The 144,179-nt window shown below is 37.4% G+C and overlaps 5 protein-coding genes across 8 annotated transcripts; 3 read left to right on the top strand and 2 right to left on the bottom strand.

The window, feature by feature from the left end:
• Window positions 1-46,973: 46,973 nt before the first annotated feature.
• Window positions 46,974-50,878, bottom strand: LOC138895476 (uncharacterized). Its single transcript, XM_070180165.1, has 7 exons — window positions 50,874-50,878; window positions 50,008-50,714; window positions 49,743-49,838; window positions 48,296-48,496; window positions 47,942-48,137; window positions 47,170-47,317; window positions 46,974-47,063 (listed from the first exon to the last, which is right to left on the bottom strand). The coding sequence occupies exons 1-7, from the start codon at window positions 50,876-50,878 to the stop codon at window positions 46,974-46,976; spliced, it is 1,443 nt and encodes a 480-aa protein (XP_070036266.1).
• A 3,333-nt stretch (window positions 50,879-54,211) lies between these two features.
• Window positions 54,212-56,218, top strand: LOC104096782 (gibberellin 2-beta-dioxygenase 1-like). The gene is made up of 3 exons (XM_009603201.4): window positions 54,212-54,729; window positions 54,815-55,163; window positions 55,766-56,218. Exons 1-3 carry the CDS (start codon window positions 54,353-54,355, stop codon window positions 56,012-56,014), a joined length of 975 nt encoding a protein of 324 aa, XP_009601496.1. The 5' UTR covers window positions 54,212-54,352; the 3' UTR covers window positions 56,015-56,218.
• Window positions 56,219-67,583: 11,365 nt separating this feature from the next.
• On the top strand, window positions 67,584-70,259 carry LOC138895475 (zinc finger BED domain-containing protein RICESLEEPER 2-like). Its single transcript, XM_070180164.1, has 3 exons — window positions 67,584-68,523; window positions 68,566-68,690; window positions 69,915-70,259. The coding sequence occupies exons 1-3, from the start codon at window positions 67,584-67,586 to the stop codon at window positions 70,257-70,259; spliced, it is 1,410 nt and encodes a 469-aa protein (XP_070036265.1).
• Window positions 70,260-115,229: 44,970 nt separating this feature from the next.
• LOC104099433 (tyrosine--tRNA ligase 1, cytoplasmic-like) lies at window positions 115,230-138,999 on the top strand. 2 transcript variants are annotated; one of them, XM_009606418.4, is made up of 12 exons: window positions 115,230-115,353; window positions 116,227-116,315; window positions 116,419-116,505; window positions 117,075-117,222; window positions 117,705-117,994; window positions 118,079-118,175; window positions 136,740-136,845; window positions 136,944-137,026; window positions 137,215-137,360; window positions 137,462-137,567; window positions 138,055-138,114; window positions 138,746-138,999. In XM_009606418.4, exons 2-12 carry the CDS (start codon window positions 116,233-116,235, stop codon window positions 138,764-138,766), a joined length of 1,227 nt encoding a protein of 408 aa, XP_009604713.1. In that variant the 5' UTR covers window positions 115,230-115,353; window positions 116,227-116,232; the 3' UTR covers window positions 138,767-138,999. The 2 variants fall into 2 exon arrangements, with proteins under 2 accessions (XP_009604713.1, XP_018627380.1); XM_018771864.3 differs by lacking the exon at window positions 115,230-115,353 and having other exon boundaries at window positions 116,187-116,315; window positions 116,436-116,505.
• Window positions 139,000-139,649: 650 nt separating this feature from the next.
• LOC104099434 (interactor of constitutive active ROPs 4-like) lies at window positions 139,650-142,339 on the bottom strand. Of its 3 annotated transcripts, XM_009606421.4 has the most exons (4): window positions 142,096-142,339; window positions 141,913-141,977; window positions 141,118-141,186; window positions 139,650-140,899 (listed from the first exon to the last, which is right to left on the bottom strand). In XM_009606421.4, exons 3-4 carry the CDS (start codon window positions 141,129-141,131, stop codon window positions 139,777-139,779), a joined length of 1,137 nt encoding a protein of 378 aa, XP_009604716.1. In that variant the 5' UTR covers window positions 141,132-141,186; window positions 141,913-141,977; window positions 142,096-142,339; the 3' UTR covers window positions 139,650-139,776. The 3 variants fall into 3 exon arrangements, with proteins under 3 accessions (XP_009604716.1, XP_070037547.1, XP_009604717.1); XM_070181446.1 differs by having other exon boundaries at window positions 141,913-142,339; XM_009606422.4 differs by lacking the exon at window positions 141,913-141,977.
• Between the last annotated feature and the right edge of the window lie 1,840 nt (window positions 142,340-144,179).

The raw sequence follows: 144,179 nt of genomic DNA, 5'->3' as shown, positions 1-144,179 counted from the left end.
AAAATTTACCTTTATAACAACAACAACAATAACAACCCAGTAAAATCTCACTAATGGGGTCTGGGGAGGGTAGTGTGAACGCAGACCTTACCCCTACCCCGAAGGAGTAGAGATGCTGTTTCCGAAAGACACTCGGCTAAAAAAAATAAAAAAATAAAAAATAAAAAATAAAAAATAAATAAAAAAAAAGATAAAAAGAGACAATATTAGTATCACAACAACAATCATAGGATAAATAGGAGCACCATGAAATCCAGAAGAAAGATGCAAAGGGAGACAATATTAGTAAATATTAGTATCACCATAACAGTCATAAGAAAAATAGGAACACCATAAAATCTAGAAAAAAGATATAAAGCAAAAGTGATAGCTAGTAAATAGGACCTGCACAGAAAAGCGAACTAGTAAGCCTTAACATTCCCACTAGTTATCTTAGACAACAACCCTATATGGCTAGTCCCAGCATGTTACGAATTAAGGCACAACTCAACTACCTCCTAATCTACAACCCTAATACTCGACCTCCATATCTTCCTATCAAGTGTCATGTCCTCAGAAATCCGGAACCTCGCCATATCCTGCCTGATCACCTCTCCCCAATACTTCTTAGGCCGCCCTCTACCTCTTCTCATGCCCTCCGTAACCAGCTGCTCACACCTCCGTACCGGAGCATCTGGGCTTTTCCTCTGAATATGTCCGAACCATCTAAACCTCGCTTCCCGCATCTTGTCATCGATGAGAGCCACATGCACCTTCTCCCGAATATCATCATTCCTAATCTTATCTATCCTAGTGTGCCCGCACATCCACCGCAACATCCTCATTTCTGCTACTTTCATCTTCTGGATATGTGAGTTCTTAACGGGCCAACACTCAACCCCATACATCATGGCCGGTCTAACCACCGCTTTATAAAATTTACCTTTACATATACTATATATATTCTGGGGAATTCGGCTGAATCTTCATTCCCCTAGCTCAGCAACTTGCTACTGCATTTCTTTAATCGAGCTGTTATTTTGGTTACATATTGTCACCATCAACATGTTTTGTGAAAGAAAAAATAATCTGAATTCTGATACGATATTTCACAGTAGTCGGTTCACAGTAATATACTTCGACTAAATCCATAAACTCCCATAGAATAATGTCATGAGAAGTTTCAGAAAATTGGGATGTTCGGGAAAGAATCGACTAAGTAATAATCCTATTAAAAGTTGAGTTGTTTGTGAACAAATATGTATGATTTAACTTATAAGTATATACTATGAGTATAAAGAATTAATTTTACATTTTCAATGTATTAAACATGTAATAGCAGGTATACTGCTTTTCAAGTTAAAATTTTTATAATCATGGATGATTTATTCTGTATCATAAATTTTAAAATTTTTCTTTATTTTTACTTAAGCGTCAGTATCGAGTCAAACGCATGTCAGTTGTCACGTTATTAGGACAGAGGAAGTACGTTTGTATAAAAGTTGAACTTGTTATAATATCCCTTTGTAAATCTAATGTGGCGAGTGGCGACTATATGTGGATAACCATTAACCTAGGATGTTGGGTAGATAGTAGATCTATACCACTAGATTTTGAAAGGTATATCTTACCAAACATGTGATCCACTCTTATCCAAACGCTAATTTCATTCAAATTATTTGATAAAAAGTACAGTCTTCGATCTTCTCAAAGGGGATAGATTGGATATGCTACACTTCACCAACTAGCTAGATCAGGACGTCTGCAGAAACTGCCTTTTCTTCCCATTTATGGGGAACATTTGAGAGCTCTCTCTTAACCTCAAGGGAAGTAATTAGCAATCTCTGTACGTGCCACTAGGATTTCAGATGAGGCACAGTGATTATCTTCTTTATAAAATACAGTTTAAACTCGATGAATAATAGATTCGTTCTTGTACTCTTTTCCATTTAAATATCAAATTTTGTTATGTGATAAAATTCGACGTGTGCTTAATTCACACATCATATATTGTGTTATGTGGTAAAATTCGACGTGTGCTTAATTCACACATCATATGTTGTGCTCGTGCCACTTTTCACTAGGCCAAATTCATGGAGCTTATTTAAAACACTTTAGTTCACAAAGAAAAAATAAGTGGAAGGAGAATCATTTCTTTCACAGAAGTTGCATACACAACTGCTAAAGATAACTGTGTTAATTAGCATAAGATATCCATCTATTTTACCTTTTTCTGATTCACAAAGGATAGAATACAAGCCACGTGCCGCTCGGCAAACACCAATTATTTGCAACTTATTAACAGTTACTTTTGTTCGTTCTACTTACTTCTCAATGAATTTTATATGGCTACTTTGATTTGACGTGCACAACACCGTGCCTAACCTGCCAATTGTACTAAATTATATTTGCTCTGAAAACTAATTTAAAAAGCTAAAGAAGCTCCAATTATAGAGGCTAAAATATGTTACTACTACTTACTCCTTGTTTTCTTTATCAAATCTCACCAACAATATTTAACCAATTTTGTCTATAAAACACCTGCTTTTGCACATGCAAGCACGCAACTATAATGTGTGTATATTTCATAAAACTAAAGTAATAGAAGTAATAGCCGTTGCATATGTATAATAGCCGAAATCCAAAACATACAGTATATCTGATGATCTGATCTGGTAATTTTGAACATGGAATGCTTGGTTTTGTTAAGTCGTCAAACTTCTTTATGAATTTCCATACTACTGACTAAATCTGGTGATATGAATGGTGATGATATAACAGGATAAGAGCTGATTAAAGTTTATCCCAACAGCGACTTGATAAAGTAAGTTGGAGTATACGTAGATTGAAACAGTGTGTTTAAAGAAAAGGTGACGACTGTATGGTCATGTCAGAAGTTGTCTACAAATGTTTTTAGACATTTGACCAGACACTTAACTATTGACCTGGTCAGCCCTCAACACCCTATATCTGGACCTAACAATACCCCATATTTTTAGTTTATTCATAGAAAATGCAGCTTTTTGGATTTCGGTTAATTATTTATATAGATACAGAATTTGAGCTAAACATAAATTCTAATGAACTTTTAATCCAATGGTAGTTCCGCCCCTGTGATCAGCAGTTCGCAAGCTGTTGGGGCTGCAAATTTAAGATTTAAAGCCACTAATCTAAAATGAGCGTTGAATTATTAAATGTATACGGTTTATTTTTTTTATATACGTACATTATTTGGTTCGGAAGCAATAAATTCACCCGAACTTGAAAAAATACCCTAAATGCATTTATGTCGTCATACAATCTTGCATCCACATCAGAGCACCAGAACAATTCTTACGACAGCTCTTCCTTATTCTCTGTATGTGACATACCCTTGTGTTATTGCATCCATTTTCTTAATTTCTTTTTGTTCTAAATTTGGTTCATAAAGAATAGGTTCTCTACGGCAACAAAAACCATATTTTCCTTCTTTTTTAAAAATAATATCATTTCTAGTGGGACTCATTTTGAGTTATTTGAGCTGAAACATCAATCTTTCTCTGCAGGAAACATAAAAATACAAATAAGTATGTTAAAGGAATGGATAGATATTGAGAGTAGTGAGTAGTCAGTAACGAACGTGACTGTGCGATGAGGTGCAGTGGGTGGGGGAGGTGGGAATTTCCTGTTTGACCAAATTAAGAAGATCATGAAAGGGACTGAGGGGGCTGGCATATCAACCACATTTTAATTCAACGTCACTATATACATCTTTCATATTGGTACATTGAAGATTCGCAAAACACACGCTTAAATTGTGTTCGCTAGTCAAAGATAGTATAATATGATATCGTATTCACATAAATTGAATTTAAACAATATTCTCGTAGTTTGTAGCTAGATTGCTATCCAGAATGATCAAAAATGAGGATTTATATAATTAATAATCTAAAATCTACAGCTATTGACTAATGACAATCGCAACAAAGATAAGCAAGGAAATTATCAATGGGAGAAAATATGGGTTGATCGATAGGATAAGTGCAAGATAATTGTTCGGGATTTAACTCTAGATAATTCACTTCTAATGTTCAAGTGAGACTTTCGAATTCACTTAATTATCAGTACAATTGTTTAGTAGAAACTCCTCTCTCGATTAAGTCTCAACCTCACAATATGAACCAATTTCAGCTAGGTGAAGATATGCAAGAATTCGTAATGGATTGGTCTTTAGGAGAACCTCTTTCGATTATCCTCCTAACTAGGTTTAATCAATGATTCAACTGGCCTCTGTCGATTACTTCGAAGAATCTATGAACTCAACTAACAATATAGTGCAAATATATCACAAGTTATGCCTCTCTCGATTACAAGAACAAGTGAACATAGATGCCATAATTTAATCTTCCCAAAATGATTCAAATACATAAGAATCGAGTTATAATCCACAAACAACCATCAATACGCCAAATCCATCAAACCCCAAAAGGATCTACTCCATAGACATGGAGAAGTTATTCACAAATAAAATAAAAGTATAGGAAAACACAAATATAATCCAAAACCGGATCTTGAGTGAAGAAGGAAGGATGAAATCTTTGTGCTCTTGCTTCTCCTCCTTCTCCTTAGCTTCCTTAGGTCTAAGGTATGTCAAAAGTCCCCAAAATGGTATTTTTCCTATGTATTTAACTATCCCTCAAATAACCCCGGACAAAAATGCCCTTTTTAGCGGAAATGGGAAGATACTCTAAGAATTTTGCACTACAGTGCCGCATGCCGCACCGCACCATGCGATGCGCTTGTGAGGAAATCCAGAACGAGTTGCAAATAAATTTCTGGGAATATTTTACACAGCCGCGCCGCCCCATGCGGCGCGGCAGTGTATTTTTTCGTAGAGTAATTCTTTTTTCTTGTTTTTGACATCCAAACTTGGTACTCGACCCCCAAACGCGATCCTGGTTTAATCTCTTGGGCTTCTACTCAGACTTCAAAGCTCCAATTAGCTCCGCAACATTTAAATAACTCGGAATCACTCCTACACGGCATAAAACATATAATAAGTGCAAAGCACTACTAATTAAAACTCAACATAAGTAAAGTGCAGTGAATTAGAGTGCAATAAGTGACTAAAATACGAGATTATATCCTACCATCATACATCTTTTTCTTTCATATCTTTTTGTATTTATTTGTGTTAGGAAAGGGAGCATGCACTAAAAGTAAAGTTACTTTTGTATGACTTATATGTTGTGGGATCAAATCGTAGAAGCCGTCACTAATACTTACATTAGGGTATGTGTTCGATATTAGTTTGCGGTCATCATGTGGAAAATCTTTTTACGTTTTTCATAAAAGTTATACTAAATTCATATGGATACTTGTAGTGCTTTATTGAATTTTTTAGTGATTTGTGATTTGAAATATTTTCTGAATGCAGAAGTGCCTCAAGCCATGATTTCTTCATCCAAAAGAGTTTCTATTTTAATTTTTTTGTAACCGTACAATTATCATAATTTTTAAAAAATAATTGTCACATCGCTTTGTTTTAGATTCTTTTGCCTGCCCTTCATAAAGAAAACGCTCCATATCGATCTCAATTATTTAAGTAAAAGTTTCCTAATGTATCTAATTAGTGTTGCGGTAACAATCATTCCAAATTCTATATGCGCATCACTTGTAAGTTATATGTCTTTTTCTTCATTCAATGTAATCAACATCTATAACAAGACTTTGAACTAACAAAACATCACTCTTAACTAACTACGAATTCATTAGCAGAAATGGTCAATGATTTCACATTGATCTTGATTTCGACATGTAACCAGAGTTTTTTAAAGCATTAATTCGTGGAACTCGCCTTGGGTTCATTTCAGAGCAAGGAAGGTGATAGGAAAGTGACCCAAGGCACACGTAGGAAGCACGAGTCTCGCGAGGCTTACGCCCCAGACACAAACGCTCCAAGATCACTCAAACAGTTTCTATTGAAATCATGCGTAGAATAATTAATTAATAATATAATATAATACTGATCTTAAAAAATCTTTGATAACTTTCTAGAAGTCAAAAATTCCCCGTTACCTATCTTAAATATGAAGTTTGAGAATTACAACTAAAGTTTAGCCCTAATATCATGGGAACATCATAAGATTTAGCTTCAGTTGAACCTTGCTTCTAAAACTAGATAATTAAGCTTCATGCCTAGAATTTTAATTGGTCTTCGGTTTTAGTTATCTAGTCCTAGTTTGCAATATTACCCTTTTTGAATTGACTATGAAGCGACCTAAAGTTCAAAAATTAAGAGCTAACAAATTAATAATGAAGATCTCAAATTATTATCTATAACGAACATACATTTCAGTGATCAATCGTTATAGCAAGAGCTGTTTGCTCATTTATTTTGATGTTGGTATGATAGCTTGTCCTGCTTTATTGGAAACAACCTCTCTACCTTCACTAGGTAGGGGTAAGGTCTGCGTACACACTACCCTCCCCAGACCCCAAGTATGAGAATATACTGAGTATGTTGTTGTTGTTGTAGTAGTATGATAGCTTGTCCTCTGTGTGTGTGTGTGTGTTTTCTGTGTATGTTTTATATTTAGTTAGGGCTAGAAATATTTTTTAAAAATTTATTTGGAATCTAATTGAATTTCAACCTAGAAATTCTATATTGAAGAGAATAATATTTTAAATTATGTATTAAGCATTTTCCTCATTACTTACTTGTTGGGAAATATGACGCATAGCTTGATAACTTTTTACAACGAATTATGATGTTATCCTTTAAATTTTTTGATTGTCTGAGACGTCATAATTGCTTTGGATACTCCTATAATAAGTTTTGTTTGTTTTATTGTTTATACTAATAGTAGTATGCTCTATATTTTTTAGGTAAGTAAAATTACAACAAATTTTTTAATGTTCTAAGACTTTTAATTTTATTTTCCATAGTTTTATTTTATTACGTAATTCTAATGATTTATAAAATAGTTATAGACTTATAAACGGAATTTGACATCATTCTCAAAGCATACGTCTTGTCCCATACCAGATAAAATGTCCCACCTCAGGGTCACTACTTTAAAAACACTAATGATAACTAAAATTTGAACAACTATTTGTTAGTTAGAAAGCACATTCTTAATGTTTAAAAATCCTAATTACATCAATAATAATGTTGTACCAAAAAACTTGCTTTTCACTTGATGATGTACCTTTACCGGAAATGATTCATGAATATCAGGAATTATAATTTGTTGCATGTCACATAGGTCGCAATCGGCCCCATGACAAGTACCCTCTTTAAATTAAATAAATCCCATCCCCCCCCCCCCCCCCCCATTTCAATAATTATACTAAGTAAAAGATATTTCTCCTCTGAACCCTTTAAATTGATATAATCTATCATCACACTATAGTAGTTCAGTCTTTATTAAACTTTTTTTTTTAAAATCAAAGTTAGCATAATGTTTTCCAATTTTATATATACTTAAACTTCGCTAAATTAAAATGCATCTTGTTTACCCTCAAAACGGATAACAATTAAATTTGTGCGCGATTTTAAGGACAAGTGAATTGATTCAACACAAGTAATCAAGAATGTTAGATAAACGAATTAAAGATAAAATGAATAAACAGACTAGTTGTGACGTTAAAGTCGGGCTCGGATTTAAGCTGAACAATAGTTTTGTCCTCGACAAGGTCCTCGATTCAATGCCAAATGTATATAAAGGACAATGATTAAAATAAGAACTTTTCAATAGCTAGAAAAGAGAGAAATAAGTTTGTATTGCATTGATATGCGTCTTACAATGTGTCTATTGGATAAAATATTTTCCTTTTATATAGTAGGAAAGTTTCATCCCTAGTACAATTCTGAAAAAGGTAAAAATCCTCCTTTCTCGTCTCGTTAATTATTAATACACTACCGACATCGAGCGAGATCTGGGCCGTGATATCCGATTGGGTGCGGATATTACGGCCCTCTGTTAGTCGTGTGCAACCGTTTGTAGTGCTTTCCGAGGTCTTAAAGCTTGTTCTGGGTTCAGGGAGTGTTGTCTCGTCAGGCCCGCTGGCGAGTATCCCGTTCCAGCCTCGATTCAAAGAGTTCCCAGATTCGGTCTCGATCTCATACATTCATACTCATACGATACTTCGTTTGACTTATCGGGAAGTCAGTGTGTGCACTAATCCCGAGTTCACCCGTATACAGATAGTCCCCTCATTTCTTAGAGAGTAGGTTCGCCGAAACGATAGATGAACCCCAGTTCCTTCCTTCGTACGTTACAACCAGGATGAAGAATAAGCTGAAACGTCCTATCAATCACGTCGTTCTAACATCGGACACATGCCTATCAATCGCGTATTGATTACATTTTCTCCTATAAAAGCTTCAACCTTTTCTACTTCTTCTACTTTCCGATACTAGATTTTTCCTCCGAATTCTCTAGCGGCTATCAACTCTTTCAAATCATCATATCTTCATCTTTGATATTCAAATCTTCATAATTGTTCTTAGGTTTCTACCCATATCTTCATCCTACCTTCAGACCTTCATACTATTTTCTTCAACCTTCATACTTGTTCCTTCAAACCTTCATACTTTTTCTTCAAATCTTCATACTTTTTAGATCACGATGGCTAAGACTTCCTAATCAGTTCCTCAACAGGCTGCTTCATTATCTTCCCACTAGGCCACAGATGCCGAGGTGGCTGTTCCCGAGGTGGTTGCTCCCGAGGTGACTGCTCCCGAAGCGGCCCCAGAGCCCTCCATGAAAAGCTTTATACCCGGGGGCAGTTCAATCAGGGATGACTTCAAGGTCGAGAAGGCCTCAGCCAAACAAGACCGATGTGAAGGAGCAAGGAGATACATATGCTCCATTACCGAAGATACCCTTCCCATAGTCCGAGATGACTGTAAATGGGAAGGCAAGGTTGTGGTAGTCCTCGAGCCTAAGGACGATATCACTACCCATGTAGAAGGGTATTTAGGTGTTTACACTTACCCCTTCATGTTGGGCTCGATAGATCTAGTAGTTCTAGCCTTTTGTAAGAGGTACGAGGTGTGCCTCGGGCAAATCCACCCGTCTCTTTGGAGTATCGTGATCCTCCTACATAATTTTGTGAACAACACTAAATCTCATCGGTTCACCCTTGACCACCTACTCCGTCTGTACAGTCCCCGAATTTTCCGAGGAGGAATAATCAAGCTCATTCGCTGGGCCAGCAAGGCTCCCTTTTCGAGCATCGGCGAGGATCGAGACCGAGGCTGGTAGGGGCACTTTGTTCGGGTAACAACTAAAGATCTGATCCCTCCCGAGTTCCTTCCATTTCCTAAGAAGTGGAATTCATCTCGTAACTTGTAGTCTTTCCTTAAGTGTCAATTTTCCTTTATTTCCTTTCTCATCAGTATTTGTGGTCGTGCAGCTATTTCCTGGGTTCCCAATGCAGTCCCCCGACTCAAGGAGTGGATCGAACAAATCTGCAAGAAGATGTAGTACTTCGAGCGCGCGAGGTGCACACTTTCGAGGGGCAGATGGGAGGCCTGTTCTCATGGTAAGGCTCTCCTCTGAATAGTTATTACTATGCCCCAAACTTACATAATGCTGACCTTTTATCTTTCCTTCACAAGTTTGCCTAAGACCATCGAACATAAGCTACTAGAAGGGGACGGGGATGCGTACTTATCCGTTGATCCCTCCATTACGGGACAGCCCGGGGCTGCCGTGGGTGAGAATAAGAGTAAAAGAAAGTCCTCGGGCTCCCCGAATCCTGAGGTGAAGCCAAAAAAAAGGGCGGCTTCCCGGACTCGTAAGCCCAAGAAAAATACTAAGTCCCGGGTACTCGACTCTAACTCGCATTGCCGGCTCAGGGATGAGTCTGAAGAAGACGACATCTTTGTCGGTCATGGATCGACCCCTACCGGGGAACAGGCGGCAACCGAGGAAAGGAGCCAAAAGGCCGATCCCCTACCGACTCGAGAGGCCGAAGTGGAGACGGGGGTTGTGACCTCTTGAGAAGTCGTTTCTGTTCTGAAAGAGGAAACCAGTGTGATAGACATCATCAAGACATCCTCCTTTACCGAGTTCATACTTGAAGAGGCCCAAGCGGGCAAGGAAAGGTCAAGCGAAGGGGTTCACGGTGCAGACGACCATCTCCACTTTGGAATATTTTTCTAGGCTGGGCGACCTGGATTACCTGAAGAAGGACGTGTCCTCAGAAGTTGGTGGGCCAAATTCAACCCCAAAACTGGTGAAGCAGTTTCCCATAATGAGTGTGGACCCCGAATACAAGAGAACAATCATTCTTATGGTCCTGTAGGATGCTCGGGTTCTATCTGCTCCAATGGGCATAGCCAGCTACCTCCAATGCCTGGTGACCGAGGAGGACTAGGCAAAGATGAATGAGGTAGGCGCGTCGAGTCTCTTAAATGAGGTGCAGTAGGCACTGAACAGAGTAAGATATCAACACTTTTACACTCCCTCGTGAATTCCGCTTAAACTTTGGTGTCTCTTACTATTTTCGTTGTTTTGCAGGCCTTGTTTCTTCACCATGAGAGCTTCCTCCGGTATCATTTTGAAATCAACCAGCTCGAGTTCGAGCTCAAGGAACAGGTCCGAAAGAAGGACTTGCACATGCTTCTCAGTGAGCAATAGGATGGGTCCGTCAAGGACCTTCAGGACGAGCTAGACAGAGCTCAGAAGGAAGCTTCGAACCTAAAATGGGAACATGCCGACCTGGTTGAAAAGGTAAAGGTCTTTGAAGCTAAAAATGAGGAGCTAGTCGTGGTGACTAACAACACAACCTTGCAGGTCCAATAGAAGATCGACCTGATCGACCAGCTCCGAGCCGAGATGAACGAGGTCCAGGCCATAGCCGACGGGTGGAAAATCAAAATGGATCTAGTGGCTTCGGAGAAGGAAACCGCTAAGGCAGAGCTGGCATCGGTTGAGAACCAACGCCGGGTGGCGAAGGACAAAGCTGACCGTAACGACCCGACTGGTTGTTTTGAGCATTTGCATTCCGTTCAGCTATTTGAAGTCTTGAGAAACATCGTATGATGTATTATGACTTATGTGAATCGTCGATTTTGGTTTTCAGGTTATTCATAATCGATTTGGAAGAATGAATTTCATCGTTGAAGCTTTAAGTTAGAAGAGTTGACCAAGTTTGACTTTTGTGAATTTGACCCCGAAACGGAGTTTTGATGGTTCTGTGTGGTACGGATGGTGAGTTTGGACTCGAGCGTAAGCCCGGATTTATATTTGGACATTTCTAGAAAGTTTCTGCACAAATTGGCGAAAGTTGAAAATTCGAAGGTTTGAAAAGTTCATAAGTTTGACCGAGAGTTGACTTTGAGGATATCAAATTTAGATTGTGGTTCCGGGAATTAGAATAGCTTTGTTATGTCATTTGGAACTTGTGTGTAAAATTTGGGTTCATTCCGGGTGGATTTGATATGTTTCGGCTCGAGTTTTAGATGTTGAAAGTTCAAAGTTCATTCAAGTTCGAATTGAGGTACGATTTGTCGTTCGATGTTGTTATGTGTGATTTGAGGCCTCGAGTAGGTCCGTATTATGTTATGGGACTTATTGGTATATTTGGACGGGGTCCCGAGTGGCTCGGATAAGTTTCGGACAGGGTTCAGATCGTTTGGAGCCTTGTTGATTTTGTTGGAATTTTGGCTACTGATGTCTTCGCACCTGTGCATAAGGGACCATAGGTGCGTGCTCGCGAAAGCGTGGAGCTGGTCGCAGAAGTGACCTGGGGAAAGGCTGGCTGGGGAGGCTTCGCAGAAGTGGTTCATCGTGAGCAGAAGCGCTATCATATGAGCGAACCTGGGCATCGCAGAAGCGGCCACTGTTGGCCAAGGCTTCCTCACATATGCGCTATCTTCTTCACAGAAACGAAGGTCGCAGGTGCGACCTACTGTCCGCAAATGCGAAAATGCTGGGCAGAATGCTTTAAGTTCGAGGGATGGCCATTTCTTAAAACATATTGAGCTATAGACTTCGAAATGGAGCGATTTTGGAGGCAAATTTCACCACAAGGATTGGGATAAGTATTCTATACATGGTTTTGGTTATATTTCGTGAATCTATCTTCATTTTTTGCAATTGGTTGATGAATTTTAAATAGGAAATTGGGGGGTTTTGTCTAAAACTTCATAAAGCAAATTTTCGAGTTTTGAACATCGATTTGGAGTCGGATTTGAGTGAAACTAGTATGGTTGGACTCGTAATTAAATGAGTTGTCGGATTTTATAAGTTTCGTCGAGTTTCGAGGTGTGGACCCGGGCTGGACTTTTGGGTTGATTTTGGGCTTTGATTAAGATTTGGCCTTTATCGATTGGGTTTGTTTCCTTTGGGATTAATTGACGTATTTAAGTTGCTTTTGGCTAGTTTCGAGCCGTTCAGAAGTCGGTACGCACATGATGGCATTTTGGGGCATGGTTTGGCTTGCTCGGTATTGTATTTGGGCTTATTCGAGGTAAGTAACACTTCTAAACTTGGTATTGAGGGTATGAACCCCGAATTATGGGTTATGTGTTTGGTGTGAAGTGACGCACATGCTAGGTGACGGGCGTGTGGGTGTGCACTGTGTGTGACTCCGTCATTTTCTGTGGTAGTGTGTAGACTAGAGAGATGGATGACTGAGCGAGGCCGAGGGCCTGATTGTGAGGATATTGATTTATGATGGGAGCGGGCTGCACGCCGCATCAGATGTTATTGATTCATGTTATAATTGGATTATTATAGTGCTTGGGCTGAAGGAGCCACTCCGAAGTCTGTACACACCCCCAGTGAGCGCAGGTACCTACTGAGTACGAGTGCCGAGTGCGAGTGCGAGTGCTGAGTGATTGGGAGGACTAAGTGACTGTGAGGACTAAGTGACTTGGAGGACTGAGTGAATTGATACTCTGAGAGTATACATATGGTTTTATCACTGAGTTGTATTGCATTCGACATGCACACTTGACATACATACATAGAGATTCAATGTCCTCATGTTATACGGCATTGAGTCATTCATGACTTCACATACACATTGACATGTAGGCATAGAGATGTACTTTCCTCATGCCATGTGAAAATGAAACATTTACCTGTTGAAAGTTTTGGGAAGAATCACAGTTTTACAAACGTACTCATATTTTGGTGATTTCGGTAAAAGATATGGTTTTCACTCATATACTTGAAAAGCATGACTACTTTTCTGTAACTGTGAACCAGCTGAATTATTTCTTGTACAATCTTTATCATATTGCTATGAATTGTTGCTAGTTATTGGAGTTGGACCCTGACCCTTGTCCGAGATCGTCACTACTTTCAACCTAAGATTAGGTTTGTTACTTATTGAATACATGGTGTCGGTTGTACTCATACTACACTTCTACACCTTGCGTGCAGGTGTTGGGTGCTGATGTTACTATGATCGATGGGAACTGGATTTGAAGATGTACCCACATTCCGGTGGTAGCTGCCTCTTATTCATGGTAGCCTTAGATTTATAAAAAACTATTTATGTACATTTCGAACATATGATATAGTTATTTATTTCATGCCAGCTTTGTAAACTCTAATTTTAGAAGGTCATGATTTATACTACCAGTCTTTGGAAATTCTTGTATAAAAGCAGTTTTATTATCATTTCTTTTCTTAATAAATCTTATTTAAATTGGATAGTTGTTAATTGGCTTACCTGACGGGTCGTGACACTGACAAATGGTCTCAGTTGAATGATGATCTCTGAGCACAGTTGAGCTCGGTGATCCACGTCCAATCCGCACTCAATAGTGAGTGGAAACGGATGTTGGAAGAATAGTACCCACCAAAAGTCGGGGTCGATTTCCACAGGGAGTTACTCGGGGTGTTAGGAGTATACACTTGACAAAAGAGAATGGAATAACTAAATTGCACTTCCACAAAAGGTTTTGAGTTCTAATTCTAATTTTACTCTAGCAATTATAAGTTAAGAAAAGAAAGTAGAAGCGAATGATTATTTTTGGTGTTTTTCCAAGTAATTAAAAAGCCTAGGGATGTCACCATAACCTAGGTGTTCTCCTAATGAGCTAAATACATTAATACTTGTTTTGTTGATTGGGGGTGTAATATAGCTCTCAACTCTACGTTACCTAGTCAATACATCTCGGTCAAAGAGTGAATTTGCCCAATTTGGCTTTCTCAATTCCAAATGGGTATCAAACAAAATAGTTGATATGAGCTCAAGTCGGGTTCTCACTATCTCTAGTTTGAAACCTTTAATTAGGCTAATCAAACCATTAATTATCCCAATTCTTTGTTAGCCAAGTTATCCTAGACTAGGTCCCTCTTTCTCAATTAGAGACAAAGCCAAAAAGGCATGAATCAATGTTTGCAATCATTAATTCTAAAATTGAAGCATAAACTAAGCTAAATAATTAACACCCAATCATAAACAAGCATTAAATTAAATACCCATAAGGTTTATACACTAGTGTTGGGTCACAACCCTAGTAAGAATCTAGTTACTCATAGTGAGAATTAAAGAAAATAAAGAAGAAATGCTAATTAAACCCATAATCTAATATTAAAATAATAAAATATAATGTTTAAAGACTAAAATAGTCACAAACTTCCTAAAATGACAAAATGTAACAGCTACAGCAACTCAAACTTCGAAACATGACCAAAAAATATGAAACTCATCTATTTATAGTGGTCTAAAATTTACTGACAAAAATGCCCCTCGGGAGGTTCTACGACCACACAATTCCATGTGCTGTCCCCAGATTTCTTTAGTTGCAAGATCTTGGATTCTGCAGCCGCACAATTCTGGATTGCGGCTGCGAAGCATCTTCTGCGGCCGCATAATTCTTGTGCGGTCTGCACTTCAGCAAGGCTTCAGGACTTGGTCTTTTGCATACTCTCTGAACTTTGAATCATTTGTTAGTCCAGACATTGTTCTACGGCGCACAATTCATATGCGGTCTGCCCAAATTCCTGCTGGGCTCTTTCACTTGATCAGCGGCCGCAAATGGAATTCTGCGGTCTGCACTTTCTTTTGCGGACCACACTTCTTTAGTTCTGTGCCCCTTTCTTGCCTTGTGATTCGGAACACTCATTTTTGAGTAGGATTTCATCATGGAAGGCCAAACTTCCAACATTCCTGCAATTTGCATACTTTCATTAGTTTCGAAAACATAAAGCAATACTTTCGAACTAAAATAAATGCAAAAAGGTGCTCATAAGTAGTCAAAATCCCCACTTTTCGACTCCCCCAAACTTAAGTCTTTGCTTGTCCTCGAGTAAATAAATTAGTTCCCACCTCCTAGAGTTAAAGGTCATTTCAGCGATTCAAAGGTGAGCCAGTCACATATCAGTTGGGACCAACAATTACCCACACTAATCATGCATTATAAACAAGGTGAGAAGTCAAATATATTTATGCACATATAGTTCTAATGTGACATTTGAGCTTCAAGAATTGACTTTACTCATCAAGGACTCTTGTTCTATCATGTAGGTCATGGTGGACTCTAAACTCTTCCTCCTCTACTTTCCATTTGCCAAGCTCATTTAAGAAATTAGCACTCAATCTTAAGATTCATGAAAGGTTCACTCGTCTCTCACAAGAGAATGTCACAAGTACCATAGGCTTTCCCGTCATGTATATCGCCACTAAAGTAAGCTCACTCAGTTTAAATCAAGTAGGACCTCTTTCGGGTTGTAATAAAGGATTTTGGATTAGGGTATGATACCATATGGGTAAGTGGTTACACCTTTTCTTAAGCACTCCACACTTTCATTTCTCGACTCACAATTGCCAATTCTTAGAGGCATTTTCTTTTCATCGGGAATTAGAGAGACTTAACATCACTCTTTCTTGTTCATTTCATCGGTTTTCGCCCTTTTGACTGCTCTTTCTAGGGATCATTACCTCTTTTTAAATCCATCAACCCTTCCACTTATTCACGTTTTGCATTTTTTTTAATTCTTTTCTTTTCTTGCCTTCTCTTTTCATAGAGATCATTTCTTTTTTGTTTTTATGCCTTGATACCTTTTTCAAATTCCTCATCTCTCCCCCAAACTTATATTTTAAGCCACTTGTTTCACAAGAGTGTTAAGGAAAGTCCGGGTGCCAAGAGAGGGTCACGACAAAATGGGTAAAGGCTTATAACATCGTTATCAAATGAGAAAGGCTAGAGGCTCAAAGGGGTTGACTAGGGATAACGACATTGGTTGGCAATAGAAAGCTCGAACGGGCCAAAAAAAGCCTATAATCACTTCTCAAACCAAGCAAAACTTAGGATTTTGCCTTGAAACATATTCGAGGCAAGTTCTAGACCATTCACACGGATACTTGGAATAGCAACAATTCATCTCACTCCTCACGCAACTAGATTGTAAAAAAGGATAGAGTCGAGAGCCTACAATGACCACATTCAAGTTTAAAGATTACTATGGTTCAATTAAACCACTCGATGATTACCAAAGTCAACTCAAGAGTCACAAAGTCACTAACTAGAGCTATTTCTTTCAAAAACCTTATCTCTACCAATAAGCACGTAGTTAAGTGTGTTGGTACCAATTGAAGCATGATTGACTCTTAGAGCATGACTTGATTAGGTATTTTTATTAATTACTACTACTATTATTACATAAGCACAAAAATAGACTTATTCCCTTAAAATGGTTGGCACGCTATCTATTGTTGGGACGAGTCACGCGGTTCACACAACAACTACCTTTGAAAAGAATCGTGGCGTTAAGAACACCAAAGGCTTATTATCTACTAAAGCATAGAAAGAAGCTACTTAACAAAACAAGAGCTAATATAGAAAAAACAATAAAGAAGCTAATAAGCAAAAACTACTAAAGAGAGATAAATATACATAAGAGAAGAGATTGAAGCTAGATAAATACAAATAAGAAGAGAAAGAGTATCATCAAATTATTACACACCAAATGTATCAAAGTCTACCAATGTGTCAAATAAACTCCACCCCCCCCCCGAATAAAAATAAGCATTATCCCCAATGCTTAAGAGTAAAAGAGAAGAGGGTGAAGAAAACTCCCAATGGATCCTTGGACATCTCAGTGTCTCCAACAATGTCATCTCCCTCGGAGTCAGCCAATTGAATCTCATCATCATCAAATCAAGGTATGGCTGGGTTGGTGAACATCTCGTGTACTACCTTAGTAGTGTCGGCAGTAAGGTCTGGCTCGTCAGACTGGCTAGTTGGTTCTACCGGTGAAGATGGTGCTGAAGGATCTAGGGCGGACTGGTGCGGGTCAAGCAGCATGTCAAAGGGAAGGTCGCCAGCTGTAGAAAGTTTAGTCACCTCCCTCAGGAGCTTGTCTACTAATTTCTTTCTAACCTAGGACTTCCTCATCTTCTTTACTTCCTTTCCTAACTCCTCAATCACTGACCCGTGCAGTATCAAGGTATCCATGATCATCTTCGTGTTCTCCAAAATCTTCTTCAATGTCTCATCAATGTCAGAAGAAGCCTGTGGTGCCTGAGAAGTGGATTGCACTCCAACAGTACTAAACAGGTCAAACATCTTAGAAGTAGTTGTCTGCATCCAGTTTTTGAGACTCGCCAATATCTGGGAGACTCGCAGAGCAGATAGAGGAAATGTAGGCATGAGCACTAGCTTTAGAGAAACTCTAGGGGTTGTGGTAGGAGCTGAAGATGATGGTGGAGTCATAGCAATGGCAATGGTAGAGGGCTCGGCAGAGGTGGATGGAAGATCAGCTACCTCAGAAGCTGCCACTATTGGCTCATCAGACTGGCTTGCGGTGGTAGAAGGCTGGGCTTTCTTCTTTGGGTTGCTCGCATCCATCAGTGAATACAATTCGAAGGACTACTTTTCCTTCACCTTGGTATCAAAATCTCTCGACTCTACCTTTGCAATAGTAAGATACTATGTGATAGTGTTGGGATAAGGGTTGCCCGAGCTATCCTGCCGTGCAATCACTTAAATATTGGCCGACATCACGGCACCAACATTGATTGGGTAACCAGCTATGATGGAAGCCACAAGCACTGCCCGGGGGATAGGAAGGTGAGTCTCATTTTGGCTCGGATTCGGTCTGCTACAGACAAAGGTTTGCCACCCCTTTACCTCAGAACTCAGAGTGTTCCGATAGATGGGAACCCCAATAGTGATCCATGGTGGTGGTGGCCCTGGTGGTGCTAGAATCTCAGCCAACCAGGGCCGGACTTCATCCTTCAATGCGCACTTCTCCAAATATTCCTTCGGCTCAACATCCTCGAAGCCCAAATACACATTTAGCGTATGCTGATCAAACTTCACCTTGAGGTTGTGTACTTTGGTCACCTTCATCCCTTTTCTTTATATGAGCCACATTGGCATAGAATTCGCGGACGAGGTATTTTTTAGAATCCTCTACCCTCTCGGTGAACCACATCCACCCCTTTCGTGCCTTGAAATGTCTCAATATAGCTAGGTTATATTTCTCCAAGTCCTTCAACAGAAATGGTCGCTCAAGAGTTAGCGCTCTCACTGGCCACCATATACAAAAAATGGTGAAGGCGGCCAGGATGACAAAGCGATTCTTCCAAACCTCTTTCTTCTTTGATCTTTTAAGGCCTATAGCCATAGCATCTCCCCCTCTTCCATTATCGGGGATGTCATGTATAACTGGTGCCTCAATGACTGGTGCAACTGATAGCTCAGAATCCTGGCTACCACTCTATGACCCCTCGGAGGTGCTGTGAGATAAAGATAGCTCATCCCTGAGCTGGTATCTCCCCTGTGGCCTTGACTGTGTTGCCGTCTACTCCTCCTTAACAGAGGCTGAGTTGTCCTCTAACACTTTCATAGACGGGATGTAGGAGCTAGACTCAGAACGGTCTGCACCTCTCCTTCTGCCAGCTATTGTTTTCTTTCTTATTGTCTTGGGCTGGCCAAAGGGCAAGGCCATTTTGCCTCGACCCCGAGAATATTCACCTCTCCCCTTTGAAGTATCGCCTCTACCTCTTGATCAAACCATTGTCTATAGAAAACAAAGGAGATTGTTAGTTGCAATTCATTGTTCAAACACATATAGGTAAGGGAGAAACCATAGGACACAGTGGGGTTGTACAGTTGAGTCATGTCTGCAGGATAAGGGCTATGCGTCCACAGAATTTGACATGCGGCCGCAGATGGGAAATACAGTCTGCACATTTGAGATTGCGGTCGCACTTCTGAGTTCCCCAAAATGTGAACTCTCTGATGATAGAGAAATGGTCAATTTGCGGCCGCAAGAGGAAATCTGCGGTTTGCACAATTTGACAGGCGGCCGCAGATTCCTGTCTCACATAAGTGTCCAAAAATCCATTTCTGCAGACCGCACAATTCAAGTGCGGCCGCAGAATTCAAAAAAAATTATGAACATACAACTTTTTTATTCTAAGATTTTTCAATTTCTCGCACAAATAGGCATGGCAACATTTTAAAAACATGAAATTTCACTAACCTAGTCCCCGTAGAGCATGTATCAAGTTAACCCAGTTCAGATCTACCCCACATGGACACACAATGGAACTCTAATAACAGATGACCTAAAAAGAACTAAAAATATACAAATTAAACTAACTTAAAAATTAATATGAAATTGAAGCATACTAGATAGAGTGAATGCACTGAGTGAGTAATCTAAGTGACTGTGTGTGTGGACAGTTGAAATCTCCAAGCAAATTTAGCAGGGCAACAATGTTTGTTCAAAGTGGGAAAAGAGTAAAATGAGTCCTACTGTTCTATTTATACCGTTCAAAAGGAGAAGGGATCAAAGACGAGTGCGGCCGCATATTTTCTTGTGTAGTCCGCACTCTTTAACCTGGGCGATTATTCTTAGAAACCAATATGTGGTCAACACATATTTGGGTGCGGCCGCAGATTTCACGTGCGGTCACAGATCAACCTCCGCATTGACAAGCTTAAACTTTAGAGAGTTGGTATTTTTGACATTTCAATTCTGCAGTCCGCAAGATAAATGTGTGGCCGCAATGCTCATCTGCTATTGCACATATAAATGTGAGGTGCGCACAAATAAAGTGCAGTCCGCACTCTCTTGAACACTTAGCCATATTTTTGTCCACTATTCTTGTTACTGGGAATAGCCATTTTCATAATAATTTACCCGGGACTTACATAATTTACATGAATATCGTGGGATTCAATTCTAAGAGAGAAGAGTTTGGCTAACATACCTCAACTGAGCTTCCTTAAACTCTAAAGCGTTCTGAAATTCTTAGAAACTTCAATCTATTTTAGAAATATAACAAATTGAATCAAAATTAGGAAAATGATCATGGTTTTAGCTCATTTGAGCATTTTGTCAAACACTAGGTGTGCACAAGGTTTTAGGTATTTTTATGGAGGATTCCATCATCCCACGACCCAATCTTTACCATGCTTAGTTCAAAAATCTTCCTACACCCCTTGATATCACATGCATGTAAAATAATCAACTCTCATGCCCAAAAATTATCTTGCTAATTACCCATTTTTAGATGATTTCAAAATTAGGGTTTAGGGTGTAGAATCTTACCTCTAGGATGAAGACCTAGTCATCTTGCCTTCTTAATCTTCCAAAACTTGAGCAAGAATTGAAGAACAATTATTGAAGAACACCTTCTCACTCTTGGACACTCTCTCTCACTCTAAAATGTCAGATTATATCTCAAAAATGGCCCAAAATGTGTATTTAGCGAAATAGGGTCGGGTTTTAAAAACCCAAAAATGAAGCTCCGGAACAGGTTCTGTGATCGCATATGTGACCGTATAATGGTTATGCGTACCGCATATCGGTCGCATAATTGGTGTCCAAAATGACCAAAAACTGTCTGAGTCTGCGGTCACTATGCGGTCCGCATAACTGTTCTGCGGTCGCATAGTACACCACATAACAGTTATACGGTCGCATAGTCGACCGCATAATTGCTTCCAACAGACCCCATTAACTGCCTCACTCTGCGGCCATTTTGCGGTCCGCAGAGTGATTCTGTGGTCGTATAATGGACCGCAGAAATGCACTTTTTCGCCAAAAAATTTTCTTTACTTTACGGTGCATTGTTCAACCCATAAGGTTCGAGCCGCGAAGAGCAAGCTCGCTGTGAAGAATTTCTATAATACTCAACACGTAAAACCAATTCGGTACCACGAAACATTACTTTCTTTTTTGCAAAATTTTACGGGACTTTACACTTAAGTACTTCAAAAATTTTGAGGGTGTTACAATATGACTGGAAGTACAAATGATTTCCTTTCACTTAAGGCCCTGCAAGGAGGGAGTGTATCCTTTGTAAATGGAAAGAAAGGATACATTCTGGGAGTTGGAAGGATTGGGAAGTCTCTCTCGCACTCAATCAAAAATGTGTACTATGTGAACGGGTTGAAGTACAGCTTGCTAAGTGTTTCCCAGATCTCTGACAAGGGAAACAAGGTGGAATGTTTGTCAAAAAATTGTATAGTCACAAACCTAGTGACTGGTGAGGTGGTGCTAGTAGCAAAAAGATACAAAAATATATATGTTGTTGATGTTGAGTCTCTACAGAATGGTGATCTCAGCTATCTAAGTATTGTAGATGATGATGCAGAACTATGGCATAGGAGGCTGGGACATGCAAGCTTCTCCTTGCTGAACAAATTGGTTAGGAAAGACTTGGTTCGTGGTCTGCCCAAGTCAAGCTTCAAGGATCACAAAGTGTGTGATGCATGTGTAAAAGGCAAGCAAGTCAGATCCTCATTCAAGCCCAAAAAAGAAGTCAGCACCTCAACGCCACTTGATCTCCTTCACATGGATCTATGTGGACCAATGAGGGTGCCAAGCAGAGGAGGAAAGAAGTACATCTTTGTGATAGTTGATGACTACTCCAGATTCACCTAGACTCTGTTTCTCAGGACCAAGGATGAAACCTTTGAAGTGTTCGTTGCTTTTGTCAAGAAGATCCAAGTGAAGATGGGTAATAAGGTGGCCAGCATCAGGTTTGATCATGGGACAGAGTTTGACAATGCAAAATTTGATGAGTTATGTACCGAAAATGGTATCACTCATAATTTCTCAGCACCAAGAACACCTCAACAAAATGGTGTTGTGGAGAGGAAGAATAGAACACTTGAAGACATGACAAAAACAATGTTGATTGACAATGGGATTGCAAAGAATTTCTGGGCAGAAACTTTCAACACTTCCTGCTATTTGATAAACAGGTGCATATCAGGTCCCTTCTGAACAAAACTCCATATGAACTGCTGAATGGAAGGAAGCCCAATATGGCACATCTAAGGACTTTTGGGTGTAAATGTTTTGTTCACAACAATGGAAAGGAAGCTCTTGGAAAATTCGAAGCTCTTGGGATACTCATCGCAAAGCAAAGCTTACAAAGTGTACAACAAAAGGACTCGATGTGTTGAGGAAAGTATACATGTGATAATTGATGAATCCCACCTCTCCTGTGAGAAAGACAGAAATGTTGATCAAGATGGAGAACCCTTATCTGTCCTTGGTGAAGTCATTGACATGGCAAATGAAAAAAATGACATGATGAGTCAGGTCAAGGATTCAAATGACAATGGCACAGATGAATCTCGAGCTGACATAGAGGAACCCGAGTCCTCAATCACAGCAACTGAAGCTGAAAATATAGTTGTTGATGCAGTCCAAGGTACTCCACTCGTTGAAGTAAGAAGCGCCCAAGAAATTAAATCAGACATACCTGGGCCCTCTACCAATGAGATTCAGGTACCAAATTGGAAGCACAAAAGCTCACATCCTCTTGACAACATAATCACCCCTCTTGACTCAGGAGTTCAAACCAGATCAAAAGCAAGAAACTCACTTGCCTTTTCAGCCTTTCTTTCTCAAATAGAACCCAAAAATATCAAAAAAGCGTTGAAAGATGCAGACTGGATCACAGCCATGCAAGAGGAGATGCATCAATTTGAAAGAAACAAGGTATGACACCTGGTCCCCCGAACTGCAAATCTAACTATCATATGAACCATGTGGTAATTCAGGAACAAACTTGATGAGTTTGGAAATACAACAAGAAACAAGGCAAGTCTTGTAGTAGAAGGCTACAATCAGGAAGAATGGATCGATTATGATGAAACATTTGCTCCAGTTGCTCGAATGGAAGCCATTAGAATTCTTATTGCCTTTACATCTCATATGGAGTTCACACTGTTCCAAATGGATGTCAAAAGTGCATTTCTAAATGGCTATCTGAAAGAAGAAGTCTATGTCAAGCAGCCTCTTGGTTTTGAGTATCACGAGTATCCTGATCATGTGTTCAAACTGGACAAGGCATTGTACGGGCTAAAGCAGGCTCCCCGTGCTTGGTATGAAAGGTTGTCAAAATTCCTTCTAGAAAATGGATTTACAAGAGGAAAAATTGACAACACTCTTTTTCTGAAGAAACGAGGGAGGAACCTGCTCATTGTTCAGGTATACGTTGATGATATCATCTTTGGAGCCACAGCTGACTCTCTTTGCGAAGAATTTGCAAAACTCATGGGGAGAGAGTTCGAGATGAGTATGATGGAAGAATTAAATTTCTTCCTAGGACTTCAAGTGAAGCAATCTCAGAAGGGAACATTGATAAGTCAGCAGAAGTACATCAAGGAATTACTGAAAAGGTTTGACATGGAAGTATCAAAAGCCATTGACACCCATATTGCCACAATTACCCGTCTAGACATAGATGAACCTAGTTGCCCTGTAAATCAGACCATGTATAGAGGGATCATAGTGTCACTCCTGTATCTTACTGCAAGCAGACCAGACATCATTTTCAGTGTAGGTCTTTGTGCAAGATTTCAATCCAATCCAAAGGAATCTCATATGAAGGGTGTCAAGAGAATATTGAGATATTTCAAGGGAACGCAGGACCTGATTCTCTACTATCCCTCAGGTGACAACTTTGATCTTATTGGGTATGCTAACACTTATTATGCAGGATATCTGGTGGACAGGAAAAGTGCGTCTGCAATGGCACATTTCCTAGGTTCTTGCCTAATCTCATGGAGTACGCGGAAACAGAACTCAGTAGTACTCTCAACTACAGAAGCAGAATATGTAGCAGTTGCCTCTTGCTGTGCTCAACTACGGTGGATCAAGCAGCAGTTGGAAGACCTTAGAGTGCTCTCAGATTGTGTGCCTCTCTTATGTGATAACACAAGTGCACTCAATATGGCAAAAAAATCCAGTTCAACATAAGAGGACCAAGCATATTGATATACATCATCATTTTCTCAGAGACAATATTGAAAAAGGGCGTATATGCATGAAGTTCTACAGCACTGAAGATCAAATTGCAGATATTTTCACCAAAGCCCTAAGCGGAGAACACTTTGAGAAAAATTGCCTGGCACTGGGGTTGATAAAACCCAATGGAGAACCTGATCCATCAATGATTGGCTATGAAATAAATGTTCAGGTAAATTTAGCTAAAAAGTGTTTTCTGGCAAAGTCTAACTCACCTCTATACCGTTACAGGTAGACACGCATGATGATTACAGAGCAAATAGACAGTTGATGCAGTACGCGCTGGTAAAAAAGGCAAAGCTTACAGATATAAGATTAGTCAGGCAACCTGGTTCTCCTGACACATGTTAGTAGTTTCTCTGTTCTCTCATGCATAATTTTGAACGGTTAAAACAAGTGCCATGTCATTAGTATGTCAGTTACTTTTTTCTTGCGTCCTTTGAACCCAAACGTCTCACCCATTAAGAACCGACCTAACTCCCAAAACTGCCGCCCTTTCTTAACTTGTCCCTCATCCATCATAAATTCATCTATCACTGTCACAACACCTCCTATCAAATTTCAAAACCCCATTCTTCTGCCTCTCTTCAAACTGCCAAATCATTTCTCTTCTTCTCACCATGGCTGAAAATCAAACAACCTCGAGTGTTCTAAGTGACATCCCCATTGAGTCCTCACCTATTGAAATACCGATATTAGACTCTTTACCCCACACCACTACTAACCAAAACCCTAGGACAGAGTCACCCCCATATTCCATCTTCTCTCCTACCCACTCGAGTTCTGGTTCTCATAGGAGTCGCAAAATCTCAACTCCCAAAAGATTTGTAGCCTAGAACCCTTCTCCTACTTCGCCGAAAAAAGGGGATGAACAGAGTACTGCTGACAAAGAAGAAAATTAGGAAATTTCAACTTTGCCAATGAAAAAAGGGTCAAAGGTTAATCTAACTGATAGTTCCGAGAAGTTTGACTCAACAAAGACTACTCCTGATCTTATGTCCACAGGTAACACTCCTTCCTCTACTGAGTTTTCCATGAATGTACAAGAAAAGGAGGCAATAGAGAACATGTTGTCCATAGATCATGAAGGGTTGTTATAAAAGGAGGTGATGATGGTTTTGGGACTAAAGGGGAAGAGTCTAAGACTGTGAAAGAGGGTAGAGAGCTTGTTCCTATTGAACAATCGGCACAGGACAATACTACTGAGATACCAAATGAGGGACCTGATTTCTCCCAGGAAGATCTAACTAAAGGGTCCTCTCAAGAGCCCCAGGTCAGTGTTGACCCTACTCCTTCTCCTCATTTTGATGTTGAGCCTTTGTGTGTGGTGAAGCCTGAGGAAAGATTTGTGTCCAGAGAAGAAAAGGGTGATAGTGAAGAGGATTCTGATGATATGCCAATTGCTAGCTTGACTAGGTGTAGACCAATGGTTGCTCAAGAGTCTACTCCTAAGCAACCTACTACAAGGTTGCAAAGAAAGGAGGTTCTTGAGTCTGCGCTTAAGAACAGCCAAGCTAAGTCAAGGAGAAGAAAATTAGTGAAAGATGGGAAAGTTGAGAACGAGAAGATAGTGCCAGTTATGAAGGTAGATGATGAAGTATAAGAGGAACCTGGTTCCTTGACTAGAAAGCGCTCACAGAAGCATGGTCTCCCCAAGCCTAAAAGGGGATCTTATGTGTCTGCTGAAAGTCTAAACAAGTCTGATGATGTTGTTGCTAGTGAAAATGTGGTGAAAGAATCTGGTGATAAGTTGGTAGAAGCGTCTGCTGCCAGGAAGATGGAAGAATTGGGTGAAAAGTCTATGAAGTCTAATGAAAAAATAAAGAATGTTTGCAAGTCTGCTAAGAGAAAAGCTGATACAAATAAGGAACCTGGTTCCTCAAAGAAGGCCAGAGTGGGTAATCCAATAAGTGTAGGGAAAGAGAGGTTAAGTAGTCAAAAAGTGCTATGGGACCGCACATTTTCCCCTAATATCTTGGAGGAGGCTGGTATGAGACAGCTGGTTGAGATCTGTGAGTTCCAACAATGGACACATTTGTTCACAAATGATGCTGCAATGGTGTATGAAGAGGAAGTTCAAAGTTTCTAAGCTGACCTTTTTAAAGTTGAAGATGATCACATATGTGTGTTGGTGAATGGAGTTGATATAGTAATGGACTCTACCGTGTTGGGGTCCATTCTTGGTGTACCTGCTGAAGGGTTGTCTAGTGTTCATGGATCCTGTTCTCAAAACTTCGGAAATGCCATATTAAAGGACAGAGCAGTTCAGTAGGGGGAACGGGTTCAGAAGAAGGCCCTCCTTCCTGTATACCAAATGCTGTTTGAGATGGTGAACAAGGTACTGCTGCCTCGAGCTGAGAGAATATCTATCACCTCTCATGCAGACTTGTTCCTCATGGAAGCATTGGACAACTTCACTACCATCAATCTGCCTGGGATTATGATAGAGCACATGAACAAAGAGGCAGATTTAAAGATGGTAATCATGGGCTGCCATATGGGTTCCTTCTCACCAAGGTCTTTAAGCACTTCAAGGTTCCTCTGGGACAAGCTAAAGTGGGCACAAAGAAGCAAACTTTTTCCAAAGCTACTCTTGAAGAATGTGAGTGTATCGAGAAAATTGGAGGGGTTGGAAGCACTTCTACCATATCTCAGCCGATCAATGCTCAGAACAGTGCTACCTCGGAGATAAGGAAATTGAAAGCAAGTAATGCTATCCTTGAGACTCAGCTAAGTCAGCTGCAGGAGGCACCTGGTTCCAGTAGTTCTTAAGGAGAAGAGGTTGTTTGTCTAACAAATAAGAATGTTGAGCTCAGAAAACAAGTGGAGGACTTGAAAGAGAGACTGCTCAAAGAGCAAATGTCAGCAAATGCTATAATGGATTTAGTCCTCCAAGCCCTTTCTAAGCCATCTCCTTCCAGTGTTACTTAAACAGCGTCCCTTCAGTGTCCAGTCTTTAGTGATCAGTATATTCCCTCAGTGTCATATTTTTGTATGATGATGTTTGTGGTGTTTTTTTTGTTTGTTCAAAACTGTGGGTGGTGGTAGTAACATTGACTCTGCTCTTGTTGAAAAATCTAAATTAATGCTAATGCAAGCTTTCCCTTTTTGCTAACTATGCATTGTCTTTATGCTCTATTTTTAGTCATGTTGTGTGCACACAAGTGGCATGAGTTAACTCAAGTTAGACTTCTTTTTGCTATATACTTGTTGTTCTTCTTTTTATGATGCCAATAGGGGGAAGATCAATGTGCATAATTGATTTATGAGCACTGATTAAGGGGGAATGCAGACTCAGGGGGAAACTTAAGGCTTTTCTGGTTCACTGTCTGGTTATGTGCATTTTTTTCTGGGATGTTCAATTATAAGTTTGTCATCATCAAAAAAGGGGAAATTGATAGGTTACAACTACCTTGCTTTTTGTTTTGATAATCTAACAAACTTACTGTCAAGAACCAGATAAGGAACCAGCTACATATCCTCAAAACCTTAAGATCGAAAGGTTCCAGCTTGGAATATGCTTCAACTCTTAAGAGTCACAGGAACAATAGAGGGAACAAATAACTCTCGTTTCTCGAGGAAACAGTACAAGTCAACTGCCCCATCTGTAAAGTTGTTGCCTGCACACGTTATAGTGCAGAAACAGTGCAGCAATCAACTTTATGGGGAGTGTCTTTTACCTACCTTACTTACATCATCCTAAGTGATGTCACAAGTGCATTATTAACATCAAGGAAGGTAAAACAAAGGGGTTGTTCACTTAGAGAATTCATTCAAGCACTCTTACGGTCATTTATCATCAAGTAATCAATTCTCAAGTGCATCAAGAATAAAGAATAACACTACTACGGACCAGTTCCCCATAGCAAGTTATTGTATGTCCTTAGTTGAGTTGTAACATTGTAATAGTTCTTAAATTGCAATTCCTACTTAGCTTGTTTAGAAGTATTTTGTAGGAAACTCTTTGTAAACCTTAAATATTTGTGTTTGAGTCTTGGCTAGAGTTAGTCGAGTTGTAAAGTCATTATAATAGAGTTATTACAAAGTGGCTTGTAATAGAGTATTACAAGTTAGTGAGGGATTAAGAGGTTAATTCCTAGGTTGCATAGAATGTATTCTAAAAGTTGCTCAAGTAGTGAAGTTGAAATACTATAAGGGTAGGTCGTGGTTTTTAATCCCGTTGAGCTGGAAATTTTCCACGTAAAATTCCTCTTGTCATCTACTTAATGTTGTGTGCATGTGTTCCAGTGGAACCGATAGAGAACCTGATTCTCTATACAATTTGGTGGACCGTTATATTCTATCAACTCCCAAATACCCTTAATCACTGACGACATATTTTTCTTACGGATTTAAGTGTCAATGAGGCCCTTCCAATGCAAACTAAATACTAAAGTATTACTTATCACAAAATATATACTTTCCTCTTAATGAAAATAATACAAGGGAATATAGATTACTTTGATACTTAATAAGGACACATATAAAGTAAACCTAAAGGGGGACTGACTTCAGAATACATATAGATAAAAAAGAAATTTCATAATCATATTGTTATAGGAATGAATCAATAAGGCACAACATATTCAAACAGGTATTAATAGCATTACTTGACACCTTAAAGATCATCAATGCAGATTCAAACCAACAATCATGGTCAGCCATTGTTACATAGAGGTTATCAAGATCATCAAGAATGGGATTAAACTCTCATCATGACTACAAATTCACAGGTTCAAACATGGCACCCCTAAGGTCTTAACAAGGTCATGCTTCTAACAGTATTAGCAAGTCAATTTGTTCAGATAATATCAACAAATGGACTTCATAAGGTTTGAGAGTCAAGTTAACTTCAGGTTAACAATAAGGAGTGGGACTGAGCATAACTCAAGATAGAACATGGTATTACAGAGTTAAGCAAAGATGCTTACAATATTAAATCAACTACACATAGGTAGGGTGAGTGAGACAATGACCTTATATAAGCAGGGGAACTTTGCACACTACATAATCAATTACAGAACCAAATCAACATGTTGGTAAAGAAAGGAGATAGAAAACATTGCATCAAAACAAGTTCAAACTCAAACATAAATCTAGTTCAGCATATAGGTATGAAGTGATCATACTTCAACTCCTAAAAGGGTCACTTGATTATAACATAGTGTCTAAGTCTTTTCTTCATGGAAGATAAGTTAATAATAGATGCATGCAAACTTTACAAAATCAAAAGGGGCTTAAAAGATTAATGACAGTGATGTACTACACAAGTTTTAAATTACATGTGTATATAAAGATCTCAACTAATCATGGGGGCAAACAAACTTAGTTATGCAACAATTACCAGTTGACTTTATCCAACAAGATCATGACTTACATGTGAAGAGGAAGATAGCTTAACTTTAAGAGAATATATATATATATATATATATATATATATATATATATATATATATATATATATATATATATATACAACAAAGATTCATGAGAATAGGACAATTTGATGCAAATAAGACAGCTTCATATAAATGCATACAACAGTTGAGTATGATCAAGAGAAGGTTATAATGAAAGTTCAGATATCACCCTCAGAGTTAGTAGATACAGATGTAGAGAAGGAAAGAATCTAATAACTTAAATTCTTTCATCTTAGCTTAGTGATATAGACTCGTTAAACTTTCAGATGTATGCCAGTTAAGATTACCAAATAATGAACTCAATCAAAAAGCAAATAAGATGCAGGGAATGATATGCAGAAGTGAAGATCATAACAGTATCATTAGTGAAGAGAAAACATAAACATGATTGGTTTAACAATGATAATAATCAAACAGAACAAAGACTATAGTGGTAACTCAGAAACAGTTTAACAAACACATGCAGAAAGGAAAGTATTTAGACATTTTAAATTCAAACTTAAGGTTAAGAAGCAGGGGAATATAAGTCATCTTAGTTCATGTTTCATTTCAGTCATAACTATCAGGTAGTGAACTCAGCTTCCAAAACTCACAAAAATACATAAGTGCAAGAAGATAGAGATGAGTTACTACAAGTCACTGAGAACTATGAAGTTTGTATTGAACATAAACATATAAGAATTTAGGCATAGATACTGTAGGAAAACTCAGAACAAAGATCAACAACTATCAATGACTTAATCGATTATCACTTTAGAGAATCACAACAAAACAAGTTGACCAAAAAAGGTCGTCAAACTAACAAAGCATAAATATCAAACATGTCAAACACATACAGAATAATTATAATCTACATAACTTAACTCGGCATATCTAAATCATTCAGAGAGATGAACAAAAAGAAAAAGGGAGAGAAAGATGTTGACCATCTTAAGGGCAGCAGACCAAACGATTTCTTTTTGTTGCTCAAGATCCTAGGACCTTCGAGCTTGAACCAGCAAAAAAACTCGACAAAAGAGAGGGAAAATAGTAAGAGAGTTAAGACCAGAAATCTTAATTTTCTTAGTGTTTTCTTTTTGTGCGCTTAGTGTGTTCGTATCTTTGTATGTCCATTCGTGTTAGGTGAGAGCATTGAAGACCCATTTTTATAGTGCCATTTAAGGCTTTAGGGTTTCAAATTTCAAACTAAGATAGTGGAGAGTGACGATGAGTTGATGATGTGAGCAAATCGAAAGATAATCAATAGACAGAGGGTAAATTCAGTATTTGACTTTACCTGAGTGGAGAACAGTCGATCGCTGAGGGCAAAGGACCGATGGACAAATCCCAAAACCTAGAGGCTACTGCGTTTGACTTCAGGGTACAGAATATTCATGATGAACTCTAAATCATGCACATGCATGCTCCGATTTGGCAGAATGAGTGAGAAAACCAGATAAAATGAAAACTCTCAGTTAGGTCTAAGGTTTCGAACTGGGATTTTTGAATCTTAACAACGAGAACGGAAAACTGAGCTTACTAGCTTTATCTTCTAGGAACAAAGAAAATAGATTTGCGAGTTGATTTGAAGGGACAACAGAATGGTGCTTCGATTTCAAGGAGCCAGGTCCTGGCGTTTCTGATTTGGCGAACAAAAGAGGGAAAGTCAGCAGGATTCGTGGATAATGAAGGCAAAGGGGTTGATTTGAAGTTAATTTCACGACATTGCACTAATTTGTGCAAGGTCTGTTGATTGATGGAGCTGGGCAGACAAGAGAAAAGAGAGAACAAGGGGAAAGATGGGTGGTTGGGCAGGTGACAAATGATTTAGGGTTTTTAGGGTATTAGGGCGTCTCTAAGGTTAAAGTCAAGGGAAAGGATCTGGGCCGTTGGATTGTTTGATCAACGGCCCTGATAAATCGAGGTGTTACGCATTTAAGAAAATCAATTTCGGGAAAATACGGGGACCGTTGGATCTGTGTGATTCAACGGCTAAGCTAATGTGTAGTAATAGGTCGAGATTAAAGGGAAAATAGGGATAATTTGTGACCGTTGATGATTTGAATCAACGGCTTAGATTGTTTGTGTTTGTTTTGTGAGTGGGATTAGAGAGTGACATAGCGCAACCTGGTTGGTTCGCAAGGAGTGGCATGGATTGCCAACTTGGAATGAGATGGGGTATTTGGACTGGGTCAGGTCCGGATTGGGCTTGGTATTTGGGCTGGTTTTGATTTAATGAATAGTCACTTCATTTTTAATAAAGGAATTGCAATTGTAGCCTTTTAGTTTTTTACCTTCTTAAATTTAATTTAAATAAGCTTAACAATTTTAATAAAATATGGTAAAGTTATAATTTTTATATGTTACTAATTATTTCAATTAATTATCTATAAATAACATATATTTTAAATAATAGCACTAATTTCAAAATATTAACATAGTAACCTAATTCACTGAAAATTAAGGAGTAATTTAACAAATTATAAAACCTATGTAATGTATATACAGAAGTTATTTTTATAATAGTAAATACATTTGTAATTACACAATATCAGTACTACATGATTAATTTTAAAACTAATACTTAATTAATTTATAAAATAGATATTCATTAATAGAAAATACTTTTAAAGTATTTATCGTAAATTGTTAAGCGTGAATAAATTAATTTTAAAAGGGAGTGGATTGGTCTCTTGATTAGTAGAAATTCCCCTCTTGATTAAGTCTCAACCTCACAAGATGAACCAATTTAAGCACGTGAAGATATGCAAGAATGCATAGTGGATTGGTCTTTAGGAGAACATCTCTCGATTATTCTCCTAACTAGGTTTAATCAATGATTCAACTAGCCTCTTTCGATTACTAAGAAGAATTAATAAACTCACCCAACAATATAATGCAATGATATCACAAGTTATGCCTCTCTCGATTACATGAACAAGTGAATATAGATGCAATGATTAAATCATCCAAAAATGCTTCAATACATAAAAACTAGGGTTATAATCCACAAACAATCATCAATAAACCAAATCCATCAAACCCTAAAGAGAACTACTCCATAGATATGGAGAAATTCATCACGAATAAGTTAAAGTAAAGGAAAACATAAATTCAATCCAAACTCGGGTCTAGAATGAGGAAGGAATGATGAAATCCTTGTGCTCGTGTTCTTCCAACTCCTCCTTAGCCTCCTTAGGTCGAATTTGTGTCAAAAGTCCAGGAAATTACGTTTTCCCATGTATTATACCAAGTAGGGTCTGGCCCAGACGAAATCACCTTGTCCTAGCCGAAATAGGATTTTCACTCTGTACAAATTGCACAGCGCGCCGCATGAGGCGACGCACCATGCGGGGCATTAGTGGAAAAATCCAGAGAGTTGATTTCTAACAGACAGCAGGCACATGGGCAGCCACGGCGCCCCACGCACCGCGGCTGTGGGGCTTTCTCAGAGTACGGAGTTTTTCGTGCGTTTTGACATCCAGACTTGGTCCTCGACCGCCGAACACGATCCCGGCTTAATCCCTTGGGCTTTTACTCAGACTTCAAAACTCCAAATCACTCGAATTCATTCCATAACATCTACATAGCTCGAAATTACTCCTACAAGGCATAAAATACACAATAAGTGCAAAACACTACCAATTAAAGCTCAAAACAAGTGAAGTGCAGTTAATCGGAGTGCAATAAGCGACTAAAACACGACATTATAGCCTACCATCAGTACCCCACACTTAAACCATTGCTCGTCCTCGAGAAATCAAACTACACTTCACATGGACATGACCTTTTTAAACAACTCTCATAACTCATCACAAAAAAAATATTTAAAACAGATTAAGTACAATATCGTAACATCCTAGCTTCAAGATTTGACTCAAAAGTACCACGCATTATTTATAACCCTCTCTCTTACTCTAACACGGAGGTCAACGACATTACCTTTCCTTCGTGAATAAAGTGTCCTCACACAACAATCAGGTGGGTAAGAGCATATAACTGGCTCCACAAAGAAATGCCTATAGCACTTCCAAGACTGAACAAAACTACTATTTCGCTTTGCAAACACACGGGGAAAGTTCTAGACATCAAATGCAAAGCATAAAATAACATAAAATCACACACACATATGGCACATAACTCACTCAATATCAGACTCATCAAGACACTCTAGTCAAAGCAGTTAAGCAAAGTTAAGATCAAATAATTTAAGGTACTTATACAAGAGTCAAAAACTAAGCAAAAGCGTCACACTAAAGCACTTACTATTCTCAAGGTATAATAAATTCAAGAGATATTGCCTTTAATTCAAAATCATAGCACAAGGTCTCCTACTCCTACAAAAAAATAAAAACTAACTACACCCGGTTCAAATAAAACCGCTGGAAAAGAACCGCGGCACAAAGAAAAACCAATTACACTACCTACAAAATAATTTTTTTTTGTCTTTTTCTTTAGACTTTACTCCCTCAATAAACCCATCGAATGATATCCATCGTCGGGAAAAATTGAAATTTTTTCAATTTTTATGGGTTTTTTTAAATATTTTCTATCTCTAACTACAACAACTAACAAAAATAACACATATACATACAACATACACATATCCCCCACCCCACACTTCAAGTTGAGGCATGTCCCCATGACATACAATTAAAAATCATAAGGTAAAGGAAACTTCCATGAACATCTAGTCGGGGTCTGAGTCGAAGTCGGGCTCCATTCCTCGCCTTCGAACTAATGCGCACATCCATGCAGACAACTTCTTCTCAGCCTTTTTGGGGTATACCCCACTTATCTTTCTCACTTAGTGCAGCCTTCTCTTTTGAGCCCTTCACTTTTCACTCAACACTCGCAGCTGGTTTTTCCTTTTGTGCCCCCTTTTCTACATACATATCAAAAGTCATCGTCTCCTCACCCACTCTAAGCATGAGTTTTCTCTTGTGTATATCTAATATCGCTCTACCCGTTGATAAGAATGGTCTTCCTAGGATGAGGGGGACCTCCTTATTTTCCTCCATCTTCACCACTATAAAATCTACATGAAATACAAACTTATCCACTCGAACTAACATATCTTCCACTATCCCATCAGATATCGAAGTCGTTTGGTCTAGTTTCTAGCTTGATTGCTATCCAGGAGAATCAACAATTGATATTTGTATGATTAATAACTAAAATTAACTAAGAATCTAAAGCTATTGACTAATGACAATCGCAACAAGGAACAAGCAAAGAAGGTTATCAATGGGAGAAGATAGGGTTTTGATAGGATAGGTGCAGGATAATTGCTTGGGATATAAATCTAGATAATTAACTTCTAATGTTTAAGTGAGTCTCTCGAATTCACTCAATTATTAATTCAAATGTTTAGTAGAAATTTCTCTCTTGATTAAGTCTCAACCTCACAAGATGAACCAATTTAAGCACGTGAAGATATGGAAGAATGCATAGTGGATTGGTCTTTAGGAGAACCTCTCTCGATTATTCTCCTAACTAGGTTTAATCAATGATTAAACTAGCATCTTTCGATTACTAAGAAGAATTAATGAACCCACCCAACAATATAATGCAATGATGTCACAAGTTATGCCTCTGTCGATTACATGAACAAGTGAATATAGATGCAACAATTAAATCATCCAAAAATGCTTCAATATATAAAAACTAGAGTTATAATCCACCAACAATCATCAATACACCAAATCCATCAAACCCTAAAAAGAACTACTCCATAGATATGGAGCAATTCATCACAAATAAAGTTAAAGTAAAGGAAAACATAAATTCAATCCAAACTCGGGTCTTGAGTGATAAAGGAATGATGAAATCCTTGTGATCGTGTTCTTCCAACTCCCCCTTAGCCTCTTTAGGTCACATTTGTGTCAAAAGTCTGGGAAATTATGTTTTTCCATGTATTTATACCAAGTAGGGTTTGGCCCAGAGGAAATCACCTTCTCCTAGCCGAAATAGGATTTTCACTCTCTAAAAATTGCACGAGGCAACGCTCCATGCGGGGCATTAGTGGGGAAATCCAGAGAGTTGATTTCTAACAGAAAGCAGTGGGGCTTTCTCTATGTTCGGATTTTTCATGCGTTTTGACATCCAGACTTGGTCCTTGACCCCCGAACATAATCCTAGCTTAATCCCTTGGGCTTTTACTCAGACTCCAAAGCTCTAAATCACTTGAATTCATTCCATAACATCTACATAGCTCGGATCACTCCTACAAGGCATAAAACATACAATAAGTGCAAAACACTACCTGTTAAAGCTCAAAACACGTGAAGTGTAGTGAATTGGAGTGCAATAAACGACTAAAGCACGAGATTATATCCTACCATCAAAAGTCGGTGTAAAGTCGGCCACGAATTCTGCCAAAGTTTGAGATTTTATTGCGGTTCGGGGTCGATACTCGATATCGTACCCGCTGATTTCGATGGCCCATTTGGCCAACTGGCCCAAGAGCTCAAGTTTGTGCACGATGTTCCTCAGTAGGTATGAGGTTACGACACATATGGGGTGGCATTGAAAGTACGGTTTTAACTTTCTGGAAGCGCTTAGCAAAGCGAGCGCTAATTTTTTCAGGTGAGGATACCTTATTTCGGCCTCGCATAGATTTCTACTAACATAGTAAATAGGAAATTGCTGACCTTTATCTTCCCGGACCAAGACTCCACTTACCTCCACCTCAGAAACCACCAAGTAAAAGTACAACTATTCATCCACCTTCGGAGTTTGGAGCAGGGGCGGACTCGAAAGGTACCGTTTGAGTTCTTCCAAAGCTTGTTGGCATTCCGGAGTCCAGAAAAAGTTATTCTTCTTCTTCAATAGTGAGAAACACATATGGCTTTTATTAGAGGACCTTGATATGAACTGACCCAGGGCAGCTATACGCCCGATCAGCCGCTGAACGGCCTTGACATTGTCCCCTACGGTGATGTCTTCTATGGCTTTGATTTTATCGGGATTGATCTCGGTCCCTCAATTAGATACCATGAACCCGAGGAATTTTCCGGATCCGACCCCGAATGCGCACTTTTCCGGGTTCAGCTTCATATTGTATTTCTTCAATATGTCAAAGGTTTCTTGTAAATGTTTCAAATGATCCTCTGCTCATATGGACTTGACTAACATGTCGTCAATATAAGCTTCCATTGATTTTCCTATTTGTTCTTCGAACATCCGATTTACTAGGCGTTGATAGGTGGCATCGACATTCTTTAATCTGAATGGCATCACATTATAACAATAGGTGCCGAATTTAGTGATAAAGGAAGTCTTTTCTTGATCGCCCGGATCCATCCGAATTTGGTTGTACCTGGAATAAGCATCGAAAAAACTGAGTGTATCGTGCCCGACCGTCACATCGATCATCCGATCGATGTTAGGCAAAGGAAAAGAATTCTTAGGGCATGCCTTGTTCATATCTTTATAATCCACACACATTCTTAACTTAATTTCTTTTTTAGGTACTACCACTATGTTAGCTAACCAGTCCAGGTATTTAACTTCCCGAATGGACCCTATTTTAAGGAGTTTAGATACCTCGTCCTTGATGAATGTATGTTTTACCTCAGACTGTGGGCTCCTTTTCTGCTTAACCAGATGAAACTTTGGGTACAAGCTCAGTTTATGAGTGGTTACTCCGGCGGGATCCCTGTCATGTCGATATGGGACCAAGCGAAACAATATATGTTATCTATAAGAAATTCAATGAATTTTTTCTTGAGCACGAGAATTAACCTCGTTCCCAGGTATACCTTCCAATCGGGTAAGTGTTCCATCAATATAACTTGCTCCAGCTCCTCGACCGTTGATTTGATGGCATCGGAATCATCAGGAGCTGTGAACGATCAGGGAACTCTGTAATCATCCTCCTCATCTACTCCTCATCCTTCTGGTTCGGTTGGGACCTGTATCGGTGATTGCTAATTAATTTCTTCCTTCTTGGTCGGCTTTCTTTTCTTTGATGTCGAGACCAGGATCACCTCGTAAAATGCGAACATTTCCTTTGCGATTGGCTGCTCTCCGTAGACAGTTTTGACTCCTCCTGGCGTAGGGAACTTCAGTGCCTGGTGTAGGGTCGAGGGTATCTCCCTCATGTTATGAACCCATAACCTTCCGAATAGGGCGTTGTTCACTGGCAGGGTTATTTCTCCTTTAAAAGTTTCACATGCCATGTTAAATCCGTTCAACACCCGAACCTCTGGCACTATTTGATCTTGTAACTCCAACTGCTCTACGACCCTCAATCTGATGATGTTATCCGAGCTACCTGGATCAATCAACACACGTTTAACTTGAGATTTATTGACAAGTACGGATATCACGAGTGTATTATTATGAGGTTGTATGATTCCCTCGGCATCCTCGTCGCTGAACGAAATGGTTCCCCCCCGGGACCTCCCCCCCGGGAAGTAATCTCAGGTGCGTCTTTTCCTCGTGATGGATACTTTAGTGTATTTTATCATTGGCCCCTGGGGGACATTCGATCCCTCCAATGATCATGTTGATGACATGCTGAGGTTCGTCTTGTTCGGTCTATTTGTTAAAATCCATGTTCCTTAAGTGGTTTTTGGCTCGGTCACTCAGAAATTCTCGAAAGTGCCCGTTATTAAACAACTGAGCAACTTCTTCTCTCAATTGTCGGCAGTCATTGGTCCTGTGGCCATGAGTGTCATGATATTTACACATCAGGTTAGGGTCTCTCTGGGTAGGGTCAGACTGTAATGGTTGAGGTCACTTGGTTTCCTTGATGCACCTGATGGCCGATACGATGTTGGCAGAATCAACGTTGAAGTTATACTCTAAAAATCTTGGTGCTTCCCTTCCCTTGAGCGGCATGTCGAAACCATTTTTGTTCATTACACCTCGGCTATTGGTCCCTCGGTCGCTTTTCTTTTCGTTCCTTGTAGAGTTGCACCCAGACCTGTTTCCCCTTCGATCTGTGTTGTATGCTTGATACCGATCTCGGACCGGCCTTGATTAATGATCGACGACTCTCTTAGACATGTCGTCAGTTCTGATGGGAAAACCGGACCCAGAAGGGGCTTCGAGTTGGTCATCCTCGACTCTGATTTTTGACCGGTACCTATTGTGGACGCCGGCCTAAGTTACCGCCGGTTATTCTACCAAATTTTGTTTTAGCTACTGCAAAACCAAGGAGCTCTGGGAGTTAAGTCCTTGAGTGAATACCTGAACGGCCCAATCATTTGCAACCAAAGGCAAGACCATTTGTTCCATTTGGAACCTTGATACGAACTCCCTGAGCATCTCGTTGTCTCTTTGCTTACCTTTTTCTGGTCACGACCTTGATGGCCCCTGCATGAGCCTTCACAAAAGTATATGCGAGCATAGCGAGCGAGACAATAGAATTTGGGGGTAAGTGGTGGTACCATATCATTGCTCATTTTGACAGAGTTTCCCCGAACTTCTTTAATAACACTGACTCGATTTCATCGTCTTCTAAGTCGTTGCCTTTGATGGCGCATGTGTAGGAGGTCACATGCTCATTCGGATCCATGGTTCCGTTATATTTGTGAATATCGGGCATACGAAACCTCTTCAGGATTGGCTTTGGTGACGCGCTCGGAGGGAAAGGCTTTTCGACAAATTTCTTGGAATCCAAACCTTTCAATATCAGGGGTGCTCTTCGGATTTGATCGACCCTAGAATTATATGTCTCCACCTTCTTGTTGTTTGCCTCAATTTTCTTTTTACCTGATTCCACACGTTTCGTAAATGCTTCAAGCATTTTCATTACTTTGGGACTAACGTCGGACTCAGCTTCACCTAGAATTTCGGCGATCTGCTCATTTCTTCGGGTGTTTTCCCGCGATGGTTTGGGCTCAACTCTGCTGGAGGCACGACTTTGAATTTGCAGTTGCGCTATCATCGCATGTTGAGCCTGCAACATTTCAAAGATTAACCGTAGGCTAACCCCGTCGCCTTCGGACGCTCCTCGAGCTGTTGGTCGGGCTCCTCCGCGAACGCTATTCTCGGAGTCGGTAGGCAGGTTGGCGTCGATGGCCACCTGCAAGTTAGCATCGACTGGGTCTGCAACTAGGACTCCGTTGGGATCAACATGGGGCACCTTGTTGCTAGGCATCAGATTGTTGTTCTCGCCGTGATGGCCACACTCAGCCTCAACGTTCAAGTGAGCAGACTGAGAATTTGACAATTTTAAGCTGACCAGAAATTGAGACCTTAAAGAACAAGTGTAAAATAGAGTGTGTTACGGAGATTTGTGTCAAACCACTACTATTATCCTTAGCCTCACGGTTGGCGGCAAACTGTTTACCCTCAAAACGGATAATAATTGAATTTGTACGTGATTTTAAGAATACATGAATTGATTCAACACAAGTAATCAAGAATGTTAGATAAATGAATTAAAGATAAAATGAATAAATATACCGGTTGTGACGTTAAGGCCGGGTTCAGATTTAAGCTAAACAGTAGTTTTGTCCTCGTCCGGGCCCTCGATTCAAAGCCAAGTTAATATAAAGAACATTGATTAAAATAAGAACTTTTCAGTAGCTAGAAAGCAGAGAAATAAGTTTGTATTGCCTTGATATACGTGTTACAATGTGTCTTTGAATAAAAACTTCTCCTTTATATAGTATGAGAGTTTCATCCCTAGTACAATTCTAACAAAGGTAATAACCCTCCTTTCTCGTCAATTACTGATACACTACCGACATCGGGCGAGATCCGCGCCGTGATATCCAGTTGGGTGCGAATATTACGACCCTCTGTTAGCCATGTGCAACCGTTTGTAGTGCTTTCCGAGGTCTTGGAGCTCGTTCTGGGTTCGGGAAGTGTTATCTCGTCAGGCCCGGTGACGAGTACCCCGTTCCAGCCTCAAAGAGTTCCCAAATTCGATCTCGATCTCATATATTCATACCCTTACTTCGTTTGACTCACTGGGAAGTCGGGGTGTGCACTAATCCCGAGTTCACCCGTATATACATCTATATAATTAGGTTGGGAGAGAAAAATGTGTTTGATTCTTCTTGATGTGGACAATGACACTAGAAGAAAGACCTAAAAATGGAGCATACTTCCCCTAAAATATGGGAACATTGAAGTGCAACTAAACTAAACCAAGTTATCAAATTACCAAAAATGTTTCAAATGTGACCAATCTATATTCTGTCAAACTGAGAAATTAAATTTCATTTCCAAGGGGTCCACTAAACTCTTATAAAAAGGAAAAGACATCCATTTCAACATGGTTTCCTCCTCTTTATTCTTCAGACAAGTGGAAGCTAAATTGATTCCAAAAATTAAAGTTCGATTTGAGATTTGAGAATAATGATGTTCCACGTTGGCTGGCCAGACCCAACCAGTCTTTTTATTTCATTGTCATTTGTGATGTGTTATAAAACGCGAATAATACTATGAACGTAACCGACGAGGAGAAAAAAGTTGTAAGAATAATAAAAAGCCACGTTGCTCGGGATAAAATCTATATAGACTGTCCCCGACAGTATCTGCTAGCGTCGACGTGGCGCAATTTATGTTGTTGGATGTGATAATACGTGTGATTTCATTGTACAAATTAAAATTACTTCCTCCGATTTATTTCATATAGCGATCTTTAATTGGCATAGAATTAAAAAAAAATAAAAAACTTACAATTTTAAATATATTATGTAATTTTATGTGCTATAAAAATATATAATTAAAGATAAAATGTGAAATTTAAAGTAAAGCTATTTTCAAATATCAGAAGATAACATAAAACAGACTAACAGAAAACAAATATTATTACTCCCTCTTGTTTATTTTAATTGATTTTTTGGTTTTTTTTGTGGTTAATAATATTTAATTTTTTTCAGATATCAAGAATCCTTTTTTTTTTCAAAATTGTCTGTGGAGTAAAGATTCTAAGACTATTTACTATATTTTCAATAAACAAACTAAGATTAATATAATTAATTTTATTATTAATTAATATTAATGGATGAATTCGTTAATATATGTGAAACAACTAAAAAAAATCAATCAAAATAAATCGAATGGAGTACCTATATGGAGCATTTATCTTGAAAAGCGTGTCATATATAAATAGCATTTATTTTGAAATCGAAAAGACAGATTATAATTAGCGTGCTGATGATGACATAGCATTAAATTCAAAGAGAATTGAAAAGGATGGAGAATATGAGAGAATACCAAAGAAAAGATCATCTCAAGAAAAACACGGGGAGGGGAAACGAAGGGATCCCAGTGAAATTGACTCCTAACAAAAATGAAATAGTGTACTTATGAGATCAACTGGATCTTATGATATACTATACTAGTAATTCTTTGGACATAATATAATTTTGGATTATTTTTTAATTTTTGTTTTTTATAGTGATCTGAGTGAAAATTTTTAAAAATAATTTTTTAAATTTTTAAAAAATTTTAAAATTCATATTCAAGTGAAAATTAAAATTTTTATAATTAAACAATAATTTCGAAAAAATAGAAAAAAAATTCTTATGGCCAAACGGGTACTATATCTGCACCATTTTACTTGGTGTCATTTTCGATTACTCCTTTTCCAACGCCCTACCAATGTAAAAAGAGAAAATAAGTCAAGCCTAATTTGAAAGTCATAATCAGTTATCAATCTTGTACAAGGTTCATTAGAATAGTCATTCTATATTTTTATTATCTGATTCATTGATTGTTCTTGTCAATGACCTTTCTTTTCGACGAGGTCTTTATAGTGCAAACATAAAAGCTGTTTAGAAAACGATGAGCACGATAACGAAGGCTGAATTAGTTAAATCTAATCTCCGAATACTTAATTGGGGAAGTAGATGAATTACCTATGTAAATTTGTTTTGAATGCATTCTTTACGTCCTACAAAGAAAACAATATCTTTTCTTGTGAAGAACATATTATATCAACTACAAATGTTAAATTATTCTATAAATAGTACTATTAGTTATAGAAATTTCGATTTATAAGTACGTAGTTTTAAGTAGTATAATAATTTATTCATATATTTTAAGAAAATGATTGTGGGTCAATATTCACATAAAAGCCTTCATATTTCTGAATGCCAGTGGTTCTTCATTTTTTAGGACAGATGTAGGGATAACAAATTTTCTATATGCCATCTATGGATGTAATGGAATGGACAGGATTACTCCATCCTTAACCACTAATCTCGAAATGAAATAGAGAAATTTCAAGTAAGAGTGTTTCACCTTTAAATAAATCTTACGCAGCTTAAATCCGAATTAGTAGGTTATAAATATCAAATGATTAAACAAAAAGTAACAAAATTTTATATATTTGTTTAGTTTAACCTAATTCCGTGATTTGTAGTATGTTTTCATCCGGCGAACAATTAAATTCTGTGGTAGGTTAACACGATAATATTCGTGAGGATTCTACACTGATTCAACCAGAGAGTGGTATGAAAAAGTTGGAGTGGACCTCAAACCTTCAATAGAACAACACTCTCATGCAGCAATCTGAAAAATTCAAAAGTTTAATAACCTGTTTGGCCAAGCTCTTTTATATATGGCTAAAAGTGTTTTCCCTTTTTTTTTTATGCAAGAAAATATTTTTTTCTTAAAATTAAAATGTTTGGCCAATCTTTTAGAAGTTAACAAAGTATTTTGGAGTAAAAACAGAAACAGTTTTTGAAAAGAACAAAAAAATAGTTTCTTCTGAAAAGTAGTTTTAAGAAAAAATACACTTAAGAGCCAGTTTGGCCAAACTTTTGGGAGGCCAAAAGTACCATTTTTGTTAGAAAAAAATACTTTTTAAATATTTGATGTGTTTGGCCAAGATGGATAAGTGCTTTTGAACAATTTTTCTCTTTTGGGAAGAAGCTACAAATTTTAGCTTTTTCCAAGAAGCAGAAACATAAATTTAAAATTTTTAAGACAAATGTATCCTTACTATCAATTTATATTTTTCAAATTATCCTTCAATAATTTTATTTTTTCCTTTTCTATTTTTGTTTCTACCATCCCTTTCTTTTTATTTATTTTATTTCTATTGTATTTTTATTCTCCTTATCCTATTCTTCTTTGAAATAGTCTCTCCACTATAAATAGATCTTTTTTTTATTATATAGGATTAATGAAGAAGATTTTAAATTTATATTGAATGACAATGTTTTGATATATTTGAATCATCAATGTAAACAATAAGTAATACCGGATACCTAATGTTATTGCTCTGGATAACCATTGTATTGATTAAAAAAAATCATAATATTTTTACTTTATATTTTATATTCCAATTAAATAAAAATAAAAATTAATTAATTTTTAAAATAAATATTTAAATTTATTTCTCTTTTAAATAATATACTACTTGTAAATTGAATATGTATTGTCTTTTTCGTAATTTGACAGTAAAAAGTACTTTTTGAAAAGATTATTCAAACACAATTTTCTTATTAAAGCACTTCTCAAATGAACTGACCAAACACAAATTGTAATTTTCCAAAAGTACTTTTTTAAAAAGCACTTCTCAAAATAAGTAATTATTTGCAGCTTGGCTAAACGGGCTCTTAGAAGTGCTTTTTAAAGCTTAACCAAACAATAATTACTGCTCAAAAATATTTTTTAGATTAATTAGACAAACACAAACTTTTAACCAAAAGTATATTTTTGAAAAGTAAAGAGATTGATTTTAAAAACTTGGCCAAACAGCCTTTAAGTGGTAATAATGTATTTTGTACTCGTTGTAGTAAGGGGCGTAGGCACCTTGCTTAAAGTGGTATCACCTTACACCACTTTGTCAAATATTTTTTGTAATATGTATGTATAAATAATAAATAAAATTAAAATATGGGTATAAATATAAAAAATGACATTGTTTCTCGTTATATTAATTTATTCATTTGTTCACTTTTTAAATATTGACACCGCTTATAAAAATTTATACGAATGACACCGGCTATAGTTATGCTATGCCTTATCCATCCATACCTGTGTTTGATTTATATTTAATCATGAATTATCGTAATAATTCATTGGTGGATTCAGGATTTTGTGCAAGCGGGCTCAATCTTAGAAGTACATAACTTTAGTCGTAAAATAGTAGTTGTCAAGTGGGTTAAAATAAAATATTTATACAAAATTTATGCAGCTTTAATCCTAATTTATATATATATACAATATTATTATTTGATAAAGCGGGTTCAATTGAACCCGTTTGCCGCTAAGTGCGTCCGCCACCGCGTAATATAGTACTAGATCCATTGTATTAACGTACTCGAATTTATAATTTGATTCTCATTGATTTAGGTCAAAAGACATCATTGTCTATTGATAGATATGTGAATTGAACTAGCATAATGACGTGTTATTTGTGACAGTTGATTAGATCAAGTACATCCCAGTACCTATAGCCACTAAGAGAGACCTTTTGACCTTTCAGTGTGATAAGATTTTGTTATAACTAGAGGTCCCAACTAACAATTGACAAGTGATTTCAGTTATACCAATGAGCAATAAGAAAGTTATTCCAATTAAGCAGTGTTCATACTGACTCTTGGGTCCTTGGCTACCTGTTCATCAAGTTTTAAAAAAAATACTATTAGGGGTCGTTTAATTAGTACATGGAATAAGAATAATAATTTTGGGATAAAGTTTGAAATTTGTTAGAACATGCGCAGCGGAAGCAAGAATACAATTCAGGCATCGCAAACATGTAAACTAGATAATGATATAATTCGGAGATTAGAAATAGCAACCTCTTGAAAACGTTTCACTAGTCCTCCAAAGAGCAAAAATTCAGGGTTGCAGTCTTTCCTAGTAAGACCTTTGACGAAATTGTTTTGAGTGAGCAAGAACAATACAACTCTAAAAAGTGTGTTATTGGGTGAAAAAAGTCTTACTTAAGTAGACTCGTTTTTCAGCCAAAAGAGGGCTCCAAAAACGTATAGGATTCTACTTGTGCAAGGAGAATCCTTGTCTAACTCTCAAGGATGATTTTTCTCCCAAGTCACTTTTAACCCAAGTCACTCCAGGTTTTTACTAGGTATAGTAGGGACCACAGAAACAATAAGAGGCTACCAATTACAGCACTAATTCGAAAATTTGCATGAATTAATTCTTACTATAATTAATTGTATTTTATTCCACTAAAAATCTGCAATTGAACTCCTCAATATTAATTTCGATTCACTAACACTTATTTTAACTCCCCATGTTAAGATCACAAACACCAGTTAATTAAATTAAATCACTGATAATTTAATTTAATCAACTAATTAACTCCTTTATAATTTCGCTTAAACTATTGCATGTGACGGATACAAAATCTACCGGCCGAATTTTCACATGAAAACTTATAAGCTTACATAAAGGGGTAGCATCAAACTCAAAAACTGAGTCATGGATTCTATCAGCTAATTATTATTTCACAAACGCTATTCGTTATTGTCCAATCTATTAGAACTCTGAATAAAGTTGTACCTTTTGATAAATCAAAACAATAAATAAATTACATTGATCATAATAATTATATCAAGATTAGGAGTATAAGCTCATTTAATGAATTAGAGAAAATATTTTATATATATTTAGTACAAAAATATTTTTTCTCTACTTGGTCCGCTCAATATACACTAAGTATACTAGAACAAGAAGTCGGAGTAAAACCACTCCATAATCAAGACAAATTATACTTTAATCTTGTACTACAATCATCAAGATATTTACCCAATAATATCTTCGATTGCGAACATAGTTTATTAATTATGAGAACCGACAATTTAATCTTTTGTGGATGAGCTAAGACTCCATACACTAAATTGTCTACTACATAACTAAAGGACACACATGTAACAAATAATCAATTTAAAATAATATTTTATTGAATTGAATAAGTCAAATAAACAATTGTTCCATAAAGAATAAAACACAATACTATGTCTAAACCGCATGGTTAATAGTATATCCTAACAATCTCCCACTTAGACTCATAACCATGCGTCTACAACTCTAATACCCATTCCTTCTACATGCTTGTTAAAAATCTTCTATGGCAAGCTCTTGGCAAACGGGTCTGCAAAATTGTCCTCTGACGCAATCTTCAACACTCTTGCATCACCCATATGAGTTATGTCCCAAATTAAATGATATTTACGCTCAATATGCTTACTCATTTTATGGCTTCTTGGTTCCTTCGAGTTTGCAACTGCACCACTATTGTCACAATAAAGTACAATTGGTGCTTGAACCGAAGGAACTACATTAAGCTCTATTAGAAAGTTCCCGAACCAAACAGCCTCTTTAGCTACCTCAAATGCAACCACATATTCGGCTTCCATGGTGAAAATAGCAACACATGATTACTTGATACTCCTCCAACTTATGGATCCACCTCTTAAGGTAAAAACATATCTTGAGGTAGATTTTCTAGAATCTCTATCTGACTGAAAATCTGAATCAGTATAGCCAATGGGTACAAGATCACCTGAGTAATAAACCAACATATGATCCCTAGTCCTTTTCAGATACTTGATTATATGTTTAACGGCAGTTCAGTGTTCTCGTCCAGGATTAGACTGAAATCTACTAACCATGCCAACAACAAAGCAGATATCAGGTCTAGTACATAGCATAGCATACATGAGACTTTCTACAGCAGAAACATAAGGGACCGCCTTCATCTTTTCTATCTCATCAGTCATTTTTAGGGACTGATCTTTTGACCGGGAGATTCCATGCCTAAAAGGGAGAAAACCTTTCTTGAAATCTTGCACTAAAGCTTGTGAGAATAATATCAATATAAAGTGCTTGGGATAAGCCTAATATCCTTTGCTTGCGATCTCGCATAAGCTTGATCCCAAGGATATGTGCCGCTTGTCCCAAGTCTTTTATATCAAAATGCAAGGACAACCATTCCTTTACTGAATTCAACATGCTCACATTATTTCTTATGAGAAAAATATCATCTACGTACAAAACTAAAAATGTAACTTTATCTCCATCCCATTTCTTATAGACACAAGACTCGTTTTCACATTGATCAAAACCGAAGGTTTTAATCGATGTGTCAAAAAAGTATTCCATGCTCTAGAATCTTGTTTCAATCCATAAATGGATTTTATTAATCTACACAACATGTGCCAATTGCCACTTTCTATGAAACCAACTGGTTGTGCCATATAGATGCACTCATCAAGACTTCCATTAAGAAAAGTCGTCTTGACATCCATTTGTCAAATTTCATAATCGTAATGAGCAGTAATGGATAACAGAATTCTAATGGATTTAAGCATGGCTATCTCATAATCGATCCCTTCTTTTTGAGTAAACCCTTTTGCAACAAACCTAGCTTTAAAAGTTTACACTTTTCCATCCACTCCTCTCTTTTTATTATAGATCCATCTACAGCCAATGGGTTTGACTCCAGTAGGTGGTTCTACAAGATCCGCGACTTGATTGGAGTACATGGACTCCATTTCAGATTTCATAGCAACAATCCATTTATCAGCATCTGTATCCTGTAGTGATTTCTTGTAATTAAGAGGTTCTGTATTAGGCTCTTCAAGGATTCTATCATAAGATTTTCCCAAGAGCGTAAACCGAAAAGGTTTTTAATAATTCTCCCACTACGACTAGTCACTACAGGTGCGGTTGGATTTTGTTATTGAATCACAACATCATTTTTCGGAACTGAAACCTCAATGTTATCCTCCACACCTTGTGATGTTGGGATATCATTAACTTCTTCCTGAAGTGCAGGCTGCACAACAATTTTAGTTTGCTCAACAATCTGAGGTTGCTCAACATTACTTCCACTACTTTGGGATAGTAAGATGTCAGGCAATTGCTCTTGTGCGTTCTGCTGCCTATTGATATTTCTCCCACTACGATAATGCAGTGGTATGTCAATACTGGCTTCTAGGATACGTTCCAGAGATGAGTCATTAATTATTCCATTACTTAATTCCAGTAAAATAAGTTTGGTTCATTAAATAGTCCTCTTCTAAAAATCTTGCATTTGTCGTAACAATTACCTTCTTTTATTTGGGGCAATAAAATAAACCTCCTTTAGTTCCTTTTGGATATCCAATAAAAATGCATACTTCTGTCCTCGATTCCAATTTATCTGATTTCCCTTTCAGTACATGTGCTGGACAACCACAAACCCAAATATTCTACAAACTCGGCTTGCGCCCAGTCCACAGTTGGGCTGGGTTGAAGGTGCTGACTTAGAAGGAACCAAATTTAGAATGTAATTTGTTGTTTCTAAGGCATATCCCCAAAAGGAAAAAAGGCAAATCAGAATAACTTAGCATCGATCTAACCATTTCCAAATGGGTTCTATTTCTTCTTTCCGCCATACCATTTTGTTGTGGTTTCTTGGGGCAGATAACTGAGATGTAATTCCACAATCTGATAAGTATTTAATGAATTCTACAGAAAGGTACTTACTACCACGATCAGTTCGCAGTGTTTTGATATATTTATCATGTCGTTTCTCCGTTTCCGTCTTAAATTCTTTGAATTTCTCAAAGCATTCACACTTACAGCGCAGTAGATAAATGTATTCATATTTTGAGTAATCATCTGTGAAAGTAAAAATTACTCAAAACCACCTTTTGCGTGTATATTCATAGGGCCACACAAATAAGAGTGAATTGATTCTAACTTATCAGTGGCTCTATTTCCTTTTGAGGAAAAATGTCTCTTGGTCATTTTACCTTCTAAACATGATTCACATGTTAGTAGTGCATCCACTTTCAATGAACTCAAAAGTCCATCAGAGACCAATCTCGAAATCCTATTTAAATTTATATGACCTAAACGTAAGTGCCACAAATAAGTTTGACTCAATTCAGAAATATGTTTTCTTTTATGTGGCAGATTAATGTTATTTCATTCTTTTGGTTGTAGCACACGAGGAGATATATCAAGAATAAAAAGGTCATGTACTCTAGCAGCAGTGTAGATAAAATATTTATTAAACTTTATAACAACAGAGTTATTAGTAAAATAAACATTATTAGCAGCATCCATTATTTTCGAAACTGAAATCAAATTCCTTCTAATAGAAGGTACATAGAAAACATATTTCAAAATTAAACTCTATCACTACTAATCGAAACTCTAATATCTCTTAATGCTAAAGTTGGTGCTAGCTCACCATTTGCTTGAAAAATGCAAACTTCATTCTCACTTAGCCGTCGTGTTTCCTGAAACCCCTGCAAAGTAGTGCAGATATGATTAGTGGCTCCTGAATCTACACCAAAACATGGTAGAGACAGCCACTAAACATGTTTCAACGACATTTAAATTCGAATTACCTTGCTTATTCAACTTTGCCAGATAGGCAGGGCATTGCTTTTTATGATGCCCGGGTTATTTGCAATGATATCACTTTCCTTAGGGCTTTTTTACACCAGCCGCACCTCCAAGTGCCAAAACCTTTTGAGCCTTCTTCTTTTTCTTACCGCCTTTCGATTTAGAAACCGAAGGTTTCTCAACATTCAATACCACAACTGGAGCTTGCTGTTTGATGATAGATCCTGCCGCTTGCAGCTCATTCAACAATTTCTCCAATAACAAATCCATTTTGTTCATATTATAGTTCAACCGAAATTGTTGAAAACTGTCAGGCAAAGTCTGCAGGACCATCTCAACTTGAGATTCCTTATCAATCATATCTCCAAGGACCTCCAGTTCATTCAGAAGACCCATCATCTTCAGAACATGGTCCCTTACCGATGATCCTTCAGCTATCTTGGTGTTCAAAAGGGCTTCCATGGCTGTTTGCTTAGCCGCACAATTTTGCTCACCAAACATCTCTTTGAGACTTTTGAGCATGTCGTAAGCAGACCCCATAGACTGATGTTGATGTTGCAAAACATTCGCCATAGAGGCAAGAATGTAACATCGTACCATCTCATCACCCTCGACCCATTTGTCATAGGCCTTAACATGATTATTAGTAACATCTTCATCAGGTTTTTCTGAACACTCCTCAGTGATTACAAATTTATAACCTTCAGCAGTTAGGACAATATCAAGGTTCATTTTCCAGTCAACATAATTCGATCCTTCTAACTTGTTTTGGTTCAAAATTGAGGTAAATGGGTTGAATGAAGACGTGGTTAATCTGAGAAATATTCACATTAAATAGATTATTAGTTATGTAATTAGAATAATTAAATTCAAAACAACACATTACACATATAACCATGCTCATTGAACAATTAGATTCGTTAGGGAAACTTAACTATTCACACAAAATATATGAGTTATGTAAAATATTTACCCCATAAATTAAAACATGACCAACTCAGATTGAGAGTTAACTTTTAATTTAAAATAGGTAAATATCGCTTTTATAAACTCTAATTTTATTGAATCAACATGTAACTCAGTTGGAGAGTTAATACAAGTAATCAAATAATTAGAGGCAAAACTACAATAATGATCTATAATGAACTTATCCGATGTGGAAGAAGACCTATGTCAACATATAAATTTATTATATTACTGTAAAACATGATTGGAAACAATGGGAATTGAACCCAACCATCACTGTTTCTTAAAATAAATTATTTTTAAAAAAAAAATTCCAAAAAATGGAAAATGGCCAAAAACCCATCTAAACGGCCCTGAATGCCCAAAAAACGATGTACATCATGAGCGAAGATGATGAGTATTGTTCACTAGGTCGTTTCAGATGAACCTATCAAATTTGAGGTCAATCGGAGTTCGACAGAATTTCAGAATTCCAATTCATGACCTATTTGCAAATTCTGTTTTTGGCATTTTAAAGGGTTTTGATTATTTTGACTCGTTCATATCACATAATATACTCATGTATGTTAATCCATGATTTCAGAACTCAAAATAATATTATTATTTTAGAGTGATATATATATATATATATATATATATATATATATATATATATATATATATATATATAATGGAAATGAATATAGAAAAAAAATATTATTTTCACCCGTTCAAAACATCACTGTTCATACTTACGTATATTTATCCATAATTTCATAATTAAAATACTAATGAAAATAGTCACATTTTTTACATAGAATAACCATACAAAACAACATTGTATTATGTGTCTACTGTTTTCATAGAATAATCATACCAAACATGCATTATTTAACAACACGTTTTAATATTACTCTATTCATGTTGTATTACATTATCTAGTTAGATGTAAGACAGCGTTTGATACCAATTGTTAGAACATGCGTAGCGGAAGCAAGCATACAATCCAGGCATTGCAATCATGTAAATTAGACAATGATATAATTCGGATATTAGAAATACTAACTTCTTGAAAACGTTGCAAGGTCCTCCACAGAGCAAGAATCCAGGGCTACAGTCTTCTGCTATGGTCCTAGTAAGACCTTGGACGAAATTGCTTCAAGAACAATACAACTCTAAAAGTGTGTTATTGGGTGAAAAACGTCTTACTTAAGTAGAATCGTTTTTCAGCCAAAAGAGGGCTCCAAAAACGTGTAGGATTCTGCTTGTGCAAGTAGAATCTTACTCTAACTCTCAAGGATGACTTTTCTCCCAAGTCACTTTTAACTCAAGTCAGTCCAAGTTTTTACAAGGTATAGCAGGGCCCACAGAAACAATAAGAGGCTACCAATTATAACACTAATTCAAAAATTTGCATGAATTAATTGTTACTATAATTAATTGTAGTTTATTCCACTAAAAAACTGCAATTGAACTCCTCAATATGAATTTCAAAAATTTACTAACACTTATTTTAACTCCCAATTTTAAGATCACAAACACCAGTTAATTAAATTAAATCACTGATAATTTAATTTAATCAACTAATTAAATCCTTTATAATTTCGCTTAAACTATTTCATGTGACGGATATAAAATTCACCGGTCGTGTTTTCACATAAAAACTTATAAGCTTACATAAAGGGGTATTATCAAACTCAAAATCGAGTCATGGATTCTATGAGCTAATTATTATTTCACAAACACTATTCGTTATTGTTCAATCTATTAGGCATACACTAACTCTGAATAGAGTTGTACCTTTTGATGAATCAAAATAATAAACAAATCACATTGATCATAATAATTATATCAAGATTAAGAGTATAAGCTCATTTAATGAATCAGAGAAAATATTTTATATATATATTCAGTATAAAAATATCTTTTCTCTACTTGATCCATTCAGTATACACTAAGTATACTAGCACAAGAAGTTGGAGTAAAATCACTCCCATAATCAAGAAAAATTATACTTTAATTTTGTGCTACAATCATCAAGATATTTTGCCCAATAATATTTTCGATTGTGAACATAGTTTATTAATTATGAGAACCGATAATTTAATCTTCTGTGCATGAACTAAGACTCCATACACTAAATTGTCTCCTACATAACTAAATGACACACATGTAACAAATGATATATTTAAAATAATACTTTATTGAATTGAATAAGTCAAATAAGTAATTGTTCCATAAAGAATAAAATACAATAATATGTCTAAACCACATGGTTAATAGTATATCCTAATAGGATTAATTTTATTCAATGTTTAGTTTGGAGTATAACTAACTCCGAGATTAACTTTTACATCAAAATGATGGGATTAGTTATCCCATTTAGAAGGTGGGATAACTAATCCCATAGAATATCTCACCTCATTGGATATCCCACCGTTGTATCAAACGACCTCTTAAGTCATTCATTTCGTCTAAATTATATTTCGAGAACATGGTAATTAGGAGAGGACGAATAAGTTGTCTGGTATTAGGTAAAAAAGATGCATGTTATGCAAGTCTACAGTACAACCAAATGCATAGTGTGGTGTGGATACATTTAACCCTCATTCAATGTCACTTCGTTGAAATATATAATTATTTAGTATATACAATATTTACTTATTAATTTCTCTATATTTTTAATAACAATGACATGCATATAATTTGGAATAGGAAGTAAAGCTTTAGAATCCCACAACTACAAGGACCCGTTTGGCCATAGATTTTGTCAAAATAAACTTGGATTTTATTTGGCAAACACATGTTTGGCTATAGATTTTGCCTATATTTTAGCCAAATCCCAAATCCCAATAGCTGGTTTTGGGCCAAAATATCACTATTATATTTTTTAAAAATTGCCCCAAACTTTTGTATTTTATAAAAGAGCCCACCGTTTATTATTTTGTAACGATGTTGCTTCGTCTTCTCGGTCATCTGATAGTGTATCATGTAGTTCATTATAAAAATGATAATTTTGTATCAAATTTATTTATGTTCAGGACTATGGTTTGAGATAATATAATGAATGTTATTGATAATGGTACTGTTGGGTATTTGTAATAATTTTTAGAACTTGTGAATATAAATCATGTTTCATATTTTTTCAAACTAAACTTCACCAAAACTAGATTTTTTAGAATAAATTTAAAAATCTACGACGAAACGGTGGCTAAGACTCATCAAACGCGTGTATACATCGAATTTTGACAATAGATGAATGTTGCTTGTTTAAAATCATGTGTACGTTATTGTCATTGATAATGTGGGTCCGTCGGTTTGGACTCGGAGTTCCTATAAGTAGCAAAGCAGGGCTTGCATCAAAGTACTCACAACTAGTACACAGTCATATAGTAGTTCTATACGGCAAATACTTGTCACTGATAATCACAACCCAAAGAAAGTTTTGATCGTTCAATTTCTTTGCCCACATATATAGTTATTCGTTCTATCCAACTTTTTTCAAACATGGATCAGCACTTCTCCAAAGACAACTGCAAACCAACCTCATTCTTCAATAATGTTCCACTAATAGACCTCTCTAAACCTGACTCTAAAAACCTCATTGTTAAGGCCTGTGAAGAATTTGGATTCTTCAAAGTCATTAACCATAGCGTCCCCACGGAATTCATAACTAAACTTGAATCAGAAGCCATTAAATTCTTCTCCTCTCCCCTTTCTGAGAAAGAAAAAGCTGGACCACCCGACCCTTTTGGCTATGGCAATAAGCAGATTGGATGTAATGGCGATTCCGGTTGGGTCGAACACATTCTTGTGTCAACTAACTCTGAATTCAATTACTACAAATTTGCGTCTATATTAGGTGTAAATCCAGAAAACATTCGGTAAGATATTAAAACACAGTAAGTAATGTTATAATATCTTGATTCTTATTTATATCATTTCTTGATTTAGTCATTCTTTTTGCAGCGCTGCAGTAAATGATTACGTGTCAGCAGTGAAGAAAATGGCGTGTGAGATTCTTGAAATGTTAGCAGAGGGATTAAAGATTCATCCCCGGAATGTTTTCAGTAAACTTCTAATGGACGAAAAGAGTGACTCTGTTTTCAGGCTCAATCACTATCCCCCTTGTACTGAGATTCAACAATTCAATGACAATAATTTGATTGGATTTGGTGAGCATACTGACCCACAAATCATATCAGTATTGAGGTCCAACAACACTTCCGGCCTTCAAATATTACTCAAAAATGGCCACTGGATTTCTGTCCCACCTGATCCAAATTCTTTCTTCGTCAATGTTGGTGACTCATTGCAGGTACACCTCTCGATGCATTGTGCACGTTAAACAACATTAAAGTTCTTGTCTAGAGGAAGTTTCTTCTTATTGCTTTCTTGCATTTCCTAATTGGTTCGGTTTATCATAGTTAAATGATATATATTCTCTTAAGGGGTCGTTCATTGAAGACAAGTTACTGTATAACTAGTTACGCTAGGATTAGTTATATATGCAGTGATTAATTGTCATGGTATGATTTTTTATTGACTGATTGATATGTTGTAATAATTTTGGGATTGTTAATTTTATTGTTTTATTCTGGGATAATTTATTTTTGAATTACTATTCCACCCTGTTACAAGTATAAGTTATCATGATACTATTTTAATCCTAGTATAACTTATCGCAGAATTAGTAACTAAATAAGAGATAAGATGATACAAAATTTTTATCCTAGGATTAATATCATACCAAACGACCTCTTAAGGTTAAGTGCCTAATTGGTTCGGTTTTTCTCGCATTGCTTAATTGGTTCGATATTTTTTACGCCGTTAAGGTTAAATGTTACTAGTATTATTTTTGTATAAACAACAGGTGCATGTTAAAATACCTTATATACTCTGGTCTTATTTTTATGGCAGGTTATGACTAACGGGAAGTTTAAGAGTGTAAAGCATAGAGTTTTGGCAAACAGTATGAAATCAAGGCTATCAATGATATATTTTGGAGGACCGCCTTTGAGTGAAAAGATAGCACCTTTGGCATCACTAATGGAGGGAGAAGACAGCTTGTACAAAGAGTTTACGTGGTTTGAGTATAAAAAATCTGCGTACAAAACTAGATTGGCTGATAATAGGTTGATCCTGTTTGAGAAAATTGCAGCCTCATAATTATTTTTCATGTCAAAGTCCCATCTTTGTTAGGAATGATGGGTTGTCAAGATGCTCATTGTAGGTTTAAAAGGATAGTTGATTGGATTTCCTATAGATAAAAAAACTTTGTATTTTCCTTCTTTTCTATTTTGTCTTTCTCATACTGTTTTGTAACTACCAGACTTGTTAATGATACAAGTTCATAGTCATCCAATTCCTTTACTGATCAAACTACCAATAATTTGTGCTGCAGCTTAACTATATATATATATATATATATATATATATATATATATATATATATATATATAGGCCAGCCACGTTTGGCTTGAATATATAGTGAAAAAATAATGCACTAAATGTGTATCTTAGATTGAACTAGGCAAGTATGTAATTTAATTATTTCGATTGCAAAGTTAATGCAGAAAGCAAGTTTCAATATGCAAATCTTTGATGATTAACTCAGATTGAAATTGATTAATGACAAGATGAAGATTCAAATGATGAAGATTCTTAGTGTTAATTTCTGCAATAGGATAAAGTATTTTTAAAGAGCAAAATGATAACTATTGCTCTTTTTCTAAATAGATGTGTCTCTTTACAAAGATTGGATACATCTCTTCAATTAATTAATAGATGTCTCCTAAAAGGATTGGACATATCTTTTTCAAAAAATATTGTGCCTTTTCCACGATAGGCACATTAAATTTCAGATCACTAAACTAAATTTCAACAATCTCTCACATGATTCAAGAATTTAAGGAACACAAAAGCAGTCTTATATAATGCAATAGGTTAAGGTGTTTGTGAACTTGAACATCACTTATATGAAAAAATCCGATCTGAAGGACCATAGTGAACTTTAATCTTGAACTAGGACTTTTTAGCCTGATTTTCAATTTAACATCACATTATACGAGATTTTTTTTTTGAGTTCATAAATTGGGTTGCACTTTAACTTGCAAACTGCACCTCAAAATCACACTTAAATAGGTAAATTCTTCAAGAATATGTGTAACAGAAGCATATCCTACATTATTTGCTACTATAATTTTACATAGCATGTGCTCTTCCTACCCATTACAATGAAAATTATTTATAGTGGGACTAAGATAATAAATAAATAAAAATTTATAGTACTTATCCAATTATTGGTAAGCTTGTTGTTACCACATCGAACCTTCATCGTGGGATCTCCAATAGTAAGGTTCGGTTACCATTATCAGTAGTGATCCTCAATATTTTCATTTGAAGTGAAATACTGTACTACTTTTGTCAATTTAATTAAAAGAACAGAAACCTATGTTAAGGATATATTTATAAGAAATGACAATCTAAAGCATCTTCTGTAAACTTATTTTAATTTCTATGATAATTAAACTCCGGCAAACAAATTATGATCAGCCTATGTTTTAATAAGGTCAAAAGGAAAAACCGTAAATTATAGGTATAGTAGAGATGGTACCACCACTAATTAGCAGCAACAGGTAGAAGATGCAGAGCACATAGTTTCTGTAAACAAAATTGAGAATAATGTATCAGAATTAGTTGACGAGGGAAAACAAGTTGAAGTGCGCGGATTTTGAAAAGTCAAGTAATTTTCTTGTTTCAGTGTACGTTTTGACACACAGATAACCAGGAGAATATGACAAGTGCAAGTGCTAGAAAAAAACATGGGTATTTTCTCGCTTCTATTGGTAACTGCAAAGGTTAGTACTCCTACTTTGTACTTGGTCTAGCACTTTAAAATCACGTGAAAGAAAATAGAATAGCATGCGTGTTTTTGTAGATGTAGTACTACTTCTACTGCACTCAACTTTACAAGATATAGACTAGAATAGGTCACAGGCTTTCGCTCAGCTACATATGGTAGAGGTGACAGAAAGCCATGGACCAAACCCATCTTACCCACAGGACCAAAGTTATATATTAACTGTGAAATAAAATCAAATTAGAACATTGGTGCAATAGTGGAAGTTACACGTTCGACCGAATCTATGCAGTAGCTTCATCTTCTATATTTCATTCGTTTCAATTTATGCGAAGTTATTTGACTGGATACCAAATATAAGAAAAAAATTGAATTTGTAATATACAATAAGACATATAATTTGTGTAATTATAAACAGCGACGGATTCAAAATTTTAATGTAATAGGGGCTCAAATGCTTTTAATTATGGTAAACACATAATATAAGTATAACTGATACGTGATAAGGAAATAAGGAAAACCACAAAAGGGAAAAGAACGAAAATAAGGAGAGGATCTTCTAACGGTAAATAAAAATGCTTCCGTCAAGTTTTGATTGTCCGACATAAAGAGATAAAAGTGACCTTAAACCCTCTCTCAAAACCAAAGCACCCAGCCCCAAGTTTTGCTTGTGGGTGCTCATTGTCACTATGGAGCAAATTTCCAAGAATTTCATATAAAATATACCGTCTCGGACTCTTAAACAATGGAAGCACCCACTCTATTGAACTTGGATCCGCCCATAACTCATTGAATCAGGGTAAATTATTTTTAAATATAAAAATGAATTTTTTTTTTATAAACTAAAAAGGAAATAAGTTTACATAAATTGAAACAGATGAGTATGTACTAAGAAATTTAATAGCTTTGACTCACATCTTATATATGTATTAAGAAATTTAATAAGTATATACATAAAAATTTGAAACTAGCAAGTCCAATGGTCAATAAGTTCAGTGTTATCCCGAATCTGCATAGTTCAAATCCTGAGTTCGGCTATAGCAAAAAATAATTAATTGACCATCTTTTGACAGAAAATTATACTATGTACATATAAATCAATTGTTATTTTTTATATTTATACATTAAATTTCGAACACCCATGAATGTCCTTATTATTATTCTTGGCTTCACCACTATTTTATGGAACCTATTACACTTATCGAGTCTCCTCTCTCTCTTTGTGTTGTGATTCAGTGCTTAATTATTTTGTGTGCCTGGCATGTCCAACGATCGAAATGTCTTAGACATTCAACCACTTCAATGAGTTCGATGATCCATAGCATAACATGTAAGTTGATAAATATTCTACGTTCTGAGCCTTGTCCGTCCTTATTTGGTATGCTTGACACGTCCAAGAAAAATCCCTAGACATTCAAGCATTTCAATAAGTGGAGAACACGTCCATAACATGTAAATTTAGATATACTAGCTAGGGTCTGATCCTTGCCACAAATCAAAATAGTATTTTTTGAGTTTCGTCTTGGAAAAACGAATTTGATCCATATGTGGGTATCGCGAGTGTTGTTATCGCAAAAATATTTCAAAGAAAAAAGTAAATCAAAGTACGAATTGATTTTTTCACAATTGTATTATATTTTTAAAGGGAGAGGTACTACTTTTGTCTTATTTTCACCTTTACTTGGAGTCCTCACTCGTATTTTCACCTTTCTTACGGCGGGTAAGGTGACGATCCCCAAGAGTCTGGACCCTCCCTCATACTTTTTCTTAGGCATGAGCTTTTTTTTTTTTTTTTTTTTAGAGAGGTGGGCTCATGTTTTGTAGAAGAAAGAATGTAAAAAACTAAAAATATAGAACAGCTTTTGGTGCAACTAAAATCTTCCAAGTTGTTTACCCGTAAAATGATATAATTGAATTTATAGTGTGATTTATAGGCAAACGAATCAATTTGATCCCAAAATGATAAATGAATTAAATAAAATATAAGACTTAGCGTTGAAATCGTGATGAATAACAAATAGCTTAGTTCCGAGAGCAAGGCTTCTGAAGGCAGCAATAAAAATAACATTAGACAGAAAATAAAGTATTATTTAGTTTGGGAATAGTGTGTAGCATAAGTTTGTCACAATTTTCCTCTCTTACAATGGTTATTGAAGCCACTATTTATAGCTATATCTAGGGAACAAGGTCCTAAGATCAAGCCCCTCTTAAATGACAATAATGGGGGTATTGATGAATATGTAATGGCAGGTCATGAATGCCAAAATTTGTTGTAACGGCTGCGTATTTAATACTGAGGAATATTCTTCATTGACACTACCACAAAAAGGGACTTTAGCGGCACTACAAAATGTCTTTAGCGGTAATTACAATAGCCGCTATATCCTTTACCTGCCAATGGTATTTAGCCGGCAATGCGGGGGTCGGCAAAGCCTTTGGCGGCTATTCGCACAAAAGCTGGTAAATGGTATGATTTATTGCCACTAAAGATCGTTAGTTTTATCGGCAATTAGTTGCGGCAATACTTTTGGCCGGTAATTAAATCCATAACAAACTAAATTTGCTCTTTTAGCGTTCATTTTTATAGCCGATAAGTTCAATTAAATTGCTGCTAAACGTCAGTAGTTTTAAAAACACATTTTTGTGGCAATTAGAATGACTATTGTATCCTTCGTGTAAATATCTTATTTTTACCTTTCAGATTCTATTTTAATGGCAATTAAATTCAATTAAATATCGCTAATAGTAAAAGAGTGTCTCTTGATGGAAACAAAGGTAGGCAAATGCTAGAAAACATAATATTATTAATTCATAAAAGAAAATATATCTCATTGAATCTACACAATCCAAAGGAAGTACTAACCAAAAATATTAATATCACAACTTTTAAAATAAACTTGTATCTTCAAATAGTTTCGGCAACTCTTTATCATATTGAAATCTTCCACATATAAAATTTGCGAACGAATAACCTGAAAAAAATAAAATAAACGTGTCAAAAGATGGAATGTAATGTATGAAACATCATGAATCTACACATTTAAATATAATGTGAATTCTCAAAATAGTGTAAAAATGAGGCTGCATACGAACTAGGGTACCAAATTCATCATGGTTGAAGATATTGAAGTGTAGTTTCTAATAAGACAAATCGTTCTTAAGTTGAAGCTCCCTACATCAAGTTATAGTATTGGAATACAACCAAAATATTTTGTCTAAGAAAGAACAAAGGATGATAAAAGAAAGATAAAAGAGTTAGGTAATGTGGCAAATGAGACTTGTAGTATTAGAATACAACTTAGATGTAACATTGTGGAAAAAAAAATAAAGAGCTACATATGATAAGAATTCAAGATGCTACCATTTTATATAAACAATACTTGTCTGCCATAGGTATTCATGTTCTGTTGGTTATATACTTTTGAAGTGAACAGTTCCATGTTACAAGTATGGAAAATGAGTTCATTAACATGAGGTAGAAGATGATGAATTTGAAAATCAGCTTATAAGAAAATCTTTTCAATGGATTCAGCGAAGGACAACTTTACTTGGCAGTTCAAGAGATTATACAATAACATAAGCAAGTTACTGATGTTGGTCCCTCGAAAACTAGCAATAGCATAGTAAAAAGATCATTTTGTCCAGTTCCCAATGAGAATGACAAGTTTTTCAATTAATTCTATGGATACATATTCCAAATACGATACTATTTATTTTGAGAATTTCCTTAAGGGTTGAAAAGCACAAGAGATGTTCCATGAAATGCTTTACCAAGGATAAGCTCAGAGGGCAGAATTTGGGCTTCTCTCTTTTGCCATACTTCAGTAGATGCAGCTCCCTTCTTCAGTGAAATTATAACCTGGATAATGTTTGAAGGTCAAGTAAAAATAGAAAATAAATAATTTGAGTATAATGATACTTCTGCTTGAAGAAATATCCTACTACAAGCAGCACAACCAAGAAAACAGGACACGAGGAAATTGTAATGTCTTAATTATTATTTTCAAAAACTTATTTACAAAAATGAGATTGAAGAAGACATCGAAAAGATTCAAAACTTAGGCCAAAAGTTAACTAAGGTCCCGTATTAAGGGTGGAAATAAAGTCCGAAAAATCGAATTTTGAACCGAACCGAATTAATTTGGTATTTCGATTTCGATTTTTTCGGTATTTCGGTTTATTTCGGTACAGAAATTACGGTATTTCGATACGGTATACGGTATTGGATTTTTGATATTTCGGTATTTCAGTATATCGAAATATCGAAATAGTTTAGTCCAAGCCCAATTTTATTTTTATTTTTTAGCCCAATAACCTTAAGTCAACACCCTAAAAGTCCAAAACCCCTAATTCCCTAATCCCTTACCCTTAGGCTTAGTCGCTTAGAGGCAGACAAGAATTTCAAAAAACCCTCACGACTTTGCTTGGTTGTTGCGACGGTCGGATTCATGAGTTACGACTCACGACTACAACCTCGGCGACGACGACTCCTCTCCTCGGCGATTGCTTATTTGCTCATTGTTGACCTTCATTCAGGTTCATAACTTCTCCATTCTTCATTGTTGATCTTCATTCATGCGAGCTATAATCACATTTCTGAGCTATAACAATTTGTAGGCCCAGAATTATTAACTTCTAAAGTTGTTGTGGCCTTTTTATGTAGCTCTACTTAAGTCTAATAGAGTTACTATGATGTTCTATATTTAGAGATGCGCTAGGTCATAATTATCAGAATGTGTTCATCTTTGAGGTTTAGCTTGTTGTACCTGTGTGTTTAACAACCCTAATTTACTTTTTCCGGGATCTATGTCTTCTATGTGTATTACATTACCAGATCAATGAAGAACATATTATAGTATTTCGATTACCAGATCAATTTGGATTAGTTTTCTTAGAGGGTTAGAGCTTTTGCTACAGAGTATTAGAGCTTTTGCTACTACCAACAGATTACTGCGTAATCTACCTATATTTCTTTATGTTATTCTAAAGTTTTGACTTTTTTCCAGCTTAATCATACTAGAAGTAGAAAATGACAACTTTATTTATTTCCAGGAATGACAAACTAACTAGATGGGGAATAGTTTTTCCTTATGGTGTGTGATCTTCTCTTATACTAGGCTGTTCTCTGCTCATTACATGACCATTCGGCCTTATAGTGTTTTGCTTGTAGTATTCTATTTAGTGTTTTGATTTTAACAATTTGTGTTTATATTTATTTTAATTTTGTATAGGTGGTGGATGAAAGTAGAGTAAGTGATATTGGTTCAACTGAAAGCTTACATATTATTGATGATAGCAATGCCAACACAGTTGATACTCAAGATTCTAAGAAAAAAAAAGTCATAGAACCTAGATCCAAAGTTTGAAAATATTTTGATATATTTCAGGATAATGGGGTCGGTAAAGCAAGGTGTAAATATTGTAAGCAAGCTTATGATGTTAATTCATCTAAGAGTGGAATAACATGATTGAGAAGTCATTTGAATAGATGCAAAGAATACCCACCTAACATTGATAAAGATAATACTCAGACAAGGATAAACTTTTAATCTTGCTAAAATGATGGAAGATCGCTTTGAAAATTTGATGAAGAAGTGATTAGGAGGGCTTTAATTGAGACGATAGTTATTTATGAACTACCATTTAGCTTTGTAGAAAAAGAAGGCTTTATGAAGTTTATGAGAATAACTCAACCACTATTTCGTCTTTCTTCTCGTAGAACAATAACAAGGGATTGTTATAAAATTTATGGTGAATTGAAGCAAAATCTAAGAAGGTCTTTTAGAGAATCACAACCAAAAAGTTACCTCACAACAAACACATGGACTTTATTGCAAAGAATAAATTATATGTGTTTGACAGTGTAAACGACCCGACTTGTCGTATTAAGAATTAGCGCTCCTTTTAGTGACTTAAGGTCTCGAGTAGCTTCGCAATATATATTATGACCCGCGGGTGTGGTCGAGTTTGATTTACTGAAGATTCGGAATTTAAGGAAAAGAACAATCCTTATTTAGAAGCTTAAATGGAAATAATTGACCGGAGAGTTGACTTTTGAGCAAACGACTCTGGAATGGAATTTTAATGATGTCAATAGCTCCGTATGGTGATTAAATACTTAGGAGCATGTACGAAAAATTATTCAGAGGTTTGTAGAGGAATTTGGCTTGAAATGGCGAAAGATGAATTTTTTGGAAAGTTTGACCGGGGGTTGACTTTTGATATCGGGGTCGGAATCTGATTCTGAAAATTTGAATAGTTTTGCTATGTCAATTATGACTTGTATGCAAAATTTAAAGTCATTCCGGATTGATTTGATGTGTTTCGGCACAAAATATAGAATTTGAAAGTTCAAAGTTCATAGATTTTGATTTGAGGTGCGATTCGTCGTTTTGATGTTGTTTGACGTGATTTGAGAATTCGACTAAGTTTGTATGATATTTTAGGACCCGTTGGTATATTTGGTTGAAGTCCCGGGGGCCTCTGATAAGTTTCGAATGGTTAACGGGTTGGATTTTGGACTTGAAACTCTACTGGAAGTTTTCTGATGCCCCATCTGGTTTCCTTAATCGCGTTCGCGAGTGGAGCCTCGCGTTCGCGAAGAGGAACTGAGAGTCTGGAAATATGTGTTATTCGCGTTCGCGAAGATAAGGACACATTCGCAAAGGGTGGATAGGGTGTGTATCGCGAACGCGAGAGGTGTTCAGTGTTAGCGAAGAAGAGAAGAGGAAACTAGGGACCCCCTACATTTGTTCTATGCGTTCGCGGAGGTGAGGTCGCATTCGCGATGAGAGGGGTCAGTAAAGGTCCGCGTTCGCGAGTGTCGGATCTCGTTCGCGTAGAAGGATTTTGGGACAGAAGCAATTGTGCTTCGCGAACGCGAGGTAGATGCTGCATTCGCGAAGGAGGAATTTGGGCAGGACGAAAAATGTGATTCGCGAACGCGAGGCAGTGGCCGCGTTCGCGAAGAAGAAAAAAATATCTGGGTAGAATTAAAAGTCCCAAAACGGGGGTTTGAGCTCATAACACAAAAATTGATTTTGGAACTCGGTTCTAGGGCAATTTTGAGGGTTTCTTCATGACTTCGACTGTGGTACGTTTTCTACATCCAAAAGTGATTATATTTCATAAATTCATGGTTATATTCATCGTTTAATTCGGATTTAAATGGAGGAAATCAAGAATTTTGCAAAATCTTCCAAAAACGAAAATTTAAGATTTGGAAGTTGAGTTGTTATTGGAATTCGATAAAATTGGTATGGTTGAACTCGTATCGGAATGGGTGTTCGGATTTCGTAAAAATTATGTCGGGTTCCAAGAGGCGGGCCCCGCGTTGACTTTTGTTGACTTTTTGGAATAAATTTTTAAGTCGACGTTTTATTATCCGGAACTATTTTCGATGATTTTTAATGAAGTTATACAATTGAATTGGATAGATTTGAGCTGTCCGGAGGTCAATTCAAGCAAGAAGGCGATTTTGGAATATCGGCATAACTTTAATAAGGTAAGTGTCTTACTTAACCTCGAGTGGGGGAATTGCCCCTTAGGCATCGAGTCTTATGTGCCATTTGTGAAATATATAAAGCCGTGTACGCGCGGTGACGAGTACGTACTCGGGCTTATATGTGCAAAATTCATTGAGTTAAAGTCTTGGGCATATTGTGTAGTAATTTAAATAATTGTTAGTATTTATTAAATCATCTATTTGCCATGCCTAAATCCTTATTGTTGAAATTATTTTTATATGACAATTTGATGTGATTATTACTTGAAAACTTATGTAATTTCGTGAGTATTGTTGGTTTGATATTTCTTGGAATTAAATTTCAATATGAATTTTCCCTATGCAAATAATTAATTAAGCAAGTTTAAAAAGAAGTGTTAACATAATTATCTAAATTCGGATTAATGAAGGATTTGCTTTATGCTGAGTAATTTCTATCACTGTTGATTGTTATTTTTCGGGTGTTATACACATTGTGTGGAGCTTTCGGCTATTTGTTGTGAAATTAATTGATTTGGTCATATCTTTGGAATTTTGGTTATGGCCATTGGGCAAATTGTGATATGGACTGATTTTGTTATGTTGCCGTGATAATTTTCCGTGTAAATCGTTGTGTTGTGTGAGTTATTATTTTGAGGATATAAGGGTGGCATTTCACCATTGCTATTATGTGGGTATAAGGGTGGCATTTCACTGGTGTTGTGTTTGTTGGAATATTGTGTGGGCGGAGCGATAAGGGTGGCTATAGGAGAGATAAGGCTGGCAATAGGAGCGATAAGGATTGCTATTGATATTGTCAGGGCGGAGGGATAAGGGAAGCTATTATAAGAGTGATAAGGATGGTTATAGGATAGATAAGGGTGTCTATTGTCAGGGACGATATGTGATGATGTGGAGTTGTGGTGTTGGTGATTTTCATGTAATGTTGTGATTTTTTTTGTGTTTATTTTTATACCTTGTGCAATTTGTCTTGTTATTGGTAAATTGATAATAATCTGATTTATGTTGAAATTGGGAGCATGTGGCTATTGCCAGGCGGATTATAAAATAAATGTGGGTACGAGGTGTCGTGAGTAAATAATGAGGGTATTGGTACGTGAATTGTCCGTGCAGTTGTGATATGAAATGTGGACACGAGGTGCTATGATTAAATGATAATGATATTTAGCACATGAATTGTCTGTGCAGTTGTAATATAAAATAAGGGCACGAGGTGTCGGAAAAATATGATGATTTAATTATGGGCACGAGGTGCCGTGGAAATATGAAAAAATGGGTTGAGACCCGTGTTTACGAAAAATATGAAAATGGGTTGAGACCCGTATTTTTTATGATTATGAAATGAGGTATCACATGGTGACTTTTTAAATTGAAAGAATTATATTCAAAATATTTATTTTGAAGGATTTTTATTTAGAAAGTATTATATGAAAGAATTGTATTTGAAAGATAATTATTTGAGAAAATTATATTTGAAAGAGAGTTATTTGGAAGAATTACATGTGAAAGATATTTATTTGAAGGACTTGATTTAATTGGGTGTAATTGTATTTATTAATGGTGTTCTTGTTGTCTTGCTGTGCATATCACTGATTGTTTTATGTTGCCCTTATTGTTATCTGTTTCCTATTATTTTATATATTATATTGCATAGGCTATTAGACTAGTGAGTGTCTTGACTGTACCTCGTCTCTACTCCACTGAGGTTAGTCTTGATACTTACTGGGTACCGACCATGGTGTACTCATACTACACTTCTGTACATTTTTTTGCAGAGCCAGATATTGGAGATATCGGACTTGAGAAGAGTTAAAGCGGGATCGTAAGGATTCAAGGTAGAGCTTCTTGGTCGTCGCAGTCCCTAGGAGTCTTTTCATTTCATTGTACTGTTAATTTTTAATCAAATAATATTGTATATTCGGTCCTCATAATCATTTCATGTATTCAGTTAGAGTCTGTGACTCAGTACTACCAGTCTTGGGAAGTTGTATATTCATATTTGTTCCGCTGTTAGTTTTGATTACTTATTTAAATAAAAAAATATAATTGAAATCGTCTTACCTAGTCTTAGAGACTAGGTGCCATCACGACGCCTGTGGTGAAATTTTGGATCGTGACAGACAGCTCACTTCATTGATAGAGATTGGAAGTTGCATAAAATAATACTAAATTTTTGCCCTATCACTAGTCATAAGGGTGAAGAGATGGCTAAAGCTATTTGTATTTGTTTGCTTGAATGGAAATTAGACAAGGTGTTTACTATTACCGTGGACAATGCTTCTTCAAATGATGTCACAGTCAAAGAATTATCTAAAAAGTTAGATATGTGAAAAATTATTATGATGAATGGTAAACATCTTCAAGTGAGATGCATGGCTCATATACTAAATCTAATTGTTCAAGATGGTTTGAAAGAAATTGATGCTTCTGTCACACGTGTTAGAAATATTGTGAGGTATGTGAGATCGTTGCCTGCAAGGACCTTAAAGTTTAAACAGTGTTGTACACATGTAAAGGTAGAATGTACCAAAACATTGTGTTTGGATGTTCCTACTAGGTGGAATTCTACCTATTTGATGCTGGATACGGCACAAAACTTTGAAAAGGCCTTTGACAAGTTTCATTTTTTTGATGATAGATTTTCTGCTTATCTATGTTCTCATCTTTGTGAAGATGGTAGTAGTGCAAGTTCTCTTGAATCTGATGATTGGGTGAACGTGAGGAATCTGATAGCGTTTCTTGCAAGATTTCACGAGCTCACCAAAAAAGTTTCAGGTTCACGTTATGTCACTTGTAATTCTCATTTTGAGGATGTATCTAAACTTTATTGTCATTTGAAAATGTGTTTAATTAGTGAGGATGAGCATTTGAGAAAAATGGCTGAGCGGATGCAAGAAAAGTTCAAGAAGTATTGGGGTGAGCCTGAAAAGATGATTAAAATAATTTTTATTGCTTCCATCTTGGATCCACGTAACAAATTTGAATATGTTAGCCTTGCATTTGAAGAACATTTTGGGGAGGAAAAAGGGAAGAAAATAAATGTTGAGGTGTATGCTTATATGAATTCTTTGTTTGAAGAGTATCTAAAAACGTATTCAACTGGATCTTGTCCTCAATCTCCATCTAGTTCTACTTCATCTAATAACACATCTAATGCATCTAGTAGGCGTGTTATAACTGCATCATTAATAAGGACGAAACTTTACTTGAAGAAACAAAAGAAAGTCAATGGAAGTCGGGGTGCTAAATCGGAGTTGGATAAATACATTAGTGAAGAACAAGAGCCTTTTAGTGAAGAATTTTATATCTTAAGTTAGTGGAAAACACATGCTCCTAGATTTTCTATTCTTTCAGAGTTGGCTCGTGATGTGTTGGCTATTCCAATTTCTAGTGTGGCATCGGAATGTGCGTTTAGAACCGGTGGCCGTATTCTTGATTCATTTAGGAGTTCATTGACTCCTAAATGTGTGCAAGCTCTTGTTTGTGTTCAAGATTAGCTTAGAGAAGAGAAGAATCCCATTAGTGTTAAAGAAGACTGAGAGTATCTTGAGGAACTCGAGCGTGGTAAGCTTTAATATTTTGTCTGTATTTTAGTTCAAAATAATATATCATACTTATTTATTTGTATGACATATTTGGTTGAATTATCGTTAGATATGGAAAATAATGAAAGCACTACTAGCATTGTTTGATGTATAGTTGCAACTTACAACTTGAGTGGTAAGTTTAATACTCTATTTTTTTGGTGATATACTTTTGTAGTTTTGTTTTATTATCATTAAAAAATAATATTCCAACTTATGCTTTATCTTTTTTTTAGGTTCAAGTGCAATTGTAACGACCCGACCGGTCATTTTTCTTTCTAAAACTCTGTTTCCCTAAGTAAGACTTCCCGTACATACTTTTACTATTTTATGACTTGCGGGGATAGTTGGTTTAGGATTTAGAAGGGTTCGAGTTGAAATCAAAACACTTGGTTCGTTAAGGTTGGCTTAAAAGGCCAAGTTTGACTTCGGACAATATTTTTGAGTAAACGGACTCGGAATCGGGATTTGACAGTTCATATAGGTTCGTATGATAATTTCGAACTTGGGCGTATGTTCGGATCGGGTTTTGGATGATTCAGGAGCATTTCGACACCTTCACACCGGTCATACCTTCATCACCAGCAACTGCTACATCTCCCCCATCGGCCGCAGACACCCGAGAGGAGGATGTCTCTCCTCCTCAGTCCCTTGACCATGGGAATTTGGAGCATAATTACTCTCCCCCTTCTGCATATCCCCAGGGGAGGAGGAGTGTCTCTCTCTTTCGGTGTCAACGGAGTGTCATCTGTTGTCCAGGACATCGGAACTCGCCAATTATTTGAAGTCGCTAGCATCTGAGAAAGATAAGAAGAAAATACACTCTCTTTCGAGGAAGTGTATGATAAATAACGCCATACACAATGTAACAACAATATTTTACTTATTCCTTTTAATGCTTGTTTCTCTTCGTCCATTACAACAGGGTATTTGACCTGGATATTTGTTTTATAAGCCAACTTTTTTGCTTACGAGGGTCTTCAAAAATTGATCCTCGACAAAGAAGGATTCAAGTCCGAGCAGGAATAACCGTTGGCCGATAGAAATTAACTTGTCGCGCGCCTCCCGGTGCTAGAGGCGAAAGCCGGTGAGGCGAGTGATCTTAAGGCTTGATTGTAGCTTAGAGAGCAGGAGGTAGTGACCCTTAGTAAAGAAGCTTCTCAATTAAATGTTCAATTACAAGAAGCTAAGGCTAAGTGGTCTGAAGTTCAAGATGTCGTGCTTGTTGCTGCTGAGCGCATGACTGTCTCAATTGAGCGAGTGAATAACTTAGAGGCAGCCTTGAACTCCAAAGTTGAAGAAGTTGCTGCTACCGAAGAGAAGTGTGCCAAGATGGAGGATAGGTATAAGAAGATCATGGAACATAATAAGGTTCATATAACCACTATCCGTGATCTTTATCTTAGCCTTAGCACCATGAGATCCGAGAAGGATGGCCTTTTGACCGAGGTTTTATCAGCTTAAATTAGAAATTCAATGCCGAGGGGATTCCCTCATCATCGAAAAACACACACTTTATGTATCATATGATGAGGAAGACCTTGGAAGAGGCCAAAGCGGGCATCATTGATATTGACGATGAGATCGCCAAGTCCCGAGCGCTAGAGTTAACTACTCAAGAATGCCTCCCGGATCAGCCTGATGCAACTAACTCTTTTAGTTTTGATTCCGAGTTCTCAGGAATCGAGGAGGAACTTGAAGAGAATAATGATGAAGGCCAAGATCCTGAGCCGGCGGTAGATTCGCCTACTTTTCCCGGGGGCGCAGATGCTTCTTTTTCCCCGAGTTTTGGTGGCGACGTAGTTTAGCTTTTTTGCTTTCTTTTCCTTTGTTGTTTTCCTTTTGTATTTTTGTACTTGTTTTGCTTAGCACGTTTAATAAATAAAAGTAATTTTTGTTTAAGCATTCCGCAAAGTTTATTTTTTTGGCGTCAATTTAGGTAAGGCTTCGGGTGAATTTTCCCCCGATAGCTTTTGGGTTCCTGGCACAATCTCTTCCGGAACCAACCCGTTACTGTGAGGGTTTTATAAGAGAGGGCCCTCTTATGTTTACGGTGCTCTTGAAGAGAACGTCTTCTATTCATTCCGGCACTAGCATTTGAAGTACTTAGTTAACTTTTAAATGATAAAATCAACTCATACTTTGGAAAAGAAACAAGATAAAAATAAAAGGACTTCAATTTATTCCTTATATCTTCAAAAGTACATAAGCGGTCGAGTGCTGAAAGAAAAGAAATTGCCAATACATGTGGTTATTTTGTACAACTTGTTTCTGCGGGGCTAGGTGTGTAGTCCCTGGTTCTGATGAGGCATATTTCTTCCCGAATTTTGTAGTCCTGGTTTTCATGGCAATCAGGTTCTCGTATTCTCATACTATTCCCCCTAGTGTTCGAATGCAAAGAATGTGAATTGGAACACTGGAAATCTTGCTCCTTTGAGGATTTAACTAGTGAATGGTTGGATAATCTTTGGTTCGATAGCAAGCTTCGTTTCCCGTTAGGAACTTTGCTATCGAGCCAAAGATTATATAACCACCCCTAGTGCCTTCTAGGGAAAACAATTGTGAATGGTTGAATAACCTTTGGTCTGGTGGCAAGTTTTGCTTCCCATTAGGAATTTGCCACCGAGCCAAAGGCTATTTAACCACCCTGTAGTGGTTTTTTGTTTCAATGACTTGTCATTTAATGGTCTTATCTTTGCTAATGACGTTTCCTTCATAATATGCTTTATGTCGGTGTCTCGTTAAAAACCTTGCTAGAAAAACCCAATTGGGAAAAAACTGGGCGAAGGTAAAAAGAGTGTAGCACATACTTTCAGTACAAGCGGTGTCCATCAGTAATAATATCTTTTGAGGTGAGTCACATTCCAGTTGCTCGGAAATTTGATTCCGTCTTGGTTCTCTAGTACATATGACCCTTTTGTGGTGACAGCTGAAACACGATAGAGGCCTTCCCACATTGGACCCAGCTTTCCTGCGTTAAGCTCCTGGGTATTTTGAGACACTTTCCTCAAAACCAATTCTCCCACATTGAAATAACGGAGATTAGCCCTTCGGTTATAGTACATTTTCATTCTTCGACATTTTGCCCTTGGCCTTGGCTGCTTCCAACCTCTTTTTGAGGTTTTGAATAATCACCTTATTAGTTGATTTTGCATGTTCATTTGTGCTTGGATGGTATGGTGAAGTTGTGATTCTTTTAATTTTCAAGTCTTCAAGAAATTTTGTGACCATTGAGCCTATGAATTATAGCTCGTTGTCGAAGGCAATCTCCTTCATTATTTTGAACTGGCAAATTATGTTTTCCCATAGAAAATCAACCACTTCACGCTCACTGATTATTTGGTAAAGACCTGCTTCAACCCATTTAGTGAAATAATCGGTTAGAATTAAAAGGAACCTTACCTTCCCGGGAGTCGGCGGCAACGGCCCATTTATATCCATCCCCTATTTCATGAATGGCTATGGGGATAGTACCAAATGCAGCAGTTCTGTCAGTTGGTACACTAACAGTGCATGACGCTGACATGTATCGTATTTCTAAACGAATGCCTTCGCGTCTTGTTCCATCCGAGGCCAATAATATCCTTCTCTGACTTATTTTAGTACCAACGAATCTGCACCAGAATGATTCCCGCAAATTCCTTCGTGAACCTCTCTCACGACGTAGTTTGCCTCCGAAGCTCCCAAACATCGGGCCAACAGGCCATGGAACGACCTTTTATATAGTTGCCCTCCCTAGAAGCTGTAACAAGTTGCTTTGGTGTGAAGTACCTGGGATGCCTTCGGGTCTTCGAGAAGTTTCGCATGGTCAAGGTAATCGATGATCTCATTCCTCTAGTCCCAGACTAAGTTGGTCATATTTACTTCATAATAACTGTCTGCATCCAGTACCGAGTGCATGAGCTGTACGACAATATCGGAATCTAATCCCTTTATTTCTGTGGATGATCCCAAATTGGCTAATGCATTTGCTTCTACATTTTCTTCACTCCGGATGTAGGTGATCGACCATTCCCTGAATTGTGCGAGCAAAGTTTGAACTTTAATCACATATTTTTTCATACGTTCCTCCTTGGTGTTGAAGAATCCATATACTTGATTTACTAATAGTTGGGAATCACATTTGATTTCAATGACCTCGGAGTCCAGCCCTCGGGCCAATTCAAGTCCTACAATCAAAGCCTCAAACTCAGCTTCAATGTTAGTCAAGGAACAGTTTTTATGGCCTGTCTCAGGTTATCTCTCGAGGGCGAGATTAATACCACCTCGAGCTCGGACCCTTTTAACATTGGAAGCTCTGTCTATGAACAAGGTCCAGAATCCTGATGTAATTTCCAACATCAACACCACTTCCTTTGTGGCCAAAGGCAGTAGCCCTAGACTGAAATCGTCCACGATGTCGACAAAAACTTGTGATTTGATTGCAGTCCTAGGCTTATACTCAATATCAAATTCACTAAATTCAACTGCCTACTTTGCTAGCCTACCTGAAAACTCAGGTTTGTGAAGTTCCACAGGGAAAAGGTTGTCACCACGGCTATAGGGTTACATTGAAAATAAGGCCTAAGCTTTCGAGAGGCGACTACGAGAGCTAAGGCCAATTTTTCGAGGTACGGATAATGGGTTTCCGCTCCCGTCAAGATTTATCTAACATAATAGATAGGATATTACGTACATTCGTCCCCCAGACTAGAACAACACTTATCGCTACCTCCGAGACCGTTAAGTATATTAGCAACTATTCACCTTTCTCTGGTTTTGCTAATAACGGAGGTCTCGATAGATACCGTTTTAGGTCCTTTATAGCATACTGGCATTCTGGAGTCCATTCGAAGTTCTTCTTCTTCTTTAGAAGTGAGAAGAAGTGATGAATGTTTCCAAAGATCGGGAAATGAACATGCTCAGAGCGGCCAATCTTCCGGTAAGCCTTTGGACTTCTTTTACGCTTGCCAGCTGGTCTGGGATGTCCTCGATGGATTTTATCTTATCGAGATTGACTTCAATCCCTCTTTGTAACACCACGAAACCCAAGAATGTATCGGAACTAACTCCAAACGCATATTTTTGGGGTCGAGCTTCATGTTGTGCTTTTGTCACGACCCAAACTGATAGGCCGCGATGGGCACCCGGTACCTTACTCAACCGAGTACCAACATAACGTATTTTTTCGTATCATACTATCATAGATAATTGAGTCATAGAGGCTATCGTGAGATAAGTAAAAGACAACATGTAATACCAACTTATACATAAGACATGCGGGCCTATAAGACTAAAATAACCACTCGTACACTGAACATGGTCCGACAAGGCCATACAATCTTTTACGTACATGACATCTGTCTACAAGCTCTAAGAATACATAATTATCATAAAGGTCAGGACAGATCCCCACCATACCAAACAATACATCTAAATCATACTGACCAAACAAGCAACTCTGGAGCAAATGGAGCCACTATCACATTCCGCTGAGCTAATAGCCTACTTGGAGGACTCTCGACCTATCTATCGGTACCTACGGGGATGAAACGCAGCGTCCCCAGGCAAAAAGGATGTTAGTACAAATAATGTACCGAGTATGTAAGGAATGAACATCAGTAAATAAGAGACATGAGAGAAACATGGAGTAAAAGACTCAACATGTAAGTCTGAATAGCTAGTGATTCATTAATATTTACAATGTCATGCATATGCGTATAAATGTCATACCATGCTTAGGTATATGTGTTCATAATATCATCAAGCCTCTGAGGGCATCCCATCATATCATCCCGGCCACTATGGGCAAATCATCAACGTATACCTGCTGATCAGGTGGTAGTGCGTATATAACGCCATAACTTTTTTCCATATCCCATATACATATAATATACACATATATAACGCCATCTGATCATGGGTCAATGTACATGTATAAATGCATGAAATGCATAAGAAATAAGTTAATAAGATTTCTCAGAATGTCATAAAATCAATATGCCTTTCGGATAAACTTTATAAAATACATATTTTTCTGAGACCCATGAACAAAAGATATAATAATAATTCACATGGGGAATCAAGAATATAGACACCCCCAGTACTTCTATGAATAGAGTCATTTATGAAAATTGTGCATTTGCTCGTTTCGTTTGTATTGTATTGATCATGCCAAAGAGAAAGAAGGGATAGCCTTAACATACTTGGACTTATTCTCTTGACAATTCCTCTAACACACGTTTTTTGCGACGAACACGTAATGACAGATCAAATTAGGGAAAATCCATATAATATTTTTGAGAAAGATTATACCGTACTCCCTTAGAATCGCAAAAATCTCGTTGCTATAACATTACGTAGTATAATTTCGTATGAAGATTTCTTGGCTGGAGATCCGTTACATTTGTAAATGTAGAACACCTCCATTTTGATGAATTTGATCACAATTTTGGATGGCTTTTCTTGCTAAAGCAAATCACATTTTCCATTCCATATATTTGTGAATTTGATACTTTAATGGCTTAGCCAAGATTCCTTCTAACTTTGATTTGGCAGATTCCTTAACGTTGTTGGAGTCCTTTTGATGCATAAATTCATGCATCCAACTTCCATCATTGAAAAATGTATTTGTTTACAATAGTTGGTCCAGCAACATCCATGTTTGATTTATTTTGTGCCACCACCTCCTTTAGGCTTGATTAGTTGGCAATTTGTTGCCATACTTACATAGCCCCGCGTGTATAATTGCCCCTTATAATTATCCAACATTTTTTACTTAAATGCTTATCCACAAATCTAATAATCAACCAATTACCCACATAATTAAGAATAATCTCAAATTACTTAAAATACAACTCACTTGACACACTTTATGTACCCTACCATTATGGTCATGTGGTACCTTGTATGGTACTAGTCCATAAATACTGGGTATTATGGCTCGGACCGTATTTTATCCCAAAATGTCAAACTTCGACGAAATTCATTTTATTCAATTTTCTTACCCTCTCACCTTCACGAATTTGCTCGTCACTTGTTTGAAATAGCATAATACTTATAATCTCAAAATAATCCTATTCCCGAATTTATGTCGATTAACTTACGACGAAACTTCAACGTACGAAAATGCGGGATGTAACATCTTATTTCTGAGCTTATATCAATTTACTTATGGCGTACTTTAACGTACGAAAATATGGGGTGTAACAGCATTCCCCCCTTTGGAACATTTGTCCTCGAATGTTGACAGATGCACTTATCATTTTCATAACTTATGTCTTCTAAATACTTTAGTACTCTCCTTGCCATCTAGGCAACTGTTCTAAGAATAATTCCAAAGGCCAAGGTATCATTCCATCTCTTCTAAATTCTATTAGTCTTAGACTCCTTTAAATTCATTCAGGCTATACTGAACTTTTCATAACTTATAGAAACCATGAGCTCTCTTGTTTTCACGGGCTTAATCCCGAGGACTTATCCATTTTTTCCATCTCCTCACTCGCCCTTTCTTATCCTTACTCTTGTCTTCCTAAAACCTTATCGCTCTACCATACTTTAGCTTGCGACCTACACATATCTATTTACACTACTTGCAACCTTCCTTCAACTTGTTTGCATCATAGATTTCCTTATGTTATCTTGGAATATCCAGCGAGACATCACATCATTTCTAACTCTTCTTTATTCTATTAACTAGACCTCTTGATACATAGAAACTATAGGCTAGAAAATATTCTACTGACGATGCCGTTACCATTCCTGGATACTGAGTCTCAGCGTTTCTGGCCTTCTATCTGAAATATGGACTATTCACAACCTTCTGCATTTGAGTATCTCGTACGTTGTTCACCTTTACCTTACGTACCTTAAAATTTCGCATACCTCGCTTTAACACAGGTATAATTCACATCCATACTTAGAAGTTATATTATAATACTTGCCCCTCTTGTGCATACACAATCCGGTAAGAGCTTTATACTAACTTCCTATGAGGCTAGTACTCTTTCTAACTGGATTTATCGTAGAGCGTTATAGAATATGGTTGTTGTACTATCTCTCTTGTACCTCTGATATTAAGAGTGATTATGCAATGTTCTCAATCATGATGTCTATAATTTTCTCGGTCCAATAATCAGACTCCTATTTTACTTGGTTGATGTAACTCTTTAGTTTTCTCTTCCTTCTGATCAGCCTTCATGTAGGCTTAAGCTATCTTCCAATCTGCGGCTTCTGGTATTAGTTATCACTTTAGCCTTTCATGGGCGAATATCCATGATACAATCTTCTAACAATTCAATCCTTTGTCTATGCCCTGGGCTCAATTCTTTCTTTTAACTTATACCGGAGCCTTCTACGGCTGTATGAATGTCAATATATATGCTGCATGGATAATACTCTGAAATCTTAAGTGTGTTCATAACGTAACTAACTCTAGATCATTGATCGAATAATTCCTTTCATTCCATCTCAGCTTTATTTAAACGTAAGCAATTACGTTTCTTGGTCTTTCTGTCCCCTTGTTGCGTGCATACTTAGCTTATCTTAGTGCCCACACATATTGGAATTCCATACAACCCATATAATCTTGAATATCACCTTTTGATTATTTTTCTTCTTCCCGTTCATTAGCCACGATAGGTGCCACTTTCTTATGAAGTGCATACAATATTGTTGTGAGACTGTTGTTACAAGACCATTTCCTCTTTAGGTCATTGTGCTTAGGTTGAAGCCATCTTCCTTATTTCCTCAGCTAGTCTTTCGTTGTAGTACTTGGGAAAAACCCTCTGAGTTTTGTAAAGCTGCGAGCTTATTGCGTCGTATACCCGATAGAATTTTTGATGTCCTTGCTCGCCTATAATTATCCGTAGTTACTTACTTCCACACCCTTATGCTTATAGGGTTGCTCATGAGCTGATATTTTAACTGTCTTCCCAGTGGTACTCTCTTTTATTTCCGTAATACTCATACAGTACCTTTAACTACCCCAAATCCTATCTGAATATTTCTCAAGGGTCACGATGTCATATCTGCGAGACTGAATTCCTCATGTTGGGGTTTACTATGTTTATTTGCACGATCCATTGATTTGTGTGTATCCTCTTGTCTAGCCATAACTAGGCTATTCCTGAATCAACTACTCATTGGCCCATTCTCATATCAATATTCTGCGTAATCTTTCTTGGGTTATTTCTTTTATCTTAACTTACGTCTTGTACTGGCTCCTTATTTATCAATAACATCTTGGGCAGGAACCCCTTACCTCCTCTCCTTGACGTCGTGTTTGCATGATATTCTGGAATCTTAGCATATTTGTAGGATTCAGATAAGTGCAACCTCATCCCTTTCTCATTTTTTATCGCATTCGTCCTTTACCATTTCATAGTTACTAGAACCACTTAATTTTGACTTAATGCCACATCACTCTATATTCCCCCTTTTAGGGGAGTACTAGGGTTTAGAGCTACGACGACCTACCTATAGATATTTTACCTCTTCATCTGTGGCGTCCTTTCACATCATTGATGACCTTTACTCGCCTTGCGGTAATCCTTCTGTACCAAGGATAACAAAATTCCTTACTCGCGATGGTGACACTTAGTGTAAGTAGCACATATAGTCCCTTAAGCTTAACTTTGCATACATTGCTTGCTTTAGGGAAACGTCCTCCTAAATGACCATTCTCTGAATTTCTCATGAATCTTCTTTTGTTGTCCATTCTAATATCGCCAGAACGCAATATGAAATTCTCATGATGCTGAATATTATCAAATCACTCAGTCCTTAATTCTTGTTTAGTTTATCTTATTCACCAGCCCATACTGATTTCTATTACTCTGGGGTTTAACTCTCCCTTCTGGTAGTCGCATTGGGGTCACAAACTTATTTCTCAAAATGAGGATATGACTTTATGGCCTATACTCTTTTGTTGTCTCAAGGCATGGCTCCTCTCGTCTTTTCCTTCACTTGACCATAAACTATGTAATACTGTCATTTTTTTTATCTACCGTTGTCATCCATAGATCACATCTTACTCATAATGCTTCATTAACTCTCTTCTCATTTCCTACTAACATTTCTGTCTATCACTTTATTTTGAAAATTTCAAAAGGACATTCATTTGCTTTTAGCTCCCCTTGCTCCATCTACTGGCTCTTCGGGTTGCCTAACATTTTTTCTTTACTAGGGACGGGAGCCACACTAAGGTAATATTCATCCCTTTCAAGGCTTCCACTGCCTATCTTTGTAGTACTCATATCTAGCTATACTATTTTAGAGTGCACCATCTGGGTGTCTCACAAAGAGAACCACATTTGCAATATCCTTCGGAAATGTCAACTAAGACAAACAATCCATTCACCATTTTGGGTTACTCTAACCCCAGTCGGATCCTGATATCATGTCCTTATCTTAAACTACACCTGTCAGCCCCCATAGGGCATAACTAAAATGGGGATGATCAATTGTATATACCTCTGTTACTGTTGAAAGTAACTCAGAATGCTTATATTCCTCTGCGATAATCTTCATTAGCTGGGTAGCTCGTACCCTTTTTCATCTTGCTTTTTTTACTTGCTGAAATTTGTGTCTACCTTCGGATTCTCTTATTCCTTTTTACAGTAAGAATTGATAGACATTCTTGCCTTAGGGACCCTTATCAAGAAGTTTACACATCTTAGTACACACATGATCTGTTGAATACCTCATATTTATCCATCATAAGCATGATGCAAAAATTTAGTTCCTCTGACTCAACTCTTCCAAAGCTATATCTCTTACCATCCGTCTTTCTGGATGTAGGCATCATCGTATTATGAATAAGATAGAGTTTAGAAAACTGAGTTCTTACAACTGAGCTCTATCACACGATCTAGAGTAAGAAGAAAGAGTGACAGTCCTAAATGCCATGTAGCCTCCTGCTTATAAGTGTAGTGCACAACACACCCATAAACAAGATTCTACTAGACACGGCTTGTAGACTCCCTAGGACAGAACTGCTCTGATACCACTTTTGTCACGACCCAAACCGATGGGCCGCGACAGGCACCCGGTACCTTACTCAACCGAGTACCAACATAACGTATCTTTTCGTATCATACTATCATAGATAACTGAGCCGTAGAGACTGTCGTGAGATAAGTAGAATACAATATGTAATACCAACTTATACATAAGACATACGGGCCTATAAGACCAAAATAACCACTCGTACAGTGAACATAGGCCGACAAGGCCATAAAATCTTTTACGTACATGACATCTGTCTACAAGCCTCTAAGAATACATAATTATCATAAAGGATGGGATAAAGCCCTGCCATACCAAGCAATACATATCTAAATCATACTGACCAAACAAGCAACTTCGGAGCAAATGGAGCGCACCAACACCTTCCACTGAGTTGATAGCCTACTTTGAGGACTCTCGATCTATCTATCGGTACCTGCGGGCATGAAACGCAGCGTCCCCAGGCAAAAGGGACCTCAGTACAAATAATGTACCGAGTATGTAAGGAATGGACGTCAGTAAATAATAGACATAAAAGAAACATGGAGTAAAAGACTCAACATGTAAGTCTGATTAGCTAGAGATTCATTAATATTTATAATGTCATGCATATGCGTATAAATATCATACCATGCTTAGGTATATGCGTTCATAACATCATCAAGCCTCTTAGGGCATCCCATCATATCATCTCGGCCACTGTGGGCAAATCATCAACGTATACCAGCTGATCAGGTGATGGTGTGTATATAATGCCATAACCTTTTCTCATATCCCATATACATATAATATATGCGTATATAACGCCATCTGTTCATGGGTCAATGTACATGTGAAAGTGCATGAAATGCATAAGAAATACGTTAATAAGATTTCTCGGAATGTCATAAAATCAATATGCCTTTCGGATAAACTTTATCAAATACGTAATTTTTTGAGAGCCATGAGCAGAAGATATAATAATAATTCACACGGGGAATCAAGAATATAGACACCCCTAGTACTTCTATGAATAGAGTCATTTATGGAAATTTTGCATTTGCTTGTTTTGTTTGTATCATATTGATCATGCCAAAAAGAAAGAAGGGATAGCCTTAACATATCTGGATCGATTCTCTTGACAATTCCTCTAACACACGTCTTTTGTGACGAACACATAATGACGGATTGAATTAGGAAAAAATCCATATGATATTCTTGAGAAAGATTGAATCGCACTCCCTTAGAATAGCAAAAATCATGTTGCTATAACATTACGTAGTATAATTTCGTATGAAGATTTCTTGGCTGGAGATTCGTTACATTTGTAGATGTAAAACACCTCCATTTTGGTGAATTTGATCACAATTTTGGATGGCTTTTCTTGCTGAGGTAAATCACGTTTTCCATTCCATATATTTGGGAATTTGAGACTTTAATGGCTTAGCCAAGATTCCTTCTAAATTTGATTTGGGAGATTCCTTAACGTTATTGGAGTCCTTTTGATGCATAAATTCATGCATCCAACTTCCATCATTGAAAAATGTATATATTTACAATAGTTGGTCCAGCAATATCCATGTTCGATTAATTTTGTGCCACCACCTCCTTTAGGCTTGATTTGTTGGCAATTTGTTGCCACACTTACTTACCCCACATGTATAATTGCCCCTCATAATTATCCAACAATTTTCACTTAAATACTTATCCACAAATCCAATAATTAACCAATTACCCACATAATTAAGAATTATCTCAAATTACTTAAAATACTATTCACTTGACACACTTTATGTACCCTACTATTATGGTCATGCGATACCTTGTATGGCACTAGTCCATAAATACCGGGTATTATAGATCAGACCATATTTTATCCTAAAATATCAAACTTCGACGAAATTTATTTTCTTCGATTTACTTACATTCTCACCTTCACGAATTTACTCGTCACTTGTTTGAAATATCATAATGCTTATAATCTCAAAATAATCTCATTCCCGAACTTACGTCGATTAACTTACGACGAAACTTTAACGTACGAAAATGCGGGATGTAACATGTTATTTTCGAGCTTATGTCAATTTACTTATGGCGTAATTTCACGTACGAAAATATGGGGTGTAACAGCTTCCTTAGGATGATGAATGTTTCTTGGCGGTGTTTTACATGGTCACTGGCATTCAACGATTTGACTAGCATATCATATATGTACACTTCCATTATTTTACCTATTTTCTTTTCAAACATCTTATTCACGAGTCTCTGATAAGTGGCTCCGGCGTTTTTTGAGCCCGAAGGGCATCACATTATAACAATAAGTGCTGAAGTTCATTATGAACGGAGTTTCTTCCTAATCCTTCGAGTTAATCTTAATTTGATTGTACCCAGAATAGGTATCAAGGAAACGCATTAAATTGTGTCTGGTCATGGCTTCGATCATTCAATCGATGTTTGGTAGTGGGAACGAGTCTTTTGGGCATGCCTTATTCAAGTCCTTACAATCTACGCGTATTCAAAATTTATTATTCTTTTTTGGAACTACGACTACATTAGCTAGGTAATCGGGATACTTTACATCGCGTATTGAACCGATGTCAAGTAATTGAGTTACCTCTTCTTTGACAAACATGTTTCTGATCTCAGCTATTTGGCACTTTTTTTGCCTTACCGATGGGATACTTAGGTCCAAGCTTAGCTTGTGCACGGCCACCTCTATCGGGATACCTGTCATATACGCGTGCAACCATGTGAAACAATCAGCGTTAATTTTAAGAAAATTAATAAATCTTTATCTGAGCTCGGGGTTGAAGCCTGTCCCCAAGTAGAATCGTCTCTCTAGGAATTTTTCGAACAAAGCCACTTGATCAAATTCTTCCGTTGTGGAATTGGTTGCCTCTGTTTCTTTCGGTACCTAAAAATATCTTGGTACCTAGTAGGATTCTGACGACTCCCCCCTTTGTCATCTTTATTTGATTTGGGAGTAGTCGTCGGTTCCTGTAATAGCTATGCGTTGAGTTCCTTCCCTTTACTGTTGGAAACCGATATCGCGTTCATTTCCCTTGATGTCGGTTGGTCTCTTCTTATTTGTTTGATTCCCCATAGAGTCGGTAACTTTAGCATTTAGTGATATGTTGATGGCACGACATTTATCTCATGCAACCATGGTCTACCGAGAATTATGTTGTAGCCCATATCACCATCCACCACATCAAATAAGGTGGTCTTCGTGACCCCTTCGGCATTCATAGGCGGCAAGATCTCCCCCTGAGTCGTCACACTTGCTAAGTTGAACCCGGAGAAGAGTTTTGTTGCCGGAATGATGCTTCTGGTTAGCTTGGCTTGTTCCGGCACTCTCTATTGAATAATGTTGGCTGAACTTTCTAGGTCAACCAGAACACGTTTAATCTTGAAATTTAAAACGTTAAGAGAAATTACCAGGGCATCATTGTGCTATAGAAGGAGTCCATCGGCATCTTCTTCTATGAAGGTGATGTCGTCTTTGGCGACTTCCCGGAGTCTCTTGCTATGAGTCACCAATACCTTTGTCTTTTTTGTTGCCGCGAAGGTTACACCGTTGATCACGTTCCCCCGAAAATCATGTTGATAGTTAGTCGAGGAGGGTCTTCCCCTATCTTCGAGGGATCTGTGTTGTCTTGGTTGCGGCCATAATTGTTCTTAGCACGGTCGCTTAAGAATTCCCTGAGATGGTTATTTTTCAATAGTGTTGCTTCCACCTCACGCAGATATAGGCAGTCGCTAGTTCGGTGGCCATTAGTCCCATGATATTCACACCATAAATTAGGATCCCTCTTGCTAGGATCAAATATCATCATCCTTAGGAACCGTGCTTCCTTGATGTTCCTCATCATCGATACTAGCTCCGCTACACTGACATTGAAATATACTCGGACAGCCTGGGATAAGTGGAATCCCGGGAACTCGATACCACTTTGTCCTACAACGACCTGTTGTTCCGGCCATGGTCTACCCTTCTATCGAGGGCGAACCTATCCACCGACCAGAATCCTTTGCTGTTGCGTACTTCGACCCTCTCGTAGGGCAAGAAACGACCCTTAGAAGACTTTTGATCTGTGTCAAAGTCTTCTTTTGATTTATCCCTATTCGTTTCTCGATCTCGACCTTTGGTTGATGTAGGGAATTCTAGCTGATCATCTTCTATACTTATCTTTGATTCGTAGTGGTATGGACATCCACCCATGTGGTTGCTTGGAACTCGGGCAAGCTTTCTTTCAGCTTTCGGGAAGCGTCGGAACTCCTCTGGTTCAACCCCTTAGTAAATGCCTCAGTTGCTCATTCATATGGCATGGCCGGTAACAACATCATTTCTTTCCGAAATCTGATCACGAACTCGCTCAGGAATTCGGACTCTCCTTGCAAAATGCCTGGATCTTCTTGGACCCGGCATGGTCCTTGACGAAAGAATCTGTGAGCGTCTCAAAGGAATCTATTGAGTGTTCGAGTAACAGTGAATACTATGTTAAGGCCCCCTTCGTGAGGGTTTCTCCGAACTTCTTTAGCAGGACCGACTCGATCTCATGCTGAGCCAAGTCATTTTCTTTCACTGCCATTGTATAGGTTGTGATGTGTTCCTGAGGGTCCGAAGTCCCATCATACTTCGGAACATATGGCATTTTGAACGGCTTCAGAATCAACTCTGGTGCTGCGCTCGATTTGAACGGCAATTGGGTGTACTTCTTCAAGTCCGGACCCTTCAACACTAGTGGTGTATCCGGAATTTGGTCCAATCGAGTGTGGAACTCTTTCACATTCTGATCCATCCGCTCGTTCATTTTCTTTATGAATCTCATGAGTTCAGTTTTGAAGGGACTATTGTCATTGTTCTTACCGGATCCTCTATCGTTCCCCCGGCTCCATCAAATCCGACCTCCCCCCTCGGGGTGTTGTTATCAACCCTTTGTGATATTTGATTTGCGGGAGAACTGGGAGGAACATGGCCTCTTCCATTCACGTTGTTGGAAGCACCTGACAACGCTTGTCTCAGTTCTGCCATGGCCTGGTCTTTCCTTGAGAGATGGCCCATGATGGCCTTTTGTTGCTCCCTTAAGATACTTACCGTCTCTGCAACGTGCTCGTCCCCAGCATCATCAGGGGTTGTCTCCCGTACATGTCGAAGATAATACCCTTCATGGACCAGAGTTGCTACGTCCTCCTCATTGCGGGTGTCACTGATCGAATCCTTATGTTTAGGAGATTTTGTTGAGCCTGTTAACATCATTAGCTGCCATTTTTTCTATCTTTACTATGAAAGAAAGAATCAAATAAGTTAGTAATAGATGCAAGGACTAATTCAATTACGCAGTTGTCTAAGCCCCATGGTGGGCGCCAAACTGTTTACCCGTAAAACGGTACAGTTAAATTTATAACGTGGTTTATAGACAAGCGAATCAATTTGATCCCAAAATGATAAATGAAATAAATAAAATATAATTCTTAACGTTGAAATCGAGATGAATAGCAGATAGCTTGGTTCCGGGAGCAAGGCTTCCGAAGGCAGCATTAAGAATAATGTTAGACATAAAATAAAGTATTATTTAGCTTGTGAATAGTGTGTACCATATGTTTGTCACAATTTTCGTCCCTTACAATGATTCTTGAAGCCACTAATTATAGTTATAGCTAGGGAATAAGGTCCTAGGATCAAGCCCCTCTTAAATGACAATAATGGGGGCTATTGATGAATATATAACGGAAGGTCATGAATGACAAAATTCTTTGTAACGGTTGCGTATTTAATACAGAAGAATATTCTTTATTGATTGTCATCTAGTGACAATTATTCGTTTACTCTTGTTGATAATGTTTCCTTCGGGATCTACCGGTGCCAATCGACGATGTTGTCCTCGGCCTTGATTTTCACTCGCTTCATCTTTCCTCTTCCCCCCCCCCTCCCCCTCCCCGTTTCACATGTCACTCTGTCATTCGAGCATTTAATATGAACCGAATTTACGCTATACACAAGTAACTTAGGTAGGATAAAATTATAATTATCCTACCACAATTCTAATTCCAACGCGGATTTTGTTTTAAGACGGTATTTGTTAAATAAAGTTTATACATTTTTCGGATATTCACGTTGTGAAATAAACCTATCAATTTTACATAAGTCTCCATAAAAAACGGTAATAAAATGTTTATCATTATTAAAACTTGCCAGATGTTAAACTAATCTATCTATCTATATCTATATTATATTAAAAGTACGAAGACCCTTAGCGAAATAACGTTCGCCTTTTTTACCCTTTTAAAATAGAATTTACATTGGACAAAGTAGTCATTTAATTATATTCTTAATATTTAGCACATTAAATCAACTAAAATTTTATTTAATATATTTTTCCTTATTTGAACTAATGTAAAAAGTGCTAATATTTAAAGCTTTAAAATCAATTAATTAAGATTTTACCTTTTATACTGTGATGACCCAAAATGTCATCTTTAAATTTAATAAGTAATTCTATGTTCTAAGACCTCGAAAAGCGCCATTTATCATTCCTCGACTTGCGTGTGCATTCCGTACAATTTTTCGGAAAGTTTTTATGTGAAAAATGGATTAAAATGGGAAATAGAGCTTTAAAATTCAAGTGAGTTGACTTTGGTCAACGTTTTTAGCAAATGAACCCGGATCAGTATTTTGATAGTTTCGGTAGCTCCATATCGTAATTTGGAACTTGGGCGTATGCCCGAAATTTAATTTGGAGGTCCCTAGCTCAAGTTATGACCATTTAACGGAACTAGCAATTTTAAGGCTAAATGTTCCAAGTTTGACCACGGGGTTGACTTTTTTATATCGGAGCCGGAATCCGATTCTGAAAATTTGAACAGCTCCATTATGTCATTTATGACTTGTGTGCCAAATTTGAATTCATTCCGGATTCATTTAATATATTTTGGCACGAGATTTGCAAATTGAAAGTCTAAAACTCATAGTTCGAATCGGGGTGTGAATTGTAATTTCAGTATTGTTTGACGTGATTTTAGACCTCGAATCAGTTCGTATTGTGTTACGGGACTTGTTGGTATATTCGAGCGGGGTCCCGAGTACCCCGAGAGTGAAATGGATCGAAATCGGAACAAGAATTGAACTTAAGCAAAATCTGAAATTTTGAGTTCTGGTGTAATCGCACCTGCGGAATTTTCTCGCAGATGCGAGCTCGCATGTGCGAGCCCAGGCACCGCATATGCGAAAATACTGGGCAGAATACATAAAATTGGGTCTTAGCTATTTTTACTCATTTTTGAGTTTTAAGTCTAAGATTTGGGCGATTTCAAGGGGAATTTTCATGACTTTGAACAGGGTAAGTGTTCTTTATCATAAACTGATTATATTTCACAAATCCATGTCTATATTCATCATTTATTTCGGATTTAGATGGAAGAAATTGGAATTTTTGTTAAACTTTCCAAAAACGAAAAATTAAGATTTGAAGGTCCATTTGATATCGGAATTGGACAAATTTGGTATGGTTGAACTCGTATCAGAACGGGTGTTCGAATTTCGTGAGTTTTTCCGGAATTTGAGATGTGAGTCCCACTGCTGAATATTTTAATGAATTTCGAATTTTTATCCGGAAAAATTATAAATTTATATGGAATTAATTCCTATGATTAGTATTGAATATATTGAATTGTTTGTGAATAGATTTGAAGCTTTCGGAGGCAAATTTAAAAGGAAAAGCTGTGGTTGAATAATTGATTGGAATTTACAAAGCAAGGTAAGTGTCGGGATTAACCTTGACTTGTGAGAATAGAACCTTTAAATTGTTTGTTATGTGAATTGTATGTAAACGACGTATAGGCGAGGTGACGAGTGTCTATACGTCATCAAATTAATTGTTTGCATGCTTACTTGAAAAATCATAAATTATTTTTAATCATAAATTAATTATTATAATAATTGTTTCTCTCTTATTTCTTGCAAATATAAATTCTTGAATTCCTGCATTAATTGTTACATGTTATTTGAATTATGTGCCTTAATTATTATTTGACATTTAGCATAATAAATATTAAATTGGCTATTTGCTCCCTGATTTCCATAATAATTTGCTATTTGTCATTGTTTGCTTCATAATTAAATTATAATTATTGTATGCTTGTTGTCTCGTAATTTTATATTAATTATTATATTTATTGGAAAAATTTCCTCTATAAGAATTGGTAAATGAAAATGTTGGAGGAGCGGGTTACACGCCGCAACATGATTAATTATAATGAATATATTGGAGGATCGGGTTGCACGCCGCAACAGACTTATTAAAAGTCAATATTGGAGGATCGGGTTGCACACCGCAACAGACTTATTAAAAGTCAATATTGGAGGATCGGGTTTCACGCCGCAACAGACTTATTAAAAGTCAATATTGGAGGATCGGGTTGCACGCCGCAACAGTCTTGTTAAAAAGTTAATTGATCACGCCCAACTATGCCTTATAAAAAGGACTAAGCGGTCGTTACAAATATAATCCGGTTTACAAGTCCGGAGTCGAATCCACAGAGAACTAAGGCTTAGCTACAACTGTTCAATATTGCAAAGAAACACAAGTTCAAATAATTTTTTAGTTATAAAAATTTAATTTTTATTTTTACTAATTAACTAGCAAATATTATAAAGCAGTAAAATTATCAACTAACATGGATGAAATTTTATACAAGACTAAGGAGGTCTAGAGTTATGATTTTCCCAATTGTCGGAATCCTTTCCGCTACGTTTCCTATAAATTTGCCTAAGTCTTCTCTACCGATCATGAGCACTCTAACTGTCGTAACTCTCTCCCGAGTAATTACCATAATTTACTAGATATATTCTCCCCAATTACGCTAGCTGGCATTAAGTACAGCTCACTCAGATCGCACCAAGGTTTCTTTATCCCTAATCCCACCTTTAAACCTCTGTATTGATCCCTCATATACGTTTAGGAGTGATGTTGTTCAACAACTACCTAAATATGCACTCTCTCCCGAGTAATACATACTAAATAGGCACAGCTAATTGAGGGCCCTTCAATCAACCACAAGAATAATATAGTTGAACAAATAGAGAAAATACTATGGCAAATCTATATTAACATAACAAGAAAATCATCCTTCAATAGATTCAATCAACACCCTAGATTAGGAAGTTAGCTACTCATACTCATAGTAACAATATCCCAAATATTTTGCATAATTAAAATACAGAGTAAAGATAAAAATATTTAGAAATAGATGATTCTTACTCCCAAGAGGTGATTCCACCAGCTCTCCTTGCCTCTGGCTTCCAGCCTCTGGCTGCTGAAAAATGTCTGGCTGCTGAAAAAAATATTTTAGGTCTATTTATATGTGTAGAAGAAACCCTAAACATGTGGGCCGAGTCCTAGTCAAACCCGGAACGAATTAAATCTTCAAAACTCAGATTGGACATGGCCTCAGGCCTGGCGTCGCCAGCCTAACGCCTGGAATTTGGCTGGCCTCGCCAGGCTAAAGCCTGTTCCAGGCTGGCCTCGCCAGGTCTCTCTTTTTCACTGTTGTCGAGCACACTTTCAACGTTTAAGTATCCCTTTTACTCTACTTTCATCTCCAATTCACCTACACATAAAATAGACTCCATTATGCACAAATAAAGTGTAATTTATCATTAAAGCATATAAAATGTAAGGCACATAATGTACGAAACTATGGAATTATAGCCACACATCATTAATATTGGAGAATCGGGTTATACGCCGCAACAGACTTGATTAAAATGAATATGTTGGAGGAGCGGGTTGCACGCCGCAACAGAACTGAATGTGGATATATTATGAGAACGGGTTGCATGCTGTAACAGAATTGATGAAAATGATAATTGGTTATGACTGCTGAGTTGCCTTTAATTATTATAAATGAATTACCTGCTTTATTCCTATTATTGTTGTTGTTGTTACTAATATTGCGTACAGGTTAATGTAAGTGAACCGCCTTAGCCTCGTCACTACTTCGTTGGGGTTAGGCTCAGCACTTACTAGTACATGGGGTCGGTTGTACTGATACTACACTCTACACTTTTTGTGCAGATTTTGGAGTTGGTCCCATCGGCGTACTATAGATTTGCTCGGATTTCATCTATCAGAGGAGACTTGAGGTATAACTGCATGGCGTCCGCAATTCTGAAGTCTCCGTCTATTGTACTTTAGCTGTGTGTTTATTTCCAGACAGCTTTATATTATTCAGACCTTTATTTGTATTTATTCTAGAAGCTCGTGCACTTGTGACACCAATTCTGGGATGGTATTTAGATACCGTTATTATTATAGATTATTTCAAAATTACTTCCGCATTTGCTTCCTTGTTATTAATAAATTTAAAAATTATTTTAAAATGGATAATATTATTCTAACGTTGGCTTGCCTAGCAAGTAAAATATTAGGCGCCATCACGATCCGAAGGTAAAAATTTCGGATCGCGACATATACTAACCATAAAATCATAAAAGATCACGTTGAAAAGGAAAACTATTTTGTAATTTGATCACCATTAAACTTGTATTTAAGTAATACATTTTAATGATCAAAACACTCTTTTCACTCAATCCGATAGGTTTGGTTAGTTGTGGTTTCTTTTCTACTTTGTTTTGCCTTTTGTTTTGGTTGTGATTCAAGCCTTATTCGTTGTAATCTTTCTTTTTGTTTGCTTTCTTTATTTGTTTTGTTAGTAATTTTAGTGTCATAATCCTATGTAACTATAATATAATTGATGAAAAATCCAAATATATTACTTTTGAATTACATAATTGAGTATTGTTTTTGATTGATTTTTTTGCTGGTTACATTGTATTGAAATATTTTCTTTATTAAATCTTTCAAGTTCTGTGTTTGATGGAAATTATCAATTATAACTCACAAATTCTTGGTTGAAGGGTTTCTAAGTACTCCTTTGTGCCATGGATGTGAAATCCGACAAGGTTTGATTTAATCTGAAAGAGTATTACAGATAAATTGAGGTATTCAATTTCATCTAATGAACATAGATATTCTTAATTAGCTCAGTCTTCTAGTATGCTCGGATGTTCTTTACGAACAGTTCAATCATATAGTGCTCTCTTTTGTTTGCTAATTACAATAACTTAGTTTGTTCCATGATGTTTGGGCAAAGAGTTTGAGCCGGCTCGGGGCTCTAACACCGAATTAGGGTAGAAAAACTCTAATTTTCGGTATTTCACTCTAAATATAAATATAGAAAACAACACATTTACATAACTACATAATTTAAAAGTTACACACTCTTTGGCGGTTGAAGATTTTTTAGAAGATTACAACACTTAACAAATTCAAAAATATATCTTCGATTCACACTTCTTCTAGCCATTGCTTTAATGGATAAAACTATACTCATTATTAGTGCTTAAATTTATGAAAAATATTTAGTTATTCGAAATCAATTATTCATATGGCACTTTAACATCCCAACTATAAAATTTTGACTATTTAAATAAACAAAAAGAAAAAAAAGAAAAAGAAGCTAAAGTCGAGATTTTATTTTAAAAATTGCTTTTTATGCACGCCAAGACTCTTTTCTATTAATATTGTTTGGCGTTAATTAATGATTGTTCTTCAAAAAAATAATTGTTGGATAAAATTGTGCTAACACTAAAATAACATAAATTTATATGGAACTCTAATACCAATTCATTAGTGTCCTATCTACTGTTGACATTGGGAAGAGATATCAATTCAACATGAATAAGAATACTTTTAACTACCTCTTACAAATATCCAAAAGATTATGAAGCCTGTGGTATTTTTAAACAAAAATGGCTAACGTTAATATTATCCTGCTCAAGTACAAAGAATTCTATAGATATAGCTACACAATTAATTGCACATGTATGTGGTTAATGAGTCACAATGCAAACAATTCAACTGTCCACCGCACAATCAGGTGCGATACATATTTTTATAATCAATTGATGATTTTAGGACTTTGCTAACGTAATTTCTTCCTTTCTTGAGTTAGTATATTATTAGCCTTCATTAGGTTTTAAGGACTAAATTAAAGCAGAAACCAACAACAAAAATATTCTTAATATAGCAATAGGAAAAGATGGTGTACCTTATTATTGCACACAAAGATATAATAAAAATCTGCCAATCAATCCATCACAATGCAAAAAACCACGTTATGGATAAATAAAGAAAATGACTTCATGATAAAAGAGATCTAAAAATTATTAACGTAGATGAGATAATATGTATCGGCTAAGTGAGTAGAGGAAGAGCGATTTATACATATAATTTTTTAATCGGTACATGATCACGCCCAACTATGCCTTATAAAAAGGACTAAGAGGTCGTTGTAAATATAATCCGGTTTACAAGTCCGGAGTCGAATCCAACAGAAAACTAAGGCTTAGCTACAACTGTTCAATATTGCTAAGAAACACAAGTCCAAATAATTTCCTAATTATAGATATTATAATATTTATTTCTAACTAATTAACTAACAACTATTATAAAGCAGTAAAATTATCAACTAACAAGGATGAAATTTGAGACAAGACTAAGGAGTTCTAGAGTTATAATTTTCCCAATTGTCGGAATCCTTCCCGCTATGCCTTCTATAATGTAACGACCCGACCGGTCGTTTTGAACATATGCACTTTGCTTGGTCGTTTGAGGGCATGAGTAGCTTCGTATGGTGTTTATCAACTAACAAGGATGAAATTTGAGACAAGATTAAGGAGTTCTAGAGTTATAATTTCCCCAATTGTCGGAATCCTTCCCGCTATGCCTTCTATAATGTAACGACCCGACTGATCGTTTTGAACATTTGCACTTTGCTCGGTCGTTTGAGGGCATGAGTAGCTCCATATGGTGTACTTTGACTTGTGTGAATCGTCGGTTTTGGTTTGCAGGTATTTCGGAATCGAAGTGAAAAAAAGAATTTTATTGTTGAAACTTTAAATTGGGAGAGTTGATCAAGTTTGACTTTTTAGCATTTGACCTCGGATTGGAATTCTGATGGTTCCATTAGCTTCGTTAGGTGATTTTGGGCATAGGAGCGCGCCCGGAATGTGATTTGGAGGTCCTTGGTAGAATTAGGCTTGAATTGGCGAAAGTTAGAAATTTAGCGATTTTGGTCGGCAGTGGAAAATTGGGTATCGGTGTCGGAATAGAATTTTGAAAGTTGAAGTAGGTTCATAGTGTCATTTGTGACGTGTGTGCAAAATTTGAGGTCATTTGAACGTGGTTTGATAGGTTTCGGCGTCCTTGGCGAATTTTAAAAATTTAAAAGTTCTTTGGCATGAATTCGAGGTCGATTTGGTGTTTTGGTGTTGTTTTGGATATTTCGGAGGTTCGACTAAGTTCAGGTAGTGATATATGACTTGTTGGAATTATTGGTTGAGGTCTCGAGGGTCTCGGGTGAGTTTCGGATAGGTTTGGGTTGTGTTGCGCTCGTTTTTCTTATGTTTCGATATCGTTTCTTCAAGCATAAATGATATCATATTGAAAAACAATGAGCTCCGATTTACTTTTTGATTAAAACATTAGATCTATATCGTAATTACGGACACGTATAAAAAAGAATCATCAAATTTGGACATCGTATGAGGATTTTATGGTCATTTTACTAAGAATTAGGTTGCTAGATTTTTCAGATTAAATATGTAATTGCCACTAACGGTGTATTTAAAAATCTGCACTATTTACAAATATTAAAACCTACATATCTCCTTCATTATAAGGTCAAATTGAGTGATTCAAAAGCCTAACTTGACTAGAATTTCACAAGAAATCCATTAGAGTCATAAAAAGCGAGTTTCGAAATCGTTTGGCATGAGAAACGAGGCAGAATAACTGGCAGAAAAATATATAAAATAAAGGTTTGTTCATTCGGTCATATTTTGAGTTGAGGAGCTCGAAATTGGGAGATTTTGGAGGCGATTTTCATCATAGGGATTGGGGTAAGTGTTCTCTACTCGGTTTTGGTTATATTTCATGAATCCATCTTTGTTTTGGGATTTGATTGATGATTTCAAAGTAAAATTAAGGGAGTTAGGGCTTGAGTTTTGGAGAGTTTTAGGTAGGGATTTGAGGGACCAAACGGAGTCCGATTTTGATAAATTTTATATGGTTAGACTCGGGAGAGGACGAGAGTTCTAATTCTTCCATTTTTGACTGGTTCCGAGATGTGGGCCCGGGGGCCTTTTTTGGCCGATTTCGGATTTTTGGCATATTTTGTAGTTTTTATTGTGGAATTCGATTCTTTAGCCTATATTGATAGTAGTATTCTGGTTTTGGTTAGATTCGAAGCTTTTGGAGATCGAGTCCAGAGATAAGGGCATCCCGGAGTAGGATTTTACGTTGTTGAGGTAAGTAACAGTTTTAACTCTGGCCTTGAAGATATAGACCCAGAGATTTGATATCACGTGATTGTTTGGAAGTGAGACCCATACTAGGTGACGAGCGTGTGGGTGTCCACCACGAGGGATTGAGACTTGGTCCGTCCCGTGAGGCTGTGAGGCCTAATGGCTATTATCTTTGGTTATGTGTTTATTTGATGTTGAACTTATTTGCTTTCATGTTAGAGATCATGCTTAGGCTTTATTCATACTCACATTATTTGCACTCAATCATAGAAATTATTGTATATGTTTACCTCAGTCTCTATTATTTTGTTGATATGTTGTGATACTTGATGTGGGTTGTGTCCCCTTATTTGTGGTGCATTGTGAGGCTGGAGAGGTACATGACTGAGTGAGGCCGGGGCCTGGTTGTGAGGATATTAATACCATTGTGCGTGAGTTATTCAAGTAGCACGTGAGCTGACCGTGCGGGTTCGGGTATTGATACCATAGCGCGTGAGTTATCCGCGTAGCACGTGAGCTGACTGTGCAGATCCAGCTATTGATATTATGGCACATGAGCTGTCTGTACTTAGTGCTTGGGCTTTGGGAGCCCCTCCGGAGTCTCTACACACCCCCAGTGAGCGCAGAGTGTTAAGTGTTTTGAGTGTTGAGTGCTGAGTATGAGTGATGAGTGATGGAGTGACACTGCTGTGAGGTTGTATTTATTTGTGCTATTGCTGTATTTATCTGTTAAACTTCCTTGTGGCATTTATTGAGTTATGAAATTCACCTGTTTATTTCTATTTATTTTTAAATTATGAAAATAAATAATTGGACTGTGTTACTTAGCTCGTCACTACTGCTCAGTTCCTTAGTTATTTCTATTACTACTGAGTCGGTTGTACTCATACTATACCCTGCACTTTATGTGCAGATCCAGGTGAGTTAGAGCGCGGCGATCGTTGAGTTCAGGCCGAGTATCTGTGAAGATTGCAAGGGAGCTGCTAGTGTCCGCAGAACCTTGTTACTCCTTTTGTCATTTCTTCTTTTAGATAGTTAGAGAGTTTATATATCTTAGTTTATAGTTTTAGACGCTCATGACTTAGTGACACCCCGATGTTTGGGGCTCCTTTCCGTATTTTTCTATATTATATTTAGAGTTGATTTAGTTTATGAAAAATTTAAATGTTGAAATGTTTTATTAAATTCTTATAATCGGTTTTGTAGTAATATTTTGGGAAGTAGGCTTTCCTTGTAACACGATAGGCGCCATCACGACCATGGTTAGATTTTGGGTCGTGACAAGTTAGTATCAGAGCCTAGGTTACATAGGTCTCACTAGTCATGAGCGGGTTTAGTAGAGTCTTGCGGATCGATACGGAGACGCCTGTACTTATCTTCGAGAGGCTGTAGAACCTTTAGGAAAAAAATCACTTTCTTGTATTCTATCGTGCGAAATTGATTTAGCTTGGAACATAACTCCTTGAATTCCCTTCACACATTCGTATGCGTACATGAGCGCTCGGTATCGGTTGTGCATCGTCGGCTTGTGATTCTACGAACAAAGTTGAGATGTGTATTCTGTGTTTGTAGTGGTGGGCCAGTCTGGAAGACTTGAGGCCATGGTTAGACCGCATCTTAGGCTCGGTAGCTTCAGTTGTAACTTATACATTTGGACTCATATGTCCGATAATGTCCCTACGAGTGGAATTTGTGGCTCGATGAGCGGTGGAATGACTTTGTGGTAAGTATGACGTAACTGCGGAAGGTGTTAAGACGATGTGAATGTGACGAGAAGTGTTTTCTTGAAATGTAAAGGAAGGCCATTGGGTGCTTGATTTTTCGTTTTGATGTGACGTACGGTCTCGAGTGTGAATGTTTTAAAGGATCTTTCACGTTGTTAAATTTTAGGGCAAATTAAATTCTCATGTCTGTCAATGAGTTTGGACTCAAGAAGAGTGAGTGGTCGCGTAATAATGGAAGTTGCGAATGGGTATTTTGATGTTGATGGCTCAAGATAGATAATCTTCGAAGAGACTTAGAGTCGGTAACATTCTATTGGTTCTAGTACGACAGAGATGCATTTCGAGTTGATGCAGTAATTGGACAGCAAAGTATGAGGGAAGATATGACGGGAAGCGTTTCGCTGTAGTTAAGGTACTAGCGGGTCAAGTAGGAGAAGTAGAGGTTGAGAAGTTTCTTAAAGGAGATGATTTAACCGAAGTAAGAATGGCTTTTCGAACAACTCTTGGCACATTCGAGGACGAACGTATGTTTAAGTAGGGGAGGATGTAACGACCCGACCGGTCATTTTGAACATTTGCACTTTGCCCGGTCGTTTGAGGGCATGCGTAGCTCCGTATGGTGTACTTTGACTTGTGTGAATCATCGGTTTTGGTTTGTAGGTATTTCGGAATCGAAATGGAAGAAAGAATTTCATTGTTGAAGCTATAAATTGGGAGAGTTGACCAAGTTTCACTTTTTCGCATTTGACCTCGCATTGAAATTCTGATGGTTTCATTAGCTTTGTTAGGTGATTTTGGACATAGGAGCGCGCCCGGAATGTGATTTGGAGGTTCGTGTTAGAATTAGGCTTGAATTGGCGAAAGTTAGAAATTTGGCGATTTTGGTCGGCAGTGGAAAATTAGGTATCGGGGTCGGAATAGAATTTCGGAAGATGGACTAGGTTCATAGTGTCATTTGTGACGTGTGTGAAAAATTTAAGGTCATTTGGACGTGGTTTGATAGGTTTCGGCATCGTTGGCGAATTTTAGAAATTTAAAAGTTCTTAGGCTTGAATTCGAGGTTGATTTGGTGTTTTGGTATTGTTTTGGGTGTTCCGGAGGCTCGACTAAGTTCAGATAGTGATATATGACTTGTTGGAATTATTGGTTGAGGTCCCAAGGGACTCGGGTGAGTTTCAAATAGGTTTGGGTTGTGTTGCGCTTGTTTTTCTTATGTTTCGACGCCATTTCTTAAAGCATAAATGATATCATATTAAAAATAAATGAGCTCCGATTTCCTTTTTGATTGAAACATTAGATCCGTATCATAATTACAGACCCGTAGCAAAAAGAATCGTCTAATTTGGACATCGTATGAGGATTATATGGTCATTTTACTAAGAATTAGGTTGCTAGATTTTTCAGATTAATTACGTAATTGCCACTGACGGTGTATTTAAAAATCTGCACTATTTGCAAATATTAAAACCTACATATCTCCTTCATTATAAGGTCAAATGGAGTGATTCAAATACCTAACTTGACTGGAATTTCACAAGGAATTCATTGGAGGCATAAAAAGCGAGTTTCGAGATCATTTGTCATGAGAAACGAGGCAGAATAGCTGGCAGAAAAATATATAAAATAAAAGTTTGTTCATTCGGTCATATTTTGAATTGGGGAGCTCGGATTTGGGCAATTTTGGAGGTGATTTTTACCATAGGGATTGGGGTAAGTGTTCTCTATTCGGTTATGGTTATATTTCATGAATCCATCTTTGTTTTGGAGATTTGATTGATGATTTCAAAGTGAAATTGAAAGAGTTAGGGCTTGAGTTTTGGAGAGTTTTAGGTAGGGATTTGAGGGACCAAACGGAGTACGATTTTGATAAATTTTTTTATGGTTAGACTCGGGAGAGGACGAGGGTTCTAATTCTTCCATTTTTGACTGGTTCCGAGACATGGGCCCGGGGGCCAGGTTTTGGCCGATTTCGGATTTTTGGCATATTTTGTAGTTTTTATTGTGGAATTCAATTCTTTAGCCTATGTTGATAGTAGTATTCTGGTTTTGGTTAGATTCGGAGTGTTTGGAGACCGAGTCCAGAGACGAGGGCATCCCGGAGTAGGATTTTACGTTGTTGAGGTAAGTAACAGTTTTAACTCTGACCTTGAGGATATAGACCCGGAGATTTGATATCACGTGATTGTTTGGAAGTGATACCCATACTAGGTGACGGGCGTGTGGGTGTCCACCGCGAGGGATTGAGACTTGGTCCGTCCCGTGAGGCTGTGAGGCCTAATGGCTATTATCTGTGGTTATGTGTTTATTTGTTGTTGAACTTGTTTGCCTTCATTTTAAAGATCATGCTTAGGTTTTATTCATGCTCACATTATTTGCACTCAGTCATAGAAATTATTGTACGTGTTTACCTCAGTCTCTATTATTTTGCTGATATGTTGTGATACTTGATGTGGGTTGTGTCCCCTTATTTGTGGTGCATTGTGAGGCTGGAGAGGTACATGACTGAGTGAGGCCGAGGGCCTGGTTGTGAGGATATTAATACCATAGCGCGTGAACTGACCCTACGGGTCCGGGTATTGATACCATAGCGCGTGAGTTGTCCGCGTAGCACGTGAGCTGACCGTGCGGATCCAGGTATTGATATTATGGCACGTGAGCTATCTGTGCTTAGCGCTTGGGCTTTGGGAGCACCTCCGGAGTCTGTACACACTCCCAGTGAGCGCAGAGTGTTGAGTGTTTTGAGTGTTGAGTGCTGAGTGCGAGTGATGAGTGATGGAGTGACACTGTTATGAGGTTGTATTTATTTGTGCTATTGTTGCATTTATCTGTTAAACTTCCTTGTGGCATTTACTGAGTTATGGAATTTACCTGTTTACTTCTGTTTATTTTTAAATTGTGAAAATAAATAATTGGACTGTTTTACTTAGCTCGTCACTACTGCTCAGTTCCTTAGTTATTTTTGTTACTACTGAGTCGGTTGTACTCATATTACACCCTGCACTTCATTCGGCCTAACTTTTCCATTCTTTGCATTAGCTTCTCTTCTTTTATTAATTCTTCTTTTGTCTTTTTCTTTGTTTCTTTCTTTGTCATCAATAATTATTTCATCATTAGATAATCATAAGCCCATTGTTTTAGTGCATGAAATACACTTTAAATATTTACTTTGCTCTAATTTCATCTCCAATGTGCCTACACATAAAATAAACTCAATTAAATACAAATATAGTATAGTTTAGCATTAAAGCACCTAAATGTAAGAAGGTAAGTAATGCACTAAAAATATATAATTATAGCCAAATATCACTACCCCACATTTAAACGTTGCTCGTCCTCGAGTCAACCAACACTTTACACTATCTTTGAGCACTTAACATATTTAACCCTTTTGAAGCACACTATACCCATGATTATGGTTAATAGCAACAATTAAACTTTAGTATATGCAATCTCATACACTTCCCTTTTCTTATGCCATACTTCAAAACATTCACAACAACTACAACATGCTCGTAACAATCCTAGCCTAAAAAATTGACTCAAAAGTCACAATGCACTCATGGCTTGAACACCCAATATTATTGAGAAGTCTAATAACGGAACCTATCCCGCGTGAAACCATGTGCCCTCACAACAAGAACAAGAGAGTAAGTTGAATCCATACATTCAAATCAAATGCTCAAATATATTTCAAGGACACATATATATCAAAGAAAATCTCTCACTCTCAAAAAAGAAGTCTCATGCATGCAATTGGTACCATAGGCTTGCCCATAATGTAAATCTCTACTAATGCAGGCTCACTCGATCTAAAATCAATTAGGACTTTTTTATGGTTGTAATGTGGGCTAAGGGACGGGTAGGATATATTTAGGAATAGTGGATCACCCTTCTAAGCACTTTAACACATTACATAATAACTTTAAGCGCAAATTCTTCAATCCACTTCAATTTCACAAACAAGATCACTCCCAAAAATGTCCCATTTTTCTTTAAGCACTACTTTAATTCATACCCACTAGCAAAAACAAGACAACAATTTATTAATCTCTATTTTTCCTTCTTTTTTTCCAGATTTTTCTCTCTTTTTTCCCAACTATTTTTTTTTCAATTTCCGCTAGTGGTGTATTATTTACAAAACAAGTGCACCTTCCTTCCTTTCATTGGTTCCACTCAAAAGCCACCCCATACTTAGTCCCTTCTTACTTCTTTTAGCGCTCATTTCACAATTAAAGTGCTTTAACAGGTAAAAGGATCAAAACAATGTCAATTAAAAATAAAAGGGTATAGGCTCGTAATGTGAGTGCCAAATAAAAGTCTAGGCTCAAAAAGAATAACTAGGGATAAATTTTATTTATAGTAAGCAATAAGCTCAAAAAGATCAAAGAAAGCCTAAAATTATTTCTCAAACCGAGCATCACCTAAAATTTCGCTTCAACTCACATACCGGGCAAGTTGTAGACTCAATCACAAAAATATGGACTACACAATTTCTCACCTCACATGGCACATGACTCACTAAGGACAGTTCCATTTCGATTCTCAAATAGTTGCAAGTATTCACGGAGCCAAAAATATTAAGTATTAAGCACAAAGTGAACATAAGTCAAGAAAGTGAGACATAGGCGTCACAAAACATGCTATCCAAATAACCAAGGCATCATAAGCACTTTTATCACATAGGGAAGATACTGCGCATGTCAAAGCCTAAATATGTTACTATCAAACAAGTCAAAAAGCGCCTAGAAATTTTATCTTTCTTCTTTTATTTCCTAAATCCTATTCTATTCTAAAAATAAAATAAAAAATAAGAAAAACTACTACTCGGTTCAAACTACATCCCATGGAAAAGAACCGAGGCACAAAAAAAACCACGGGGGATTATTACACTACCTACAATGAAAATATTTTTTTTCTCTAGACTTAAATCCCTTAAGAAAACTGTCTAGGTGATCCATCGTCGAGAAAAGTCCAATTTTTCTACTTTTCTTTTAGGAGTTACTAACATACTACACAACTACGAAAACAAAAATAAGAAGTTAACATTTTTCTAACATACTACTACTAATTATCTAGAGAATTCTCCCACCCCACAATTAAAAGAGTGCAGTGTCCCCAATGCACAAATAAAGCAAAACAATAATGCGGGTGGACACTGAAAGGCCAAAGGCCGATGCAATAGCGGCTCACGGGTACTCAGACTTCCCCCAAGCATGGTCCTTTGTGTGGGCACCCTACACTTAGTTCTCACCATCTAACTCGCTTTTGCACTCTTCCAATAGCTTTGCCTATTATGGTTATAATCCTCCAAAACAAAAACAAACACTACAACAATAATAAGATAAAAAAATAAAAACAAAGAAAGCAGTAAAGATGGGCTGCCTCCCAACAAGCGCATGATTTAACATCGCGGCACGACTTGAACTACTTTTTGCCTCCACCTTGAACTTATGAATTGGACCCCAAGTTTTGATTCTGCTCTATGACCATGCTCTTGGGGCGATACTAATTATTGCGATCCAAAAATTAAATGATTCTTTATGCATTTTTCGCTTTCAACTGAGGAGTGCCACTTTGCCTAGACGACCTTGAAAATTTCAGAATATAGAGCTCATTTACCTCTTCCTTTGACTCTTACATTGGCTCATACAGATCAATTTCCATTTCACCATATGAACATAATGTAGAGAAGTGTTTGGAATGAGGTCCAACGCGCTCAAATACATGAACTTCAAGATTTTTAACCTCCTCAACACCAATCACACTAGAGTCAACCAAATTTGTATCTTCAATGTCATTGGCTGACTCTAGTCTCACTTCTTCAACAACGACATCTTCAACATCTAGTTGGATAGATTGTTGGTGTTCTACTCTGACCTCCTCAATTAGCATCTCAAATTCACGCTCTTCTTGGCTACTATCCCCAAAATTGGCTTGCTAAGCATTAAAAGCTTCAACCACTTGACTCACTTGAGCCTCCAAGTTGCGAATAGTTGCCTCTTGCCTTTCTATTTTCAGTTGTTTCTCATTATTTTTTTCCAGAAGGCACTTTAACATATCCTTGATCACCTTCAGGTCCGCATCCCCAGGTTCTTTGATCCTATTAACTTCACAAGAAAAAGTAGAACCATCATAGTAAGGGGTTGGAGGAGGACAAGAAATATAAGCACAACCATGAAAGTGACCATTTTGACCACCACACACATCACACACATTCCACAAATAAGATTGAGTTGGTGCACATAACTCGCTCTCAGGAACATTTTAAAAATTTTGCCGCAGGTGGTTTCCTTCACAATATGTATACGGATCAAAAGTAAAATTACCAACACCTCAACTTCCATAATTCCAAGATGACATGATTCTCAAATCAATAAGTAAAATAAAATAAAATAAAACAAAAGAAAAGTTCAAACTTGAAACCTAGCAATATGTACAGCTACAACTACACACCGTTAGTTTCTCGGCAACGGGGCCAAAATTTGATCACGCCCAACTATGCCTTATAAAAAGGACTAAGCGGTCGTTGCAAATATAATCTGGTTTACAAGTCCGGAGTCGAATCCCACAAAGGCTTAGCTACAACTGTTCAATATTGCTAAGAAACACAAGTACAAATAATTTCCTAATTATAGAGATTATAATATTTATTTCTAACTAATTAACTAACAACTATTATAAAGCAGTAAAATTATCAACTAACAAGGATGAAATTTGAGACAAAACTAAGGAGGTCTAGAGTTATGATTTCCCCAATTGTCGGAATCCTTCCCGCTATGCCTTCTATAATTTTGCCTAAGTTTTCTCTACCGATCATGAGCGCTATGAGTGTCGTAATTCTCTCCCGAGTAACTACCACAATTTACTAGACATATTCTTTCGAATTACACTAGCTAGCACTAAGTACGGCTCACTCGGATCGCACCAAGGTTTCGTTATTCCTAATCCCAACATTAAACTCTACGTATTGATCCCTCATATACGTTAAGAGTGATGTTATTCAACAACTACCTAAATATGCACTCTCTTCTGAGTAATACACACTAAATAGGCACAATCGATTGAGAGCTCTTCAACCAACCACAATAATAATGTAATTGAACAAGTAGAGAAATCCAATGGCTCAATTATATAAAAACATAACAAGAATTTATCCTACAAAAGGTTCTATCAAAACTCTAGTTAACAAATTAGCTATTCATAATAGTATGCAAAACTACAATACTAGAATTCATAACCAATAATGGAAATAGGAAGAAGGAAGTGAAAAACTCGTAGAAGAATTCCCCGCCTTGCTCGTAGTGTGTTCTTGCCTCCTTAGGTCAAATCCTGGGTCTAATGTCGGTCTCTTCTGTCCAATCCCGGTCTCCCTCAAAATTGGTGTTTAATGACTATTTATATGTGTAGGATAAAGACCCAAACAAAATCACCAAGTCCAAAAAAAAATAGGACACAAAATAGGCTTTAAAAATCTGGAACACGCTCGCCACGGGCCGTGCCTCACGAGGAAAAATGCGCAGAAGCTCTCTCGCTGTAGACCTGGCGTCGCTGCCTTTAACGCTAGGAAATTGGCTCGCGTCGCCAGCTTCTTTGCTTCGTTTCTCATTCTGCCTAACTTTTCCATTCTTTGCATTAGCTTCTCTTCTTTTATCAATTCTTCTTTTGTCTTTTTCTTTGTTTCTTTCTTTGTCATCAATAATTATTTCATCATTTGATAATCATAAGTTGTCATGACCCAAAATCTAGCTAGTCGTGATGGCACCTAACCCAACCCGCTAGGTAAGCCAATTACCAACTATCCAATTTCAATGAAATTAATAAGGCAATTAATTAAAAGAAAATATCTAAAACCAATACATTTCCCCAAGAACTGGTAGTACAAATCATGAGCTTCTAAGAATAGAGTTTACAAAGCTGGTATGAAGTAAATACATCATCTGTTTGAAAAGTACATAAACAGAGTTTTATGAATCTAAGGCTATCATGAACAAGAGGCAGCTACAACCGAAACGCATATACATCTTCAGATCTAGCTCCTAACGAACACAGCAACATCAGCAGCCAACATCTGCACGCAAGGTGCAAAAGTGTAGTATGAGTACAACCGACCAAATATACTCAATAAGTAACAAACCTAACCTTAGGTTGAAAGTAGTGACGAGCTTGTACCAAGGTCAGGTCCCAATTTCAATAACCAATAATAGTTCATAACAACTTAGACAAGTAATACTAGAAGTAACTCAACAATCAAATGCTCAGCAAAAACATAATTTTTGAAAATAGTTTTGTCTTTCAAGTACATCAATGAAAACCTAAATCGTTTACCGGAGTTGCCAAAAATATGAATAAGTTTGAAAACATTAATTTTCCCAAAATCCTTTCAATAATAAATAAGATGTTTCATTTTTATTTCCAGATAACTAGTATAAAATAAATGCATCACTATGCCCATCTGCCAACATGTGTGAGAAATCATGAATGATGTAATATCGTACAACATGAGGAAAAATACATCTCTATGCATGTATGTCATGTGTGCATGTCAATGCAATGTATCTCAGAGATGAACTCATATCATACTCTCAGAGTATCAATTCACTCAGTCCTCACAGTCACTCAATCCTCACAGTCACTCAATTCTCCCAATCGCTCGGCACACGCACTCGACACTCGCACTCAGTAGGTACATGCGCTCAATGGGAGTGTGTACAGACTCCGAAGGGGCTCCTACAACTCAAGCACTATAATCTGCACGGACAATTCACGTGCTGCACGGATAACTCACGTGCTATAGTATCAATATCTGGATCTGTACGGACAACTCACGTGCTATAGTATAATATCTGGATCCACACGGACAACTCATGTGTTACACGGATAACTCACGTGCTATAGTATAATATCTGGATCTGCACAGACAACTCACATGTTGCACGGACAACTCACGTGCTATAGTATAATATCTCACAATCAGGCCTTCGGCCTCACTTAGTCATAAATCTCTCCAGTCTCTCGGGCTCTCAATGTCATGAAAAATCATCCCAAAATGATGATATGAAGAATCAATAATTAGCAATAGAGACTGAGAGATGATATGAAATGAATGAACATGACAGAGTTTCAAATTTCAATTTAAACAAATTCAACAACAATATGACCTCTAAGGGTCTCAATAATACTGCATATAGCCTCAGCATGATTTAAACATGATTCTCAGCTCAATAGCTCTAGTACGTAGAGATTTTCATGATTTCAAATAAGTTCAGGTAACTACACAATACCACAGGAATAACTGAGTCACAGTTCACACGGTGCACGCCCATATGCCAGTCACCTAGCATGTGCGTCACCTCAATACCAAACACATAACACGTATAATTCAGGATTCATACCCTCAGCTCCAAGATTAGAAGAGTTATTTACCTCGAACAAGACGAATCCAATGTCGAGCAAGCTAAATAATGCTCCGGAAATTCTATTCTATGCATATCAACTTCCGAACGGCTCGAATATATAGGGCCCACGTCTCGGAACCCGACAAAAGTTACAAAATCCGATAGCCCATTCAACCACGAGTCTATCCATACCAATTTTATTAAAATCCGACCTCAACTCGACCCTCAAATCTTCAAGCTCCGAAAATACTACAATGTTCCAATTGATTAAAATATCCAAATATCACCCACAATTCAATACCTCTTGGTGGAAGAATCTAACATTTTCTCTTTTTGGTGTTCTTGAAGATTCAACCCATTTCCTTGAAGTGTATCCATGGTGGAAGAGCTCCTCCTTCTCTCTAGAAATCCCTTCCAAGATGAAGAACTAACTTATTCTCTCTCTAAACCCGCGTTTTCAGCTCTTAAAATGACCCTTGAAGCTACTGGATTTGCCTACGCAATGGTGCATAGGCTACGCTGCTATGCTGCATAGGCTACACAAGACTCGTGTAGCTGTTCTGCCACTCTTTAGTAAAAATGTCATAATGTCTTGTAGAATCTCCAAATGACAAACGGTTTGAAGCATTAGAAACTAGACACATAAACCTTTCCTTTGATAGGTTATACACCATATAACTCTTCATATCTTGAGAATTATGGTCGTTTGAAGTTAGGTCTTATGCGAACTCACTTGAAACTTTATCCCATCATAAAATTTTCAACTTGACTTAGCTTTAGCGCTCTTCTTAGACCATAAACCACTAATGCACCTCATACATATATTATCATTATCAATTGATATCATTCAAATTATCAGTCTTGTTCATACTTGAATTAATATAATTAGCACCCGTCAATCTTCTTAATGGTCTTAAAACTCTTCGAAATTTTTCGGGTGTTACATTCTCCCCCACTTAAGAACATTCGTCCTCGTATGTTTTGCAAGTCATTTTTAGAAACATCATTATACTCCTTTTACCTTAACCATCATTCTTAATAATTCATTACTTCATATGGGTCTTAGATATTCTTCCAAAATTTCGACTTCCTTAAGGCCCCAAAATTTGGCTAACTCTCTAAATTCTTAAAATTTTCGGCAGAGTATCCCCTGCAATTGAGACTATTCCAAAACTTCAACCTATCCAGAACAAGACCCCACATGGGCACCAATTTCAACATAATTCAACAACCAAATATCTTTATATAATATGATATCTAGGCCCCACACGACCGCACATATATGCTCAACAACAAACTAAGCCCCACGTGGTTGCGCATATACCAAAATTACATCAAATAATTCTTTATTATTTTAAATAGTTGCATATCTATACCTCGCTCATTCCAATACCGGTTACTCTATATTGCAACACATATTACTATCATGCATATCTGTATTCTCTTTCTATTATGTATACACCAAGTCGCACGTGAAAGAGCATTTCTTGCATACATTAAAATTCTATTTTTTTCCATTCGAAGACTTTATCCTCATTTATAACCTTCATTTGTTCTACTAAGTCCAACATATGACCAAAGTACTTCTTTCTTTTTGCCCTTGCTTGAATTTAATTCAAATGACACATGCTCCAAAGTTATAAGAATCTACTCAAATAGCCCATTAAATATTTTACTATTAGATAACACCTTTTAATAACCCCAATATTAAATACTGTGACTATTGCTCGTGATAAGCATGTGATCCTTATACCAACATTGTATGACAATTTTACTCATTTCATCAGGAATCTTATCAAAGATGTGTCCTTACTCTTTCTTTTATGAATAAAAATTTCTCCATTTTATTTTTCCAACCATCACCCTTAAGGTGACTTTAACTTGCTCTGATGCTTCCCCACTTAGGCGCAAAACCCAAATCTAAAGCTCGAACCTGATACTCGAAGATTTTAATAAATTCGCACCTTGTTCCATCTGATTATACACACGCCTATATACTACTACAAGTTATTTATTTCCCCAACTCGAAATCATAATTCACCATTTCAAAATTTCATGAAGCCTTGACTTTTTTTTTTTTTTTTTTTGCAATTAAACTTGGTAGTACCTACTATCCTGACAATAGAAGAAAAATAGTTATTCTTATCAAGGATTTCTTTGTCCCTTCTCGTACCCAAGTATCATGGAACTTCTAGTTGCAACTCATGTTGCCAAGTATCATCCTTTCATATCCTTACAACAACAATAAATTTAGCATATCCCTTTTTCGTGCCGATTTTACTTTAAGAAATCTTTTACTAGCATCTTGCCCTTCAGTCCATGCTCAATTACATTTCTAGTAAATACAACTGCCTCAGGCTATACCCGTATAACTTTCATATAACTTTCCATAACATACACTATTTTCATAATGCTAGATCTAAGAACGTGCAATCTATCTTCATGTCCTCATCATAACATAAATTTTTGTGACTATAGTTAACATCACACCTTCACGTCATCATGCCTCATTCAATTAATATTACCTCCTTGTTTTGCCATTATTCAATGGATTCTACTCGTGGGTACTCAATCACCTTCATATCTCGAGATGTCTTTAATCTCTTTGTAGTAGATAACATGCCAGGATTCGTGTGGCATCACTACAGAGCCTTGGATCACTTGTAACTCATCAACTTCACACGTGTACCATTATCGCTTGCAAGCTCTTGAGTTTTAAACTACATATGAAATATTCATAATCTGTGCGCACTATATCTTTTCAAATAATAACTCACTCATCCTATGATTTCCATATACTCATAAAGCGCAATATAGCCCGTATTTAGGAATTTCAGTACTCGAGTCATCCTCGATGTCAACCTCTGCAAGTCATAACTAATCCACAAGTATGCCTCATACCAAAACTAATATTTAACATATAACCATGAAATTGAATTGTCAATAGCAGGCTCCCCCACTTGGCTCAAAGCCATAGATTAAAACACTCGATAACTCATAATACACATGCCGTATTACTGCTATGATACTGCAATCAGTTCAACAAAAATTCCTCTCAAGCTCATACAATGCCAACCATAAAAATACCCCAAATCATCCGTTAAGCTCGCATTCATTCTCTTGACGCTCAAGTCAACTTTCTCAGTCAGATTCAAATTCAAATCTCAACACATACGCCCCACTGGCAGAAAAAAAAACTCTCCACTCACATTAAAAGGAACACACCTACGTAGATTACTTAGCAGGGGATAACCTACCTGCTTAGCCTCAAATTGTTATCTTGTTATACCCTTTCGCAGTTACAATTACTATGAAATCACTTAATCTTTCCTAGTCCAAACTCATTAACCAGACATGAGAATTTAATTTGTCCCTAAATTTAATAACGTGAAAGATCCTTCAAAACATTCACACTCGAGACTGTATGTCAGATCAAAACAAAAATCAAGCACCCAATGGCCTTCCTTTACATTTCAAGGAAACACTTCTCGTCACATTCAAATCGTCTTAACACATCCCGCAGTTACATCATACTCATCACAAAGCCATTCCACTGCTCATCGAGCCACAAATTTCACTCGTAGGGACATCACCGGACATATGAGTCCAAATGTACAAATTACAATTGAAGCTACCGAGCTTAAGCTACGGTCTAACCATGGCCTCAAATCCTCCAGACTAGCCCATCGCCAAAACACAGAATATACATCTCGAACCTCGTTCATAGAGTCACAAGCCGGCGATGCACAGCTAATACCAAGTGCTCATGTGCTCATACGAATGCGTGGAAGGAATTCAAAGAGTTATATTTCAAGCTGAATCAATTTTGCACGATAAGGAAAGAAAGATGGGAAGTATATATCCTAAATGCCCTGTAGCCTCTCGAAGATAAGTATGGACGTCATCATACCGATCCGCAAGACTCTACTAGACACTTGCTCATGACTTGTAGAACCTATGAACCTAGAGCTCTGATACCACCTTGTCACGACCCAAAATCCAACTAGTCGTTATGGCACCTAGCCCAACCCGCTAGGTAAGCCAATTACCAACTATCCAATTTCAATGAAATTAATAAGGCAATTAATTAAAAGAAAATATCTAAAACCAATACATTTCCCCAAGAACTGATAGTACAAATCATGAGCTTCTAAGAATAGAGTTTACAAAGATGGTATGAAGTAAATACATCATCTGTTTGAAAAGTACATAAATAGAGTTTTATGAATCTAAGGCTATCATGAACAAGAGGCAGATACAACCGGAATACATGTACATCTTCAGATCCAGCTCCCAACGAACACAGCAACATCAGCAGCCAACATCTCCACGCAAGGTGTAAAAATATAGTATGAGTACAACCGACCCCATGTACTCAATAAGTAACAAAACTAACCTTAGGTTGAAAGTAGTGACGAGCTTGTACCAAGGTCGGGTCCTAATTTCAATAACCAACAATAGTTCATAACAACTTAGACAAGTAATGCCAGAAGTAACTCAACAATCAAATGCTCGGCAAAAACATGATTTCTGAAAATAGTTCTGCCTTTCAAGTACATCAATGGAAACCCAAATTGTTTACCGGATTTGCCAAAAATATGAATAAGTTTGAAAACAGTAATTTTTTCAAAATCTATTCAATAATAAATAAGATGTTTCATTTTTCTTTCCAGATAACCAGTGTAAAACAAACGCATCACTATGCCCATCTGCCAACATGTGTGAGAAATCATGAATAGTGTAATATCGTACAACATGAGGAAAAATACATCTTTATGCATGTATGTCATGTGTGCATGTCAATGCAATGTATCTCAGAGATGAACTCATATGCATATTCTCAGAGTATCAATTCACTCAGTCCTCACAGTTACTCAATCCTCACAGTCACTCAATCCTCCCAATCGCTCGGCACTCGCACTTGACACTCGCACTCAGTAGGTACATGCGCTCACTGGGGGTGTGTGCGGACTCCAGAGGGGCTCCTACAACCAAAGCGCTATAATCTGCACAGACAACTCACGTGCTGCATGGACAACTCACGTGCTATAGTATCAATATCTGGATCTGCACGGACAGCTCACGTGCTATAGTATAATATCTGGATCCGCACGGACAACTCACGTGCTGCACAGATAACTCACGTGCTATAGTATAATATCTAGATCCACATAGACAACTTACGTGTTGCATGAACAACTCACGTGCTATAATATAATATCTCACAATCAGGCCCTCGTCCTCACTCAGTCATAAATCTCTCCAGTCTCTCGGTCTCTCAATGTCATGAAAAATTATCCCAAAATGATGATATAATGAATCAATAATTAGCAATAGAGACTGAGAGATGATATGAAATGAATGAACATGACTAAGTTTTAAATTTCAATTTAAACAAATTCAACAACAATATGACCTCTGTGGGTCTCAATAATACTGGCATATAGCCTCAGCATGATTTTAACATGATTCTCAGCTCAATAGCTCTAGTACGTAGAGATTTTCATGATTTCAAATAAGTTCAGGTAACTACACAATACCACAAGAATAACTGAGTCACAGTTCATACGGTGCACGCCCACACGCCAGCCACCTAGCATGTGCGTCACCTCAATACCAAACACATAACACGTATAATTCAGGATTCATACCCTCAGCTCCAAGATTAGAAGAGTTATTTACCTCGAACAAGACGAATCCAATGTCGAGCAAGCTAAACAATGCTTCAGAAATTCCATTATGCACGTATCAACTTCCGAACGGCTCGAATATATGGGGTCCACATCTCGGAACCCGAAAAAAGTTACAAAATCCGATTGCCCATTCAACCACGAGTCTATCCATATCAATTTTACTAAAATCCGACCTCAACTCGACCCTCAAATATTCAAGCTCCGAAAATATTACAATGCTCCAATTGATTAAAATGTCCAAATATCACCCACAATTCAATACCTCTTGGTGGAAGAATCTAACTTTTTCTCTTTTTGGTGTTCTTGAAGATTCAACCCATTTTCTTGAAGTGTATCCAGGGTAGAATAGCTCCTCCTTCTCTCTAGAAATCCCTTCTAAGATGAAGAACTAACTTATTCTCTCTCTAAACCCATGTTTTGAGCTCTTAAAATGACCCGTGAAGCTACTGGATTTGCCTACGCAATGGTGCGTAGGCTACGCTGCTATGCTGCGTAGGCTACGAAAGACTCGCGTAGCTGTTCTGCCACCCTTTAGTAAAAACGTCATAACTTCTTGTAGAATCTCCAAATGACAAAAGGTTTGAAGCATTAGAAACTAGACACATAAACATTTCCTTTGATAGGTTATACACCATATAACTCTTCATATCTTGAGAATTATGGTCGTTTGAAGTTAGGTCTTGTACGAACTCACTTGAAATTTTATCTTATCATAAAATTTTCAATTTGACTTAGCTTTAGGGCTCTTCTTAGACCATAAACTATTCTTAATGCACCTCATACATATATTATCATTATCAATTGATATCATTCAAATTATCAGTCTTGTTCATACCCGAATTAATATAATTAGTACCCGCCAATTTTCTTAATGGTCTTAAAACTCTTCGAAATTTTTCGGGGTGTTACATAAGCCCATTATTTTAGTGCATGAAATACACTTTAAATATTTATTTTGCTCCAACTTCATCTTCAATGTACTTACACATAAAATAAACTCAATTAAACACAAATATAATATAGTTTAGCATTTAAGCACCTAAATGTAAGAAGGTAAGTAATGTACTAAAAATATATAATTATAGCCAAACATTAATACATAAAGAGCAATACATTATTTTTATATTAACAATTTAGGCACTATCAATGCTTTTTGTAATGGTCCATCTTCGGACCAAAGTTTAGATACTGGATGTTTTTTCGCTGCTTCTACATACGGTCCCTCTACACCACCCTCCCTTGTAACTTTATTTTGCCTTCGAAGTAATGCAAGTACTTAATCTTCCAAACAAAAAAAAGTTTCGTTCCATATTAGCTGCAGTGTATATATTTTTTAAATATTATTTTAACTTAAGTTTTAAATATTTAAGAGTAATTATCTCATATATTCTTAAATATTTTTTGGGTGTTTTATAGCTACAGTCTTCTTAACTAAGCATTAAATTGGAGTTCACATATCTTACTCAATTGGATGTGTTGTTTATACTTTTCAAACTCCTTATATGCATTTTTTAACCTTTCTCTTTTCATTTCAAGATTCTAAACTTGGAAGCTTCAAAGTAAAAGGATAGACCATTTCTCATTTGGGCCCTTAATTTTGCTCTCTCTTTTACATCTTAAGCTTACTAACCAAATTAGTGTTGCTTCCTTACGTTCATGTCTTTTGCATGTTAATTTCCATTTCAATTAGCTGACAGATTTACCTTTAATCTTTGTTTTATAACTCAAATAAAAAAAATTTAACAATAATTTAGTAGTGTTATTAAAATATATACTCATTGATATGAGGTACACGCGCAACGCGCGTACTCTAATATTAGTATAGATATAAATTAATTTGTAATTAATGTTTACATCAAACTAGCGAATGTAAAAATGTAAAAACGGATAAATTATTCGGCCCAACCCATATTTAATACGGATAGAAAATGGGTTAATCGACAGATAATATAGGTAACTATATTATCCATGGCTTTTCAAATATGATCACTTCTGGGAGAATTCCTAGTTTCCCAAGCTTGAGGACCCCCAATTTTGAGTCTTTACAAATGTAAAAGCTAAACCCATTAGTTATCCATTGGTTATCCATTTTCTAAGTGAATAACATGGTTCTTATCCATATTAGACCCGTTTTCAAAAGTTCATTACCCAACTCATTTTTTAGTGGATAATATAAATGAATAATTATTTTTAATCCATTTTGCCACCACTAGTTGAGCGGAATTAGAAGGGTGGCTAGCTTAGCATAACATTCGCACCACTCATGTCAATTGGTTCCTAATTTAGTTTGAAGTAGCCCAAGTTATCAAATTCACATGAAATTAGGATAAAGTTAGTAGCATTTAAAAAACAACAACAACATCAATAAAAATAACAACTTATATGGTTTATTTAAAATAAATATTTTCGATGTGTGCAGGTTAAACAAATCTTTAGTACTAGAGGTGATAAAATTGGGTAAAGATCACTTTTAGCTTGCCATTTGTCCCAAAATTTATATATAAATTTAAACAATTAAATTTTCTTAACAAAATATGGTTAATCTTAGCAAATAATAATATCCACTAGATTATTTAACTAGTGTCGTGGCAGAATGTCACAAAATCTGTGGTAACAGTGATGGATGTATAATAACAAACAACACTTAGTGGCACAAATATGAAGTGAATAGCATTAAATAGCAATAAATGATGTATAATGGTATTTATGTAAATAAATTTAACAGAAATGACCGGAAAAGAGGATGAAGTCGTGTAATATTCCCTCTAACAATAATAAATAATTGATGAGCCTTCGAAGATTCGGGTTCTCCTTGGATCGTGGGAGAAAAGCTAGACATGGATCTCAAGAAAAATGCGTCTTTTGTATGTATGTAATAAAGTAAGAATCTCAAATGAATGTCAAAGTGTTGTTCTTTTACAAATGAATGCCCAATCTCTCTTATAACAATGTCTCTTTCTATTTATAACGGGCATGTTCCACAAAACCCTAATAGTATAGATTCTGAAAATATTCACTGGAATATTCTTTTTAAAGTGAGAACAACAAAACTAGTCATTACTGCTCCGTTAAGGAGGGTACTCGACCTTGACCTTGATCTCCGTTGACTCCTCGACCTAGCCCCTATCTTTCGTCAGATCATTTAGGCCTCGAACCCGTCTTTTGTTGAAATCATAGTGATGACATGTGACAGCCTTCGAAGACTCTCCTAGTGCTAATGTGGCCTAAATATAACTAGGATAATTTCATGCTACAGAAATTATTTATGTTGGGTAGCGCAAAAGTATATAAAATTTATATTTTTTTTGTATATAATATACAAACAATATACATACACACACAAAAATATATAATTTTTTGGATACTATTTCGAAAGCGGCTATACATTGTCTTTTTCCTATTAAAATTGTAAGATAAAAATCGATAAATCCATCTTTTATGGGAAAATTACGCGACACATCAAACATTTATACTGTGTTTACCATTAGTAGCTATACTTTAGTAAATTTATCATTCATAGATATATTTAAATTTTATAGTAAATCCATGAAATAAAAGATTAATTATTTTGAACTGAAAGAAGAGAGCAACAAGTTCTCGTAGCTCAATTGGTTAGAGCATCTGCTTAGTTAGCGGAGGTCTTGAGTTTGACTCCCAACAAAAAAAATTTATTTTCTTGTATTTTTGTATTTCGCTTAGTTGTATTCGTTATGCGAACAAATATAGTCGATGCATGTTATATTTTCACGAATGAATACAATTGTGCGAACACATATAGTTGATACACGTTGTATTCATTGCGCGAATGAATACAGTTAGCACAAGTTATATTCGTTGTGCATTTGAATACCAATAATACAAATTAATTACAATTGAATAGTAACCACGAATGATAATTAGGAAAACTATGGTTATTAGGTTCTAAACTATAGTGATTTATGAAAATTTCTATTGGGGCCTCATTTACCAGCCAGCCCTTGCGTCGGGCTTGGGCTAGATTTTAGCATGTTCGCACAACATTTTAGGAAATAAACGCATTTGTTCTTGAAAATTTTACATCCTATAGCAAAGGTTGATACCTTATTTATTATAAATAAACACCCTTTTAAAAAATTATCTCATATAGCTACCTTTTAATTTTTATAACAAAATATATACTTATGGCCACTTCCTACTTTTAAGCCATTAAATACGTTGTGTATTATTTTTCTCTCTCCTTTCTTTTTTTTTTCTCTCACAAAATTACCGTATATGAAGTAAACTTCTCTCTTCCTTTCTCTTTCCTCTTTCTTCTCTTTTTCCCCCGATTTTTTTCTCCCCTGCTTTAGAAACCCTAGCAGGGGCTGTGCCGGCGACCGCTTCCCCCCTTCCTTGTTGTGCTGCATTCAACTTTTTTTGCTCCAAAGAATTGTGGTAAGTAGAAACAAAGATCTGGAAAAAAAAAGATATAGGAGAAACAAAGATCTGGAGAAATACAAGTACAGATCTCAATATATAAATCTATTTGTAAAGATATCACTAAAAAATATTTTAGTAAAGATACCACTAAAAAAAGAAAGGATGGATTGAATCTCTGAAGATTGCTCTGTTATTGGAGTATTTTTCGGTTGAGAATCTTTTCTATAATTGAAAATACAAATTTTGTGTGTTATAATTGAGTTTGTTGAGTTAGATTAGGAGTCTATCTCGTTAATTGATTCACTTACCGTTTTTAAACAGCTTAATCCCTTTTTTTCGCAAATTCTGTTACTGTATTCACGAATACAGCTCGCGAATACATATGAATACAGTCTATACGTTAGCTGTAATTCCCTTTTTTCTGCCGACTTTTACTATTGTATTCATGAATACATTAGCTTAAATACATCGAATACACTTTATAACAAGTTAAAACATAGCTATAGAAAATAATTTAATAAATAATACCTATGACAAGCTAATAATCACTAAAACACAGTGGTCTTTCTTCGATTCAAAACAAGAACTGATTACAGAAATTAAATAAGCAACGAGTTTCTCTTGCTCTCTGGAGGACTTTAAAAAGGTGATGAAAAAAATTAAATAAATAAATTATTTAGCCAATTTCCCAGTTTCGAAAAAAAAAAAAGAGAAACATTTCCCCTACTTCGCGGTTCAGGTGTTTACTATTTACCATCTGCTTAATAATTCATTGACTTAACTGTAAATAGATTTTACAGCTTCCGTTAGATTAGAGCTGATAGTATAAGTTTTAAAAACCTACGGGAAAGTGAGATAAATACTCTGATCATTCTACATTGGCTGCAGAGGAAGATGGATAATCAAGAGGCTTCGGAAGCCATTAATGCTCTCTCTTTGAAGGATTCCTCATCTAAACCTCCAATTTCCACTTCCCAGTAAGTCTCTTTCAAGATTATTTTTTTTTGCTGTGTAATTTCCGAAGAGCTATTGAACTACGAAAATATAACATAATACCCTAATTCAACTGTCGTTTTGCAGGATAATGAATAATCAAGAGGCTTCAGAAGCCATTGATGCACTCTCATTGAAGGCTTCTACATCCGACGCTTCCATTACCACTTCCCAGTAAGCATCTGCCTATATTTGCTCTCACGGGTCATATAATTTCTATTTGGAGTATTTTTTTTTTTTTAATTTCTGAAGAGCTAGTGAATTCTGTTAATAACCTGTAATCTTAGAGATTTATAGAGAGCCCTGACAAATTATTGAATATTGGAATGAAATGGATCCGAATAGCGTGAAACATATATAGAAGACTCATATAGCCGTCCTGCACCCAAGGTGTGTCCCAGTGGTCTTAGGTTCACATCCCAATGGGAGGCAAATAAATTACTACATTAGGTAATTTTTTTCAGCTGCCTAAGCCTGGGTAGGCAGAGTTACCCCGGTACATGTGCTAGTTGAAGCCGGAGGTACCAAGTGCCCAGTGGAGTAGTCGAGGTGCCGCAAACTACCCCGGACACCACCACCATCAAAAATTAAAAAGTAACTCATATAGCCATCCCAGTTAGTTTGTAATTGAGGATTCATTGATATCTTTGGTGAGATCTATGGAATGGTTTTTCTTGTGTGCATATGAATGCATTTTTGTTCAAATTTGAGATTGAATTTGTTATATTATGCTAGTGTTTTAGGATGAGTGTGGAGGAGAGGTTCAAGATTATTAGGAGTATTGGGGAGGAATGCATACAGGAGGATGAGTTGATGAATCTGTTAGCAAAGAAGCCGCAGCCCGTCTGCTATGATGGTTTTGAGCCTTCTGGTCGAATGCACATTGCTCAGGTACGTAAATGTGAGTTCCCCGAGGGCATTCTAACTTACAGGAATGAAGATGATAAAAATCTTGCCATTTGCAAAATGTCTGGATTGCACAATGCGTGTGGCTTATTTTGTTTAGAATTCTACTTTTTTTTGTTAAGGTTTGTTAATTCTACTTGAACATGACTGTTTTTCCTGTTCTCATGATTGGTAGTTGTAATATACTTCTTCCAGATGGAGCTCTGTTCACCTGTCTTTGTTCCAAGGGTGGAGATTGACTAAAAAGTCCCAATGAACTGTTTGCGTGTCACACAATGAAATTAATTCATGATAAATTGCTTATACTGACAAGCCGTTACATAAAATTATATTTTATGGCTTTCTTTCTTCCTGTTACATTAGTACAGGATGGCTATGAAATTTTACGGGAGGGGCTTCTGTGCAGTTATATGTTCTTTTAGCATGTTGTGACTTTTTTTCTGTTATAAAACTTCTTTGCTTAACAGGGAGTTTTGAAGGCACTCAATGTCAACAAACTGACTTCTGCCGGCTGCAAGGTGAAGATCTGGATTGCAGATTGGTTTGCACAGCTAAATAACAAGATGGGTGGTGATTTGAAGAAAATTGAGGTTGTTGGCCAATATTTGATTGAGTTATGGAAGGGTGTGGGAATGAATCTCGAAGGGGGTCAAGTGGAATTTCTGTGGTCTTCGAAAGAGATTAACTCTAGAGCTCATGAATACTGGCCTCTTGTTATGGACATAGCTCGAAGGAACAAGCTTCCACGGATTTTAAGGTAAAGGCTAATGCATCAAAAACTCTCTTTCTTCTGTTAAAAGGAGCATTCAGTTATTACTTACATCTTTTTCTTCATTCTAAGGTGTTGCCAAATTATGGGTCGGTCTGAGCAAGATGAGCTGACCGCCGCCCAGATTTTTTACCCATGCATGCAATGCGCTGACATATTCTTCCTTAAGGTAATCTGTTCTTATGAGTATTTCAAAAAAAATCTTTGTTGTTCAATTATCTGGATAAGTTAAATATAAGCATCCTTTGTTGGACCTCTAAGGCTCTATTAGGAAAAACAGAAGCACCTTCACTGCTATTCTTGTTTTAGGATGCAAAGTTACCCCTGTTATCTCATTTGAGACCTAGTTCTTGCTTGTCTTGGTTAGCCTGTGTTAGTTTACAGATATTTATAGTGTAGTCTTGTCCCACATTGAAAGAGGAGTAATATCTCCTTGTAGTGTATAGCTATAAATAGGGACCTCTTATATTGTATTTATTATCCAATATCAATAACATATTTTTTCCCGTGCCTTCTCACATGGTATCAGAGCATTAGTGAGAAAAGATCGTTGTGCGTCATTCTAGCGTTAACCGGGAAGAAAGAACTTAGTCATCGTGCAATTTTTCCGGTGACCTAAGGCTTGTCTAAGTGAAAGTCACTTTCTGTCGGTGTTGTGCTAAAACCAACACCACCACGAGGTAGATCACCCTCCGACGACCAATGATGTTTGGCATATTTCGATATGTGTTGATGTTACTTTGCCCATGTTTTAACCACTTCTTGATGTTATTTAATCTTTAAAACGCCCAACATGGTGTAATTATTGGTTTGATGACTAATTAAGTTATGTGTGACGATTTAAGGTGTTCGGAGTGCAAAATATGAAGAAAAGGTGGTTTAGCCAGAGGAAGAAGGGTTGGATGCGTCGCATCCAATCTAGGAAAACATCATCCTGCATGCAACCTTAGCAGTGAAGTTGGGCCATAGCGTTCGCCATCGCGTGCGAAACTGGGAAGTAGAAGAGAAGGCTGGATGCGTCGCGTCCACCCTCGCATGCAAAGCTGAGAAATAGAGGACAAGGTGGATGCGTCGCATCCACCTTCGCAGGCAAAATTGAAATGGAGGACAAGGTGGATGCGTCGCATCCACCTTAGCATCAATCCCTGAAACCGATTTGGACTAGGAATAGGAGAGCTTTGGCCCACGACTTTTGTACGCAATATATAAGCTAAAAACGCCTCTTTTAGGTTATCTAACATATTGGGAAGGGGGGAAAAAGCCACGACAAAGCTGTGGAGGCCGGAATTCATCAAGTTCCATCTTTCTCCCACCAAACTTAGTAATTTTTATGTTTCTTTATATGATTTGTTGTTTGGCTACCATGTCTATATGGAGCTAAACTTCACGTTCTAGGGTTGTGGTTCTTTCATGACTATTGTTATTCGGATATTGATTTTGACTTCTTGATTTATCATATTAGTTTATTTATTCAATCTTGCACTTAATTATTTAATTGCTTGATCACCAATTGAATATTATCTACGAATCTAGAATTGAACTCGAAAGTGGGAATTCTATATTGCATATAGGATTGAGTAGGGCAAGTTCTTGAACTCGGGCATCGGGGGACGGATTCGTAGTTAGGATAGACATATACCTAATTGCCTTGCTTGGTTGATTTACAGGAATTATAAATGCGTTCTTGTTGATTCTAACTCCATAGACATATAGGCGTTAGGTTAGCTTGAATAGGCGAGTAAGAACTCGACAGATTCTTATGAGCATTAACCCTGTCAACCAATAAGCTAGATAAATTAGTCGGTCAATTCAATTGAAGAATACAATAGGATTGTTAGATAGCCCATAACCCTAGATCGTTTTCATTACATTGATATCATTAAAATCTGCTCTCTCTCTGTTCAAAGTTTATTATTTATATTTTTCTTATTTAATTAGTTTAGAATAAAATATTTTTAGATTTAATTCTTGTTTAGATAATTAGGATAGTCTAATTTAGTTAATAGTTAATCACAAGTCCTCGTGGGTTCGACATCCGACTTTTAGTCACTTTATTACTTGACGACCACGTATACTTGCGTGTGCGTTTGGCTGCAACAAGTTTTTGGCGCCGTTGCCGGGGACTTAGAAATTAGCTACGTGACTAAGTTAAGCTTTTATTAGATATTTGTTTTCAAGTTTTAATTTTCAGTTTGCCTGGTTTGTGTCAACGCAGGGTCTTCTCTCGAATGCAGAGGAGTAGAAGTGCAAACAACCTCATTCCTCTTGATCCAGAAATCGAACGAACACTACATAGAGTGAGAAGGGAACACGAAGCTAGAACGAGAATAGAAAGAGAGTTGGACATCGCAGTCCAACCACAGCCAATAGATATGGCAGGCAATGAAGAGCGTCCGGTAATTGAAGCCGCAAGGCCCAATCTTGCGAATATGACTCAGGCTATTGTGAAGCCTGATATCACTGGGCATTTTGAACTCAAACAGTACATGGTACAGCTGATTCAGTCCACAGGACAATATGTGGGTCTATCTCATGAGGACCCGCAGAGGCATATTCAGAACTTCTTGGAAATCACGGACACTTACAATTATCCGAACGTCTCCAAGGACTATGTCAGGCTGACACTATTCCCTTTTTCACTGTTGGGGGAAGCTAAAGAATGGTTGCAAAAGGAGCCCGCGAACTCTATCCACACTTGGGATGATCTAGCAAGGAAATTCCTGATCAAGTTTTTCCCAACTAAGAAGACAAAGTCGCTGAGGAGCCAAATTCTTGGGTTCCAACAACGGGATGGCGAGACACTTCGTCAAGCTTGGGAAAGATACAAGAAGCTACTCAGAGACTGCCCGCATCATTGTCAAACTGATGAGGTATTGGGTCACACTTTTGTTGATGGGTTAGATGAAGCATCAAAGATGAATCTTGACTCAGCTTGTGGGGGTAGTTGCATGGCAAGACCGTATAGTGAAATACAACTCTTGCTAAATAATTTCACTGCTAATGACCATAATTGGCAAGGAGAGGGGGATTCACGAAGGGGAATTAAACAGAAGGCCGCCGGTTTGATTGAGCTTGATGACTTTTCCGCCATGAGAGCCGATATAGCAAAATTGGCAAATCAGATGAATAGAATGACAACACAACAAATGCAACATGTACAGCAGATGTCTATTTGTTGCGAACTATGCGGAGACAGTCATATGATTGACATGTGCCCCACGAATCCTGAATCTATATACTATGTGGGGCAACAAAACAGAGGTCCTATGAATCAACATGCGCAATATGGGAACACTTACAACCCAAACTGGAGGAATCATCCTAACTTCTCATGGGGCGGAAGTCAACAGAATCAGTATAGGCCTCAAGGGAATTTTACTCAACCTCAGAAGCCACCCCAACAAATGGAAGAAAGTACGAATGACTTGCTGAAAAAGTTGTTGCTAGACAATCAACAGCTCAGGACCGATTTCAGAAATCTTGAGAGGCAAATGGGGCAGTTAGCAGCAAACCAAAATACTAGACCTACAGGCTCACTTCCCAGTGATACAGAGAAGAACCCTCAAGTTAATGCAGTTACACTTAGAAACGGGAGGGAACTAGAGGAAGTGCCAAGGAAGATAAAAGAAAAACCTATACCTGGGGGGAGTTGACACCTAAGGCAACACAAGAGTCAAAGGAAGATGATGCAAGTTCAGAGCGAATGGAGGTTACAAGGCCACCACCACCTTTCCCCCAAAGATTGCAGAAAAGGAATGACGATCGCATGTTCAACAAATTTCTCTCCATGTTGAGTCAGGTTCAATTAAATATTCCATTAGTGGATGTACTTCGTGAAATTCCAAAGTACGCTAAGTACATAAAAGACATAGTGGCTCATAAGAGGAAATTGACTGAGTTCGAGACGGTTGCACTTACTGAGGAGTGCACATCAAGGGTCCAAAACAAGCTTCCCCAAAAGCTTAAGGATCCTGGCAGCTTCACCATTCCAGTACAAATCGGTAATATTGACGTGGGACGTGCTCTGTGTGATTTGGGTGCAAGCATAAATCTGATGCCTTTATCCTTGTTTAAGCAATTAGGTCTGGGAGCTCCGAGACCAACCACCGTGATGTTGCAATTAGCTGATAGGTCCATAGCCTACCCCGAAGGAGTGATTGAAGATGTGCTGCTGCAAATTGGAAAATTCATCTTCCCAGCTGACTTCATTATTCTAGACTTCGAGGCTGATGAACAAGTTCCAATCATATTGGGACGACCTCTCTTGGCTACTGGCGATGCAATAATTAAAGTGAGAGAAGGGGAAAATGATTATGAGAGTGGACAACGAGGAAGCAGTCTTCAATGTCTACAAAGCAATCCAACTTCCCCGCCACTATGAGGAGCTCTCTATGATATCTGTGGTGGAGGTGGATGAGAAACTTCTTGACACGAGTGTATATCTAGACGACTGTTTAGAAAAAGCAATCATGATGTTTGATAGCTTGGAGATGGATGATGAGGTTGAGGAGATGATGCATATCCTAGATACATCATGTGGTTACATGCAAGGAATAATCCCGTTTGAGCCCCTGAATAGGCCAAGTGGCCCCCCACCAAAGCCGTCAATTGAAAAAGCTCCAAATTTGGAACTTAAACCCCTACCCCCTCACCTTCAATATGCTTATTTGGGAAGTTCTGACACTTTACCTGTTATTATTTCTGCTCACTTGTCTAAATTACAGGAAGAAAAGCTATTAAGGGTGCTACGTGAGCACAAGCGAGCAATTGGGTGGACAATGTCTGACATTAAAGGCATTAGTCCAGCTTTCTGCATGCACAAAATCCTCATGGAGGACGGACACAAGCCAAGTGTAGAACACCAACGCCGACTAAATCCAATCATGAAAGAAGTGGTAAGAAAAGAAGTGATTAAGTGGCTTGATGCAGGTATTGTATTTCCAATCTCTGATAGTAAATGGGTAAGCCCCGTTCAATGTGTGCCGAAGAAAGGGGGATAACCGTAGTAGTTAATGAAAATAATGACTTAATTCCTACAAGAACTGTCACTGGATGGAGAATTTGCATAGATTACAGAAAACTGAACAATGCCACCCGGAAAGACCACTTTCCCCTTCCTTTTATTGACCAAATGCTTGATAGATTAGCTGGCCAGGAATACTACTGTTTCCTGGACGGTTATTCGGGGTATAATCAGATTGCTATAGCCCCAGAAGACCAAGAGAAAACTACATTTACATGTCCTTATGGCACGTATGCGTTCAAGAGAATGCCCTTCGGTCTTTGTAATGCACCTGCGACTTTTCAAAGGTGTATGATGGCTATTTTCACTGACATGGTTGAAAGATTTGTAGAAGTATTCATGGACGATTTTTCTGTGTTTGGATGTTCTTTTGATAGTTGTTTGATGAACCTTGATAAAGTGCTAGCTAGGTGTGAAGAGACGAACTTGGTGCTAAACTGGGAAAAGTGCCATTTCATGGTACGTGAAGGTATAGTTTTGGGGCACAAGGTTTCAAAAGATGGTCTACAGGTGGATAAAGCAAAGGTGGAGACGATTGAAAAATTGCCCCCGCCGACATCCATCAAAGGCATTCGCAGTTTCTTGGGTCATGCAGGTTTTTATCGTCGTTTCATTAAAGATTTTTCGAAAATTTCTTCCCCTTTGTGCAGGCTTCTAGAGAAAGATGTTACCTTCAAGTTTGATAATGCATGTCTGAAAGCATTTGAGGAGCTGAAGGGAAGATTGGTGACTGCACCAATTATCATTGGCCCCGATTGGGCACAACCATTTGAGTTGATGTGCGATGCAAGTGACATAGCAATTGGAGCGGTGTTGGGGCAAAGGAGGGATAAAATCTTTCACTCCATTTATTATGCAAGCAAAACTATGAATCCAGCTCAGATGAATTATACAGTGACTGAAAAGGAGTTGCTTGCAGTGGTGTGGGCGTTTGACAAGTTCAGATCCTATCTAGTGGGAACCAAAGTCATCGTCTACACAGATCATTCAGCTATCAGATACTTATTTGAAAAGAAAGACGCCAAGCCGAGGCTGATTCGTTGGGTCCTCCTCTTGCAAGAATTTGACTTAGAGATCCGAGATCGAAAAGGGACAGAAAATCAAGTGGCCGATCATTTGTCCAGATTAGAAAGTCGGGACCATGTAGCTGAAGGAGGGTCAATTAAAGAAACATTTCCGGATGAGCAAATATTAGCAATCACCTCAGGTGAAGCCCCATGGTATGCAGATTATGTGAATTTTATCGCAAGTGGGGTGACGCCACTAGAATGGACAGCTGACAATAGAAGAAGATTCCTACATGATGTAAGGTTCTACGTGTGGGATGAGCCATTCCTATATAGGCAGTGTGCAGATCAGTTGGTGAGAAGGTGTGTTCCTGAGGAAGAGATGAAGGCTATACTACATGACTGCCATGCGTCACCATATGGAGGTCATCACGGCGGGGATAGAACCGCCCAAAAAGTGCTACAATCAGGTTTTTATTGGCCAAAATTGTTTAAGGATGCACATGCCTTCGTTAAAAATTGTGATAGATGCCAAAGAACTGGAACTATCACGAGGAAGCACGAGATGCCCTTGCAAAATATTCTGGCGGTAGAACTTTTTGATGTTTGGGGGATTGATTTTATGGGACCATTCCCATATTCTAACGGGCACAGATACATCTTGGTGGCGGTCGACTATGTTTCTAAGTGGGTAGAGGCCATTGCTCTTCCTACTAACGACGCAAAGGTTGTGGTAGGCTTTGTAAAGAAGCACATCTTCACACGTTTTGGGACTCCAAGAGTGTTGATAAGCGACGGGGGAACTCACTTTTGTAACAAACTGCTGAATAATATTCTTGCAAAATACGGAGTCAAGCACAAAGTTTCCACTGCCTATCATCCCCAAACGAGTGGTCAAGTAGAAGTTTCCAACAGAGAGGTCAAGCAGATTTTGGAAAAGACAGTAAGTATGAATAGAAAGGACTGGGCCGGGAAGCTGGATGACGCATTATGGGCATATCGCACTGCGTACAAGACCCCAATAGGCACTTCTCCGTACAGGTTGGTTTATGGGAAGGCCTGCCATCTGCCCGTCGAGCTTGAACACAAAGCATATTGGGCGATTAAAAAGCTAAATATGGAGATGGACTTGGCCGGTGAGAAGAGATTGCTACAACTCAACGAGCTTGATGAGTTTCGATTGCATGCGTATGAAAATGCCAAATTGTATAAAGAGAAGACCAAAAGATGGCATGATAAGCATATCCAACATCGTGAGTTTGAACCAGGTCAAGAAATTCTACTGTTTAATTCAAGGCTAAAGCTTTTTCCAGGAAAGCTTAAATCTCGATGGTCGGGTCCGTTTGAAGTGGTTAGTGTGAAACCTCATGGTGCGATAGAATTGTGTGATAAGGGGTCCAATACGACATTCTTGGTAAATGGCCAAAGAGTAAAACACTATTGGGGTGGTGACATTGCACGTCACAAGACCACAATGGATTTAGTGGAGGCATGAAGAACATGTTGCGTCGTGCCGCGACGTTAAATCAGGCGCTTCTTGGGAGGCCACCCAAGTTAGTTAGTTTATTTTTATTTTATTTTTAATTTTTTTTTCTTTCTTTTCGTAGAAAAAAAAAAAAAAAAAAAGTTCCCCAGATATGAGAAAACGAGGCGGATGCGTCGCGTCCCCCTCAGCAAAAAATTTTTTTTTTTGACGGGCCAATTGCTCAAGGCAGTGAAGTCTGCCTATCGCGTCCGTGTCGCGTCCGAAAATTTTTTGAAGGAAGACAAGGGGATGCGTCGCGTCAAAGCTCGCACGCACAGGTAAGTACTATATATTTTAACACATCTTAAGATAACGAATTCGTTAAAAACTCTTCTTGCGACGCATCCACTCGTCTCTTTTTGCGACGCCTACGAACGCAGAACAGATTTCTTTAATCGAAATTGTAACGCATACAAACGCGACAGGTACGCATCATCCTCTTCGTTCTTCCGTTGGCTTCTCTCCTAATTCTTCTCTCTTCCCTCCCTCAATGGTAGCAACAAGTAGGTTTTGCAATTTCAAAATTTTTTAGGGCTGTCGTTCTTGGTCGTTGTAATGGTTGCGAGATGATAAACTATAATTCCCTTCATCTCGTCAAACTTTGGGAGGGTAGTTGCATTGCTCAACTGATAGAATGAACTAGGCACACTTGTTGCATACCACATGTTCGACGAATTGTCCCTGAGGAAAATTTAGGCGTCGGTGAAGTCTGAGTAACCGAGCAACATTGGTGTATGCTTGAGAATAAGTGTGGGGTCGAGTGAGGGGCTATGTGAAATTGAATTTTTGAAGAGAGTTATCACATACTTGCTGAAAGTCATGAGCTACAATTCCATGAAGTAGTGAATGGCATGACTTTACGAATAAATTGAAGTCTGCAAGCTGTTGCAATTGCTTTCAAGCTGAACTTCGCTGTTTCATCTGCTAATTGTTGAATTCTTTGCATTGCAGGTACTTAGATTCGTAAAATGACAGCAGTGAGTAAACCATCCAAGCAACAAGACAAAGATGGTAACAAGCAACCGCCCAAAAAGCCTACCGGAAGGGCAGCGGGCGGTCCAAATCCACAGAAAAAAGGAAGCGGACGGAGAAGGAAATGGAACTGCTGCCTAGGCAGTTAAGTGATGATTCAGAGCAAGAGGAGGAGGAAACATTAGTCAGGAGGACAGTGAAGAAGGGTATTACACCAAGCAAAGGAATAGAGATAAGAGAGCCTGTGACATACCAAAGAAAAGCTTCGAAAATGAGTGATCCGACTGATAAAGGGAAGGAGAAGATTACTACAGAATCTGAATCCGATTCCGATTCGGACAATGACCACCTACATGTCAACATGAGTGATGAAGACGAGGGTGAACCCATAGACCGAGTTGATTGGGAGAAATACTTTGTTAATGAGAAGGCATTCCGAGCCTATAAGAAGATACTGGTTTCAAAGAAGTATATTCCGGAAAAGCCGATAAACATCGGACCACTTAAGACAAAGTACTCAGAGTTTCTAAAGTCAATTCGAGAGGTGCAAAAATGGGGACCCATCTTGAAAGGTCACGGCAAAGCCAACCTCACCATTGTTAGAGAGCTCTACGCCAATTGGCGTCACGCAAGGGGAAACATTGTGCGAGTAAGAGGGGTAGATATTAATGTGTCAGCCGAAGCTCTGAATAACTTCTTAAGGGTGCCACACACACTTACAGACAGGTTTGACTCCATATGCAAAACACCAGATTATGCACACATTAAGTCTGTCCTATGCCCTACCAGGAAGGATGCAGAATGGAAGCATGGGAGTATGGAGTACCACTCTATAGCCAAGGAATTCATGAGTGCGTTAGCACGTGTGGCTCTAAATTTCATTTGTAACCGCCTGCTGCCATGCCAACATAAAACTGATGTCCCTCGTTACCGCGCACTCGTATTATATGCTTTATTAGAGGGGATACCACTCAACTTCGGAGCCATCATGCATGATCAAATGCAGCGAACCAGGATGAATTACAAGTGGAGGCTGTTCTTTGCTAATACCCTAACGGCTTTTTTAACAGAGATGGGAGTACTATGGGACAAGGAGAATGACGACATTGAGGCTAAAGCTCCAGGACCATATGATGTCACTCATGTTCTAGAGCCGAACAAGGGAAGGTCTTCTAAGCTCACCATTCAACAATTATTTGAGCAAATGCAAGCAGATATGCAAGAGAACAGGGCTGAGCTGATAGCGACTCGTGTCGAGTTGAGTGCCACCAGGGATGAGTTGAGACAGACTCGTGCGGATCTAAGCCGAGTTCAGACCGAGCAGGCCACGATGATGAAGGAGATATCATTACTCCTCAGAGCTCTGGTTCAATGTGCAGGTACAGACATCTCCCAGCTGATTGCATCATCCACTGCCGGACCATCCACTCCTGTTCCTCCCATAGTCACTGAGGCTCCACTCAACAGGCCTACTGAGGTCGCTGTAACACCTGATACAGAATCAGCACCAGTTGTTGATGATAGGAATGCTATGGATGCAGATGCTCCTCCACAGACTGCGGATGAGCCCTCCACCTTGACTTGAGGGAGTTCTTCTCACCCTACTTTACCTTGTTTGTGTGCGTTGGGGACAACGCACAGTCCTAAGTGTGGGGTGGGGGTGATTCATGTTTTGATGTATGGATGAATGTACTAAAATATTCACTGAATTAATGGCATAAAATAGCAGTAAATTCATCTATATGGAGTAACTATCAGTTTATCATTATTAAAAAAATAAAAATAAAATAAAAAATAAAAAAATAAAAATAATATATATATATATATATATATATATATATATATATATATATATATATATATATATATATATAGTATCTTTGTAGATAGTAATAATCCCCTGTGGTTTTTCTTTGTGCCTCGGTTCTTTTCCATGGGATGTAGTTTGAATCGGGTAATTTTGTTTTCTTTTTAGAGTAGAGTAGGAATGTAGGGAATAAAAGGAGGAAGAATGATGAACCTAGGTGACCTTGACTTGGTTGATAATGGCATATTTAGGCTTTTACATATGTAATATCTTCCCTTCTCACTCTGAAATTATTGATGATGCCTTGTTAAAATGGATAGCATGTTTTGTGGCGCCTATTTCTCATTTTCTTGACTTGTGTTCACTTTGCGCTTAATGCTTAATATCTCGTTGCTCCGTGAATACTTGCATTGTTTGAGAGTCGGAATGTGACCGTCCTTAATGAGTCATGTGCCATGTGTGGTAAGGTTTTTGTGTAGTCCATGTAGTGTACTTGTGTCTAGAACTTGCCCGGTATGTGAGTTGAAGCGAAATTTTAGGTGATGCTCGGTTTGAAAAATGATTTTAGGCTTTCTTTGATCTTTTTGAGCTTATTGCTTATCACAAATAAAATCTATCCCTAGTTAACCCTTTTGAGCCTCGGTTCTTTTCCATGGGATGTAGTTTGAACCGGGTAATTTTGTTTTCTTTTTAGAGTAGAGTAGGAATGTAGGGAATAAAAGGAGGAAGAATGATGAACCTAGGTGACCTTGACTTGGTTGATAATGGCATATTTAGGCTTTTACATATGTAATATCTTCCCTTCTCACTCTGAAATTATTGATGATGCCTTGTTAAAATGGATAGCATGTTTTGTGGCGCCTATTTCTCATTTTCTTGACTTGTGTTCACTTTGCGCTTAATGCTTAATATCTCGTTGCTCCGTGAATACTTGCATTGTTTGAGAGTCGGAATGTGACCGTCCTTAATGAGTCATGTGCCATGTGTGGTAAGGTTTTTGTGTAGTCCATGTAGTGTACTTGTGTCTAGAACTTGCCCGGTATGTGAGTTGAAGCGAAATTTTAGGTGATGCTCGGTTTGAAAAATGATTTTAGGCTTTCTTTGATCTTTTTGAGCTTATTGCTTATCACAAATAAAATCTATCCCTAGTTAACCCTTTTGAGCCTCGGTTCTTTTCCATGGGATGTAGTTTGAACCGGGTAATTTTGTTTTCTTTTTAGAGTAGAGTAGGAATGTAGGGAATAAAAGGAGGAAGAATGATGAACCTAGGTGACCTTGACTTGGTTGATAATGGCATATTTAGGCTTTTACATATGTAATATCTTCCCTTCTCACTCTGAAATTATTGATGATGCCTTGTTAAAATGGATAGCATGTTTTGTGGCGCCTATTTCTCATTTTCTTGACTTGTGTTCACTTTGCGCTTAATGCTTAATATCTCGTTGCTCCGTGAATACTTGCATTGTTTGAGAGTCGGAATGTGACCGTCCTTAATGAGTCATGTGCCATGTGTGGTAAGGTTTTTGTGTAGTCCATGTAGTGTACTTGTGTCTAGAACTTGCCCGGTATGTGAGTTGAAGCGAAATTTTAGGTGATGCTCGGTTTGAAAAATGATTTTAGGCTTTCTTTGATCTTTTTGAGCTTATTGCTTATCACAAATAAAATCTATCCCTAGTTAACCCTTTTGAGCCTGTAGACCTTTTATTTGGTACCCACATTACAAGCCTATACCCTTTTTATTCTTAATTGACATTGTTTTGATCCTTTTACCTCTTAAAGCACTTTAATTGTTAGATGAGCGCTAAAAGAAGTAGGAAGGGACTAAGTGTGGGGTGACTTTTGAGTGAAACCAATGAAAGAAAGAAGGGTGCACTTATGTTGTTAAATAATACACCACTAGCGAAATTGAAAGAAAAAAAAAAAAGAGAAAAATCTGGAAAAAAAAAAGAAAGAAAAATATAAATGAATAAATTGTTGTCTTGTTCTTGCTAGTGGGTATGAATTAAAGTAGTGCTTAAAGAAAGAGGAAATATTGTTTGGAGTGATATTATTGGTGAAATTGAAAGGGTGTTGAAGAATTCGCGCTTAAGTTATTTGATGATGTGTTAAAGTGCTTAGGAGGGTGAGTCACTATTCCTTAAATATATCCTACCCGTCCCTTAGCCCACATTACAACCATGAAAAAGTCCTAATTGATTTTAGATTGAGCGAGCTTACATTAGTAGAGATTTACATTAAGGGCAAGCCTATGGTACCAATTACATGCATGTGACTTCTTTTGTGAGAGTGAGCAATTTTCTTTGTGAGCATGAGATTCGAATGTGTGGATTGATTTTACTCTCTCTGCTTTTGTTGTGAGGGCACATGGTTTCACGAGGGATAGGTAACGTTATTAGACTTCTCTATGATGTTGGTTGTTCAAGCCATGAGTGCATTGTGACATTGAGTCGGTTTTTGAGGTTAGGATTGTTGTGAGCATGTTGTCTTTGTTCGAATATGTTTAAAGAAGGGCATAAGAAAAGGGAAGTATGTGATGCATAGCCTAGAGCCTAATTGTAGCAAATAACCATGGTCATAGATGTAGTGTGCTTTGAATGATAAGAGCTTAATTTTATTTTGTTTACTATAGTGATGGTTTGTTCGAGGACGAACAAAGGTTTAAGTGTGGGGTAGTGATGTTTGGCATATTTCGATATGTGTTGATGTTACTTTGCCCATGTTTTAACCACTTCTTGATGTTATTTAATCTTTAAAACGCCCAACATGGTGTAATTATTGGTTTGATGACTAATTAAGTTATGTGTGACGATTTAAGGTGTTCGGAGTGCAAAATATGAAGAAAAGGTGGTTTAGCCAGAGGAAGAAGGGTTGGATGCGTCGCATCCAACCTAGGAAAACATCATCCTGCATGCAACCTTAGCAGTGAAGTTGGGCCATAGCGTTCGCCATCGCGTGCGAAACTGGGAAGTAGAAGAGAAGGCTGGATGCGTCGCGTCCACCCTCGCATGCAAAGCTGAGAAATAGAGGACAAGGTGGATGCGTCGCATCCACCTTCGCAGGCAAAATTGAAATGGAGGACAAGGTGGATGCGTCGCATCCACCTTAGCATCAATCCCTGAAGCCGATTTGGACTAGGAATAGGAGAGCTTTGGCCCACGACTTTTGTACGCAATATATAAGCTAAAAACGCCTCTTTTAGGTTATCTAACATATTGGGAAGGGGAAAAAGCCACGACAAAGCTGTGGAGGCCGGAATTCATCAAGTTCCATCTTTCTCCCACCAAACTTAGTAATTTTTATGTTTCTTTATATGATTTGTTGTTTGGCTACCATGTCTATATGGAGCTAAACTTCACGTTCTAGGGTTGTGGTTCTTTCATGACTATTGTTATTCGGATATTGATTTTGACTTCTTGATTTATCATATTAGTTTATTTATTCAATCTTGCACTTAATTATTTAATTGCTTGATCACCAATTGAATATTATCTACGAATCTAGAATTGAACTCGAAAGTGGGAATTCTATATTGCATATAGGATTGAGTAGGGCAAGTTCTTGAACTCGGGCATCGGGGGACGGATTCGTAGTTAGGATAGACATATACCTAATTGCCTTGCTTGGTTGATTTACAGGAATTATAAATGCGTTCTTGTTGATTCTAACTCCATAGACATATAGGCGTTAGGTTAGCTTGAATAGGCGAGTAAGAACTCGACAGATTCTTATGAGCATTAACCCTGTCAACCAATAAGCTAGATAAATTAGTCGGTCAATTCAATTGAAGAATACAATAGGATTGTTAGATAGCCCATAACCCTAGATCGTTTTCATTACATTGATATCATTAAAATCTGCTCTCTCTCTGTTCAAAGTTTATTATTTATATTTTTCTTATTTAATTAGTTTAGAATAAAATATTTTTAGATTTAATTCTTGTTTAGATAATTAGGATAGTCTAATTTAGTTAATAGTTAATCACAAGTCCTCGTGGGTTCGACATCCGACTTTTAGTCACTTTATTACTTGACGACCACGTATACTTGCGTGTGCGTTTGGCTGCAACAACCAACCCCTGAAATTTTATCCGGCAGAAAAGCCGCCACGCTCCTCCACGCGCCGGCGACAATAACTTTTCCGGCGAGGGTTCCGGTCACTTTCCGGCCATTTTTTGGCGAAGCTTCTTCAGGACAGTGTGCTCTCCTCAAAATTTCGAGCCTACCCATTTAATTCAAATCAAATTCCGACCACTTTTATATTTTTCTGGCGTGAACAGTGACCTTCCCGGCCATTTTTTTTTAAAGCATTTCTTCAGGACAGCTTGCTCGCAAGGGAATTCCGAGTCTATCCATCCTGGTTACGACAAATTCCGACAACTTTGGAATTTTCCGGCGAGCTACAATGTTTCCGGTGCAGAACAGTGTTTTGTTTCCCTGCTGTAAACAGTGTTTTTCAAGCTATTTCTTCAATTTTCTCACAGGAGTTACTTATTTCCACTATTTCAAGTTAACCCTAGTACTACAAATTGTAGCGACATGGGAACTGATGCTTTGAATAGTCGGATGGTTTCTTTAGCAGATTATATTGAGTTCCTTCAGTACAAAGAATGTAAGCAGACATCTTCTGAGTTAGCTTCTGTTGTTCAAACAGGTAATAGCGTGACTTGTTTCTCCCAATCTTCATCCTCTGAGTCTTGGGCCATTGATTCAGGTGCATCAGATCATATTTCTAGTAACAAATCTCTTTTCACTACTATTTTGTATTCTCAATCTCTTCCAAAAGTCACAATGGCCAATGGGTCTCAAACCATTTCAACTGCAATAGGTCAAGCAAGCCCACTTCCTTCCTTACCTTTAGATTCAGTCATTTATGTTCCCAATAGTCCTTTTAATCTCATAGTTGTTAGTCGCTTAGCCAAATCACTTAAATGTTTTGTTTTATTTCTTGATGACCATGTTTTTATACAGGAACGCAGTACGGGGCGGATCATTGGTACCGGGCGTGAATCAAACGGACTTTATTACCTTATCCTTGCTAAATCACATGGACTCACATCTTGTCTTCCTTCTACAACTTGTCCAGTTACTGATTCACCAGATCTATTACATAAACGATTGGGACATCCCAGTTTGTCAAAACTTCAGAAAATGGTATCTGGTTTATCTCACTTGTCAGCTCTAGAGTGTGAGTCATGTCAGCTCGGTAAGCATACTCACTCCCATTTCCCTCGGCGTCTTGATAATCGAGCAGAGTCACCTTTTACTTTAGTCTATTCAGATGTTTGGGGTCCTAATCGGGTCAGTTCCACCTTGGAATTCCGCTACTTTGTCAGTTTCATTGATGATTATTCCAGGTGCACTTAGATATTTTGATAAAAAATCGATCCGAGCTGTTTTCTATTTTCCAGACCTTCCACGCTGAAATTCAAAATCAATTTGGGGTTTCTATTCGCACATTTCGTAGTGATAATGCCCGCGAGTATTTGTCTTCCCCATTTCAGCAGTTTATGAAATCTCATGGGATTATTCATCAAACATCTTGTCCGTACACATCTCAACAAAATGGGGTAGCTGGAAAAAAAAATAGGCATCTTATTGAAACTGCTCGTACCCTACTCATACAATCCCATGCTCCGTTGCGTTTTTGGGGGGATGCAGTTCTTACATCTTGCTATCTTATTAATCGTATGCCATCTTCAGCTATCCAGAACCAAGTTCCATTCTTTGTCATGTTTCCCCACTTACTTTTGTTCTCTCTTCCACCTCGTATCTTTGGAAGCACTTGTTTTGTCCATAACCTTATTCCAGGAACAGATAAGTTAGCTCCTCGTGCTCTTAAGTGCGTATTTCTGGGTTTCTCGAGAACACAAAAGGGGTATCGATGCTACTCTTCTTGACCTCCAGCGGTACCTTATGTCCGCTGATGTTACCTTCTTTGAAACTCAATCATACTTCACAGGTTCAGGTCATCACTTAGATATTTCTGAGGTACTACCGGTTTCATCTTTTGGAGATTCAGTCACTCCAGCTCCACCACCTACAGCTCCAGTTGTAGCTCCACCACTTATAGCTCCAGTTGTAGCTCCACCACCTACAACTCCAGTTGTAGCTCCACCACCTATAGCTCCAGTTCCTCCACATAATCCAGTTCAACCTTCTGCAGCTCCACCACTCTTGACTTATCATCGTCGTCCGCATCCAGCATCGGGCCTAGGTGATTCACGCCCCGCATCAGATTCTGCACCTACTGCTGACTTGTCTTCTCTTAGTCAACCAATTACACTCCGCAAAGGTGTACGATCCACACTTAATCCTAATCCCCACTATGTCGGTTTAAGTTATCATTGCCTGTTGTCACCTCATTATACTTTTATATCTTCTTTGTCTACTGTTTCTATCCCTAAGTCTACAGGTGAGGCACTATCTCATCCAGGATGGCGACATGCTATGATTGACGAGATGTCTGCTTTACATGCGAGTGACACTTGGGAGCTTGTTCCTCTTCCTGCAGGTAAGTCTACTGTTGGTTGTCGTTAGGTTTATGCAGTCAAAGTTGGCTCGAATGGCCAGGTTGATCGGCTTAAGGCTCGTCTTGTCGCAAAAGGATATACTCAGATTTTTGGGCTTGATTATAGTGATACTTTCTCTCCCGTGGCTAAAGTAGCATATGTTCGTCTCTTTTTGTCCATGACTGCTGGACGTCATTGGCCTCTTTATCAGTTAGACATTAAGAACGCTTTTCTCCACGGTGATCTTGAGGAAGAAGTTTATATGGAGCAACCACTTGGTTTTGTTGCTCATGGGGAGTTTAATGGTTGTGTGTGCAGATTGCGCAGGTCACTATATGGTTTGAAACAGTCCCCTCGAGCTTGGTTTGGTAAGTTCAGCACAATTATTCAGGAGTTCGGCTTGACTCGTAGTGAGGCTGATCACTCTGTGTTTTATCGGCATTCTGCTCCTAATCTGTGTATTTATCTAGTGGTTTATGTTGATGATATTGTTATTACTGGCAATGATCAGGATGGTATTACTAATCTGAAGCAACATCTCTTTCAGCACTTCCAGACTAAGGATCTGGGCAGATTGAAGTATTTTCTAGGTATTGAGGTCGCTCAGTCTAGCTCAGGTATTGTTATTTCACAGCGGAAGTATGCCTTAGACATTCTTGAGGAGACTGGAATGATGGGTTGCAGACCTATTGACTCTCCTATGGATCCGAATGCTAAGCTCATGCCTGGACAGGGGGAGCCTCTTAGAGACCCTACGAGATATAAGAGGTTGGTTGGCAAATTGAATTACCTCACAGTGACTAGACCTGACATTTCTTTTCCGGTGAGTGTTGTAAGTCAGTTTATGGATTCTCCATGTGATAGTCATTGGGATGCAGTTGTTCGCATTCTTCGGTATATAAAGTCAGCTCCAAGTAAAGGATTACTATTCGAGGATCAAAGCCACGAGCAGATTGTTGGGTACACAGATGCTGATTGGGCAGGATCACCTTTTGATAGACGTTTTACGTCTGGATATTGTGTTCTAGTAGGAGGTAACTTGGTCTCGTGGAAGAGTAAGAAACAGAATGTAGTTGCTCGATCTAGCGCCGAAGCCGAATATCGGGCCATGGCTATGGCGACGTGTGAGTTAGTTTGGGTCAAGCAGTTACTCAAGGAGTTAAAGTTCGGAGAAATCAGTAAGATGGAACTAGTGTGTGATAACCAAGCTGCTCTTCATATTGCGTCAAATCCGGTGTTCCATGAGAGGACTAAACACATTGAGATCGACTGTCACTTTGTCAGAGAAAAATACTTTCAGGAGATATTGTTACCAAGTTTGTAAAGTCGAATGATCAACTAGCAGATATTTTCACTAAGTCTCTTACTGGTTCTCGTATTAGCTTCATGTGTAACAAACTCGGTACATATGATGTGTATGCACCGGCTTGAGGGGAGTGTTAGTTTACAAATATGTATAGTGTAGTCTTGTCCCACATTGGAAGAGGAGTAATAACTCCTTGTAGTATATAGCTATAAATAGGGACCTCTTGTATTGTATTTATTATCCAATATCAATAACATATTTTCTCCCGTGCCTTCTCACAGCCTGTAATGAAAGTTGACAACCTTGTTCTTGCTTGTCAAAGTCAATGAGTAAAAAAGCATTATCAGTTGTTTTAAATTATCTCCATATGCGTAGAGCTTGCTTGCCTTGAGTTTCTAGTTCAGTGGCATATGCTTCTTATATGTACAGATATAAGAAAGCTGCATAATATTTTGTTTCATTTGTTGCTTATTTCTATGTCTGTTTTTTGTTCAATCTTCTGTTTTAATAGTGGTCAATGCCATAGTGGTGATTATTTGTTTTAATTATTTTTTTCCAGCTAAATGTGGAATTTTGTCTTAATAGGCTGATATCTGTCAACTAGGCATGGACCAGCGAAAGGTTAACGTACTTGCAAGAGAGTACTGTGATGATACCAAGAGGAAAAACAAGCCTATCATATTGTCTCATCGTACGAAGATCATTTTGTATGCTAGAATTCGAAAACTCTTTTCACTGGATTAACTCCTTTGTTTAATGTGTTTGTTTTCTTATCACATTGGTGTGCAGACATGCTCCCTGGTTTGCAGGAAGGTCAAGAGAAGATGTCAAAGAGTGACCCCTCTTCTTCTATCTACATGGAGGATGAAGAGGTATTTTCAGATTTTACCTCTAGGCTATCTAACTATATACATATGGAGTATTAGTTACATGTAACACCATGCTACATTTGTTTTTAGGTTGAGAGTCATTGTTCTTAATTAACAGGTAGTCGTCGTTGCCACTGATGTTCTAATGAACTGATGTATTTTTTTTTCTTTGCCATGCTTGAACATCAAAGGCAGATGTAAATCTCAAGATAAAGAAGGCTTTTTGTCCACCGAAGGTTGTAGAAAAGAATCCATGTCTGGAGTACATCAAGTATATTGTCATCCCTTGGTTAAATGAGTTCAAAATTGAGCGAAGTGCTGAGAATGGTGGCGACAAGTGAGTCATGCCACGCATTTATTCATATCCATTCAGCTGATTTGCTAACCAAAGTACTGTTTTTTAGATTATCTTTTGTTTTATTCTCTTTCCCACACTAGGACCTTTAAGAATTTTGAAGAACTGGCTGCTGACTATGAAAATGGGAACTTGCATCCTGCGGACTTGAAACCTGCACTATCAAAAGCAATCAACAAGATATTACAGGTAGATGAATACATCTTACTGAGCTGATAATTGGTATTTACACCAATATCTTATGCAGTCCCTGTTTGAAGTTTAATATATATACATTTGCAAATTTCCTCTTAATGTGAAAAGTAATCTTTTTATAGTTGGTGACTTGGTGTTATTACCTCATGATTAATACAGCATCAGCACCCTAGAATAACTTCTTTGTCTGTAGAGTATTTTTATATCTTAAAGTTATCGTTTGAATTTCAAGGTCCTTATTGTTTATACTGAGTGTGATCAATCAGATTGGCAATTAACATCAATTGATAGTAAATTAAGTTTGCGCACATGATGGCTTGTATCACATGAGCTTCAGATGGTATAGTTAATGTTAAATAGGCTACTGTTACTTAAGATCAGGGCACCACAAGTTTTATTTTTATTTTTTGTATAGTTTATATATTTTTTATTCCACCTTTCTTCAGTTGTCCTCCTGACTCATTTAAATTTTGTTATGCAGCCGGTGCGTGATCATTTAAAGAATGATCAGAAAGCCAAAGACCTTATGAAAAGGGTGAAGGTATGTGTTCTAAAAGTTGCCTAAATGTTCTGTTTTGGATAAAATGTCTCTTTGATGTTATCACTTGAGGTCAGGGTATGCTTTCTTTACTGAACTACTGAGGCTTCTCGGTACAAGAAAATAGAAATCTGAATTTTCGGCTGATATGGGGTCAGGTTTTACCTCTTATTTCAAAAGGGATGATTGATGGTGTAATTACATGGCTCAAATTGAATATATGTCTCTCCTAGACTATTGAGATTACACTTCTTCCCGTGCAAAAGATACAATTTCTAATGAATCGATGACGATGACAAAGTGTACCATTTAGGTGATCCTGACAAAACACGTGTATCTGACCAATCACATAAACTCAATGTCACATTCGTCAAACCCTCTAAACCATTTAGTTCCATAGACCTTTTGTTAGAAAGTTCAAAGATTATGTGACATTGGCCTTGGAGGGGGGGTTTTGGGTTTGTGGGGGGGGGGGGGGGGGGTTGGTTATTGTGTGTGCCGTTTTTGGACATTCAGAAACAATAGGCATTAGAATATCATTTTCTTGGCTCTTGACCATATCAAGGTGGCAAGTGTTCAAAAGTAGTTCTATGGCAGCTTTTGCATCTAATTGTTGCTGTTTTCTGATTTGCAGAGTTTCAAGGTAACGAGGTGAGGTTTTGATGAATGAAGTGGGATTAGGAGATGATGATTATGATGGCTGTCCGAGAAAATCCATTCTATTTTGTTTCTGTTGCATTCTAATACCTTGGTTTCCCACAATTAGAAATGTTTAGCATCAGAGACACCCTTCATTTTTTATCTGATATTTCTTACTCCTATTGATATGTCCGGATCCGAAGACATTTCAATTATAAAAAAAAATGGAATAAGACTAAATTTTGTGAACTGTGATTTCACAGAGGAAATGCTTTTGATACTCTAGTTAGCAACATGGTAATTTCCAAATGTCTATGTGCACCTCTCGTCCTCTGTGGTGCGTGTAAAGATTTGCAGGCAAACACAATGTTGAGCCCCGATTAACATATAAATCAAGACACGTTCAAGAAAGCAGCATCGACCAACTTCGTATCCTGTGTTTATTCATCTTTTTTGCCTTACAAGAAAGGACATCTACTTGACAATTCGAAGATAAGAACGTCATCTCTATGTGACTGAGTTCTATGAGGCAGGTAATTCTTGTTTTCCTAAGACCCCAAGCAATGTTAATTAGCTGGGCAAAGTTTATTAGCAAGAAGAAACCTTTTTACAAAATCTCATTCAATTTTTCATTGATAATGAGGTTGTCCAGAAAGTGCCATTTTGCGCTTACTTTTCTGTATTGTAAACATGATTCATATTTCTAGTCTAGCTTGCGTTCAGTGCTGACATTCGAATGGGTATTGCATTTAATCCCAAGCAACACGAATTATGCTTACCCGAACATCGTCATCAACCACACACAAACATCCAGTTATGGATCTAAAGACACGGTCATGAATGGCAGGTTAAGGCATCAAGCTAGACTAGAAAAAAAACAATACAACTAACCACAGCAATTTAACACAAGCATATAATAGCAGCCCTTCATACATTAGCCAAGAAAGTTGAAATGGTGAGGAACCATTTTTGCTGGCAAAGAGACATAACATACATTGTTCTCAAGTATTCAATAAAAGGTAACATTCATTTCTGGCCCTTTTTCCTCCAGAGGTCACCAAACTTCTTAATACCAGAACCTTTTCGCTTCCCATGTCCAAAAACATCATCAGAATCATCAACCAACCCCGGCGAACCCATGTAACTGCCGTATCCTCCAACTGCTGGTTCAAATACATTACCGTAATGCTTATCCATTGATCCACACCTCTCAGATAGTCTTCTCCCGTTCATCTCCACGCCTCCCGCTAATACTGCTGCTGCAGCATCTGCAGCTTTCCTCCATTGTTCTGTTTGGACTCTCAGTTTCTTCATCTCATTTTCTAATGCCTCCTTTGCCTTTTCAGTAGCCTCAAGTTTCTCCTCTATATTAACTGCATTATTCTTGCTTGTTTCCAGCTCTTGTGCTACTTGGTTTAGCTTGAGGCTCGTTTCCTCTTCCTTGGCCGTAATGGAAGATATCTCTAGCATTTTTTCATTCAGCTCCTTCTTCAGGTTCTCATTATCTTGGATAAAAACCTGAAGCTCTTTTTCTTTCTCCTCCAACTTGGATTTTAATGAGCATATTTCTTCATCCTTCAAATTCATCTCTTCAACTGATGGTTTCTCCGGTTCAGCAACCGGTTTAGCAATGGCTGGTGGTTCAGCAGGCGATAGATTTGCACTTTTCAGGTCCTCTTCAACAGAGGGGTGGCTTATTTCAACATTTGGAGGAGGCTCCACTGTTTCCTTCTCAATTGGAACTTCAAAAACATCGGTTTCTTTCTGGTCATCATCTGGAATTTCATGAGTTGGGTTGTTGTTGTTGGTTTCTTGGATTTGCTCAGGCTCAGCAGCAGTTGGTTTCTTGGTTTTCTTCTCAAGCTGTTCTTGAGCTGCTTTCTTTGCAGCCTCAGCTGAAGCTAACTGCCCCTTAAGAGATTTGAGCTCATCTTGTGCTTGCCCAAGTTGGGATTCCAAATCTGCAATTCTTGTTCCGAGCTTTCTTTGATTCAGTGGATCAGATTGAGTGCCTCGTGGCGAACGACGATCACTCAATTTAGGACTCCGGTCAGTCACTGATCGATGGTGTAGAGGATCAGAATCAGAGCTTGATGTTCTGAGTTGCAAAGGGACTCGAGGAGATTGCCTTTGAGGCATTTCTGATCCCCTGTTCCCTCAAAATGAAAAACAAGGGAAAATTATTAGACAAGGTTTTTTCAAGCACCAAAGAGGACACAGGATTATTCACAATTCATTTGATGGTAAAAGCTAAGCAATAGAAATTCTAAAAGTTTCCGGGGAAAAATAGTTACTCATGAATTATAAAATATTACTCATACTGTATTGAATTATTGATAGGGAGTCAAACCATCCAAAGACACTCACCTTGATCGTGGCATTTCACCTTCTTAAAATGTTCAATGATGCAATCTTCTAACACTTTTAAGTCTTGATCTGTGGAAGTGGAGAGGATCAATCAGTTTAGAAGTATATCAAAAGGCATCAACTTCTCTATATATTGCATGGGAATTGAAAGTTGAAACTAATTTGAAGTTAAAAAATATACAACCCCAATAAAAGCAGGAATAATCAGTTAAAATATTAATGTCGAAGGAGAAAATAATAACAAGCATCCCCCCCACCCCCCAAGCAATTACAAAAAGTAATTAAAAATGAAAAGACAGAGTTTGTATTGGGGGGGGGGGGGTGATTTATTTTAATGGTAAAAGGAAGAAGAAAAAGGAAAACATTCTTTGCAGGAAAAGGAGACAAAATTGAACAGAGAGAGAAGTGAAGCACGCGTTTAGAACAAAGAAAAAGGAAAATTTCCAGACACCTTTATCCCCATGCATATGTCAATGTCATCGGAAGATGTGCACATTTTCTCATAATATTTCAAAACACTAGAAAGGGGTTTCAAATATTAGATTTTCAAATTGGAATTATTCACTTGAAACTTCGACCATAATGCATGTTTGTCTGAATAGACTCAAATGTTCAGTAAAATGAAGATCTACCAAATAATTCAGTCAATAATTGGTTTATGAAAAAAGGAGAAAATTTGATCTTTCTTGCTCTAAATGCATCATTTATTTAATAGGTAAAGAAATAGCACAGGAAATGGTATTATGGCAAAGGAAGATAAAGTGGAAAATCAAAATAATGTCCATCTTTTCTTACCAGAAAGAATTCCAACAAAACTTCACCTTTCTTGATTATTTCTTCAGTAGTTGATTACTAAAAGCCTTCAGAATGAAGAAAGAAGAAACACCCAGAAAGCAGAAAATCAAGAAAAAGGCTTTAGCTTTTTGAGAATTGAATGTTTGTTGTGGATTCAAGATTGTTTGTGAATGAGGAGCTTACCAGCAATAAAAGCACTTTCCTTTTTTGAATGAGGAGAGCAACAGTAAAATTTCAGTAGAGTAGTAGAATTTTATACCCCAAGTAAGCTTAGGATAGATACTATAAAGATTTGAACTTTGAAATATTTGAAGTTTGAATTAAAGGTGGGTAGCAGAGAGAGAGGAAGAGGACAAGAGGGTAAATTTGAACGTTAAGAGTAAGGGGACACCAAAATAATACAACACTCTGTTATTGGGAAAATCTAGAGAGTCTATCTGTAACAATGGCAAAGCTGACCTTTTCTCTTTTTACTTTTCTTGAACTGTCCTTTTGCTTCTTTTCAAACCACTTACCTTTCTTGATTACTGAATCTGTGTCTTTGTATCAGCATCTAAATTTTGGATAATAGTGAAGGGCATTTGACCTTTGAATTTCACCTACTAATACCAAGAACGGTAAAGTTGAATGGGTAAATTTGCCCATAAAAAATTCGAGACGTGGAATCAGTCATTAATGTTTGTATTAAAATAAACTGTCACACCACATCTTTAAAATGCGATACTTTTACGAACCTTGCTTTGCTTAAACGCGAGATACCTTATATATCTAGTTATCCTTTAATACCAAGAAAAAATAAGTATTGGACTTTGAACCATGTAACAAAGGAACCATGTGTCCCTTTAGGTTTAACCTGTTGTAACGAGCTCCTTGACCACAGGCAATTTCCAAGAAACAGTTGAATACTGAATGAGTATATACTTTAGGCAATTTTTTAATGATCTTACTAAAGTAAGTCCCTGTTTTTCACTTTTATGTTTCAGAAGATAACTTTTACTACTCTTTTAGTTCAAGGAGTAGAAATGATCTTGTCTATGACCCAAATTAAAGAAAAAAGAAAGAAGAAAAAAATGTAATTTCATACTCCTTCCTTTTCTTTTATTATTCAATCATATATATTTAGTCTGTAACTTAGAGCAACAATTTCTTAATTAGGCAGACTTTGGTAATAAAAAGCCAATCTGTATCTATGCGTGGTTCTCATTGTAGTCTTATTAAAAGTCAAATTGTTTACCCAAAAAACGAATAGAGTTGAATTTATATGCGGTTCTAAAGACATGTTGTATAAATTGGTACAAACCTGAAAGATAAGTAGAAATATATCGAATGTTTATTGCAAAAAGGAAAGAAATACAAACCAAATTGATTAGAGAATGATTTATAAACGAGCAAGATGAATCAACATCCAAAACCCAAAAAAGGACAACCTCTATATATCAGTGTAATGATCTTTGAAATGCAAGTGTATGAATGTTTTGATCTTTTCTGCGGATGTTCAATCTGCCCTTACAAAAATGATACTTACTCTTAATATAGTGGAAACATTATGCTTTGGATATAATAAAAAACACATAGTGGAGATCCCATGATAGATTAACTAATTAACTTTTCCTTAATTCTCGCCGAAATTCTCTCCCTAAGTGCGGCTACAACGACTATTTGTCTCATAGCTCGATCTTGGTTGGCCTTGGTACTGATCGATCTTCGGATCTCGAGCTCGATATCGACTCGAGCTCGATATTGGCTCGAGCTTGGTATTGACTCGAACTCGATATCGACTCGGGCTCGGTATTGACTCGATCTCGATATTGACTTTGAGCTCAGTATTGAATCGAGCTCGATATTGACTTCGAGTTCGGTATTGATCGGTCCCTGAATCTTGAGTTTGATAATCTGGCTTCGGATCTCATCTTAATATTATGAAGTCAGCCCTTGGTCCATCGTGTTCCAATCTTGACTAATTACACGAAGGGCAAAACTAGTTTTGACTGTATACAGATAGTCCCCTCATTTTTCGGGAAGAATGTGGTGAGAAACGACATGATTTCCCAACGATATGACTAGATATACACTGACGTTTGCATCAAGCCCGACTATGACGTACGTGATAAATGTCTCGTCGGTTCAGTTACCAAGGCATTAAATTTGCGTCAGACGATGGTCGGCCACTGTTGATTGTGAACCGTCATCGCCAAACCTATAAATAGCCCCCTTCTTCATTATTTTAAACTTTTTACTTTCAACTCTTCTCATTCTATTCTTTACAG

The sequence above is a fragment of the Nicotiana tomentosiformis genome, chromosome 7, assembly GCF_000390325.3.
Source record: "Nicotiana tomentosiformis chromosome 7, ASM39032v3, whole genome shotgun sequence".
Lineage (NCBI taxonomy): Eukaryota > Viridiplantae > Streptophyta > Magnoliopsida > Solanales > Solanaceae > Nicotiana > Nicotiana tomentosiformis.
This window is presented reverse-complemented; position numbering and strand designations above follow the sequence as displayed.

Bases quoted from the DNA above. Each gene is read 5' to 3' on its own strand.
- LOC138895476 (XM_070180165.1), bottom strand. The intron at 47,318-47,941 runs GTAAACTTTTAA...TCTCCCTTTTAG, and splicing joins AGAGGAGTGGATGGAAAAGT to GCATGGAATCTCCCGGTCAA. The intron at 47,064-47,169 runs GTTAGTAGATTT...TTTATTACTCAG, and splicing joins TCTGCTTTGTTGTTGGCATG to GTGATCTTGTACCCATTGGC.
- LOC104096782 (XM_009603201.4), top strand. From the start codon at position 54,353: ATGGATCAGCACTTCTCCAAAGACAACTGCAAACCAACCTCATTCTTC. The intron at 54,730-54,814 runs GTAAGATATTAA...TTCTTTTTGCAG, and splicing joins GTAAATCCAGAAAACATTCG to CGCTGCAGTAAATGATTACG. The intron at 55,164-55,765 runs GTACACCTCTCG...TTTTTATGGCAG, and splicing joins ATGTTGGTGACTCATTGCAG to GTTATGACTAACGGGAAGTT.
- LOC138895475 (XM_070180164.1), top strand. From the start codon at position 67,584: ATGGCTCATATACTAAATCTAATTGTTCAAGATGGTTTGAAAGAAATT. The intron at 68,524-68,565 runs GTTAGTGGAAAA...CTATTCTTTCAG, and splicing joins TGAAGAATTTTATATCTTAA to AGTTGGCTCGTGATGTGTTG. The intron at 68,691-69,914 runs GTTTGTGTTCAA...GCTTGATTGTAG, and splicing joins CTAAATGTGTGCAAGCTCTT to CTTAGAGAGCAGGAGGTAGT.
- LOC104099433 (XM_009606418.4), top strand. From the start codon at position 116,233: ATGGATAATCAAGAGGCTTCGGAAGCCATTAATGCTCTCTCTTTGAAG. The intron at 137,361-137,461 runs GTGAGTCATGCC...TTCCCACACTAG, and splicing joins GCTGAGAATGGTGGCGACAA to GACCTTTAAGAATTTTGAAG. The intron at 137,568-138,054 runs GTAGATGAATAC...TTTGTTATGCAG, and splicing joins CAATCAACAAGATATTACAG to CCGGTGCGTGATCATTTAAA.